At 41.4% G+C, this 112,826-nt stretch overlaps 2 protein-coding genes across 8 annotated transcripts; one reads left to right on the top strand and one right to left on the bottom strand.

Moving 5' to 3' along the window:
* Positions 1-2,553: 2,553 nt before the first annotated feature.
* LOC133387467 (serine/arginine repetitive matrix protein 5-like) lies at positions 2,554-73,770 on the top strand. Of its 6 annotated transcripts, XM_061632268.1 has the most exons (20): positions 2,555-3,296; positions 4,188-4,408; positions 13,312-13,384; positions 26,601-26,680; positions 31,328-31,461; positions 33,195-33,247; positions 33,652-33,765; positions 39,075-39,200; positions 44,648-44,788; positions 51,793-51,915; positions 54,219-54,257; positions 55,959-56,099; positions 60,803-60,937; positions 61,644-62,146; positions 62,648-62,793; positions 65,243-65,298; positions 65,806-65,886; positions 67,475-67,573; positions 68,349-68,489; positions 72,932-73,770. In XM_061632268.1, the coding sequence occupies exons 3-20, from the start codon at positions 13,322-13,324 to the stop codon at positions 73,109-73,111; spliced, it is 2,355 nt and encodes a 784-aa protein (XP_061488252.1). In that variant the 5' UTR covers positions 2,555-3,296; positions 4,188-4,408; positions 13,312-13,321; the 3' UTR covers positions 73,112-73,770. The 6 variants fall into 6 exon arrangements, with proteins under 6 accessions (XP_061488255.1, XP_061488254.1, XP_061488253.1 ...); XM_061632267.1 differs by lacking the exon at positions 4,188-4,408; XM_061632271.1 differs by lacking the exons at positions 4,188-4,408; positions 67,475-67,573 and having other exon boundaries at positions 2,554-3,296.
* PRICKLE4 (prickle planar cell polarity protein 4) lies at positions 68,897-106,466 on the bottom strand. Of its 2 annotated transcripts, none has more exons than XM_061632278.1 (8): positions 105,964-106,466; positions 84,180-84,351; positions 83,111-83,221; positions 81,852-81,989; positions 80,687-80,890; positions 79,436-79,622; positions 77,952-78,248; positions 68,897-77,408 (listed from the first exon to the last, which is right to left on the bottom strand). In XM_061632278.1, exons 2-8 carry the CDS (start codon positions 84,333-84,335, stop codon positions 76,843-76,845), a joined length of 1,659 nt encoding a protein of 552 aa, XP_061488262.1. In that variant the 5' UTR covers positions 84,336-84,351; positions 105,964-106,466; the 3' UTR covers positions 68,897-76,842. The 2 variants fall into 2 exon arrangements, with proteins under 2 accessions (XP_061488262.1, XP_061488261.1); XM_061632277.1 differs by having other exon boundaries at positions 84,180-84,366; positions 105,964-106,465.
* Positions 106,467-112,826: the final 6,360 nt, after the last annotated feature.

Below are 112,826 nucleotides of genomic sequence, written 5' to 3' on the forward strand. Positions count from 1 at the left end.
TCTGTCAATTTTGGTTCTTTCAGTTTCTCATTTTTCCAACCTTAACCTTTTTTGTAAACCACCCAGAGAGCTTTGGCTATGGGGTGGTATATAAAAGTAATAAATAAATAAATATTCCTATAGGGGCCTTTGGCCTGATACAGCAGAACTCTCTACACCCTAAAAAAACCCTAAAAGAGTAATGATAAGACATGTAGAACCCATGATTCTTCATTAATAAATTTTTATGCTTAAAGAAGTATACTTTATACTAGCCCTAATAGTTGTACTACCATACATTACGTTGTCAGGTCTGTAATTTCCTTTGTCCCCCATCGCTCTTTTTTAAAAAAAGTTATAACTGTAGATAGGAGGTTTGCTTTGTGAGCAGCAGATACCATAAAAACAATTGCGTTATTCAGAGGAAATAAACAAACGGACTGGCAAAATAATAAAACTACTCCAAGATTGGAAAGAAGAGTCTCATTGTTCTCCTGTTTGGCAAAATAATACAATCACTCCTGCATTAAGGAGATTGTTCACATTGTTGTTCTCCTATATGATTGGTTATGAACAGAGATAGTTTATTATTTATTTATTAGATTTATACCCTGCCCTTTCTCTTAGCAAGAGCCCAGGGTGGCAAACAAAAACAATAAAAATACTTGTTAAAAGAAGCTGGATTAAGTTTAGGTTTGGGCAATTCCATAGCTATAGGAGGGCAGCCACCCAGATTGTTAAACTAAAGTAAATAAATAATGCAAAATGAAGGAAGGCAAGATATCTTTGAATGTGTCCATTTTAAAATCTGGAAACAGAATGAGCTTCCTGTATGTTAAAGGAAAATTTTAGCTCTTGGTAGTCCAAAGTACCTGTTTGGGAATGCTATTTGCTAAAGTAAAGTCTAATGCCTTAAGATTGTGCAAAGTCCTAATGATCTGCTCAAGATGTCTGCTAACTATCTGTCTCCTGTTTGCATTGTAAAGCTGGTAATGTATAACCACAAGATTTGTGCAAGAAACAGCGTGATCAGCAAGGCAAGGGCCAAATATTGCTTGTGTTATGAAGTTTGAAAAATCTAAAATTGCCTATTTTCCTAAATACTGCTTGTATCTGTTTGTTTGCTTAAAAGCTTAAGCATGGTCAGCGGACTGTGACCCACTGTTTTACATGTGTTTGCAGAAGTATAAATGCTAACTGGGGAACTAACAACTCAGCAATGCACGAGGGGAGGGAGGCTCTAACATGATGATTAACTTGAGTAACTTGTTTTGCTGAGGGTATAAAATTCCCTGTTTTGGGGGGCTCAAGGCTCTCTCATGCTCTCACCCCTTGTGTGAAGTATGGTAAGCCTTTACTGCAGTAAATAAATAAGGAGCCTTGAACTCGATTTACCCGCGTATGTGTGTGTGTGTGTTATTATCCTCCACCTGGGAGAACCTGTAGCATTTTTGCTACAACACTGTATGTGTTCTTTTATATTATTGTTGGGAATGGGTTACCCTTCACTGTTAAATCCAGGGCAAAAAGGAATCGGAATCTCTTTGTTATGTTAAGTGACTGACACATTATGCAAGATTTCCTTTTTATTTTCTAAAGTTGACCTGAAGACTAGCCTCCTGTCTTGTAAATGTTTACACAAGCATGGAGTACTTATTTGTAAGAGAGTTCATTTTACTTCTGTGGAGCCATGATAAGAATGTACCTGTCTCCAAAATTTGAAGATTTAAAAAAATTTCTTAACACTTATATCCCGCCTTTCCTCCAAGGAATTCAAGATGGTGTACATGGTTCACCCCTTCCCCATTTTATCTTCACAACAACCCTGTGAGGTAGGGTAGGCTGAGAGACTGTGAGTGTCCCAAGGTCATCCAGTGAGTTTCATGTCTGAGTGGAGATTTGAACTCTGGTCTCCCAGCTCCTCCTCTTACATGCTAACTAGGGGTGGGAAAGAAATTTGATTCGGTTCACATTTAAAGCCAAAATTATCAAATGCACACTTTCTGAAACAACTGAGAACAGAAATACAGCTATCCTTTGAAATCCGTACTTATGTGAATTTTGTGATGCAGTTCAACTAATGTTTACAAAAATGCAAGTTAAGGGGAAGTATGCATAAAAATGAATACAAGAGTGAAAATAACATACAAAAAATGCATTATATGTTGTACGTTAGTCAAACCTGCTTTCAAAAAGGTGTTTATTAGGAGAAATTTGCACTACAGCGCTTCAGAATTTTCATGAGGATTTAGGAAAAAAACTCAAATTGCTGCAGAAATGTGGAGAACTGAATTTCAGATTGGAAAAATGAGAAAGGGAGAGAACCGAAATTGACAGATCTTTCCATCCCCAAATCGCTGTAACACCACACTATAAAGTACTTAGCTTACATTACAGGAAAATGTACGTCAACTAGTACTATGAATACATCCATATGCTAGGAATTATTATGCCAAACATCGTAATTAGCCCTCCTCCTCTCCCCCGCCCGCCTGTCTAGCACAGCAGTTAAGAAACTGAGCTAATTTTCTGTTCACAACTCACCTCAAGGCAGCGAACAGTCTTATTCAAGCCATTGTCTCTCACTTTGCCTTAGCCCCTTCCCTCCTGCTAAAATACGGAGATTACATTACTGGTATCTGTTTTTGAATCTTCCTCACAGAAGGCGCTATGTACTTCCTTCCCTTCACCGCCCCTCCCCCGCGCTTTTTGCAAGTGGTCTTGAGAGCTCGCTCTACAACTTTTCTTGAGGAAATCGCGCCAAAGATGTTTTACGCGTTCGGCAGCCACACGAAAACTTCGCCACTTCCCCATCAGCATCGCAGCCTGACCGTTGTTTCAGCGCATATGTTTTTGCCACTATTCCGACACCCAACCGCGTTCACTGGCTCGCTTTTTTCAGCTGCTCGGGTGTCGTGAACAGTAGAGCCTGCGCTAAACTTCCTTCACGCCCGAAAAGGCTGGGACTACTGTTGGTGACAGTAGAAGCAGCGCTCGTTTTGGTGTCTTTTGCCGCCTCTTCCTGTTTTTACTACAACAGCTGAAGAGTTGAAAGGAAGGGGGAAATAATAAAAAAATGGATCCAACAAGTTTCCTCCTCTCCAATAACTTTTATCTTAGCGGTTCTATCAGCTTCCTAGAATACTTTTTGTTCGGCTCCTGCTCACCCTGAATTTTTTCGCAGCGCCAAAACGCTTCAGTTCGGCTTGATTTAGTCCCTGCTCTCCCGAATCTCTCGCCCTATGCTTGCGGATGGGTCGTGACTCTGCTAGGTCCCATTTTAAAGCAAAGGAGGAACAGCGGCGATCGGATTCAAGGTAAGACTCCGTATGGTTGGCTCTTGCAAGATCCTGTAAAAGTTCACACTATAGTCCCAAATATCTGAAAGACCGCCTCCTTCCCTACAGACCCTCTTGGGTGTTGAGATCTACAGAGGGGGGCTCCTTCTGATAGTTCCACGGGCCTCGGAAGCCGTGGGTTGGGGAGAAAGTATACTCTGGCGGCCTCTAAATTGTGGAACTCCCCACCGAAGTGTGCCTGGCAAGTTCAGCATTAAGCCAATGCTGAAGATGAACCTCTTTACCCTGGCCTTTGACTCCTGAGATGTATATGTTTAGGACCCACCCTATTTTGCTATTTTAGGTTGTGTTTGGGTTATTTTTAATTGTTTTTCATGCTGTATTTTAAAATTGGGACTTTTGAATGAAGGGCAGCTAATAAACCTTAACAATAATAATATGCAGGGCCCATGAGCTTCTTGGAGGTAAAGGTGAGAGATTAAAACAAAACACCTAAAACTAAAGTAGGTACTATGGAATTGCAGTACCTGTTCTTTAAAATGATGAGATTATGAAGTGGGTGAGGAGGGCTATCAGCTGGGTTATGGTGCTTCAGAGAAGTGGCATCCCTTAGAAAGGATAGATGGCAATCTTGTTGGAAAGGAACAGGGGTAGAATCATAGAATAAAATCATAGAATTGCAGTGTTGGAAGAGGCCTATAAGGCCATCGAGCCCAATTCCCTGCTCAATGCAAGAATTCTAATTAAAGCATAACCAGCAGTAGTCACCTGGGGTCTCAGAGGTCTTAGACTACTTACTTTTTTGGTAGCACTTATGACTCCAGCATCCTACGAGCCATCAGCATGAAAGGGGAATGTGTTAGTCAATTAGTAGAGTTTTCTAACATGCTTCCTTGTCCTTTCGTTTAGAGCCAATCAAAGAGAAAGGAAGTGAGTCAGCCACTTGAGGGAGAAGCCATTAATAAGGATCTCATTCTGAACTCGGCAGCAAAAAAAAAAAAGAGGAGGGGTGTGATTGTAACTATCATGAAGGGACCCTGCACTTCTGAATTTACCAATACACCACTGGGAGGGAGATTCAGCTGGTATAACACAGTGGGGAGGAGAGTCTGGCTGGGAGTCCAGAGTCGGTGAGTCCAAATCCCTGCTCGTGTCTCCTGGGTGTAAAGGGCCAGCAAAAGATCACCCCCATAGCATGTGGCTTAGGGGTTACGTGCCCTGCCACCTGTGCAGCCGTGGGCAAGCTGCATAGTCCCAAGGGGCCCAGTTGCGCCCTAGCTGGCAGTTGCGGACAAGGAAGGGGCTGGCTTGTGCAGCTGTGTGGCAAGCTGAGCAGGCCCTAGCCAGCTGGGAGGACTAGCCTCAGAGGGAGGCAATGGTAAAGCCCCTCTGAATACCGCTTGCCATGAAAACCCTATTCATAGAGTAGCCATAAGTTGGGATCGACTTGAAGGCAGTCCATGTCCATTTTCAATGGGAGGGAAAACAGGGTTTTTCAAGCACAGGAGGTTTGTGCAACTGATCCAGTAATGTCGTGGTCACATTTTGCTTGTTTCACAAGTATTTTCCCCCTCTATCAGTTTTGGCCATTTAAGCTAAAGTTCTTAATGTTAGCTTTCATGGTTACAAAGAAGGAGTTGTAGCTGTGTCTGTGCAAAATACAAGAGAAGTCCCCAGACCCACATCAAAAGTGACTAATTTTGTACACTGATAGCATCTCTGTGGAAGAAACCTTATGCAAGCTATGAGTGAGTGTGTTGCCTGCATGTACATCTGTTTTGCACAAGGCCTGAGAAGTTGTTGCTAATCGTGTCTTTAGCATATGCACTAAACTGTTCCCAACTCAGTTGTCACTACTGTGATATCTACATGCAGTCTGCTAGTACTATTCACATAGGGCCTGTGAATACATGTGAATATATTCACATATATATTCAATATATGTGAATATATTCAAACTGCATACAGATATCACACCTGAATTGTGATATTGGGCACAATTTAATTCATATACTAAAGTCATGATTAGTCGCATCTTCTCTGGACTTGTTCAGAATAGATGCACATGCAAGCATAGCACGCTTGCACATAGTCATATGTCATAGGGAGTTCAATTGGGCCTCCAAGGGATTTCCTTCTTTAATATATTTTAAGCTGGCAACCTGAAAGATTGGAGGATTGAACAGGTTGGACTGGCAATCAGTTTGGGTAGCTCCTTTATTTTATTTATTGAGTTTTTATTCTACTCTTCTTCCAAGCAGCTCACTGTTCTCTCCCTCTCCTTTCAGTTGTTAAGCAAGGATGCATGACTTTTGCCTAGAGCAGGGGTGGGAAACCCTTTTCAGCCTAAGGGCCATCGTTCTCATTCTGGGAGCTGCCATGCCAGTGGTGGGTGAGGTCAGAGGCAAAAGGTAGGCAGGGCAATGAATGCAGGGCAATGAATGCAGTGCGTATCTTTGTATAGCAGACTACATTCCAACCACACAAAGAGGTTTCTGTATACACACACACACTTATCTAGGGAACATAGTTCAAGGACATATTCCAGCCAGGTTGAAGCACTCAAGGAGGATGCAGAGCAGGGCCAGTGAGGATTGTCACCTGGAGCTGGACATGGCTTGAGAAGAGTTCTGAGGGCTGGAGGGCCACATTTGACTCCTGGGCCTGAAGTTCCCCATTCCTGGCCTAGAGCTTTGAAGCTTGTGGTTCTATGGCATTGTTCTTTCTCTGTGCTGAAAGCTGTGGGGGCCCAAGTGGTGTGGGGAAAGGTACAATTGCAAGAGCACCCAAGATATGTAGGAGCTCTTGTTGTGCTAAAAGTTTCTAATGGTGGATATTTTCCCGTCCATCATTATACTAATGTGGGAACATTTTTGCTGTATGTTGCTTCTTCATCCCACCATATATTTATAGTACAAATTTGATAACATCATTCTCTTGACCCAGTGGCAAGATCTCAATACGATATTGCCATTAACAACCAGTTGTTGGTTCTGTCCTGTTTGACTAGGTTCTTCGCAAGACTGCCTCTATGCTACTCAGTTTCATAACAACATTCTTTGGTGTATTCAATACAACTAGTTCTCTAAAGGGGTATAGGATTTTCCCTCTTGCCTTCTGTTTCTTTAGTGTAATTTGTTTTGCTAGTTAATGCAACCATTGCATCTTCTAATATTTTGCTAACTCAGAGACCAAGGATTTTATAACCTTTGCAGACAATTTATTTCTGGAATATTTAGATGAAACATTTCCTCTAAAGCAGGGATGAGGGATCTGTGGCCCTCCAGAAGTTGCCGGACTATGCCTCCCATCACCCTTGACCACTGGCTGGGGGCCAACAGCATCTGGAGAGTCAGATTCCTCATCGCTTTTCTAATGTTTTTATTAATAATACAGAAAATCTGCTTTTTTCTTTTAAAAAAATCAATAGCATGTTAGTATTGTAGTACCAGAGTTATCTTAATAGTGTGAAGATAAACATTCTTTGGTATATTCAATACCAAAGTGTTAATTATGCAACAGAACTCACACCAGAGATAATAAAACCAATAAGATAGGCCATGAACTGATTAGGTAACTCACTTAGGGATACAGTAGGGCCCCACTCATATGGCGGGTTACGTTCCAGACCCCCTCCTAAAAGCGAAACCCACCAAAAAGTGGAACTCATTCAATAAAATGGCGCCTGACACCCGAAAAATGCTGTAAAAGTGGAACAAGCTCCGTAAGGGTGGGGCCTTACTCTAATTGAAAGCCGCCATATTAGCGGAACGCTGCAAAGCAGGCTGCTGAAAAGCAGGGGCCTACTGTATCTGTAGACTCCAGAGTATTGAGAATGTTTCAGAATTAACCCGTTGATTGCTTTGTTCTGTTCTGCTCCAGTGCTGGTGGGGAAACCAGCTATCTACTGTTTGCTTGCTATATAGTAGCCTGCCTTTTTGCCCTAGCTTAATGTTTTCCTCTGGACTGTCAGATTTACACATTGAACTTTTCAGATGTATATTCACTAATAGGCAAAAAACCTTGCGGTTTAAGAACGTACCTATAGCCAAAAGATATTTCATCAAACTTTAAAAAGCAGGGAAATTGGGCAGCTATAGTGAATGCACCAGGGGAGCAGGAGACCTGATCTCCTCTCTGAGATATTGTACTACAAATTTCTCAAAATGCAAACACAATTTGCGTTGGTCTTTCACAATCCAATCCACTTCCTGTGTAGCTTGGAAGAATTTGGTAACGTGCCTCTGAGCACTAGTATAGTTGAGGGCAACAGCACATCAGTATCTAGGGCCAGCCCACAATCAGAGTCCCAACAGAGTCTACAACAGCAAAGGGGTCATGCAAGGAACAAGGTCAGAGCAGTCCAAAGTCTAGAGCCAGGCAGTCTATGGACAACACAGGGAAAGGCAAGAGGCAGGTCCAGAGCAGTCCAAGGTCAGGTCTAGAGTCAACAAGCAATCAGCAGTCAGGTACAAACATTATTCCAGTAGCTCCTGAGTCTAGCACCGGGTTTTTTATGCTGAAGCTGCTGGAATCACACCCTAAACCTCAGCTGACTCACATTGATGACCTGCACCTGGGCCTTTACTCCCAAGGAGCTCAGGTCTGTAGTTGGGCAGTCTTCCAATTGGGCCTGGTCTCCAGCTACCATATGAGGTGATGCCTTTCCTTTGGGCTTGGAACCCGTTCAGCCACAATATCAGAGGCTGAACTTGCACCAGGTGCAGAGGGCCTGTCTGGGGCCTTGTTGTATGACCCTGACTCCTCAACCTCAGATGGAACTTGAGCCAGGACTGGGTCTAAGACTGGTGTCTCCTGGCCTTCCCATGATGAGGACTGCTCTGGCTGGGACCTGAAAGTCAGGCACTCCTACCATCAAAATTATATAGCCACAAAAGTGGCTGTATACTATAGTCAGCATAGATGTTTCGCATTCTGCAATGTTAAATTGAAAATATCCCCCATGCCATTCTGATCCTTCCCATAAGCTCATTTCAAAACAAAACCTTACCAAACCTATAGTCCTGAACTCAGAAACGCTTGCTTAACAACCCTCTAAATTTTCATGGCAATAGACAAAACAGTCAGAGAGAATCCAGAGTTCAGAGTTCTCATAATCTGTTGAAATTCATTAAAAATCAGCCATGTTCACAGAGTACCTCTAATCCTATTACTGACCTTGCCCCATACTCTGACCTTCACCTTCTGCAGTTTAAAAGTTTAAAAAATGCCTGGCTGATTTTTATTAATTTAAGAAATTTTGGCTTGAACTCAATGATAATGTCAGACATGCTCAGTAAGAACCAACTGTCAGTGTTCTAAAAGCCAGACTCACAGCTGCTTGGCTTGCCTAATCAGGAGGCCACACCCACACCAGACCTTTATTTCACTTGAGACAGTCATGGCTTCCCTCAGAGAATCCTGGGAAGTGTAGTTTGTGAAGGGTGCTGAGAGGAGACTCCTATTCCCCTGACAGAGATCCAGTGGCCAGACTGGTTTAACAGTCAGCCGCTCTAATTGAAGTTCTGTGAGGGGAACAGGGCATCTCCTAGCAATTCTCAGCACCCTTCACTAACTACACTTCCCAGGATTCTTTGGGAGAAGCCATGACTGCCTAAAGTGAAATAACAGTCTCGTGTGGATGTGGCCAGGGACAACTTTGGTTTAAATTTGGGTGAGAGGCTACATGTGCCTGCTGTAGAATAAAAAGGTGGGGGAAACGCTGAAAAAGAATGATACTGTTGACAATGTTTTCCTTTTGGAAAGGAAAGGGGCTTCCCCTCTGTCCATTGCCCACCCACTAAATCTCTCCTCCCCCTTCCCTTCCTGCCCTCTTCTTCCCCCCCTCCCCCAGACCAGTTTCACCTATCCTAAACAGGATTGCACAGGAGTAAATCCCAGGGAACTCAAAAAGCATGCATATGATCAAACCTGCCCTCCCCTCCTATCCCCTCCCTCTTGCCCTTTCCCTCTCCTTTCCTTCACCCTCCCTTCCTCTCCGCCCTCCCCATCCCCTGTGGTCAGTTTTACGTATCCTAGGACTATGACCTGGGAGACCAGGGTTCAAATCCCTACATGTTACCAATTCCTTCCAAGCTTCACAGGAAGTGGATTGGACTGTGAAAGACCAACGCAAATTGTATTTGCATTTTAACAAATTTGTAGGGCAGCACAATATCTCAGAGAGGAGGTCAGGTCTCCTGCCCCCCTGGTGCATTCACTGTAGCTGCCCAATTTCCCTGCTTTTTAAAAGTTTGATAGAAATATCTTTTGGCTATAGGTACGTTCTTAAACCGCAAGGTTTTTTGCCTATTAGTGAATAATAACCTGATTGGCAAAAAGGCAACAGTACAGGCCTCTATCATAATTTGGCATAAGTGTAGGGGTAGTCAGGAAAGTTACACAGGAGGAACTCAAGGGGGTACATGAAAACAAAAACTTGGGTGGGTTCAGCAATATGATATGGGCCAGAATTTATTTATTAAATTTATATCACTCCCTTCCTCCCAGAAGAAGCCCAGAGCAGCGAACAACAAGTGATAAAACAATAAAAACATGTTTAAAAACATAACATCTGCTATGTATTTTATAGGCAGATGCCTGTCCTTGGTGCGCCTGAAAGATGCTCTGGCACTTTAGCAAAAGTCCTCCCCTCTAGTTTGGAGCAAGGGGGAGGTGTCATCTGCAGCGGCAGTGGGAAGCAGATAGTGTCCAGGGAGTGTAGACTTTAAAAAAAAAAAAAATCTTTACTGTTCGCAGCCTCCTCTGGATTACTTTGTGGCTTCTCTGGGGCCTTCCTAATACATCCTGTTCTCACAGTGTCTAACTAGATGCCTATGTGAAGCCTAAAAGCAAGACCTGAGTGCAACAGTAGTCTCCCTAATTGTGATTGCCAGCAATTGGTATTCAGAGGCACATTGCCTCTGTAGTAGCCATTGATAACCTTATGCTCCATGATTTTTTCTAATCCTTTTTGAAATCAACCAAGAGGGTGGTGTGGAAGAAACAGAACTTTGTGTTGTGTTTGCATCCAGACCTTGCCAGAGGCACTTTATTAAAATAAAGCAAAATAAAACAAAGCAAGCAGCCGCTTCGAGAGAAATTCAGACAGGAATGAAAACACCATGAAAGACCAAAGTTCTCTGGCATACAGTTTTCTTACAGCACATATTTATGGTGATTCTCAAAAGGACATGTACTTCAAAGTTTCAGTATACCATCTTGACATATGTTTACTGTCCTTCACATCAAACAGAGGAAATTAAACATTAATTAGGGTAAGCGCTTATCAGCAGTTTTTTCTCTCAGAACGTCCTGTGGCATTGCCACCCTGGGCTACTGCTGGGAGGAAGGGCGGGATATAAATCAAATAATAAAAATAAACAAATAAATAAAATGTACTTGTAACATATACTGTCATCATATTTCAATGTCACTCTTTCCCATCAACCCCTTTAATTGCAAAGTCTTAACCAAAGTTTGAGACCTAGGAAATTTTATTCCACAGTGGCCATCACTACTTCTTGAGGGAGCAAATTCCATTATCTAGTTATGTACTGTGTGAAGTACTTCCTTTTTGTTTGGCCTGAATCTTCCAACATTCAGTTTCGTTGGATGGCCCAAGTTCTAGAATTATGAGCAAGGGAGAAAAACCTCTTTCTATCTACTTTTTCCACATCATGCATGATTTTATATACCTCTGTCTTGCCCCCCCCAATTAACTTTTTTTCTAGACTAAAAAGCACTTTTCTTCTAAAGGAGTTGCCCCAACCCTTGGATCATTTTGATTCGGAGTTGTCTAGATCAGGTGTGGGCAGAAGGTAGATCAGGATCTATTGGTAGATCTCTGGGTGCTTTTAACCAGTAAGGATTTCTGACTCCCACTTTTTTTCATGATGGCAACAATAGAATAACCCCACTCCAATTATACTGCTGAAATGAAGAAAGGGTGTTTGAGTACATCAGGACTGGATTGTTGTTCAGAGAGATTGTGAGCTCAGGTCGGTTCTGGTACTCAGAACAAAATCTTGACTTCAGAATTATTTAATTCTAAATTTATATCCAGTCCCAGTGCCAGCAGGCAACCAGATTGGGTACTGGCCAAGGTCTCCTGTAGCTGGGAAGATGGAGCTTCTGATCTGCACCAGCATCGGGCTGCCAGGTGAAAATTACAACCTGTGACATTACAGTGGCCCAGATTGCTTCATGGGAGCTCCACCCTCGCAGGCAACAGCTTCTCCATGCAGCTGGCATGGTCTTAAATAGGCCCAGCCATGCGAGCACCTGTGTCGCCATGCCCGCCATCAGCCAAGATGGCAGTAGGAGTGTCAACACACCCCTGCCGCCATCTTGGGTGATGGCAGGCGTGCATATACACTCAGTGTGGGAATGTGCCAATGCAGGAGGTAGCATGTGTCATGAAAACCTGAATCTAAAATGGCTTTCTGGCAAGGAATTGTGGGGTTTCATTTGATAGTGTGGGATCTCAGCTGGTTACCATTTGGCCTCTGCATTAGAGCTATGAGTTGGCAGATTTATTTCTCAGCTGCAGATAATCAGGGAGGCCCAACTTTACACCCTCTTATCAGTAGAGGCCTGGCTCCATCAAAGTCTGGGAAGCTTCAAGGAGGACGTGCCATTTGGCTGGTGATTGATGGGAGCTTACCTCATGAAGAAGCCCCTGACTGGATAATTGATTCTGACCTGTTGCTGGGGTTTTTGCCACAAGTATGGGCAGAAAATTTGAGTTTTTGTTTCTCTTACGGGTCCCATCATGCTTACTGATGTTGCTTGGTGAGGTTCCAAATTTGCCATCTACTATCCTGGCTGTTTTTCTTTCTGAGGAGAGGGGCTTATGCAACTGAATACCTCTGTGTAAGTATCAGAATAGGTTAGATAGCTTTCTTGTTTTTCTGTTGTAACTGAACTCTGTATTTTACCTTGCCCCTCTTGGGTGTGGATATTAAGGAACTATTTTGCTGCTGTTAACTGTACACCTATTCTTTCTTTAATAAAGTTATTTCTATTTATCAGTGTTGTGTTCATTCTGGGAGGGGGTTGGCTCTGGATCCAGTACCTTGGCCACGACCACAGACTACCATGTATTTTGAGGAATTTGCCTAAGGCTCCACAGCAAGGAGTGCCGGTTTGGCTCTTGTCTCTTGGAATCCATAGCAAAGTTATCCTGGGCTCTGGGTGTCCCCTGACTCAGAGTGGCTAACCAGTTAAGAGGTGGTGGCAGTCTACCTATCCTGCAGGGCGTTGTTGGATTACTGCGCCCTGTCAGGAGGAGACAGTTGCCAGGATCAGTTGCCCTGGGTGGGGAATTGGCTCCTGGGATGGTGCGGAGTGCCAAGGCATTGGCACTCGGGCATCACAGCGTGGGCTTAAATAGGCTCGGCTGCACAACCTCCCATGTTACTGCGTCAGCACACTAGCACGCTGCATACACATGCCTGCCATCTTGGGTGATGGTGCTATTACGCTGACACAGTGGTGCTTGAAGTTGCAGTGCTGGACCTATTTAAGCCTGCACCGGCTGCATGGGAAGGGGTGTGAGGGCCCACTGCAGTCTGGTGCTGGACCTGTTTGTATCTTTTACTCCTGGCTGCAGTTGGTAGAACTTGGGATTCTAGTAAAAAAAAAAAATCTCAAGCCTAAAGTCTACCTGCTCCTGATCTAGATAATAGTGTGAGAGACTATTGTCAGCTTTTGAGCTAAATTCTATACCAGAGATACAGTGCTTTGAAACATCTGTGCACATACAGAGTGATTTTCTATTATAAAGCAAATATTCCCTCCATTTTCTGGGCACGTCCTAGATTCTGAAATTTGTGTTTTTATCTTGGCCTGGTCGCCTAGGGCAAGACCTATGTGGGATGGGTGAATGTGGCCTAAAGTGACAGGTTTCTGCTCAATTGAGGAGTGAAGGGGCTTGCACTGTGCTCTGAATTGTCTGGTTAATGTGCACAGTCGTGGCTGAAAAGTTGAATGCATCCTAAAAAGATGACACAGGTTTTTTTTTTCTCCACAGGTCTTGAAATATGGAGAGGGGCTACTCCAATTACTGGGATTGGCATCAATGGGAACCTCGGTTTGATGTGCCTGTAAGTTGTTCTTGCTGTTGCTGCTTAAAATAAAATATCATACAGAACGAAAATAAAATATCATACAGAACGAAATTATAATGTACCATTTGTAATTCAGTAATATGAGAGAGCATTGGTCAGGGGTCTGATTTTTTTTTTGCAAGGCACTGTACTCATAATGTGACAGGAACAGAAGATAAATAATTGAAAGCTGCAGCAATTGAAAATGGTTTTCATCCTTGGAGAATCAAGATTATATGCAGTGATGTGGGTTGGATCATTTTTCACAGGGGAAAAAAATGGCAACAGAATTGTTTTCCACTGTGGTATTTTTCGTAAGAAAACGCTCCAATTCTAAAAATACATTGTTTCATAAAATTAATTAATAACATAGTCAAATTGGACAGTTCTAAATTATAGTTAATTTTTATTCAGATAACTATACATATGAAGTACCTATGTATTGTAACACACAGCCCTTTGGACTTAATTAGTATGTTCATAGTTTATTAGTAGTATTAGTATTATTTATTACATTTGTATACCGCCCCATAGCCAAAGCTCTCTGGGCGGTTTACAGCATAAAATATCAATATAAATTCTACATAATAAAAAAACAATAGTTCACATTTTAAGTAAACATAACTAAACAATAAATCTCTAAACAATATACATAACATGAGAACAAAATGAATCATACAAAACAAAAAGAAATAATATAACAATTATAAAAATATATCTAAAAATTTCTATGAATGTTACACTAAAAGCATATATGCAATATCTTATTCTTGGCATCACCTCTTTTGTCTTCATCATAAGGATGTCATGGAGGTCAAGTATTCTCTAATTTTCCATTGTGCTTCTCCCCACCTGATCATCATCTTCTGTGCACAGTATCATTATGAACATTTCTTCCGTTGACTTCTTTCTGCAAGACGACTCCAAGTGCGACGCTAAGTGCTCACTTAGCATTGCATATTGTGCGACGTCAAGGCGCTGCTTGAGGCAGCCCCTCCCCTTCATATACCTGGAGCAGAAGACAAAAAAGTATGGCAAAGTTGTGGGTAAATGGCAACAGCTGCAGCAGCATACAGAGTCCTTCCAAACACACATGTTTTACTGCCTTCATTATTTTCATTAGCATTTCAGCAATGTAAGGGAAGTGCATACTGCCTATTGTTGTATTTTAAAATGTTTATAAGAATTATAACAGTTTCCCTGTAAATCATCGGATTTGTTTGAATGTAACATTTAAACTACATTTCTAAGCACATTTACTTGTTTTGTCATTTACTATTACAATTTTTTCTATGAGTAAGTATTAAGTGAATAATTCTGTTTTTGTGGCTTCTTCTCTTTAACAGAAAACTTGTAGCCATAATACACTGATTTTTTTTTAAAAGGTACTTTTTTAAACATTTCACTGCCAACAAACCAGACAAGGGCTGCTTTCATACGTTTCTTTAGAATAGGTCTGTGGGAATTTTACTTTGGTTGAAAACGACATCCTGGTCAACTCTTTTTGACCCTATAATGGCAATTATGCTAAACCAGGTATGTGCACAGATGTGCACGCACACAGGTGAGATTAACTATTTCACACAACTTAAGTTAACTCAGAGGAAGGCAATGGTAAACCACCTCTGAATACCTCTTACCACGAAAACCCTATGAACAGAGTATCCAAAATGCAACACGAGATAGTGCTGGAAGATGAGACCCCCAGGTCAGAAGGCACCCACCGAGCTACTGGGGAAGAACAAAGGACAAGTACGAGTAATGCGGTGACTAATGATGCAGCTGGGTCAAAGCCGAATGGAAGCCCAGAGGCTTATGTGCACAGATGCGAAAGGAGAGTCCAGAGTTATATAACGCACATAGTAGGAACATCGAATGTGAGAAGCATGAACCAGGGAAAGTTAGAAATTGTCAAGCAAGGAATGGAATGTATCAACATTACAGTACTTGGTGTGAGTGAAAATGGACGGGAATGGGACATTTTCAATCAGGCAACTACAAAATATTTTATGCAGGAAATGAGAAATCAAGAAGAAACAGGGTTGCTTTAAGAGTGAGAAGTGATGTAGCAAAAACAATAAAGAGCTATAATGCAAGGTTTGAGTGAGTGATATCAGTGAGATTTAATGAGAAACCTATCAACATAACCATCATCCAAGTCTACACTCCAATGGCAAATGCAGAAGAAGAGGAATTGGAGAGATTTTACGCAGAAGTACAGGAAGAAATTGATCACACACCAAAACAAGATGTGCTGATAATTATGGGGGACTGGAATGCAAAAGTAGGGAACAGAGAAGAACTAGGAATTGTGGGGAAATGGGGCTTAGGAGACCAAAATGAAGCAGGAGAAAGACTTGTTGAATTCTGTGAAGCCAGTCATTTGTTTCTCGCAAACACATTTTTTGAACAATCGAAAAGATGACTACATGTGGACATCACCAAATGGTCAATATAGGAATCAAATTGATTATATAATTGGTAGCAAAAGATGGAGAAGTTCCATACTTCCTGTGAAAACAAGACCAGGAACAGACTGAGGTACAGATCATGAACTGGTGATATAAAATAATCAGAGTAAAGCTAAAGAAGAAGAACAAAACAATCATAATGCCAAAATACAATTTAAATAACATTCCACAAGAATATAAAGATCAAATAAGGAACAGATTTGAGGTTTTAAACTTAGTTGACAGAGAACCAGAAGAACTGTGGATTGAAGTCAGAGACATTATCAGGGGAAAATGCAAAAAGACAATACCTCTAGTTAAAAAGAGAGAAAGACAATGGATGACTGAAGGAATGGATGAGAGAAGGAAAGCAAAAGCAAGAGGAGATAGAAACACAGTTAGAACCCTAAATGCAACAATACAGTGACTAATACGTAGGGACAAAGCTTAGAGGAATTATAGGGAAATTTAAACCAAGGGTAGGGATGTTGAATAATCAACAGGGGGACACACTGACGGACCTAGATGAATTAAAAGGAAGATGGAAGCAATACACTGAATAACTCTATAAAAGAGATGCAAAGATGACATATTCATTCACGGCGGAACTGTATGATGAAGAACCAAACATTTTAGAATATGAGGTGAAAGCTGCTCTTAAAATACTTGGAAGAAACAAATCACCAGGAACAGATGGCATACCAACTAAGTTGCTGCAAGCTACTGAGACTGAATCTGTCCAAACCTTGACAAAAATCTGTCAAGAAATATGGAAAACTAAACAATGGCCCACAGACTGGAAGCGTTCCATATGCATCCCAATTCCAAAGAAAGGGGATCCCAAGGAATGCAGTAATTATCAAACTATTGCCTTAATATCCCATGCAAGTAAAGTAATGCTCAAGATTCTACAACAAAGGCTCTTACCATATATGGAGCGAGAAATACCAAATGTCCAAGTTGGATTTAGAAAGGGAAGAGGTACCACAGATCATATTGCCAACAAACATTGGATAATGGAATGAACCAAGAAATTTCAGAAGAAAATCACCCTGTGCTTTATAGATTACAGCAAAGCCTTTGATTGTGTAGATCATGAAAAACTATGGAATGCCTTAAAAGAAATGGGGGTGCCACAGCATCTGATTGTCTTGATGCACAACCTATACTCTGGACAAGAGGCTAGTGTTAGGACAGAATATGGAGAAACCAATTGGTTCCCCATTGGAAAGGGTGTGAGACAGGGGTGTATTTTACCACCCTACTTGTTTAATCTATATGCTGAACATATCATACGGAAAGCGGGATTGGACCAAGATGAAGGAGGTGTGAAAATCGGAGGGAGAAATATCAATAATGTAAGATATGCAGACGATACCATACTACTAGCAGAAACCAGTAAAAATTTGAAACTAATGCTGATGAAAGTTAAAGAGGAAAGTACAAAAGCAGGAGTACAGCTGAATGTCAAAAAGACTAAAGTAATGACAACAGAAGATTTCTGTAACTTTAAAGTTGACAATGAGGACATTGAACTTGTCAAGGATTATCAATACCTGGGCACAGTGATTAACCAAACTGGAGACCATAGTCAAGAAATCAGAAGAAGGCTAGGACTAGGGAGGGCAGCTGCGAGAGCACTAGAAAAGGGCCTCAAATGCAAAGATGTATCACTGAACACTAAAGTCAGGATCATTCAGACCATGGTATTCCTGATCTCTATGTATGGATGTGAAAGTTGGACAGTGAAAAAGCAGATAAAAGAAATATCAACTGATTTGAAATGTGGTGTTGGAGGAGAGCTTTGCGCATACCAAGGACTACGAAAAAGACAAATAATTGGGTGCTAGAACAAATTAAACCAGAACTATCACTAGAAGCTAAAATGATGAAACTGAGGTTATCATACTTTGGACACATCATGAGAAGACACGATTCACTAGAAAAAAAATAGCGCTGGGAAAAACAGAAGGGAGTAGAAAAAGAGGAAGGCCAAACAAGAGATGGATTGATTCCATAAAAGAACTCACAGACCTGAACTTACAAGATCTGAACAGGGTGATTCATGACAGATGCTATTGGGGGTCACTGATTCATAAGTCGTAATTGACTTGAAGGCACATAGCAACAAAGTTTTTCTTTCAAGGGGTCTCTGTCTAATTATCTTGCCACTTATACATTTTTCATTTATGCTTAATTTACTCATCTGAAATAGTATCTTTATTTTTAAAATTAGCAAACAACAAAAGCCATGGCAAGCAGAAATGTTTTCAACATGTGCTGAAATTGCACTGTTGTCAGTGCTTACAGACTTTTATGTTTAACATAGTTTAATGAACATACTAATTTCCTTACTTTACAATAAATTGATTGAATGATACTCAATGGTATTCTTTGACTCCATAAAGTGCTAGTTTCAGGACACCTTCAGAAGATCCCAGAAGGGTGTCAGATTTGCATATGAGAACTGCAGGCTTGCATGTATACTTCATAACAGCATGATGAGGGGCTTTTTACAACCTGGCCTTGAGGGATCTAGCAACATCCTTTCAGCTGTGACCAATTTTGCAAAAAAATTGCAGATAAAAATCACTTGTGTCCATGCTCACCTGGTTGCAACAGGTATAGCAGAATCAGTGGTGGATGTAGCTGTGCTTCCATCTGTTTAGATTATCACCATTTTTTTCAAGCTGAGGACATGGACGGGTTACTTGGAGTAATGAGACCTATCACTTGTCCTTCCTGGCTAATTAGAGCTGCTTAGACGTCTGTCTCTATAGACCTCCCTGAAAGAAGGCATGGTTCCTACTGCTGTGAAAGGCCATAGTGAGACCTTCCTGAACAAACCCATACTTGACCCTTTTTATTTAAATTCTGCCTCCTTGTATCAAATTCACAATTCTTGGGCAAGGTGTTGAACTTTGTACTTCAATCTTTCAACCCCCGATATTCATCGATGAAACTATTTTTATATATATCCATTCCAGTCTTGTTTCCAGGATTTTTATGGGCTTGAAATCAGAGCTTAGAAGATTTCCTTTAAAAAGTAATAAATTACAGTTACAATTACATGGCCCAAAAAGTAGTAACTACAGTTACAATTGCTCTGAAAGTAACTGATTACTTTATTTTTTCTCAGAAGTAATCATGACAATTACATTTCAGTTACTAAAAAAATGCCTACTGGCTGCTGCACATCTAAGTAGCCTAAAACAACATTAAAAATGAACACACACATACAGAGGTAGTAGAATAATTCTTTTTATCCATAAGATAGCAGTGGTGGTCTCTCCACTGGTAAGGGAGGTGGGGAGGCAGAGGCCACTACTCAGATCTTTGCACGTCAAACCAAGTGCAACCCCCCCCCCCCAGCCAGCATAATCTCTCTCACTTAACCACCTTCCGGACCCTGCCCTGCCACCAACTAAGGGACACTCACCCAAGCAAACATTTTCTCTTGAGATGCAAAAAGTTAAAATACTGCAAATGCAGCACAGTAGCCAGAGAGGGCGGTGGAGGCCACTTTGTGTGCCAAGTGCAAACAGCACGCACACGCGCGCACACACACACACTGTCATCTTTCACCTTCACAGTTCTTTATCTCCATTCTGCTGCTGCCTCCTTCTCTTTATCCATGTTCTTGCCCTCCAGCTCCTTTTTCCCTCCACTCCATTTTTCACCACCACCATCCATTTTTTAAAACAATTGTTTTCTCCACTCCGCCCCATCTCACTCTCCACCTCCCTCCTTGCCTCCTACCCACCCACAGAGCATGAAGGAAGATTAATGCTGCACAGAAGCCCAGTTTGAGGCATATGATTTTCATCTACAAATCAGAGGAGCAGAAGACTTCCCCTGCTTCCCCCCCCCAAATAACGCCCAAATGTAATGCTGGAAACATTACAATTACTCCACAAAAGTACTAAAATTAGTCTTAGTTCTATTACAATCAAAATGTAAAGGAATTACCCACTCAAAAAGTAATGAATTACAAGTTATTCATTACTTGTAACGAATTACTTCCAAGCTCTTTGAAACTCTCTAGGAGGACATCCTGGTAAGATGACTGGTTGATTCTCATGGATCTCTCAGTGACATTTGATACCACTGGCAAGGGTGACAAAATGGGATTAGAAGGTGCTAAAGTGGCTCCAGTGTTTTCTGGAGGGCCCATCCTAGAAGGTGGTGGTCTGTTCCACCCTATGACTTTTAGGTGTGCAGGATTCCACAGTGGTTCAAATTGTTGGGAGAGGTTATCTGGAGGTTTTAACTGAAGTGTTATTATGCTGGTGATAACAGTTCTATCTCGTTTCTACTTGATGATCCCAGGGAGGAGGAAGCTCTTTATCCTCCTTTGAAGCATCAAATCAATAATACAATAAACTTAAGCTTTGTTATGGGACCTGTATGGATGAAACTGCTGCTTAGCAGAGACTAAAGTCAATGAAGAGCTACTTTACTCCCATACTCCCATGCTACTATAATAACTATGTCAGTGCATAGCTGAGGTTTGTTGATCCTCTAAAGCCAAGATAGCATGTCAGCATGTATGGATTTCTGAACAAGGCTTGGTATCAGCCCTAGAGATGACTGGCATTTTCCCATCATGTATGAAGGTAACTGGTACAAGACCCAAAGCTGTGTTGGCTAAGGGATGAACTCACTCATTGTAGAGTCCCCTGGAAATGTTACTGAAATATATAGATTGTCATACTACTGATGTATGTATTGGGTTGGTACTCCAGTAGGAAACAGGAGATAAAATACCCACTATGCCAGGTCTGTGACTGGTATTTATTTATTTATTGCATATACTGCTTATCTGCAAAGGGGCTCAAGGTGCTTTGCCATTTTAAACTACTAAAACAAATATATGATATAAAATAAAAAGTTGATTCATGTAGGATGGGGGGACAGCCCAACTAGAGCAGGCCTTGATGTTGTCTTTACCTGCCTCCCTCTCTCACTTCTTACTTACCACAGGGTAGATGGTGTCTGTTGATATCTTAAGTTTTTGGGAGTAGGTTGCAGAGAGAACTTTTTTTTCAAACAATCTGCTTTCTGATGAATAAGCAAATTTTTTAAAACAGCATTTGGCAGCTTATTTGGCTGTCCTTCCTCAACTGACTTTTGTCTCAGTTCTGAACTGCAGTGACCATGAACTATATATATTGTTGGCCCTTTGTACATGAATGAATTTTTCAACAACCACGACACATTTGTTTCCCTTGTTTAGTAGCCAATTGTTTCTCTTTTGTTCCTTTGTTTTTCAGTGTAGCTGTTTTTAAGGCCAAGGCCTCAAAACAGTTGTATGTTAATGGAATCAAAGGGAAAAACATGTTCTTTGCACTACAGTTTCTCAATTTCTCAATATTTATTAATTAAAGTATTTGTATCCCCATGTGTTTTCAGTCCAGAACAGCAGGTTGGGGAAGCCTGGGCTAAGATACTCATTTCTTTGTAATGCTCCAATGCAGTTAGTATTAATTACTAGCAGAGGTGAGAATGCTACCATTGTAGGACTGCATTGGTGCTTTCCTGTGGCAACTCATAAATCTGTCTTTATGCATATCTTCTTGCACAGTTTTTGTCCAGTGTTGTCTTCTCATTTTTTTTTTTTCAATAATTTTTATTCAGATTTTCATAAAACATACAAGACGAAATCATAAAACATTCAAAGACAAAAAACAAAATCAAAAATAGTTAAACAAAAAAAAAAAAAGAAAAAGAAAAAACAAAAATAAAAAATAAAGAGTAAAATATTGACTTCCCATTTGTCAAAGATCAAATCAGTTATAAGTCTATAATATATAACAATCCTGTCTCTTAAGTCATATTATAAAATCACTTTCCTCCAGTAGTTATCTTACTTAATCATCAAATCTCATAAACATTACTTTATTCTTTCCACAAAAAGTCAAAGAGAGGTTTCAATTCTTTAAGAAATATATCTATCAAATTTTTTTTTTCCAGATAAGCATATCGATTAATCCATCTCATTACTAATTATGATAATCTTATTGTCATAACCATAGTCAAAATAAACATTTCAATTAATCCATCACATCAGAATCTGTTAGGTTCAGTAATTTCAGTAGCCATTGTTCTATTATCCCTATTAGTTCCATTTTCCATCTTCCATCTTCAGTAGTCTTGTTAAGTCCAGTAATTTCAGTATCCAATCTTCCATTATCAGTATTCCATAATAATCTTGCTGTCAAAGCCATAGTCATATAGTAAGAGTCTGATGGGAATTACCTCTATCCCAAATATTTTCTTGCCATCCATTCTGAATAGGTTGCTGAAATACTGCTGTAAAATCATATCTCTGTTCTTTTTTTCAAAATACACTGGGTCATCTCTTGAAAGTTTTTCCATTGTCACATGGCTGCAGTTAATTCCATAGATTTTCTCTATATTGGGCTCCATCACATCATTCCAGTCCAGAAGATTATCCATGCCATTGATAACTTTATCTCTAGAATCTTCATTAATTTCTTCAGAGATAACATTGAGTTCCAAACAATAGATTTTATTTCTAAAGTCCATAGACTCCAAATCTTGTTCCTGTTCCACGTTTGTTCCAATCTCCGGGATCTCCTCTCTCACAGGGACCCCTGTTCCAGTCTCCAGGGTCTCCTCTCTCACAGGGACCCCTGTTCCAGTCTCCAGGGTCTCCTCTCTCACAAGGACCCCTATGTCTTTAATCTCCTGTGTCTCCAAACAATAGATTTTGTTTCTAAAGTCCATAGACTCCAAATCTTTTTCCTGTTCCACGTTTGTTCCAATCTCCGGGGTCTCCTCTCTCACAGGGACCCCTTCCAGGGTCACCTCTCTCACAGGGACCCCTATATCTTTAATCTCCTGCTTCATTTTACTCAATTCAATTTTCAGCTCCTTACAACCCTGTCGCAGGTTTTGTTTCGTTATCTCAATCTCATCCATTATTTTCTGAAACATAGTTATTTCCAGATTCTCAGCCACTTTCTTAATTGCCATTTTAAAAGAAAAATATAGGAAAACCACTTCTTATTTCAGCAACAATTGGGTTAATACTCCAAACTTGGTGACATCACAGTATAAACAGAGCAGACAGCCTTATCTCTCCATGCTTAAGTAAACAAAATGCAGTTCCCAGGATCGAAACAATTAATGGCGGTCGTCAGGAAACAGATTCGTCAAAATAAAATAGACCAAAAAGAGAGTAGTCTCAGACAATATAATATTCTTCAAAATAAAAATCTGGAATAGAAATCCCTCTTCTGTGTATATCTTTAGAATGCAAATCCAGGACAGCTTTTTGCAACAAAAACAGAGATAAGCTATTAATTAGTGAGTAGCAGAGAGAAGTTATGGCTCCCCAGTGAGATGTCAAAAACCGATCAATCTGGCAAATCTCTTTTAAACAGCAACAATTTAAGTCAAGTAAAAGAAAAATATAGAAAGAAGGGTGCTTGCCTGTTAGTGCGTTCTCTCTTAGAAGATAAGATGAACGTTCGCTTTATCAGATAGAGCTTGTTGTTGAAAATCCGTCCCACCTTCGTCGGCTGGACCTCGTCCCATAAATTAATGAGATCTGGTCGTCCCAACAAAAATAGGCTTTGAGGTTAATCTCTTCGTTTCTCCCTACCCGGGAGAAGTTTAATCAGTCAAAAAAAAAAAAATCTGACTGATATATCTGAATAAGCTTCTTTTGAGGCAGGAGCCCGTCTCAAAAGCAGGCACAGGCTAAGTCACCCTTCCCGGAAGTCCAGTGTTGTCTTCTCATTTCATGTTTCTTCAATATGACTGCACCTTATGCAAGCCACTGCTTAATCAATCCTACAACATAATTTCAGAAAAAAATGTCCTAATCTTGTTTAATGACAGCATATTTAACAAAATATCCTAAATTCAGCCAAAGATCTTGTGTCTTCAGCACATCACACCCTAAGCAACATATATTTCTTGTCTTTGATGGCAAGAAATGTTCAACTTCCTCAGCTGTAGATGGCACTCTTTGACTTCCCTTTCCTGGCATGCCATTGTCTATTTGCCAGTGTTGAATGTTGTGGTCAGTCTTGACTAATTTTGTCAGCTCATGAGCTCCCCAAAGAGCCACAGCAATTAACTAATCTTGCCAGTTCTGGTAGGTTTATAATTATGGGAGTAATTTCCTTATGTTTTTGGAACAATCTTCTTTACCACACTGCCCAGACAGCTTAATCCTAGCACATTCCATCCTCCACTCATGTGCTACATGCTGTTCCATTTTCAAAGAAGTGGGATTGTTGTAGAGTTAGTTTCAGATGTCACGGTTATGGCTTCACACCTTGGAGACTATCGTTCAGTACATCAGAGTTACTACTGAATCACAAAATATTAATTTTAATCCATGACCTAATAAAAAACAAGGGACCCTGATGAAAGGGAATGAGTGAACTTTCCAGTTTTTCATAACTCTGGTTTTTTTAAAAAAACAAAGATTCCATTCTGTTACTAAAAGATAAAACACACATTCCTTTACCCCTTTTAGATTCACTGATACACATGGATGCAAGAATGTAAGAAAGATAGAATCTAAGTGAAGCTCCAATTCTTCCTTTCCAGCTGTTGTTTGAATGGCACTTTCTATCATGGTGACAGTAAAAGGTGCCAAATTCATAAAGCAATGAACGAAAGCTAGAAAGGAAGAACCGAAGCATACTTAGAGTGCACTCCCAATCACTGGTAGCTGCAGCTTGAATTCAAGCTAGGCTGCAAAGGCAGAATGGGAGAATCAGGAACACAAGAGTGCACTCCCAATTCTTCCTTTGCAGTCACAGCTTTGTTCATTTCACCTGGTGTCATATGATTGACAGGTGGCCCTGTGTCTTAAGGATCCACAGTTAGCCGCTACTTGCAGAATTGACTGTTCTTCTGTTGTACCTGCAACCCATTTACATTTTGTTTAGTGAGTAGCTTCCAGTAAAAACTAGGCTGGGGAACTTGTGATGTTGTTGGACTCCCAGCTCCTATCAGCCTTAGCCAGCAGAATCCCTAGAGTCAGTGCAATGTCCTTCTTTGAGCACCATTCGCTATGACAGAGATGGGAAGCCTGTGGTCCTCCAGACATTGCTGGACTACAGCTTCCAATATCCAGTGGGTAGAAATGGGACAGAAAAACATCTGAGATGGGAAGGGAGAATGTTTGGAGGGGAACAGAAAGAAGCAGAGTTGATACCATTGGCCAATTGGAATAAGAAACTTCTGCTAGTTTGGCACTGGAGTAAAGTATAAAAGGGCATGAAGGAGAACCCCTGGGATTGCTGGATTGTTCCTGATATCCAAGATTTGGAGGGGAGCCACCCACTGTTAGTAGTTGCGGTTCTTATGTCTGTAAGACTTCCCCCCCCTCTATTTCCCTGTTTCTGTCAAGTGTATTTTCTTAAACTCTCTATCGTTAAAGTGAGCTGTGCTATTCAAACGTAAAATGGCAGGCAGAACACTACAAGCCAAGTTTCCCTGTCAACAAGGTCATAGGACTTATCAATTACAGGGCCTGGGGAATTCACCAGTGCTCTTCAACATTTTTATTAATGACTTGGATGAGGAGGTGCAGGGAATATTTATCAAATTTGCAGATGATACAAAATTGGGAGGGATAGCTAATATCTTGCAAGACAGAAACAACATTCAAAGGGATCTGGATAGGCTGAAGCATTGGGCTGAAAACGATAGAATGAAATTCAACAGGGATAAGTGCAAAGGTCTGCACTTAGGAAAAAGAAACCAAGTGCACAGTCATAAGATGGGGGATACTTGGCTCAGCAATACTACATGTGAGAAGGATCTTGGAATTGTCGTTGATCACAAGCTGAATATGAGCCAACAGTGTGATGTGGCTGCAAAAAAAAAAGGCAAATGCTGTTTTAGGCTTCATTAGCTGACGTATAGTTTCCAAATTGCGTGAAGTATTGGTTCACCTGTGTTAGGCACTGGTTAGGCCTCATCTTGAGTACTGCATCCAGTTCTGGACACCGCACTTTAAGAAGGATGCAGACAAACTGGAACGAATTCAGAGGAAGGCAACGAGGATGATCAGGGGACTAGAAACAAAGCCTTATGAGGAGAGTCTAAAAGAACTGGGCGTGTTTAGCCTTGAGAAGAGAAGAATGAGGGGAGATATGATAGCACTTTTCAAGTACTTGAAAGGTTGTCACACAGAGGAGGGCCAGGATCTCTTCTCCATCATCCCAGAGTGCAGGACATGGAATATCGGCTCAAGTTACAGGAAGCCAGATTTTGACTGAACATCAGGAAAAACTTTCTAACTGTTAGAGCAGTACAACAATGGAACCAATTCCCTAGGGAGGTGGTGGGCTCTCCAACACTGGAGACATTCAAGGGGCAGCTAGACAGCCACCTGTTGGGTATGGTTTGATTTGGATTCCTGCATTGAGGAGGGGGTTGGACTCAATGGCCTTATAGGCCATCTATTATTGTCTCTGATTGTAATATATTGTTAGATCTAAAATAAAATTCCTACAGTTTAGCCTCTTGACAGCATATATAAAAGAGCACTTGAATAAAACACATTTCAAAATGACTAAGCAACTGAACTCGGCAAGAGAGATGAAATGATCACTTTGCTGGGTGGCCAGCAGTCCACATCTTGCAGTGTATAGGGCAGTCATCAGTACTAGTGCTTTCTGCAGCTGATTTGTATAAGATGTGTTGACCAGTCAGTCTAATTGTGGATTTTGCGGTAGTAACTCTTTATTAAATGTTTTTCCCTTGCCCAGAATATGCAAAATCAAAGCTTCTGGACAGACAGATGGGATCAGCCAGAGTGCAATAATTTTCCAGATAGGCCACCTCCATGGTAAGTGACTTCTCCATTTTATTTACATTTATTTATATATAATATGAATACACACACACATATTTGTATTTGCTCCCTCTTTTTCAAGGTATTTTATAAATTAAAAACAAAAATAAATTTAGGAAATAAAGTAAAAACTAATAAAAAGTCATTAAACATTAACTTTCTAAAAAGCAGCACAATGTGCAATAGGTGATTCTATCCAGCAAATAAATATATTCAAACACCCTGTTGTTAAACAGCCTAGTATCTAAAGCTTATAAGAGAAGACACCAAGTACACAGGCTTAGGGAGACTGTTCCAGAGCAGGCATGCCACTAGACCACCCACCTTACTTCAGAAGTGCCTCTCCAGATGGTCTTAATGAATGGGCTCATATGGGATCAGGTGACTCTTGAGATAACCTGGTCATAAGCCATATTGGGGCTGTATAGGTTAAAACCAGCACTTTGAACTGTGCCCAGAAATGCATGCAGAGGCAGGAATGTTGTGTTTGAATTAGTGAGATGTTCTGAATGACCTGTGCCACTCAGCTGTCTAATTGTATTGTGTACTAACTGAAGTTTCTGAGTTTTCTTCAAGGACAGCCCCAGTGCATTTCAATAGCCCAACCTGGATGTTATCAGAACATGGATGACTGGCTAATGTATTTCTGTCCATGAGGGGTCATGGTGCATCTAAGATAGGAAAGATTTTTTTGTGCACAGAGACCCTGTGGGCACAAAGGAAGGGCCAGAACTAATAGCATCCTAAACTATGAACCTGCATCTTAAGGGGGACTGTCCTGTTTTCCAGGACAGGTTGAATCCCACTTCATTAATCAGACAGACCACTGTCTTACAGCACCACTGCCTTGTTTGCATTGTCTTTTAGTCCCATCCAATCCACTTCCAGGCTAAACATTTTCACTGCCTTATCTGACTACAATGAAAATAGAGATGGTGTTACTAGCATACAGACTAAACCTAATTCCAAATCTCTGGATGACTTTATTCAGTGGTGTCTTGTATATGTGAAAGGGAACAAAATATGGGTTAAAACTCGATAGAATAAAGATGACGTGAGAGTAACAGCCCCCCAGCACTATTTTCTAGAACCAACCTGCAAATAAGAATGAAACCACCAGAGCATGGTAGCCTGACTTCCCACCCCAGTCTCATGGACAAGAAGAATACAATGGCTGATGGGATCATCTGTCAGAGAGAATATTGCAGTTTGTCCTGACTTGTCCAAAACTAGATTGAAATGGATCCAAAGAATGATGTTAATGAGGGTAAAGAACAGGAGTTGTATCTCACTCCTTTCTCAATAGGAAAATCTCCTTGCCTTTCAGCTAACTGACAGAGCTCCAGTGTCAGAGAGGGAGTTCTAATGTTGGATTCCTCCCTCCCTGCAGAAATCCCTGTTGGTAAAGGTTTAACTGTTTGGAGTCACAAATCCTTGCTGATCCCCCAGTAGACACTGATCTACCTTCTTGTTTTAAGTATTTTACTTTTCACATACGTTGATTATTACTTTTCCCCCCACTCCCCATCTAAGTGAAACATTTGCAAAACACAATACAAACCTTCATGTCTCTGGAACCTGAAGGTAGGGGCAAGGTGTTTGGGGGGGGGTTGTGATGATGATGATAATCATAATGATAATACAGATATCAAATGTGAAAATAAGCAACAAACTCCTTTGTGAAACATGTTGTTTCTTTTTTTTTTTCAATTAATTTTTATTCCAATTTTCAAAACCAAAACAATACAAAAAGAAAACAACACAAATCAATAACTAGTACAATACAAAAAGAAATATATATATATATATATATATAAAAGAATATTGACTTCCGATTTGTCATAGTTCAGCTATAAATCTATAATATATAACAAACCTATCTCTTAATAGATTATAAAATCACCTTCCTCCAACGGTTATCTTAATTGGTTTCAAATCTCATTAACATCATATCATTTTAATCTTCCACAAAAAGTCAAAGAGAAGTTTCCAATCCTTGAGATATATGTCAATCAATTTTTTTTTCTAAATAAACATGTCAATTAATCCAACTCATCAAATCTACTAAGTCCAGTAATTTTAAATCGCTCTTCTGTCATTATCCATATTGGGTCCATCTTCCATCTTTACGCACCCAAAAATCTTGCTGTCATAGTCATATAATAAAAGTCTGATAGGAATTTCCTCCATCACAGATATTTTCTTGCCATCAAATCCAAACGTATCACTGAAGTATTGTTGCAAAGCCGCATCTCTGTTCCTCTTTTCCACATGATACACTAGTACATCTCTTGAAGGTTTTTCCATTGACACAAAACAGGGATTAATTCTGTTAACTTTCTCCATTTCAAGTTCCATCAAATCCTTCCAGTCCAAGAATTTTTTTGAACCGATAATATCTTTATCTCCAATCTCTTCAATTCCTTCAGGGACAGCGCTGAATTCCAAACTGTAATATTTGTCTCCAGGATCCATCACAGCCAGGAAATCCAAATCTTTTTTCATGTCCATAATTAAGCCAATCTCCATAGTTTGAACCTTGCCTTTAATTTCTCTTTCATCCTTTTTTTGTTTTCCAGATCTATCTTTATTCTCCTTTCTCATAGAATCCTGAGTTTCTTTCAGCTCCTGTCTCATTTCGTGAAATTCAATTCTCCACGCTTGTCTATTATTTCTCAGTTCTTGTTTTATTGAGTTAATCCCATTCATTATTTTCTGAAACATGTCTAGAGATAAAGTCCCTTCTTGTACATCCATGATCTTCTTAATTGTCATTCTTAAAGCCAAAGGAACAAAACTCCTTCAATTTTCAATGTCCCAAACAAAGAGCAGCTTATTTCTTTAACCAGTTACAAAGGAGTTAATCTTTCCAACAAACTAACGTCACACGCTAGACAGCCCTTATCTCTTATCTGCCCGGAAGTGTAAGAACGGCTTTATTTCACAGCGTCGAAATAGCTAGTAGCAGACAGAATGAGCAGATTCGTCAAAAAAAAAGTAGATCAGAAAAAATAGTCCCAGCCATACATCAAAAAGATTTCTTATCTCTTCCAATCAGAAATCTCTCGTCCGTAGTAATCTTTAAAATGCTATTTTCCATGTCAGCTTTTTGCAATAAAAAAAAAAGATAAGCTATTTATATTTTCTTCCCCCTTAGTTCCATGAATAAAAAAAGGAAAGTCTTACCTCACCTAGGTTATCTCAATTGCTGTTACTTTGACAAATCTCTTTAGCTGTATAGATAAGAAAATGATGAATGTAGACAGGAGGATGTTTGCCTGTTAATCCGTATAAAAAAAAACGGGTCACTTATCCAGCTGAGCTAGCATAAAAATCCTCGCTCTGTCTGAGCTGCTGGAAGACAGACAATTCTGACGAATTCCAGACTCCAACAATCAAAACAAAGCTATGTGGGAAATCTCACGTTTCTTCTTTAACCGGAAGAAATTATTCCCAGTCAGAAAAGAGCCTTCTGACTGAATTTAAACTGGATAAGTTTCATCCAAGACGGAGCTCGTCTCAGAGGCTGCACAGGCGTAGGGATCCTCCTGGGAAGTCGTGAAACATGTTGTTTCTTACTACCACATGAGAATTGATCAGTAGAGTTCATTTCAAAGCAAGAATTCACTATATTAATACAAAAGATTCCTTCCAAGACAAGCACAATATATGCTAGAAACTGATAAATTTTAAAAGTTGAAAGTGATTGGGTATACGCACATTTCTTTTGTACTGTTGTTGTCTGGTCAAGCAGGACTTTGCAGAACAAAACATGACAAACCTTGTTTACTGGAAGCAAAAGTAAGATGCGGGTTGCAATTCATCTTTTAAAACACTTTCAGTTCTCTGAAAAAATGGTCTCCATCTAAGCTGACCCATGGATTCTTTGTTGTTTCTCTAAACGTGTACTGAGGAAAAAATGAGGTGGAACCTAAACATTGCATAGAATTACCTCTCTTTTGCCTTGCTGCTAGTGTCCAACACACAAGATCTCATATAGGGCTCAAGATGGTTGTTTTACCTTTTATTTTAGACTTGGAGTCATTTTCTTAATGATATGCTTTGAGTTTCTGGGTGCCATTATAGAGAAAGTAAGAAGAAATGCATAATCTTTCTTGGGCAGGCCTCTGAGAAGAGCAGAGTTCATTTAACTTTTAAGTTTCCTTGCTGAGAAATTCAGGCTTAAAATTAAGCATGGTTGTGGATGTAAGAGTGGGAGCCTGAAGTTTGAATATAGGGCATTTCTCTGTAGAAAGTTGGGGGCGACAGTGAGGGATTGGGCACAAACAATATGAAAAATGGGAGAGGGTAGTAATGGCTAGTGCCATATTGGGAAGGTTAGTTAATTTGTTGGAGAGGAGCTGTTGGACAGATGGGCTACATTAGGGATGGGGAACCTGTGCCCCTCCGGATGTTCTGAACTACCACTCCCATCATCCCTGATCATTGGTCATGCTGGCTAGGGCTGATGGGCGTTGGAGTTGAATATCTGGAGGGGCACAGATTCCTCATCCTTGAGCTATGCTGAGCTGAATCTACTATTAAGTTGGCATGATCATCTCTGGTTTGAGACCCATGTTTGACCTTTACTCATGAGAATGAAAGCAACTGATGCTGAATACCATGTTTGTGTTTCTTCAGGATACATGGCAACAACTTTAACAACTGCAACATTCCTGACCAAGGCCGTGGTTGGAAACGCTCCAGAGGATATTTCAATGGGACGCATCCCTACCGAGGCCATTATAGAAGATCTAAACGCAGCTTCCCAAAAGGTTGGGTTTGTGGGTAGGAGAATGGTATAAGAGGGAAAAGGGGCAGCACCAAATACAAGAGAACAAAAAAAAAGGCAAATCTCAAAATGGCTCTAAAAAAATAAATGTAGGATAGTAATACAGGCCATTTCATTCTCTAATCCCTTACCTATTCTACAGAAACCTGGTGAACTGGCTACAATACCCTCTGGCCTGATAGTGCTGTTGGTGAGTGCCAGGTTTATTCACCATAAAGTCCCACTCATCCACAATTTGTTTGTGGATGCTGGAGCTGACCTGGCATGCATTGCCAAGACCTGTGTGGGTATGCTGGGCAGAATCAATCTGTCTAGCTTTGCCCACTTGTGTACTCAGTGCAGCACCGAGCCAGACTAGACGGATGAGGGGAGTCACTGTGATCTATAAAAGAACAATTTCCCTCATTGCATGGTGGAGCTGTAATGTGCTGTATGTGGGGCTACCCTTGTGCCTGGTTCAGAAGCTGCAGCTAGTAGGAAATGCAGTCGCTAGGGTGCTTAGTGGGTCATCCAGCTTTACACATATTATACTAGCATTGAAAGATCTGCATTGGCTGCTTATTAGATACCAAGTTCGAGGTTGTGTTGTTGACATTTAAAGCCCTAAACAACTTGGGACCAGGATATCTAGTAAACCACCTCCCTGGTACAGACCAAGCTGATTTTTAAGAGCTTCTGAAGAAACCCTGCTGAATGTTCCCCAACCAGGGGATTGTGACTTGGTGACAATGCCTTCTCCATGAAAGCATCCACCCTCTGGAATGCCCTCATATTGGGTAATTTGTGAGGCAGAGACAAAAATGATTTTTATGTTTACTCAGGTTTTCCTGGACTCTGACTCAGCTTTTTAATTTAATGATGGTATAAACATTTTATAAATAAATAAATAAATGTGGTAAAATTCCCACAGCATCTGTCTTGGTTTCGGTTTCTGTGTTTTGGTAGTACCTCTTTATGGGAAATGTTCACCGTTCCCAAAGTAGAAAACATACTTTTTACAGGAACAAGATTTCCTAGCTATAGAATGACCCAGCTAGGCTGACTTGTTTGGCTCACTGAACTTCTGAGATCCAGGATCTGCAGTTGGAGCCAGTGGCAGCCAAATAAAAAATGAGAGATTCTGGGGCTCAAGCTTCCTAGGAGTCCCTCTTCATGAAGGAGATGTCTTTATCATTTTTTCAAATGTTTTAGAGCAGAGATCTAGTGTACAGTGGCTCAAATTAAAAGCTTGTTCAGTATACAAATACAATAAATAAATAAATACCTCAGGTTCCAGGCTTGTAGCCAAAACAAACAACAGGAGTTTAGAAGTTTCTAGGAATATAATTGTTAAGAGACGGTTTTGGATTTGGAGGAAGGAACGTAGAAAACTGCCTTATACCAAATCATACCATAGGTCCATTTAGCTCAGTATTGTGTACCCTGACTGTCAGCGGCTCTCCAAAGCTTCAGACAGAAGTCTTTTCCAGCCCTTCCTGGAGATGCTGGGGTTTGAAAGTGGGACCTTCTGAATGTAAAGCATGTGCCCTAGCAACTGAGAGAGAGTCTCTCCTCACCTCTACCTGGTCTTTGGAATAGCTGCTATCTGTCTGTAATCATTTGCCTTGAAATGAGTGGCAAAACAAAGTTGTCCCATACATCCAGACTCTCAGCTCATGGGATGCAGCAGAGGCGTCTTCATTTCATTTCATTCCAAATATGTTTCTCTATTTGCAGAAAGAGGTTGTTTCCAAAACTCATCACATTCCTCCTGCTTAATCGATACTATGGTAAGGGATAAACCTATGCTGGATAGTTCCTACAAGGAGGGTATCTCTTATACATGTGGCAGAGATTAAGGGATGGTGTAATGTTTGGGGAGAAGATTTCTTATGCATATGTGCTTGGTTTCTTTGGTTGAAGAAGTAGTAAATATGATAAGTCGCCTGTGAGATACACAAGTAAAATCTGTCTCTTTTTGATATCTCACTGCAAGGTCCACTTCAAGATTAGCTAACTTTATTTTTCAACAGGACTCTTGTACTTTGACAGCTGTCTAGCATGAAAAAAATTAGCAAGAGAAGAATTTCTCATCACTTCAGGACCTACTAGTTTTGTGTTATTAAACAGAAATCCTGTCAAAACAAACAAGAGCAGGCAACTCTATAATCATCTTTATATTCCTCTACTGCAGCCAAGTAAAAAGGAAAATGATTCCAAAAAGGTGGAAAAACCAACAGCAGCATCGGAGAGTAAAAAAAGCCAGGAGGATTCTACAAATTTGGTGAAGAAAACAGATACACCTGAGGTAATTATAGAAAAAGTGTAGGTCACCTTGCAACAGGTCAGGTGGCCCTCAAGTAAAGTAGTGAGTTCTCAGTCTATGAAGGGATGTACTAACTTCTATGGTTTCTCAAATCAATAAGAGCTTGAAACATTTAGAAGAGTAATATCGTGTTATCTAGTTGCTGTGAGAATAAAGTTTTGTGCATACAGTAAAACCTCATTATACCATGGGGTTGAGGGGGAAAGGATGCACATGTGTTATAGGGCTTCTGTGTTATAATCAAAACTGATCTGAAAGGCACTTAGAATGATTTTTTAAAATAAAATGGACAAGAGGATCAGGGCAGAAGTGGAAGATGGAACCAAAATGAATAAAAACAGTAACTGGGAGCTGAAAGAGGAAACCAGAAATAGATATAGGGCAGTGGAAGAAAAAAGAGAGAAAAAAAGCTTGAAAAAGGCAAACTGCTGCAGCTAAGGAACTGAACAGGAAGGGAAGAAGCAGGCACGGTAATGCTGAGGGAAGAAAAAGCTAACTCCACAGACAATAACAAAATGGCTTGAGAACTAACCAAAACTGAGAAGAGTTGAGTGATAGACCCCTAGAAAAAATCCTCCAGGAAGGAAAAAGGGCAGGAAACATGGGGTTGGGAGAGAATGTCAGAATAAAAAGTAAAAGAACACTGCCAGGAAATAATGGCCCAAAAATACCCAGGGATGGAAATGGAAGGAGTCACTAGGGAAAGGTGAGGATGAAGAACAAGGTGGAACAAACAGTAAAGATAAAGTAGAAAGTGAGGCTGATGTAAGAGTGAATGAGAAACCTTCCCTGGTTGCATTTCAGCTCAGGCTCACCTTTAAGGGTTAAAGCCAGCAAGTACAGTACTGATTCCTAAACAAGTGAGGAAAGTTGTTTTGAAGGACAGGAACCTCCATGTTTTTTGATCGTGTGAGTTAAAAGATGTGTGAGCTGCTGTACTGTATATTTTACTCAGGTGACATGGTCATAACTGTGATATATCAAATTCCACAGTACATTGAGACTTGTTATTTCGAGGTTTGCAGCACTGGATTTCTCACCCCTCCCAGTTCCTTCTTTCCCTCTTTCTTCCCCAACTCCATGGAGCACCTCCTCTTCCTCCTTCCATGGCAGTTCCTTCTCTCTCCCCCCACTCCCTCCCATAAGAGTTCCTTCTCTCTCCCCTCTTCCTCCCCCCCATAGGAGTTCATTCTTTCTCTATCTCCTTCCTCTCCCCAGTGGGTTCCTCTCCCCCCTCCTCTGTGGGAGTTCCTTCTGTCTCCCTCTCCCCCTCACCCCCATTGGGAGTTCTGTGGCATAGCTGACCCTTGCAGAAAGCAGCTGATTGGTTGTCACTTCAAGCCCTGCTTAGCTGGGCTTGAATTTTCCATGCACTACAAAGGAAAAATGTATCACCCGATGTAGTCCTGCCAAAATGGCCTGCCTAGGTGAACAGAGGATGTGGCCTGCTGGTTGGATCCGTTTCTCCCACCCCACGCACCCCACCCCACGATTTAGTCTAACATTATGTTGATTAGCAGGGGCTCTCCACAGTTTCAGGAAGGAGTCTTTTCCCAGCCGTACTTGAAGATGCTGGGGATTGAACCTGAGACCTTCTGTATGCAAAGGATTTGCTTTACTACCAAACTACAGCCCTGTCTCTTTTGACTTAGCTACGCAGGTGTAGGTATTTGGCAGAATACAACCGTTGATTGCTTTGCTTAACTGAGACTTGCCTGAGAACGCCTGCTCAATCTACTGGCATGAACTGAAAAATGGATAGTTCATGGAGAAGGGAGCAAGTGATCTTGGGCCAATCACTATCATTCAGCATAGTCATCTCACAGGACTGTTGTGAGAATTAAATGAGTGGAACAAACCATATAGGTGCCTTGGAGGATGGTGATACCGTATATAATTTTTTTTAAAAAACCTTTATTGAAAAGTTGTCTGTTTGCAATGCATTTGGACATCTCTTTCAATATTGTAACCAAATTTTGCATGAAGGAATGGGTTGATTGTGATTAGAGAAAGATAAAGGTTATGGGAAGGGGCGAGATGTAGGTTAGCATTTGTTTTCTTGGTCAAGGACAGTTCATTAGAGGAAGCCATGGTAGATAATAGAAATACTGTTGTGGCAACAAAGGAGAATTCAGGTCTGGGAACCTTTGATACCATGATAATTGCCTTGCCTCCATGCACTCTCCAAACCTGCAAGGCTGTAGAATAGATAAATAGCCCTAAATTGACTGGGCCTCAATAAGGAGATGTTCTTCACCTCCTTTAAAATGTGGCTATTGTTTCTTGGAGACCTTTTGCCTTCAAGAAATGTGTTTCACGCAGAAGGAAAAAATATCATGCTAAAATTGTTCTGATGTCTCAGGGTTCTAATTGTTCCTGCTGAAGGTAGCCCTGACTTGGCTCTTGAGCTTTCCGGCTCTGCTACAGTGAGAATGCTGGGGCATAGCCAGACTTTTTTCCAACAGATTATCCAGATTCAGATTCCCACAATCTCATTTCAAAGGACTTCTTGTTAAATTAGATAAAATTCAAGAAGAAAGCAATCCCTGGCAGGATTTTCATGGCGATACACAAAACAGTCAGAGAGAACTGAGAGTTCAAAGTGTAAAAAGAGAGAAAAAAGCCAGACTCCTTTTGGACTTTTTTCTGTCAGAGTTGTCATAATTTGTTGGAATTAATTAAAAATCAGTCATGTTCACAGAACACGTGTAATCCTATTACTGACCTTGCCCCATACTCTGACCTTCATCTTCTGCAGTTTAAAAGATTAAAAAATGCCTAGCTGATTTTTAATTAATTTAAGAAATTTAGCATTGAACTCAATGATAAGACCGGGCATGCTCAGTAAGAACCAACTGTCAGTGTTCTAAAAGCAGAGCTTGGAAGATTACTTTTAAAAAGTAATAAATTGCAATTACAATTACATGGCCCCCCAAAAAGTAGTAATTACCGTTACAATTTCAATTGCTCTGAAAGTAACTGATTACTTTGTTTCAAAAGTAATCACTACAATTACATTTCCGTTACTTTAAAAAATGCCTATAAGGTGCTGGACTTGGCTGCTGTACATCCCTTGAGATGCAAAAAAGTTAAAATACTGCAAATGCAGCATAGTAGCCAGAGAGGGTGGTGGAGGTCACTTTCTGTGCCAAATGCAAACACAGTAATCACATACACACACACATATCATCTTTCACCTCCACAGTTCTTTATCTCCATTCTGCTGCTGCCTCCTTCTCCTCCTTTATCCATGTTCTTTCCCTCCGGCTCCTTTTTCCCTCCACGCCATTCTTCACCACCACCATCCAATTTTTTAAACAATTGTTTTCTCCACTCCACCCTGTCTCACTCTCCACCTCCTCCCTCGTTGCCTCCTACCCACCCACAGAGCATGAGGGAACAGCGACGCTGCACAGAAACCCAGCTTGAGGCACATGATTTTCATCCACAAATGAGAGGAGCAGAAGACTTCCCCTGCTCCCCCCCAAGTAATGCCCAAAAGTAATGCTGGAAACATTACAATTACTCCACAAAAGTAATAAAATTACTCCTAGTTCTGTTACAATCAAAATATAAAGGAATTACCCACTCGTTCCTCAAAAAAGTAATGAATTACAAGTAATTTGTTACTTGTAACAAATTGTTTCCAAGCTCTGTTTAAAAGCTAGACTCACAGCTGCTTGGCTTGGCTAATCAGGGGGCCACACCCACACCAGAGCTTTATTTCATTTTAGACAGTCATGGCTTCCCCCAAAGAAACCTGGGAAGTGTAGTTTGTGAAGGGTGCTGAGAGGAGACTCCTATTCCCCTGACAGAGCTCCAGTGGCCAGACTGGTTTAACAGTCAGCTGCTCTGATTGAAGCTCTGTGAGGGGAAGGGGGTATCTCCTAGCAACTCTCAGCACCCTTCACTAACTACATTTCCCAGGATTCTTTGGGAAAAGCCATGACTGCCTAAAGTGGAATAACAGTCTCGTGTAGATGTGGGGGAAACCCTGAAAAGCAATGATACTGTTTACTTTTGGAAAGGAAAGGGGCTTCCCCTCTGTCCATTGCCCACCCACCCAATCTCCTCCCCTTCCCCACCCTGCCCCTTCCCCAGGTCAGTTTCACCTTTCCTAAGCATGATTGCACAAGAGCAAATCCCACTGAACTCAATAAGCATGCAAATGATCAAACCTGCCCTCCTCCCTCCCATCACCTCAGTTTTGCCCCGTTCCTTCCCCTTCCTTTGCCCCCTTCCCAATTCCTTACAATCCCCTCCTCTCCCCCTCTTCCTCCCCCTCCCCTCTCCCCCCCTCTTCCTCTCCCATGGTCAGTTTTACCTATCTTAAGCATGATTCCAAGGGAGTAAATCCCATTGAACTCAATAAGCATGCAAATGATCAGACCTGCATTTCCCTTCCTTCCTTTCCTCTTACCTTCTTCCTTCCCTTCCCTCTTCCTTCTTCCTCCCCTGCCCACTCCAGCCCTCCCCCCCCATGGTCAGTTCCACCTGTCCTAAGCATGATTGCAGGGGAGTAAATCCCACTGAACTCAGTAAGCATGCAAATGATCAATCCATTCTCAGCAAACTTGCACAGGATCCCATTTCTTACCTCCCGGATTAAAAAGCAGAGAAATTCACTAATAGGCAAAAAACCTTGCAGCTTAAGAACCTATAGCTATACCTATATCTGACAGATATTTCTATCAAACTTTTAAAAGCAGGGAAATTGGGCAGCTATAGTGAGTGCACCAGGGGAGCAGGAGAACTGACCTCCTCTCTGAGATATTGTACTGCCCTACAAACTTGTCAAAATGCAAACACAATTTGGGTTGGTCTTTCACAGTCCAATCCATTTCCTGTGTAGCTTGGAAGAATTTGGTAAGATGTGCCTCTGAGAATATGGTGAGTGTCCTTGTCTCAGAGAACTGTTGGCTAGTAGGCAGAGGCCAAATGGCAGAACCAGAGCAGACCAACGATGAGGGCAGGAAAGGCCACCTGAATAATTCTGGCACCATAGGGACATGTTGTTTCTGTTTCTGATGCCAGATCTAGTGGGATTTTTATTGTGAGAATCTTTTTGAAGTTGCCTTGACAGCCTTTCAGGGTTATAACAGTGGATCTAAGTCATGTAAATAAATGAGTATACCTTAGTAAAAGCAATAACAGCCACACAGTAACATTTTATTGGGATATAAGGAATTCTTCTTCAAGTCTTCTCTTTGAAGCTTGGTTGGGCTAAGTTTCACTCTCTACTGGGACAACAAAACGTCTCATAATACTCCTCCTCTAACAAATCTCTACAGGTCACATTGAAAGACAGCCAGGCCAGTGAAGACCCTCCCAGCCAGACTGTCCCTGTGTCATTTGAGCAGGCCCCATCTGAGACAGCAGAAGGCCTTCCCACCATTGAAAAGGAAGACCCTATACAGGTATGAACAACCTTCTCATCTTGTTTTTTTTCTTTCCCATGCAACCACGATGGTCAGTTAACCTAGGATGAAACTGGCATCTTGCCCATTTTTTTCTGAAACGGCAGCTTTATTCTCAAATGCTTAGCTTTGGCTATAGAATTATTTGCTAAAAATCTGCAGACAACCTTTTCCTGACAATTCTGTGATCATTTGCATAGGGGTGTGCATTCTTTCATTTTGATTTCACTGTGTTTCTGGTGCTGATATTAATGGGGAATTTTTATAAATCCATATAAAAATTAGGAAATATATTTAAAGAACTATAAGAAGTAGAAAAATTATAAACAGCAACAGGCCTGTTTATGGTTAACCTTTATATTGTTTAAGTGCTGTCTTCCATAGGTCCTATAGCAACAGGTGGGCCGGTATGCTTGGCATACCAGGAACAATGGTATAATGTTATGCTTGGTAGCAACTGGCCTCAAGAACATCAGTCAAGGGGACAGCAGAACAACGGTATAGGACTGTGCTTACATACAATTGAAGTCTACCTGCACATACACTCTTCTATCTAGGTATTAGAATTACCTAAAAATACCTGATTTGTTTAGTAATACTGCAGAAAGGCTTAACCATTATGCAATGCTTTAAGGTAGCTGTATGATTGGTGGAATAGTTTCATATGCTTTATTTTGAACTGTATAAAAGGCCCATGCAGACAGTGCCATGTTGCAGTTCTCACCAGTTACTTTAGGGAGGCTGTTTGTGCGTACGCTCATATAGAATAAAGACCTACTTTTGCCTGAAGCCTGTGTTCTCTAATTCCTTAAGGACCCCCAGTCCAAGAACCCAAAATTCCTCGTCAGTATTTTACTTGTGCTGCCTGCCAATGTGCAGGCCTAGCCATGCTTTGGAGAAGTCCTAAACAGGGATGAGTAGTTGGGTTTTCTTTTGCTGGGCTGGCAATCTTCCTGGTCTAACTGATTCTTCATCTGTAGTTGAACGATTTGCTCTCCCTTGCTTAGGAAGGATGGAAAGTGAACTGGTGTGGTTTGGTTAGTTACTTTCTTCATTCCATGTGTGTGTGTGCGTGCATGTGCACACACATACACACTCACAGCAGAAACTCTCCTACAAACAGTGTATTTATTAACTCTTGAGTTAGATCCAGACTAAGTTAAATTGAACTTAGGTCCCATTGAAATTAAACGGATACATTAATCATGATTTAACTCAATTCCCATTGAAATCAATGGGAACAAAGTTCAGCTTAGTCTGGATCCAACCCAGTTCTTATATGCCGCCCAAATTCTCTTGGATGATTTTAAACAACATTAAAATATTAAACTGCAGTTATAAACTGGCTGGAACAAATATGGTAAAATTCAATATGTTTGCAACTTAAAATGGTGTTGTACTTCTTCCTGGCCTTCCATGCCCCTTTCCTGTTTCCCCAGATGATTAGCCATAGGAATACCTGTGATGTGCTGCAATGGGAAAGTTCCTCAGCTGTTCCCAACACAAGTTGGGCAGCAAGGAGAGGATGAGGAGTACCATGGAATATCCCTATCCTTACACACTGAGATGGGGGGGGGATGTTGTGGGTATCTATGTTTCAGGGGGAAGGTGCTCTCTGTGTGTGGGTGTGGGTGTGTGTGGGAGAGAGAGAGGGGCGGAGGGAGGGAGGAGTGGGAGTCTAGTCCCTGCCCCACCAGCCACCATCTCATGAAGCCCTAGAGGACAAAAAGGTTGCCCACCTCTGTCTTATAATTACTTCTTTGCTCTCAAGCTTCTTCTGTGTTTTGAGTGGATACTTTGGGACTGTGATAGTTTTCCACTTTTTTGTGTTGAAAGGATTTAGCTAGTTCTTTTCCTAATGTGTTGTTGGTCAATAATAAGATTAATTGGATCAGTGTAGAAGTTAATAGCTTTAATTACAAAAAAAATTAAAATGTTAAGACATACCAAAATAAACATGCTCAGAGTAATCCCCCCCATCCCTGTTTGCCAGGTTGGGGCAGTGTTGTATTAGACAGAGATCTTTCTCTGCTCAGCTCTCCTGTCTAAGCTGGCCTCCTGCTCCCTAGCCACCAAAGGTGTGGGTGGGCAGAAGGCACGCTTGCAGGATCCACTAGTGGAAAGGGCCAAAATGGGATGAGGCTGAGCCAGCCCCCCCTCCAAACTATGCCTCTTGTATGCCTTTCTCCAATGTATTTTCTGATGCTGCCATTGTCAAGCAAGAAGTGCTGAAAAATGTAGACTCTTTCTGCCACTCCTTCCTTTGCTTGATGTTGTGTATAATCTTTAGTTGTTTTAAAGCTCATGGGCATTCCAATTAAACTGTTTCCTCCTATAGCCTTGTTGAAGCAATACACCTGAGTGTGTTGCTTTCCACAGCTTTCTCCTGTTTTTGTTTTTACATCTCTTCCTTAAGTCTCTACAGAATTTCTCCTCTCTTCATGCCTATTGCTGCTACATCTTTCTCTTCCCATACCCTTATGTCCAATAAAACTGTTCTGAAGGTTACATCTTCAGCCCAGATTTCTTTGAATTTGTAAACAAAGTGCAAAGTTTGCTTAGTGAAGGAGACGGGCAACTAGGATGAGAATGGTGAGATATGTGATTTGTTTTTCCATTCTTTATTCCTGCAGCATAATCCCTTACTAGTGATTTCTACAAGTGTATTGTATTAGATGTGCCTATTAATTGCCAGGGAGATTGAGGTGTGAGCGTTAATTTGAACCAGCAGATTTTTTGCTGTCTAGGGATCTTGGGGCACATACAGACATGACTTATTAAAAAGAGGACTTGAAGCATTTTCTTTGTCCTCCTGTAGAGTGTCTAACTTCCACCTCCCCGCCTCTACTCTTGCAGTGTTTATGCAGATGTAGTCATTAGTGAATAAAATGCTGACTGAGTTGTCTGTGATATATCTCCCTTTGTGTTTTCAGCTGTTTGCCTACCCTGTTTTTTACCACTGCTTGCAAATTTATCCCATTTAATATATGCTTGGCACCTTCATGGGGGGAGGGGGATGCATTCTATATTTAATATTGGAAAAGGTGCAATTGGGCTGGAGAGTTCATGACATCACAAGCCCCTAGTAGGAGCACTATGAAGATGTTTTAATTTCATGTTCCCCCTTTTTTATACTATATAGGCATAATGTTTAAGATTCAGTTGCATTTTTTCTCTACTATGTGGATTTTATTGTTCTCCTCCTTAGATTGTAGATCTTGAGACATACAGCAAAAGCTCCTTGTCTTATATTATGGGATCACATGCTTTTAAGCAAGGAGGGTGTGTAGTGAGGCTACCTTCTCTTTCAATTATGTCTCATCAATCTGTGTGGTCTTTCACCTGAATGTATATTTTAAAAACTATTTTTGGATGATTCATCTAAACGTTAGGGCTCCTGATTCAATCCTTCTTCAAGTCATGAACTGAACCAGTGTGGTGTAGTGGTTAGAATGCCAGACTAGGATCTGAGAGATCAGGGTCAAATTCTAACTCAGTCCTGAAGCTCATTAAGCAACCTTGGGCCAGTCACCACCTGTATTACCATGAGGCAATGGTTCTCTTAAAAGGATTTGGAGACAATGAACACACACTGATTGGGGGAAGGTTAAAGACATTTATTTTAGCTAGATACAAACAGAAAAAGCAATGCTTACAAAGCCTCTTCAGTCACTGGGAACTCCCTCGGTACAGCAAGAGACAGACTTCAACAGCCAATGCAGCCAGGGTCTTGGTCTGTATTGGAGTTCAGCCTCAGGAGCACTCCAGGGAGTTATAAATATTATTATCCTATCATCAATTACACCTCTTGTTTCGCTTATGCTCCTCTAGCCTTGACAATGTTTATACCTTCTTGCTAGTTCTTGGGATCAGCCGTGGCATTTGGCCAGCGGCCAGCATAAATAGTTCCATACCATCCTTGACTCCCTTAACAGGTGGCTAACCTTGAGACCCTGTCAAGGATAAATGATAGATTCCCCAAGCTGTACCGTCGTGCAGACATAGCATTCCTCAAATGAATAGCTGACCTAAAAAGCTAGCCTCAAAATATCAGGAGAAAAGAAACATAGGCTGAAACATGAAAAATTCAGGCCTAAAAGGAAACTTGGGCAGGAAAGGAGCAATTGCAGTACGCCAACTGAACACCTCAGTATTGTCTCCTATATATATTGCGTATATTTCACCTACACCATCTCCTAGCCTAACCTACATCACAGGATTGTTGTGAGGATAAAATGGGGAAGGGGAAAAATGTGTATGCCATCCTGGGCTCCTTGGAGGAAAAATGTGATATAAATGTAGATAATAAACTGCTTATCTCCCTGAGATTCTTCTGGATCTAGATAGATAGAACAGTGATGATAGGCTGAGTGAGAGTTTTAAGTGTACTTGCAGACTAGAGCTTCAACAATTGCATTGGAAGGTACCATGTGTTGGTCAGTGACTAGGAATGGGATCTGTTGGCCATTGCTGGTTTGAAAGAATTCTGTCAACCTCACAGGCTGCCATCAATTCAAATTCGTTCTGTCTCCACTAACTGCTGCTTTTGCCAATCCTTTTTTTTCCCAGCTTGGAAAAATATTGATATTAATTTTGATATTTTAAAGGAATATCTATAAATTATCATTCTTACAATCAGTGTTTTAGAGTCTTTTTTCTAGTCCATTTTCAAAAATATTCACGGGAATTTGTTATATTAAAACCTGATCCTCAGCGTTTGAGAATAAGCTAATTAATGGAACATTCTGTACCAAACACAAATTGGGCAGAATTCTAGCACATCCCTATTAGTGACCCATAGCTACATGTTCCCAAAGCCATGTTCGCCTTGCATTGCCAGTGGTCGCAGCTGGTGGTAGTGGGGAGAAGATGGGTTAACCCTTCCTCTGCATGCCAATTTATCCCTAGAAGTTTTTTAACTGTCCACATCCGCGTGCGTAATCTCTGACATCAGAAATAAGTGAATCTGAGGGGACAGTTTGCAGGGAAGAATCGGGGTGGGTGGGTGTGGGTATGGGGAGAGTTAAGAACTATTGATGAACAAACTGCTCAGATGGATTTGGAAATAAGTCACGAGTTGCAAGTATTTTTTAAAATAGTATTTATCCCCCCCACAAGAGTTTTAAACTGACTTGTAATGCTGGGTGTTAAATTGACTTCCAAGCAGATTTGTTTGTAATCCATGTTTTGCACTGATTACTTAGCATGAACACCTGATGCTATATCTATTTTTAGTTACACATCTCTGTTTACAGTGCCAGTGAGAAAGCAGCTGCGTATCTAGTTGTTTTAAAGAGAAGAGGGGACTCTCCTTAGTAATAAGATTGTAAAGATTTTGTGAGATATAAGGATACTCCTGTTAGAATCCTCTCCATGAAGTTTGATTGGGCTAAGTTCCACCCTCCACTGGAACAACAGAACTTCTCTCTCTATATACATCTCTGCAGGTGGAGCTGAAAGACAGTCAAGCAGCTGAAGACCCTCCCAGCCAGACCTTATCTGTTCTGTCTGCTGAAGCATCTACAGAAGAGCAAATACCACCCGAGACCACAGAAGGTGTTCATCCAACAGAAAAGGAACCTGTGTTGGTATGAACCACTTTCCTTTTTTGTTTGGTAAAAGAACCATTTGATGAAGTAGGCTAGAATGAAATGAGTATCTTGCAGATTCTTTATGAGATGCAGGTTTTATTCTCAGATACCTAGCTCTCACCACTGAGTTGGTGGCAAGAAGGCTGCAGTCAATCTTTTGCTGACAGCCCTGTGAGTATTTGCATAGGGGTGTGCATTCTTTGGCTTTGATAGTGTTTCTGGTGCTGGTATTTTACTTACCTGCAAATGAACAGGCCTTGCCATGTTTTGAAGTAGTTTTAAAACAGGGATGAGCAGTGAGGGTGTTTGAGCTCCACATGGTCTTGTTTAAATGTTGAAAAAGTGGCTTAAAATATAGATATTTCTAGCTCTTCAAAGTGTGAAGGCAAGCTTGAAAATAAGATGACAATTGTTGGGAAGTTATGCACAAACTTTGTTAGGGATTTGTGTATATGACTGGGTTCAGACATAACATGAAAACGTGACTTGTTTAAATTCTTACAATGACCCTGCAAAAACCATGGGTTGAAGCTGCTGAGTAACCTGCAGTTTGTGCTAACTATGGTTTGCTGTTATGTCTGCATTCGCAGACTATTGACAAACCACAGTTGCAGTCATTGCTCCTCTTCCAGAAGTTCCTCAACCATTGAAGTATAAATGAATTTATGAAGAAGATGGGCAGAGCAATCCAACTTGTTGGGGTCTGACAGCAGCGAAGCCAGTGGAGGCGGAGCTGGTGGAAGGGGGCCGCCTCACCCATCTGCTGCTCAGAGGCCTTTTATAGGAGAGGATGCTGGTTGTGCCAGCAAGGCCCAGTGGAAGGAAAGACCATGGAAAGAACACGGTGGAAGGAAAAGGTACCCCTTTTCCCAGCGTACCTGCTGCCACAATGGAGGGCTGTAGGAGGGAGCTGAACTGGACTTGGATATTGTGTAAGTCCTCCTCCTTGGCTCCTCCTCCAACATGCCCCTGGAACACTACTTTTTCAGGCCTTCCACTGGCTCCCCTTACACCAGGCTGCGCTTTTGCCAGCATAGCCTGGCTGAGCCAGGACCCAGCCAGTTCAGCTAGAGGTCCACCTTATCTAACTCACCTCAGCCTGGTGTAAATAGCAGTTGGATTGCACCTTGAACAGGTAATTTCCAGAGCCATAAATAAATCTATTGCAGCAAGAACAACAAAGAGTCTTGTGGCATCTAAAGATTAAGTTCTAAATCAGCATTTGTCTATCGAACATCTGGGAAGCTTAAATCATGTATAGGTTCTTAATTATGGTTAGTCTGGTCCTGATTGGACCCATTGGCAGAAGACAATCCAAATACAGTAGGGCCCCGCTTCCCGGCGCTCCGCTTCCTGGCGTTCCGCTAATGCGGCGGCTTTCATTTTCAATTTTAAAGCTGATTTTCACGCTTTTGTGGCATTTTCGCGGCATTTTCGTGTAACGTGCCCCATTAAAGTTATTGGGGTTCCGCTTTATGGCGTTTTCCGCTTTACGGCGGGGGTCCGAAACGGAACCCGCCGTATAAGCAGGGCCCTACTGTACATGAAATGTAAGCTGGGGGCACGAACCATCTTACTGATTGTTATAAGCCACTTTTTCAGTTGAAGAGCAGAGTAAAAATACTTTAAATTAATACCGTGGAAGACAGAAACAAAATTCAAAGGGACCTTGATAGGTCTGAAAACTGAAAACAACAGAATGAAATTCAACAGGGATAAATGCAAAGTTCTACACTTAGGAAAAAGAAACCAAGCGCACAGTCATAAGATGGGGGATACTTGGCTCAGCAATACGACATGTGAGAAGGATCTTGGAATTGTCGTTGATCACAAGCTGAATATGAGCCAACAGTGTGATGTGGCTGCAGAAAGGCAAATGCTATATTAGGCTGCATTAACAGACGTATAGTTTCCAAATCGTGTGAAGTACTAGCTCCCCTCTATTCAGCACTGGTTAGGCCTCATCTTGAGTACTGTGTCCAGTTCTGGACACTGCACTTCAAGAAGGATGCAGACAAACTGGAACAGGTTCAGAGGAGGGCAACAAGGATAATCAGGGGACTGGAAACAAAGCCCTATGAGGAGAGAGTGAAAGAACTGGGCATGTTTAGCCTTGAGAAGAGAAGACTGAGGGGAGATATGATAGCACTCTTCAAGTACATGAAAGGTTGTCACAAAGAGGAGGGCCAGGATCTCTTCTCGATCATCCCAAAGTGCAGCGCACGGAATAATGGACTCAAGTTGCAGGAAGCCAGATTTCAACTGAACATCAGAAAGAACTTCCTAACTGTTAGAGCCATACGACAATGGAACCAATTCCCTAGGGAGGTAGTGGGCTGTCTGACGCTGGAGGCATTCAAGAGGCAGCTGGACAGCCATCTGTCGGGAATGCTTTGATTTGGATTCCTGCATTGAGGAGGGGGTTGGACTTGATGGCCTTATAGGCCCCTTCCAATTCTACTCTTCTATGATTCTAATAAATAAAAGAAATAAGGATTATATGGAGAAAAAGAGACACCCCCCTGAAACATTCTCCATGATCCAGGCAAAGTGATGGGCCAGAACTAAAAAGAAAAAGACACCGGAAAATAAATGTATAAGCACTTATTTTCCTCCCTCACATATATAACTTTTCCCAAGACTGCAACTTTTTCTGCATTCCAATTGGTTTTTTCTCATCCATCTCCATCTCAATTAAAAAATACCTCTCTACTGATCAATGGCCAAGCTATTGTGTAACATCAATGCCTCACTGCCTAGAGATTACTTTTTTACTTTGTCTCATGTTCTTATCAGAGAACACTCTGGGCCCATGGCCATAAACATTACAGTGACACCATTTCCTGGGAGAAGGATTTGACCTGGTTTATTTTTCAGTGCTGCCAGATCTTTAAAACTGAGCATCACCTTAAATCTGTGTCCCTCAAATTCTGGCGCCAAGAATGAGAATCTTTACTCTTCTATCTAAGTTGAAAGAGAGTTATAGCTGCTTGTGAACCAAACTGTGGCTCAGAGTTTTATCCCATGGTTTCGTCAGGCCTTTTCCCAGATCACATAGGTCCAAATAGGACTGGACTAAGGGTGGAATTTAACGTAGCACTAAGGCAAATGTTCCATCCGTGCAAGGATTTCTCATCTTATAATGGATAGTTTTTCCCCCTCTTCTCCTGCCTGAGCACTCCCTGAGTCTGTTCTGCAGTTTACCCCAGCCCTACGAAGCAGATTTGGGGGTGGGGAAGAGAGGGGTAGAAAGTCCCATTGTGCAAGTGGAAGTCATTCCCCTTGCACAATTATTTAGTTGAATACTGCCCTAAGTGATTTTAGCTAATGCTGCATGTAATGCAAACCCTAAAGTGTTTTATTTTTATATATTTAACAACTTTTATATACTGCTAAATATAAAGACCTCTAAGCAGTTTACAGAAACATCAAAATTATCAATAAAACAGCTAAAAACAAGTAATTAAAATCCTATTTAAAACAATTAAAACAGCTACTAACTAAAAAAAATTAAAACAGATCAACATATATGTGTCTGGATTGCCCAAACAAAAAAGTTTTAAGCACATGCCAAAATTATGTGACAAGATTAGATAACTTGATATGATGGGCAGCCTGTCCATCTAAAATACATGGCACAGAAAGGGGAAGGGCCATAGCTCAATAGAAGAGCAACTGCTTTTCATGCACAAGGTCCCTGGTTCATTCTCCAGCATCTCCAGGTCTCCCTGCCTGAAATCCTGGAGTACCACTCCCAGTCAGCGTAGACCAGCCTTTCCCAACCAGTGTGCCTCCAGATGTTGTTGGACCACAACTCCCATCTTCCTGACCATTGGCAATGCTGGCTGAGGCTGATGGGAGTTGTGGTCCAACAACATCTGGAGGCACACTGGTTGGGAAAGGCTGGCGTAGACAATGCTAGATGGACTAATGGTCTGACTCTGTATAAGGCACCCTATAGAAGGAAAAGGACGGGAGCGAAGGGAAAAAAAGCATTACGTTTTAATTACAAAGTTTTTATGAGATCTTATTGGCAAGGAGGGATGAAGCAAGCTCCCTGCAGCTAATTCCTCTCTGGCCATTTGATGGAGCTAGTTTCATCTTTCCCTTGTCATGGGAGGCACGGGGAGCAGCCTCCCAGTGGCCCTTGGTCCCCTGGCAGAAGCCAGAGTGTGCTGCCCTTCAGTTACAGAGCAATTTTTTTTACACTGTGCTTTCTTCTGATCCAAGAATTGGTATCAGTGTTTTTATGGACTATTGTTAAAATTTCCCAGCTTTTGTAAGAGAACTACAAGATGATTTCCTCAACATGTCAGCCAGCTTGGTCTGTATGAATTAATTTGTGGGATGTTTTCCTCCCTCAATTCTTATTGAGTTAAATTTAATCAATACTATGGGAATATACTGGACTAGACTTCCGGGAAGGGTGACTTCGCTTGTGCCTGCTTTTGGGACGGGCTCCCGCCTCAAAAGAAGCTTATTCAGATATAAATCAGTCAGAACATTTTTTTTTTTGACTGATGAAATTTCTCCCGGGCAGGGAGAAACGTAGAGATCAACCTCAAAAGCCTGTTTTTTTTGGGAGGACTGGATTTCATTAATTTATGAGATAAGGTCCAGCCAACAATGCCGGACGGACTTCCGAACAAGCTCTATCTGTTTAATGCGATACGTTTATCTTTTCTTTAAAGAGAGAACGGACTAACAGGCAAGCACCCTTCTTTCTATTATTTTTTTTACTTGGCTTAAATTGTTGCAGCAAAAGGAGATTTGTCAGATTGATCGGCTTTGGACAACTTCTGGGTGAGCTATAACTCTTCTCTGTTATTCACGAAATTAACAGCTTATCTCTGTTTCTGTCGCAAAAAGCTGTCCTGGAAGTGCATTCTAAAGATATAAACAGAAGAGGGATTTCTATTCCTGATTTTTATTCCGAGGAACATTATATTGTCTGGGACTATTCTCTTTTTGGTCTATTTTATTTTGACGAATCTGCTTCTTCACGATGCCACTAACTATTTTGATGCTGGGAACTAAATTTGTTTTGCATTCTTGAACATAGAGAGATAAGCAGGCTGCTCTGTTTATACTGTGATGTCATCAAGCCTGGAATATTAACCCAATTGTTGCTGAAATAAGAAGTGGTTCTTCTTTATTTTTGTTTTGCTCTGTTTTCGTGGTTTAAAAAAAAATGGCAATCAAGAAAGTGGCTGAGAATCTGGAAGTAATTATGTTTCAGAAAATAATGGATGAGATTGAGATAACGAAACAAACCCTGCGACAGGGCAGTAAGGAGCTGAAAATGGAACTGAGCAAAATGACGCAGGAGCTTAAAGAAATAGGGGATCCTGTGAGAGAGGAGAATGAGATCAGAGATGAGAAAAGAAAAAATAAAGGGAAGATACAAGCCCTGGAGATTGGAACAAATGTGGAATTGGAAAAAGATCTGGAGTTTATGGATTTTAGAAATAAAATCTACTGTTTGGAATTTAACGTTATCTCTGAAGAAATTAATGAAGATATTAGAGATAAAGTTATCAATGGCTTGGATAATCTTCTGGACTGGAATGATGTGATGGAGCTTGATATAGAGAAAATCTATGGAATTAACTGCAGCCATGTGACAATGGAAAAACTCTCAAGAGATGAGCCAGTGCATTTTGTAAAAAAGAAGAACACAGATATGACTTTACAACAGTATTTCAGCAACTTATTCAGAATGGATGGCAAGAAAATATTTGGGATAGAGGAAATTCCCATCAGACTCTTATTATATGACTATGGCTACAACAGCAAGATTATTATGGAATACTGATAATGGAAGATTGGACACTGAAATTACTGGACTTAACAGGACTATTGAAGATGGAAGATGGAACTAATAGGGATAATGGAATAATGGCTATTGAAATTATTGGACCTAACAGATTCTGATGAGATGGATTAATCGAAATGTTTATTTGGACTATGGTTATGACAATAAGATTATTATAATTATTAACGAGATGGATTAATCGACATGTTTATTTGGAGAAAAATTGATAGATATATTTCTTAAAGAATTGAAACCTCTCTTTGACTTTTTGTGGAAAGAATAAAGTAATGTTTATGAGATTTGAATCATTTTTGTTTTGTTTTGTTTTTTGTCTTTGAATGTTTTATGATTTTGTTTTGTATGTTTTATGAAAATTTGAATAAAAATTATTGTAAAAAAAAAAGGAATATACTGGACTAATAGATAGGGGTTATTGTGTAGAAATTTTAACAGAAAATTGATATAACCTTATATTTAAACCATTTTGTGCATTAAGCATTTTATTACTTTTCATATTTATATATTATGTTTTCAGTATTCTTACACATTTTATTGCTGCACTTAAGCATATGTATGCTGAAGCTCTCTCCATAAATCTCTCAAATCCATTATATTTATAATCTCACATTTGAATCTTTTTCTGGGTGGACTATCAGCTCATTGGAAAAAAAATAGAACCTTATCTGTAAGCATGAACCATGATTTTACATTATATCTTAATCCAGCCTCTCTGTGTGTACTCCATTTCTGAATTTTCCTCTGGTGATAGCATACAAAAGGGCCAAGTATGAGGTCTTTATTATTCTTTAGCAGAGGATTAACTTTTATTGGATTTGTTCAAATGACAGAATTGCTCCAATCACATAGAAAAACAAATGGGGGAATCCAAATTTTAAAGCAAAAGGGACTTAAGTTTTGTTTAGCTTTGTTGTGGGTTTTGTGAACTAATTTTTTGTGAAGACTGGTAAAGGAATGTTTGCACTTTGCAAGGCCACTGCAATGGCTGTGATTGTTTTTCTTGCTTCTTACGCACTTTTCTGTCAATGGCAATGGGAGCGTGTTTACGAAGTAAGCAAACTGTTCTTGCATGAAATATTTAAGCATTATCTTTGGTCTTATGATTGATCACATTTAGTATCTGAACCCTGCAAACCTATTATCCCTCATCTTTCTATCTTTCCTGTAGCTGGAAGCCAGCCCTCCCAAGGACCATTTTAGCCATGCTAACGCACCTCTGGCTGCAGAAATACCATTCCTATCTGAGACCACAGATGATCATCATTCTGAGGGAAAGGAAAACATTGAACTGGTATTAAATGATTCTCCCCTTCTTGCCCTGGAGTAAACTGCTTATTTAAGGATTCTAAAGTGAGAGATGAAGTTAGCCTTTTCCCAAATATCCCTAGAATGACACCACCTAGCTAAATTTTGCTTTTATATTCTCTCTCCTCACATGTGCACACACAAACACACAAAATCTTTTATCTGCTGATGTAAAACATCTTTGTGGGTACCATTGTAGCCCATTTTTCTCTTTGTAGGTGTCAAAAAGAGCATTTCATGAAATACTGTGTATGTTGTCAATGCCTTACAGCAATAGTTACACATCAACACAGTTATGCTTGTTTACATTTTCATGTTGGTGCCTTTTCATTGTGGTTGATGTGGACATAACCAGACTTTTCAGTAAAAAGATACCCATGGTACCCAAAGTTGTCATAAATCTTTGTTTAAAAGCAAACCTGTAAATTCCTGTTGTCACTACGATCTTTGTTGTAATGAGCAATCACAGCAGTCTCGTTAGACATATAAATATCTCTGAAATAATGTTTTTACTTGATTTATTGGCTACCCAGTTCCTATTCATATAGATCTCTCTCACTATGAAGTCAGATTACATCTTTGAATATATGAGACATTTACCCAGGATGTTGGTCCTATAGAAACATCCAGCTCATGGCTGATCCCACTTTTGCTGGGGCAGTCATGTCTTCATCTGGAAGCAGGAGCACATGGGAGCTTATTAGTTGTCATGTTTCATGGTATCTGTCTAGCACTGCATACAGAGTTGGCTCCAATAGGATGCACAAAAACAAACCCTTTCTCTGGACCAGAAAAATGTCTAGGCTTCAGTTGAAGATGAGGGACAAAAGTATGCTTATGTGTGTCTCTTGGAACTCGTGCACATGTGTACTTCACACTTGACCCTTAAAACATGCTTTTGAGAAAGGTGAATCTTTATGTGGTTCAATTAGGTGTGTTGCCCTGAGAATGTACCTAAGAAATTTAAGACCCAGAAATTCCACACCATGAATTAAATGCCAGAAAAACAACAGATTTATTGATTAGAGCAAAAGGTGGAGAATGGGGAGTTCATTTACATTAATCAATTTGGGTGCAACATATATCATCAATTGTTGCAATATACAAACATACATTCCCTTGTGTTTCTAACTAATACCCGATTACATTCACCCTTTAAAATGAGAATAAAGAAAACATATACTAGAAATTGGAGGGAAAGGGGTGGAACATGATCATTTGCCATGAAAACTCCAGAAAATAAAGAGAGATTCAGTCACCTGCAGGTTCAGATGACCATTTTGCTGTTCCAGCAATGTTGTGTATGCATGTGTTAAAACTAGGGATGGGGTTTAGTAGCTGGTTCCTATCCATTTGAATTCCAACAGTCCAGCTTTTAGTACTGATCCTCCATTTTTTGTTCCCAGTTGTTTGCACAATTGTCAATTCATGGGTTTTTCCCAGCAAAAAAAAAAAAAATTGCTAATGAAAATGCTTATGCTGTAGGTACTTGTTCCACTTAGTTAAGATTGTATCAGCTTAGAGGAAAGCTGATTACGAAGACAATAACGTAACATTCGAAGCAGGTTTTTTTAAAAACAAAATGTGCTGATGATAGCCGCGACACGCCACAAGAAATCAACACCAGCCCGAAAACAATGCGGATTGTCGGATTATGTCAAAATCTGGTAATAAATCCGATTTAGTGAATATTCTTCCCCATCCCTAGTTAAACCCAAAACCTAGATGTTTTGGCGAGGAATTCAATGGATGAAGTCTAATCTATAATGGAGGTCCCTATGTAGTATATTTTCATATTTGTGGGTCTTTCTGTTTGTGTATTACTAGGAATTCTATGCCAGAGTTTCCAGTTTTAAGACTCACAAGCCCTATCCGCAGTTACTTTGAGTTAAGAGTGCAATAGCAGGTGGGGTGGGGGAACTAGGCAATAGGATTACTTGCCTCAGAACATCTCCGTTTTGGTGCACTGCTTAAAGATATTCCCTGTGTGTGATGTGGCATGATGTAGGTATGAAGGGAGGAAAATGCTGAAGGCTAAAATAGGCTAAAATCTATCCCTTTTGTATGATTTTGATCACATAGGTATGTCTAGATGAGAGGGGTCAGGTGAGGTAGCAGGAATAGGATGAGGTAAAGGGAAATCAGGAGGAGTCTTCTACAACATTCTAGAAGAGTTAAAATTTCATCTTAAAGTTTTGAGGTTATGTACTGGTTTATAGCTTACCAGGAAACATGGAGTAAACAAGTATTGTTCTGCTTACTTAGGTATGTCTTTAATTTCTATTATAGAGAATCCTGTATCTGGCAGGAGGAAACCCACTCCCTGAGGTGAGAGGATTACCTGGTATAAAATATTGACCAGGCTAATCCTTTTGTCATACTAATCCTTTTGTCATAAAACTCCTCTTTTATAGTCACACAGAGGCAAGCTATCTGGTTTCATAATCAAATCACATAGGAATCGGAGCGACAGTCAAGGAGGGGTGATTTCTAGGGATATAGTTGGCCATATATTTTTGTCCCACATGCTGTCTGATGGACCATTTATATTTTCCAGTCCATGGCTGTTTGTGATCCACAAAGCTACATCTTTACTGTCCCACCGAGTTATAGTGGCAGAACTTTATGTTACTGCTCATGTCTCATCTAACAATAGCTAATGGTCTCCTGCATAGGCAATGTCATAACTTCCAGTACTTCAGATGATCTCCATATGTTTGTTGATTATTTCTTTTCTCAAATTAATGAGCCAGCTAATTGCTCATCAAGTAGCCACCTTCCCACATGGTTGGGTCCTCTCCCCAAACACACTGACTAGTCCTCAAGCATCCAGCAGTCATCACACACAATCTTGCAAGGTAGCGAGACATGCTTCAATTTTTTAACCATCACAAGATCACACGTTGAGCTTCATGGTTGCATGTGCATTTATGCTGATGTATCAAATACTGGTTATGGTTCCAAAGCATACCTTGACTTGGTTTTTACTTGGGTTTTGTTAAATCATAGAATATACATCATCTAGAGGTATTTATCAAGTGATAAAAAGAGCTTAAAAAGATTTTTTTTTCTTGCGTTGTGAGTAGTTGTGTAGTGTGGTGAGGACCAGTAGAATAAAAATTCTATGTAGACTTAGAAGAAAGTCCAGCTGAACTCAGTGGAGATTACTTTTAAATATGTACAGGCACTGTTAAGTCATTCTGGAAGGATAGGCATGTCTATGACTACTAACCAGAGCATGCACTTGTCCTGTTTTATTGTGTATTTGAATTATGCATATTTATATAAGTAGTAGTAATAATTCTTAAAACATCAAGAAATCTATATGGCAGGTGGATGCAGTCCTCCAGCACAGATGAACATATTGGTAATTTTTAGGCTTCAGCTTCTCTCATTCCAGTTATATGATGTCCCAAATGCCGCCACCACCACCCCTGGCAATTCAGTGTGCTCAGACTCTGCTTTAGGCATCAGACTTCTAAACAACATCATTCTTTTGTTATTTCATTTGTCATTTCTATTTCTGCCCTAGCCTGTTCCTGCTGTGATTATGAAATGATTGAGCCAAATGACTGAATTTGCCAAAATGCTAGTGTGGCAGACATCCAGAGAAGTTGACATTAGTGGTATAAAACCAATGTTAAAATTGCCCTTGTTTGTCAATCTTTTTTTAAAATCAGTATTGGCGAAAGCTGCAGGCATTTGTGTGAAAGGTGTCTGGTCCTTGCACAAGTTGCCAGTTCTGTATTTTGAACCTAAAAATGATCTGCAGTGGGTTTCCATGTTACAAGTAATTGATATCATATGAGAGGAAAAACACTGAGAAGAGGGATGGGGGAAATTCCAGAAATGTGGAAATAGTGCTGATCAGGCATCCCATTTATTTTTATTTATTTATTTATTTATTATTTGATTTCTATCCCGCCTTTCTTCCCAGCAGGAGCCCAGGGTGGCAATTTGTGTGCCATTGACAGATCATTTGCTCTTCTCAGAATATTCTAACCCTGCTTTTGCTTGAAATTGATGCAGACCCAAATCGCAAGCAGTCATGAAGATGCAGACCATCAGAAGGCCACTGTTGTGCAAGCTAGTAGCTCCTCTAGCCTCCCAAGTACCCTCAGCGATGTTTGTGTTGTGCCTGTGCTGGTGAGAGAGGAAAAAAATGATCTGGTAAGACTGAGGGAGGTTTTTGTTCCTCTGATCCTTGAGAGCATCACTGGGCCTACTTTGTAAATTTTTGTCCAGTTCCAGTTGTGGCAGAAAATCCATGCAATTCAAAGGCGATTTTAATTTAGCCTCTACAAGGCCTGGCCTCCTAGTACCAGTACTTTGGTAGCTATGATCTCTTGTGACATTGTGCAACTCAAATGGATCTATGTCACTTTTATGTGTGGGTGAAGCTGCTTGTGAATCCAGAGCTTTGGCTTCTTTTCAATGCATACCTATTTTTTACCATTCAACTGCAGTGCGCTTACATTTGTCTGTTTTCATTTGATTGCTGTATTTTGATTTGCAGTCTAGTACATTGTCAACATAACAACATTGATACTTTGAGGAGGTAGGGAGAGAAACAGTACAGAAACTGTAGCGTTCTATCTGAGATTTCTCTTCCCTATTGACTGCATATGAGTGAGACTAGGTAATAGATGCAAACTGAAACCTGTAGCTTTCTAGAGTGTTTGAGGCAGCAAAGTTGTATGACTTTGACCATTCTTGGAGAGTCAGTTATGTAATTTTTAAATCAGAAGCTGCTAAAAGACAGGATAAAAAACTCGTTTTAAAAAAGAAGGGCTTATAGGACATATTTTTATTTTAAAATCTGTTTTATTGATAAGAGTCAGTTTTACAAATGGAGAACAAAGCAGTATTTAACTTGAGGAAGAGCTGTAGTTCTGTAACAGAGCATCAGCTCTGCACACAAAAGGTCCCAGGTTCAGTTCCCACATAGAGTTGGGAATGTCTCCAGCCTGAAATGCTGGAGAGCTGCCAGTCATGGTAGACAATACTAAGCTAGATAGACATGTAGCTCAGTGACAGAACATCTGCCTGCATGCAGAAGATCCCAGGTTCAATTTCTGGCATCTCCAGGTAGGGCTGAGAGAGACTTCTGCCTGAAAACCTGGAGAGCTGCTGCCAATTTGTGTAAACAGTACTGAATAGATGGATTGATAGACTGATTCAGAAGAAGGCAGCTTCCTTCCTAGATAACCCAGCGGTTTGACTTGGTACAAGGTAGCTTCCAATGTTCCTAATCTACAGCAGTCATGCAGAAAGGAGAAAGGTACTTATCTCAAGCATTTCACACACCCAATAATTCCTTCAAAGCCCTGTACTTCAGAAAGGAGAGTTGAGAAGGAAGGGTAAAGCTGGATACCCATTACCCACATTTTCATAGTGTGGAGTAGTCTGGAAACTGGATTATGGCATTTTGCAAAAAACAGTTTTAAACTTGATTTCACACATACCCCTCACTCGCCCCTCACTCACCCCCACACACCTACTGCCACCTTTTAAGCCCCTCACTGGGGATTAATGAATTTGTTGTCTTCACCTTCCAACAGTCTGCATTACAGCAGTTTTGAAAAATGCTGAAGTTGAGACTGTAATTTTTGTTTAGGTAGCAACTTATTTTTTCCGCATAGTTTCACTGCCTTTGTGATTTTGTTTAATGACCAAACCAAAGCAGCAGTTCCCCAGGCTCTATATCAGAGTACATCCATGGATAAAAGGAATACACATAGCATAACAAGCATGTATCTGTGTTTTGAATTGGGGGGTGAGGCATAAGTAGAAAACAGCCCGTTTCAACAGTTTGGTAGAAAATTGTTCATTATAGAATCGTTTCCCCTTTTAGTGAAAGTGGCTATTGTATATCATATGCCCTTCTTACAGAAATGAGCTGCAGGGCTTGTTGTAATGTTCAGCTGACCCAACACAGGCCTGTGCAGCGTGACACCTTATGCCCTTCAGACCAGAGTGGGAAGGATTTGCAAGTGTCCTATTCCTCCTCTTTTGCACAACAATCTTATTTGGGCTGCCAAGGTACGATTAGTAGGTCCTCTTGGGCCTGTTGCCATTTAAAAACCCTTCTCAGTCATTTCCTTCATATCTTCCCTGTGACCTTTTCCTCAACCACATCTGTAGTTCTTTTTATCCCCTCTGGGCATGGTGCAGATGTCTCTTGTTTCCCTAGACCATCCCTCCCTCAATCATGGCAGCAATTCAGAATCTCCTTGGTGTGGCCACAGAACACTGTAGGGTTGCCAGGTCAGAAGCATCCCAAACCCTGAGATTTCAGGGGTGGACCTGAGTGATGTCATTAAGCATCAACCACAGTTGCTTGGAGCATACCATTCAAACAAAAACATTTCTCTGATTGGAAATTAAGGTAGAAATCTTACCTAAAAGATGGTGTTCCCAGGTCCAGCTAAAGTGATGGAGTCATTCCTTCTCATCTGCTTAGGGAGCCTGGGTAGGGAACATTTAATCTAGCCTACTTGCTTCCGGCCCTCAAGTGCCCTCAGGCCAAGCCAGTCACTAGAAGACCATTGTAAGAAGAAGGGAGCCTAGTGCTATGGAGATGTTAGATGGGAGCATCAGGAGTAAAGATAGATCCCCCTGAAGGCTGCAATCCTAAACACACTAAGGGACTTAGTCCCATAGAACTCAATAGGACTTACTTCTGAGTAGATATGGTTAGGATTGTGCTGTTGATAAGCTTGACTAGGGATCCTCTGCAAAGATATTGATATCCAAGCAGGGTTGGCAACCCCCTGTCTGGAATGCCCTGCCCTGCCCTTTAACATGGCTGTTCCAAACTTCTTTACAGACTTGACCCTTCACTTCAGAAAGAGGTCTGAGAAATGAGTAAGAAGATTCTCTACCCTTTCCTGCTTACCCTGCGGGCTGCTATAAACTCACTTTGACAGCCAATCCAATTTCAGTGAGTAATAATTGACAGAGAGAAAACACGTGGCTTGGTTACCTTTGCAGGCAGTAGCTTGGGAATATTAGCAATTGCAGCCCCACTTCCCAGTATGTGACTTCTCTTTTACCACTGTTGGACAAGAAACAACCAGTCATGCAGCCAACAAGGTGCATCATCAGTGGGTTTAAGGGGGTTGAGCTGAGTGCATAGAACCACTGTTATTGCTTCTATAGATGTAAGGGAGTGAGGTCAGAGGTAAATGAAACACAAATAGAAAAAGAAAAAGACCGTGATTATTTCCTAAATGCAATATCATACCAATCGCAACAAGATTCCTATGAGAAAGGCAGAAAACTCAGCATCCCACAGCCAGTCAGGATTCCTAACCAAAAACTAAAACTGAAAAAATCTTGGCAGCCAGTCAGCCAAGGTCACAGAAATCCCCATGCAGCAGTCTGACCCGGAGGACTGCAGTTAGTGCAGAATGCTACAGCATGATTGCTGACTTGAGTGAGACCCTGTCAACACATAATACCTCTGCTCTGAAATCTACACTGGTTTCCGATTTGCTGCTAGGCCAAGTTCAAGGTGTGCTTTCCATGTTACAGGTACCACATAGTACTTGTTCTGCTGTTGTAAGAAATCAATTCTTTAGTGTGGGCAGCACCTACACTTTGGAACTCCCTGCCTATTTACATTATGCAGGTGCCTTCATTGTACTCTTTTTGGCACCTACTAAAAACATTTTTGCTTTGGCAAGCCTACCCAGGCATGTAGAAGCTATTATGTTTTTAATCTGTTTTTAACTGATTGTTTGTTTTATTATTTTGAATGTTTTAAACACCTGTCTTTAATTGTTTTTGCCAATAATTTTATCATTTTAATTCCTTCTATAAACCTCTTTGAGGTTTTTTACAATAAAGTGGTATATAAATGTTGTAAATAAAATACACTGCAGCGCTTGGGACTGTTTCCACTTTGGGAAACAAAGGAATCTGTCTTATACCGACTCAGGCCATTTGGTAACATCTAGCTCAGTACTGATGACATGGATTAGCATTGGCTCTGCAGGATTCCAGGCAATAGTCTTTTCCAGAAATTGAATTTTGGACCTTTGCATGCAAAGCATATGCCCTACTACTGAGATACAGCCCTTCCCTTTTAAAAAAAACTTTTAAAATTGTTCTTTTCAATTCACTAATGAATGCACAGCATACCTAGGGCAGATTCACACCATTCATTTAAAGCACATTCAACACACATTTGAAGCACATGAATCCCACCACAGAAACATGGGAACTGTAGTTTGTTAAGGGTAATGGGAACTATAACTGTGAGAGGGAAACTACACTTCCCAGGATTCTTTGGGGGAAGTCATGCACTTTAAATGATAGTTGGATGTGCTTTAAATGTATTGTGTGGATCTATTTCATAAACTTTGCCTTCATGTAAATCGTTTTAATTATTTTAAAAAAATTGGAAATCGGGTACAAAAATTACTGGGTGACCATGGGCTACCCACCATCTCAGCCTAATCTGCAGGGTTAGAGCAGCCAGCTATGAGCTCATATAACAGAAGCTGGGGGGTGGGGCAGCGGCTGACATTTTGGTGTATAACTCTTGGACCAGACCATCTAGGAACTTTAAATGAACTTTTTAAAAAAAATGAAATCTGAGAGTTCAGAGATTGGGATGACTTGCTCGGAGACCCAGAGAGGACCCCAAAAATCTGGAGTCTGCAGGTGAAAACCAGAGACCTGGCAACCCTAGACCACTGCTGTCTGTGAGATAGAAATGGTAGTAACAATAAGGGGCAGGGTCCTTTCCCATAGCTAGGACCTTACAAGTGGGATGTTGTTTATTTCAGAGGAAAATGTTGCTTGTCCTTATGTGTTTGTTTCATTGCTGCCCTCATTCCCTAATCTGGGACATTTCATCTCTCTAGCCTTATCCCTGGGAAAATGCTTCTTTTCAAGCTGGAAATTCATGGGGATGGGCACCCGAAGATTGTCAGGAGCCACCCTGCATTGTGAGTGAAGTTGGCAAGCGTGACAAAGTCTCCGAATATGACAGTAGCTTGGTAAGTTGAAAAAAACTGTGAAAATTACTTTTATTAGTGGAAGAAATTTGGTGAGTAAAGGAGGGAAAGGATAGTATGAAGAAGGCAGAAAAGGGGGAAGGAAAACAGCTACCAAGAGAGGAATAAGAAGGGGAAAAGCTGCTCTCTACAGGAAGTGAAGTGGAGTGTTATTATTAGAAGAAAGGGGCTCTTTCTCTAACCTTCCAGTAACAAATTCCAAATGGTTAAAAAAAAAAAAAGATGGCTTTCTTCTAGATATTCAGTTCATCTTAAGTGCATGACATAATGATTTTAATAAGTGCTTGTACAGATCCTGGGATAATCCTATTTATGATCCAAAATATGAACACTAATGATTAGATTCTGCAGGGAAAGTGTGGGAGACCGAAACCTGAGGCAAGGAAAAGTGTCATAGGAAGAGCGCTAGAGGGGAATAGAGAAAAAGGAGACTGTAACACAGGTGCAGTGATTCCATGAGTCAAAGTGCTAGCCTAGATCAGAAAAAGTTTAGCTGTGTCCTATTAGCTTTTGGGTTCTGACTGCATTTTCATTGAGACATCTAGAGATTAAGGAAAAGGGGAGGCTTCTTTTACATTATCTTATGTAGACTGCTTAGAGGGTTTTGAAGTATTAAATCTTGTCAAATAAATAAAATAAATTTTGTGGATTGCTTGTATCTTATTTGATCACCCAACTCTTTTGCCAGGTACAGTCCCAGTCCCCACTTCATTCTTTCATTTCTTGTCATCAAAAATGTGATACTGGAATACTGCTGGAATACCATTCTTGTTCACCGAAGAGCCAACGCAGCAGTGAGTCAAAACATTCTAACACAAAACGGACCTCAATGGAGTTGCATCCTCGAAGTTCAAGATCTCCTCACAGACCAGAATGGTCATCTTGGAGCAGAGACAGGTCCTCTCATTCTTGTTCACCAAAGAGCCGACACAGCAGTAATTCAAAGCATTCTAGCACAAATCGGACCTCAAGAGAGTTGTGTATTCAGAATTCAAGATCCCCTCATAAACGGAAGCAGCCCCATCACAGCAGAGACAAGTCCCCTCATTCTTATTCACTGAAGAGCCGACACAGCAGTAATTCAAAGCACTCTAGTACAAATCGGGCCTCAAAGGAGTTGCACATTCAGAGTTCAAGATTCCCTCACAGACAAAAGCAATCCCATTGGAGGCAAGACTGTTCCCCTCAGAGGCAAGATGACTACCATTTTGGGGACTCAAGGGGTTCACCTGGGTAGCTGACTGTTCTATTTTAGGAATTGGGTAGTTTTAAATCAGATCAGATATGCTATTGATGGCAGGCACGGAGAAGAAAGGAGTCTAAGATAACTAGGATAATTTGGAACCTTCTTGGTGGTGCTTGTAGGTAGGAAGAAATGGTGTGTGGAAAGTAGGGAGTTCTGGTGCAAAATGGGTAGATTGTAAGGATTCCAAGTTGAATAGACTTCAGGTTGGACCTATGACTACATTTGCACCACAAATCTCAACTGAAATTAAGTTGTTTTAGCTGTTTGACTTCCCTGATTGAGTAGTTTTGTGCAAATTAGCCTTAGACTAATTTACTAATTTACCAGTTGTAGAATTTGGGGATGCAGGGAAGCAACAACAATTTGGAACAGTCAGGCTTTTGATGTGGGATTCAAAATGCAGATGGACATAGCTTGTCAAGTGAGCCATGTGCTTCTTTCCACAGGAGGAGAGAGCTCAACATCCAGACAGCTGACTACAGTTACTGTCATTGTGAATATTGCAGCAATCCATACCAAAAGAATTTCTGTGAGAGAGATTCTCCTTCCTTTTATTTCGCTAGCAAAAGAAATTGCCACTGTTCCCTTGAAGGTTTGTTTTTCTTGGGCTTCAGCAGTTCATAATGGGAGCCTTTAAGTTCCAACTGAAGGGACTGGGATATTAGTGTCTACAGCAGTGGTTCTCAAACTTTTTTGGTTCGCTGCACACTGTAAAACATATAAAAATTTTCTGGCGCACTTCGTGTACAAAATTAAAAACATATTAATATATTTTAAACTATGAATAAATAACTTAAACTATAGAAAACTATTACTTACCCTATACAAATGGGTTTCTTCTCATTTTTAAAATATATTCATAATTGAGGCACACCTAGCCACCTCTTAGGGCACACCGTTTGAGAATCACTGGTCTACAGGATTCTCTGTCTGAGGTGCAAGGTTCCTTTCTAAGCTGCTTTGCCTCTTGGATGTCTCTCCAGACTCTGACCAGAGTGTATACACACAAGACTCTTTGCCTGACACACTGAACTCCACGAGAAGCAGATATGAAAAAAAGCAATATTTCAAGTGCAGATCCAGAATTGACTGGGTATTCTCTTGGGTGGAGACTTCAATAATGAGTAAAAAGCCATTAGTGGAAGACTGTCACAAAAAGAGAAGTTGCCCACCATATCAAGTTGATCTGACCTTGTCACATAATTTACTCTTTGCATTACCTGGAGAATTATGTAAAATAACTGTCTGGTTTGGACCCAAGCGTACTGTGGAAACAGATAGAATGAAGGAAATGCTGATCCACAGTTTGCTTCATAAGCAGTTATAATTCTCTTTCAGCTTAGACAGAAGAGCAGAGATTTCATTCTTGGTACTGGAATGTGTGAGAGACAAATTTATGGTGATGCTCATCTATAAACATCTGGCAATGTCAGAGAAGAAACTAGGTCAGATCTAGGACATCTCCCAGCGGTGCCAGTGTAATATTTATGGCCCTAGGCCCAGAGTGTTTTATGATAAGACACCTGAGACTAGTCAGTTTTCTCAATTAAGATGAAACAACAAAGTAAAAAATTGTCTCTGGGCAGTGAGGTTACACTGAAGTTACACTGCAGTTACACAGTAACAGTAACGGGGAGAGAGTGCTCTTACACTCAGGTCCTACTTGCAGGCTTCCCCTGGGCAACTGATTGGCCACTGTGAGAACAGGATACTGGGCTAGATGGGCCATTGGCCTGATCCAGCAGGCTCTTCTTATGTTCTTAGTATCCTGGCTTAGCCATTGATCAGTACAAAGGTGTTTTTTTTTAATTGAGATGGACAAGAAATGACCAACTGGAATACAGAAAAAGTTGCAGTGTTACTATATATGGGAGCCATGGGGGTTGCTTATAGATTTCTTTCCTGGTGCCCTCTTTGGTTTTTATGCTGTGGGCATCTGTTTTCCTGGATCATAGGGAGAAGAATTTCTTTCTTTCTTTCTTTCTTTCTTTCTTTCTTTCTTTCTTTCTTTCTTTCTTTCTTTCTTTCTTTCTTTCTTTCTTTCTTTCTTTCTTTCTTTCTTTCTTTCTTTCAGGTTTCTGTTTTCTCTCTAAAGTTTGCATACAGCTTCTAGGCTTGGTTAGGTTCATAGATGCTTTAACAAAATGTTTCTGTGCTGAATCTTTTATAGGTTTATCTTCACATGTTATTTTCACAGCTAAGATTAGATCCATTTCCTCTAGTTTTTCCTTATTGTACTTTTATTTCTATTAAGATGATTTCTTACTGTTCACTTCTTTTTATATTACATTTTACAATTGTTGTTTTTATCTGAATAATTGAGTTTATTCTTGTTACTTCCTTTTGGGATTATATTTTCTGTTGAACTTTTATCATTTTTATGGACTATTTTTTTAACAATTTCCCAATTTTTACAAGTTTCCTAACTTTTTCAGTGCAAACTTAATAGCTATAAATACATTTTTTTCATTCTTTAGCTTAATTATTTTTAGACATCAAGTTAAGTTTTATCAATAGTAGGGGGAATATAGCAGATTGATAAACAGAAGGTATTTTGAAGAAATTTTAATAGAACTTTATTCTCTAGCCATTTTATGCATTAGTCATTCTATGGGTTGTATTCAGCTAAATCCTACTCAGAGTAGCTTTATTGAAATTAGAGACCTACGTTCATCATGTCTATTAACTTCAATAGGTCTGCTCTGAGTAGGACTAGCATTGAATACCACCCCATATATTTTATTCTTTCACAGATACACTGTTCTTACATTACATACTCTTTTTTATATTTTGTTTTCAATATTCTTACACACTTTATTATTGATCTTATATTTTCACCATTTGTATGATGTAATACCCATAAACCTCTCAAATCCATTTTATGTATAATCTGACACTTGGATCCTCTTCCAGTTACACCTCTCAGCTCACTTGACCAAAAACAGAACTGAGTCTATAAATCACCATTTGCATTCCCAGAGAAGAAAGCTGTGTCTCCCCATCCACACAGCAAAAAGCTGTCTAACTTCTCTGTTTTGCAGAAAGAGGCAAATTGTGTAAAGCACCACATCCTTACTCTCCAGAGAGCCCTACAGAGGTAAGAGAAGATTACTGTATATCTTACCTGCTTAACTTGGCATAGGCTTAAGCTGTTAATGTATCCCCGTCAGTATCACTGGTTGTGTTTCAGAGAGGGGGAGATGAAATGGGATTCCTATTCTCCTTGCCTTTCTAAATGAAACAAGCTCCTGAACATGCACACTTCATGTGTCACCATAGCATTTCCCGATAAATGTTTTGTCACCACAAAATCACCAAGATAACTTTGGCCAGGGATAGGGATAATATGGCCATCCAGATGTTGTTTGAATCCAGCAACATGGGGAAGGCCACAGATTCCCCATTCCTAATCTAGGCAATAGCTGCTTTGGGGATGATATTGCCCCCACTCCCCATTTTCTAAAGGGCAGGCCACATCCTACAAATCTTTGGTGGTGGGTTGTTTCAGAACATCCTTTTGGACCCTGACACTGTTCCTCCCCTCTTTTTTTTTTCTTCCTTCCTCCCGGCCTATAAAATGAAAACCATTTCACAAATGATAAAGAAGAAAAAATTAAGACACCCTGAGAAAATGGAAAAGAAAAAGAAGACAGCAACTGCAGGGAAAGCAACAAAATCTACCAAGGTAGCTGAGGAAGTGTATGGATGTCTCAGTATGATGAGACTCCACTCAAGTGTAGTCTTATGTCCCATAGGCATCTGGTTGGCTGCTGCAGGAAACAGGATGCTGGATTTGATAGGTCTTTTGTCTGATGCAGCAGGATTCTTGGGTACATATCCAAAGTCAAGCCAGTGAGTTGGGTACAGGTGCTTAATAGAACGTAGATTCTGTGTACTGGGGCCAATGAATTAACTAGAGATGAATGAAGAGAATACCACTAGGGTTGCATATGTGGGCACTCATGCCAGCAAGCAGACCTCCATGGTCCTAATAACAGAGTTAATTCTCAGTAGCAGAGTTTTTCCAGTACAGAGTCGTTTTCTTGGTGGAAGTTTTTAACTTGGCATGTATCTTTTGAGCAGTCATTTTGTTTGCTTGAAGAAATGTGCATACATCACACCTTTGCTTGAACAAATGTGCATATGTCAACACCCACACCCTTGTGGGTATTATGCAAAAGTACCTGTGGGTATTTAGTTGGGTTTTTTTGCTTGAGATTCTAGAGTGGTGCTGATTGCCTTTTGATAAGTGGGGTTTTCTAATCAGCTAAGTGGGCCATATCTTTTCTAATATGATGCACTTTAGGATTCACCACACTGGTTCAGCAACAGGAAGAGAGATACACCTCTGTTTTGTCATTGAGTTTTGGAGCTAGTTATGAGGCTGGAAAGTTTCAGTGTGTGTGTACTCTACTGGCAAGATTTTTGCAGTTCACGGTGGGAGTTTTAGTCCACAAAGTAAACTGTAGGAATAAATACATTGGTGTAACTGTTAAAGTGGTACGACAATGGAACCAATTACCTAGAGAGGTGGTGGGCTCTCCAACACTGGAGGCATTCAAGAGGCAGCTGGACAGGCACCTGTTGGGTATGCTTTAATTTGGATTCCTGAATTGAGCAGGAGGTTAGACTCAATGGCCTTATAGGCCCCTTCCAACTCTGCAATTCTATGATTCTATGTGTCTCTGACTGATTTGGAGTTTTCTCACCTGATATTCACATCTGTATCCACTCTTTCTCTAGGGAGCTTAGGTTGGTGTACATGGATATGGATTATACCACTTTTACCTTGCAGCCTGTGATATAGGTTAGGAACCTGGAGAGTTACTGGCCCTAGTGAGTTTCACTGGTCAATTGGAGATTTTAACTTATCTCCCCAGCCAGAGTCTAGCACTCTAACCACTGCACCATGCTGATTTTCCATCAGAAACCATTTGCTTATCCCATTTTGTTTTTATTTGTACTAGCTGTGCTGAAAAGTTGGGTCTTCATAGTAGCCAAGTTTTGTTTTTTATATATTTTATTCCACACTTTCACCAAGAAGTTCAGGGTGGTGTATATAGCAGTGGTTTCTGATAGCCTGCCAAGGTTGATGCAGTCCTTTGCATATTGCTTGGGCTATTGGCAAAGAATCCAGTTGTGGCAACAGATATACACTATAGAGTTCCCTACTTAGGTAACAGTGTTCATGTTCTTGGCATACCTTAAACCTTGCTTTGATAGCGAGCAGATCAAATTAGGTCCTTTTCTTTTTGGCTTCTAAATATCTACAGACCAAGAAGAAAGCCAAAGGGGGCCAAGCTGATGGAGCACCAATCCTATCGGAGACTGCTCAAAAGTTACGACCTGTGAGAACAGCAAAGTCTGAGCTGGTAGGAAGAAGGGTTCAGTCATGCAGTTGGCTAGTCTGTAGTCTGGACTAGCAAAAGATTCTTTCCCTTACTCCTCTCTTAGCCTGTTTCAACCTGTTGGTGTTTGTAACAGATACAATTATTTCTGAGACCATTCTGCTGGCTATATAAATTGTTTACTGTAGAGCAGGGATGGGGAATCCTTTTCATTCCCTTCTGGATAACCTGAGGGTCACATGCTGCGGGTGGGCAGGGCCAGAGGTAAAAGTGGGCGGAACAACAAATGTACATTTTACCTTTCTAAAAGTTTCCACACACCCGTCTCTGTCCTCCATCCAGATAAGCAAGAGGAATTACCAGAGTTCATATTCCAAAATGAGTTGGAGGACAAATTCCACTGGCAAAAATACTTTGTGCAAAGCAAGACAATGAGGGACCATAGTCTGGGGAGAGTTCTGAGGGCCAGATAGACAGACCTATAGGGCTTCATTCAGCCCCCAGGCTTGAATTTCCCCACCCTTACTATAGAGGCTAAGAATGTATGCAAAATATTATGGAATCATTTCCATGGTCCATGGAAGTACCTGCCTTAATGACGCATCAATGTGTGACGCCCAGATCTTACTTGTGGCATCTGAAAACACACACCCCCAATTCCACTTTAGGAGTATCTAGGACCTCACCAGAAAGATACTTCATTTGATTCTTTCGTGAGACAATAATCTTGCTTGTGCACACCCCTAGTTTTGCTTTAGGCCATGTTAACACCTTATTCCCATTGGGAAAATCTCTGTAGACCGAGATGGCAGCCAGCAGTGAGAACACTGGGTCGCCTCCTCATCCTTATGCTGGAGAGAAAGATGGATCTTTATCCTCATCAAGGACTTCTGAGGACCGTTCTGCAGCCATACTAGCAAGAAAGGAAGAGATTGAAGAGGTAAGCATGAGCCTCTCCTACTGCATATCTGTATAGATCAGAGATCTCAAGCTCAATTATTGTGACGATGATACTGTTTTTGTTTTGTGTCTTACACAGAAGGCTTGTTGAAAGCCAAGAATAGGGGCACTTCTCTGCAGCCTTTACCAACCTGGTTTCCTCCAGATGCTTTGGACTACAATTTCCATCAGCATAGTCATGCTGCTTGGGGCTGATGGGAGTTGTAGTCCAAACCATCTGGAGAGAACGAGGTTGGCAAAAAGAGGCAGAGTAGTCGCATTTTGAAGGAAGTGGAGACCTTTGGGTCATGACCAATTTATTTTATGACCTTGCAAGTTGAATGTGTGGAAGCAGAATACTTATCCCTGACACCAAAAGTTGCCAAACCAACATTATTTTGTTGTTTGTTTTATTTATGAATCGCTTCCCATGAGGCATCCCGAAGTGATTTACAATATAACATATATAACAGAGTTACATATATAAAAACAATTGCATATATAAAAACATTTTTTAAATAATTATAAATATTAAAAGCATTTAAAATAATAGCACATACATAAAATCAATTCAAATCCAAGACAGATACCAACTGCAATAAAAGATTTTAGAAGGCTGATTGGAAAAAATGTTTTTGTTATCTAGATTTCTGTTATCTAATGAGCTGTTCTTCACTGAGCAAAAGTTTCTAGTTTAAACCACACCCTTTCCCCAAACATGATCATATCCCGTTTCCTTTGTCCTTTCCTTTTTTGTTCAGCCTGGAAACATCTCTTATTTCTTTCTCCCACTTTTACTCCATTTTCTGCTTTAAAAAGGGAATCTCAGGTCCATTGTGTTACTGTTCCCTGGACAATTCTTATGCCATTTGTCAGGAGGTAAATGGATAAAACAGGAATGAGGAACCTCAGGTGCAGGGGCCGAATGTGGCCCACTCAGGCCTCTCTGTCTGGCTTTCAGCAGGCCATACCCCTCACTGGTCCTGCTCCAGACAATCCTTGAGTGCTTTTGCCTGGTTGAAATGTGTCCTTAACTCTTGATGATGCCTTTTGCTTGCCTGGATGGAGGATGGAAAGTTTGTGTGTATGTAAGTGTGTAAACCTCTGAGTTTTGCATGGCTGCATTCCTCCAACCACTTTTGCCTATGGCCCCATCCTTTACAGACATGTGGCTCCCAGTAGATTGTCCATAAATGAACATGGCTCTCAGGCTGGAAAAAGGTTCCACAACCCTGAATATGTTTGCAAAGTGTGTATTTACTGCTTTAGTTCACCTCAGATAAATTATCTCGACTGACTTTTGTTTAAGGTGAAACAAAGCAGCCAATATTGTTGCTTTGACACGTTCTGAATTTCATGTCTTTTTTATTGAATGATACATTCAGAAAAAAAACAATAAAAATGTATTTGTTTTAACAAATAGCAAATGCACACTTTACAAACAATATTACTTGGTTGTCATACAAAGGGGAAGAATATAAGAAACTGATGGAGCCAGACCATTAGTCCATCTAGCTCAGTATATCTACACTGACTGGCAGCAGTTCTGCAAGGTTTCATGCAGGGGACATTCTCAGACTGACATGGAGATGCCAGGGATTGAACCCAGGACTTTCTGTATGCAAAGCAGATGCTCTGCCACTGAACTATGGCCCTTTCCCCAATGCAATTAAATAACTCCCCAGAAAAATTAGTGAACATTTGAAATTATTTTCTTATAATCTGAATTTAGCTATGCCATGACTCTGGGCTGAATTTGACCAGGGCTTAGCCCTTGAGTCTACCTGCCTATTCCAGGATTGGATCTGTCTGCATTCCTTTCATCCACCATCAAGTAATCATAGCCCAATTCCATACAGCTGAGACTAGAGGCAAAAACCTCCAGATCAGGGAGTTTAACTTGTATGCATACTTTGAATCCCAGATCTTTTCATTTCATAAATTAGCCACTGTGAGTTGTCGTCCTTTACAGCAGGAGTGGACAACCTGAGGGCCACATGTGGCCTTTGGCCTAATTTCAAAAGGGGAAGAGGCGTAGCTCAGTGGTAGAGCATCTGCTTTTCTTGCAGAAGGGCCCTGGTTAAATCCCCAGCATCTCTGGGTAGGGCTGGGAGAGATTCCTTACTAAAATCCGGCAGAGATATTGCCAGCCAGTATATACATTACTGAGCTGGATGGACCAATGGTCTGAAGCAGTTTCCTATGTTCCATTCATGTAGGGCGTGAGGGGGAAAGTAGGTGGCAGACAGGGAAGGCGACAAGAAGAACTGAGAGTCTGGACCCCTTCTGCACAATTGCAGTATCTTTTGAACTGTTACAAATAAGCAGAAAGGCCGGATGAAAGACATAGAGGCCAACAAGATAGAGACAGTGAGGCTACCCTTGAAAGATAAGAAGGGTAGCTGAGGAAGTAAGATTGTTTGTTGCTTTATGGCTGTTTGGGGAAAGCATAAGAGAACTGTTTGAACTTCATCTGTGTCATGAAACATTAGCCCAGTAAATTTAAATGGTGAAAAACTAAATATTTTGTGCTGGATTCAGTAAACCCACATTTTCCCCCATTAAAAACAAATTCTAAATTGAGACTATAGTCATTTGCTCCAGTGAGCATATGGATGATAATGAAAAAGCCAAAATCACACCAATAAGGGTGAGTCTGCTATTGCTAAGGATAGAGCATAAGTGGAGCCATTTTACATTGATGCAGCCCCTGCATAGCACAAGAATAATACTTCTCACATTTGGTTTGCAGGAATTATTAATGCTGTATATATTATTTGTACTTGCCTGTAGTGATACATGTAGTGCCATCCTATTGCTTTTTATTTTTTTAAAAGCAAGAATAGTGCAGAAATCGTACACAGTTACAATATGAACATGCCAGTAGGAACAAGAACTGGGGAACTCTGGAGGCATATTCTTAGCCCATTTGGGATCCTGAGACAGAATATTCCGCTGAGCTTTTCCTTTTCCCTTCAGCGTCACCGTCAGGCTTGGAAAAATGGTTTGTAGATGGTCAGGGAGACAGAACTAGAAAGAACATTTGGAATAGAAGAGTGCTTGGTAGCGATATTGGACCGATTTAGATACGGGATTTTGGAGAGGTCTCTGCTGTGTATGCTATTGATCTGAAATGACAAGCATTCTTATTTGCTTTTCACACTTGTTAGAACAGACTAGAATCCCCACTTCACCCATAACCATTTATTGAGGTGATGTAACAAATCCACCTTCACCATTGCCCTGATTGTGTGACTGGGTTATTGATGATCCTAAGTGTGTGCAGTGTGACTAACTTTGATAGCTATGGCAATGGGAAACTCTTTGCTACTTCAGCCTTAAAGCTGTTGCTGAAGTATGATGGCGTTATGTGCCACTTACCAGTTTTCTTTTATGTTTCACCTTCAAATTTATTTGTGCTTTTTGCATACTCTGACCATTACAATGGCCAGTGACTACAGCTATTTCGTAGGGTAGGGGTGGCTAATCTTTTTCAGATGGAGGGCCATGTTATCCAGGGCTTCATGTCAAAGTGGGTGTTACCAAAGTGTAAAAGGGGGCTTGAAAAAAAAACTAATGGGAGTGTTTGGAGGATTACAAAAAAACCTTTTGGCATCACATAAACTGTGTGTGTGTGTGCATGAGAGAGACTTGCTAGGGACTGCCACCCATGTGCTTCACACACCAACTGCACTACCTAATCCTAGGAACGGCAACCTCAGCTACCCCCCACTCCCTTGCCAAACCTCCCAGTGCCCCCAGGCATTGATGCATGGCCACCACCTCACTCACCACCAGCCCACCTTATGTGCGCTCATGCTCTGCAGTTGGTTGCTTTGGTGGCTGCCTGACTGCCTTGCCCCTGCTTGGATGGATAGGATAAGAGGAGAAGCATGGGAAAGAGGAAGGCAGCCAGAACCAGTGGGTAGCTGGCCTGATAATCTGCTGCTGTAGCTGACAACCCTGAGGCTGGCCACTTCCAGCCACCTTTCTCCTTCCTGTGCTGCTTCTCCTGCTGGACCATCACCTCAGTGTAATTGCCTGGGCTGCAGCAACCACACTGCAGTTTACAGCACCACCTGTTTGTGGCAAAGCAAACTGCAGCATGGTGGCTTTTATGTGTAGAGATACTGTATAATTAAAATTAATTTTTTAAAAGTTGCTAAATAGGGGAGCTTGGAGAACCACAAAATATAAAAATTTGGCATCATACTGTCACCATGGGGGACCTATGGGAGCGGTCAGCAAAAAAACACCAATTTTGGCAGCATGACATCACAGCAGGGGATCCATAGGATCAGCAATAATTTTTTGAAATAGCAATTTGGGAGGAGTCAGTTTCACCCTTCCTGATGTGGAGATGTGGTGTTCAGAATTGCATCCTCAGTGGTTGCTCACACAGTGGCTCTCTTGCCTGACAGACCCCTCTGTCCTTTCCTGCAGGCCTATCAGCGGGTACTCCTTAACTTTGCAGCAGTGGCCACAATGCTGTTGAAAACAAAGCCCTGCATGGAGGAGGCAATGGAAGCAGCACTGCGGACCAACTTGAGGCGAATTGGGAACTACTACGAATGCATGCTGAAGAACTTCATTGACAGTTATGACTTAGCGGATGCCAGCTGAGAAGGCAAATAGGGCGATCTGTCTGGTGTAACTATGGCCTGTTGCACAAGAGTCAGTGGGATATGAAGTGGCATACATTTTGGATTTGGTAGCAAAAGAGTAGCACTGGAGGAAGCTTCTTGGCAGCAGAGATGAGAAATATGAGTTTAGGCTGCAGCAGCAATAGGCTGCAGAGGCAAGGGTAGGCAGGCTTGCAAGTATTGTTGCTGTAGTACTGAATAAAAGGATAAGAAAGATGCTTGGGATGGGGGAGAATAAAGGTACATCCTTGTAAGGAAATTATTTTTCAGAAGTGTAGATTATTTTGAGAAGTGTTGATGCAGCCTATGGGCTTCTGAAGGGGTCAGAAACTCAGTGCAGGAGTAGGTAGGTTAGGGTAGGGGTGGTAAGCTAGTTTTGCCATACTATCCTGGTAGGATTACCTGTTAGAAATGTTTGTCCTTTCATCTTGCAACAAGCCTTCCAATGGTTAATTCTGCATTTTTTAGCATTCTTTTGAATTCTGGCTGTCCTGCAATTACAGGCAGAGAGAAAGTGGAGGATTCCTGTCTGATGCAGGTTCTGTAGCCCCCCTACCTAATAAGCCATCCTGAAACTCTTAACATTCATTTACTGAATTTTTAAAATTCTTTTGCAAATAATAAAATGGAGGCAACGAATCTCTTGGAGCTGCCTTTATTGATTAGTGTGCTTTCCCTGAACTATCATTGTTCAGTCAACTATAAAATTGTGTGACATTCTTTTAGCATTCTGCAGGTCCAGCACCAGCGGCCAGCCAGGTCGGGCACTGGCTAAGAGGTCCCTGCGATGCAGAAAGGCCCCTCCTTAAGCTAGGAGAAGGGAGCTTCTGCTCCGTGGTCTGCAGTGAATTGCACCCAGCAAGCTGATGCAGATCATGGAGTGGGAGCTCCACCCTCCCCAGCAACACCCCCTGATGCAGACAGCACAGGCTTAAATAGGCCCACACACTCCACCTACCTCCCGAGTTGGGCAACATGCCTGCCATCACCCAAGATGGCAGTGGGGGTGACCCTAAGGTGTTGACTCCTGTGCTGCTATCTTGGGTGATGACAGGCATATACAGGAACGCAGGAGTTTGGGTGGGCCCATTTAAGCCTGTGCCACCTGTGTCAAGAGGGGATGTCGGCGAGCATGACGACCAAGGGCTGAGGCAGTCTGGTGTCAAGGGCCCAGTCACGCCTGGTGCCAGTCCTGGCATTCTGCTTATGGTTGCCAAGTCAAGCATTCAAATGAGATTAAGGCAGGGTTAATCTATTTACTTTTACCTCTAACCTGTTGAATATGCAAACGTTGGGTGGGTGAGCTGGAAAGGAGCAACATGTATGCAGAACATGGATAAAGGGGTACAGCCTTGTTTCATAAATTCTGTGCTACAATGTGTGCTGTACAATGAACTTAAGCAGCCATGCTGTAGTCTAGTAACTGAAGTGTCCTGCCTGCAGGGCTCTGCTGAATTACACTATTTTGCATGTTTCTTCCATGTGTAACTAGGGATGAATGAAAGAGTCTTGATCCACTCTATGTCCCTTACACAAGAGTAGATTGGCAGGGCTGTCCTCTCCCAAATCCATGCAGATTTTTTTAAGGGAAAATCCTCAGAAATGCTTTCAAAGCATTTAAATTGCTTTAAAAGTACTGACAAGATGGTCTGTGAGGACTTCTCTGGTATGTTGCCCCCCAACCTTGCTTTTAGATGGTTTCTAGCTGCTTGGAGAAGCTAGGAAAGCATATGTTGAAAACCTTTGAATAAAACACCCCAGAAGTGGTGAAGATAGCCATCTTTTTCTCTGTACAATTATCTAGGAAAGGGAGGTACATCATAATGCAACTCTGCTTCCAGAGGCTTTTTACTTAAAAGTTTTGAACAAGGGCTGTAAGCACCATGCTTTCCTAGGTGCAGTAAACAGCTAGAAATGGACTACAACCAAGAAAAAAGAACCAGGGAAATATTTGCAGCACCTTGTTTAAAAAATAAGTTGGGAAAAACCCTGCTTGGAAAGGCTCGAGGCACGTAATCTCATCCTGATGTCTATCTTTCAATGCAGCATGGTCTGTTGTGTGTGTATCAGGGAGGTTTGCTCCAAATTGTGGAGTGAACTACAACTTTTCCCCAGCCCTATGCATAATGGTACGGTATGTCAGTGGCTGTTCATGTGTAGGCTTCACCTTGCAGGCATCCATTCTCACTGCACAGACATCTTGGGTGACAGGGCCAGGCCGTATGGTGCCACTACATTGTAAACATGTTCAGAAAACACAAAAAGGGCAACTTGCTCTAACTTAATAACTATGTTCCTTTAAGGTGGAATTGCAGATTACGCTAGCTCTATTCAGCTATTCTTAGTCACACATCAAAACAAAGTATCAGTGGAACTATATAAGTTACTCCCACCCCAACATTGCATACCATACTCCCCATCATGTTGATGCAGACATTTGCAAAGGGGGAGCTTTTAGAAATGTCCATGTTGGGAGGGATGGGGCAAGTTGGTACAAACCTTGCAGCCAAATCCTATGGCATTTCTACTCTGAACTGCTTTTGTCAGGATCTCAGTTTTGTTGTTAGACAGCAGTTAGTTGCTGTACAAATGCTGGAAGGGCCTTTGTGCTTGTCCTTTCGCACAAAATTGTTAGTATTTGTTGGGAAAAGGCTGTCTGATAACATTTTATCAAGAGGGGGACAGTGTTTGGAAACCAGACACAACTTTTAAGATCAGTCTAGTAATTAAAATCTATGTGCACAGAGTGATAGATACAATTCATCCAGATTTTAAGGATCATGAATCTGGAATTGTCAGGATTATAATGGTCTCCACTATCCATATGACAATGGAACCAATTACCTAGAGAGGTAGTGGGCTCTCTGACACTGGAGACATTCAAGAGACAGCTGGACAGCCATCTGTTGGGAATGCTTTGATTTGGATTCCTGCATTGAGCAGGGGGTTGGACTTGATGGCCTTATAGGCCCCTTCCAACTCTACTATTCTATGATTCTATGATCTCCCGATAGCCTTCAGTATCACTAGCCACCAAAATATTATCACAGCTGCCAGTAGGGAGCAGCAGAGAACATCCAGTCACACAAGCAAACTGTAGTACCTAAAAAACCAAACCACAGTATTCACAGTACCAGCCAAGGTGGATTCCAAAGCTACTTTAAAAAGCCTCTGTTTCATCTCTGCTTTCTGCACTTCATAGGAAAAATGTCTGCAGAGCATCAACAGAACCTTTGGCCTTTGGAAAAGAATGGGCATGTTCACATGCACCCCTCCTCGTTAGTGGGAGAAGCAAGTACACACACACCTAAAAGCCTTTCCCTCTCCAGCTTTTTCTACCTGTTTCTAAAAATCATTATGAAAAGGGGGCACTGGAGAATGTGAGTGTGGTAGAGTGGACAACAGCCAAGTCGAAAGGCTTAGTTACACATTCAAAAGAGAAAGGGGGGGGAGCTGCAGGCCACTGAGGAGAATGCCAGTTCCAAAGACTCTGAAAACACGTGACCAAACTCTATATCTATGAAAACCTTGTTTCTCACTCAACTCTGCTATACCAAATTCTTCCTGAGTTAACCAGCCTAGACTTGCTTAGCTTTCTGCTTTGCACGTGTAGGGAGAAGGTTTTTCATTCTTTTACTTACGCATGCGCGAGCACACACACACAGAGCTTGTGACACTACTCCCTCCTATTCTTTTCAGGATATGCTCTCTCTAGGATATACTGCAGTGTTTGCTGCTTGCCCGTGCTCTGGCTGCCCACCCTATTCCTTTGGCAAGTGTCTCCTGCTCCATATCAGGGAGAGCAATGTGTCTGACCCCAGGCTTTGGGATGGGCTTTCCAAAGAAGAAGCCTTCTGGCTCAGAGTCAGACTCTGAAGAAGATGAGCAAGTAGGGCACCAAGTGTCAGCTTGTTCCACCACAGCTTCCTGCTCACCCATGCTGTCTTTGTGCGGTCTCTGTGAGAAGTCCCTGATCAACACTGACACATGTGACGCTACAGAGATACTGCTTCTAAAGTGATCACCTCCAGCTTGTTGCTGAGGTGTTAGTGTGAGAGTGGACCCTAGGATTACGTTCTTAAAACTGACAGTACTCTGAGCTAATTCTAGCCTAGAGGGGCTTGAGTTTCCCCCCTCCACTTGAGGAGAATCAGCCAGTAGTTCAAGTTCATCAGGCTGTTGAGAGATTGTTCTGTTTCTGAGAATAGCGCCTGCTTCTTCCTGGCTCATGAACTCAGGACACAATGATGAACTGCCAGATGTCTGAAGCGTTTCCACTGCCAGAAAAATAAAAAAGCATACGTATAAGACAGTATAGTGATAACCCTGAACTCCCAAACCTGACTACTGAATGAAGTCTATAAGGGGAAGCTATGTGGCCCCTCCACCTGTTGTTAGGCTCCAGCCAGCACAACCAAATAGGGATGAAGGGAGTTGTAGCCTAGCAACACCTAGAGGGCCACAGGTTCCCCATATCTGTTGCAGACAATATTAACATCAGAACACACATGCAGAAGCCTGAACATCAGAATGGGGCACATGCTGAGCCCCCTGGCCTCCTTGCTGTTCCTACTTGTTCACTTATTCTTGTAATTATACAAGCAGTGACAAGAGCAGGGAGAAGGAGCAAACAGCCTGGTTTGCCTTGCCCTCTGCGTCTGTGCAATGGTGTGGCATTTGCCCAAGGGACCCCCAAAATCTGGAATCAACCCTGCATCAGGCATATGATAAGGTAGGACTGGGGAACCTTTGACTGGGTTTGGATGAAAGGTGCCTGTATCATCCCTGCTGCTGAAGGTTGATCACCAAAGACTTCTTACCATCTGCATCAGGTCTTGCAGCTGGAGAAAAATAGCCTGGGCTGCTGTTTCTAGTTCTGGAGATAGGTGTTGAGTTAGGGGATGGAACAGAGATGAAAGCAGAGTCTGAGGAATCTGAGCCAGTGGAAGACAAGACCGATTCCTTCTCCAAGCTGCAGGCCTCAGAGCAGAAGAGGAGCCCTTTGCAAGTGGTGACCAGCTGGCCTTGCAGTGCTTTTTGGCAAAGACTACAGCAGAAGCAGGTGCCTTTGGCATGCCAGTGTTGACCTTGGAGGGTGGTTTGCTCACTGTCAACACCTGTGAGAGCAGAACAAAGAACCCTAATTTCACACTAGACAATGTTAATGTAGAACTTTATTTGCACTTATTGCTGAAGGGTCCTGGCCCCCAGTTAAGAAGGGGATCTACTCAGGTATGTTTCACACCTCTAAGAAGAGGATGAAAGAAAAGGCTTTCAGACTGTCAGGACAGAAAGGTGATGGTGATTATGATGATAGAGGCTGAAGATTAATTTGGTAACTTCATCCAGTCACCTAATAATTTAATACACAGACACTCTCCCTACATCATACAAGCTAAGCTTATATGATCAATCTGCTCGATAAAGCCCCACAAAGTGAGCTAAGTTGCAATGCCAGTGGTGCTAAAACATCAAACTAATGTTTCTTCATCTTCTACCAGTTAGCCTCTTTAGTTTAGGGGAAAAATGTGAACTGGGTTTGCATGGGGAAAATGACAGACATTAATAGATATCTAGGTTACCACATGCTTGAGACAAACAAGAGATAGTTATTTCCACCATGCTCTGTTTGCAACCTTCCTAGCAGCATCTAGCCTGTATTAGAAACAAAGTACTGGCCTAGGAGGGTGTTTCATTTTACTCAGCAAGGCACTCACATTTTTATGTTGCAACTAGGCCATTAAGATGTCTGTTTGTTTGTGGGTTACAAAATACCATAATTAAAACAATTACAAATTACATTAAAACCAGAAAACAGCAATGCAGGAAGAGGGAAGACGATCACTCAGCCAAAGGCCTGGGTAAAAGAGATGCGTATTGACCAATCATTGAAAAGCATGCAATAGTGGTCCACTTCACTGCATTGTTGCTGATAGTTAAGGATGGGCAATTAAATTGCGTTGTTGTTGATGGTAGCGTTGATTATGATAAACTGCTCCCAAGTGAGACCAGAACAATGCTATGCTCCCTGCAGCTAAGTCACCTCTAGCCTCAAGTGCAGCAGCCTGTAGACACAGTGCTTTCAATACATTTTTACAAGTAAATAGGGCTCTAACTCAAATGATAGAGAATAAGCTTTACATGCAAAAGGTCCAAAGTTCAATATCAAGATAGGGCTGCAAAAGACCCTTGCCTGAAATCCTGGAGAACTGCTACAAGTTAGCAAAGACAGTGCTGAGCTAGATGGACAATGATCTAACTTGGTATAAAGAACGCTCCTATGTTGCTGTGTAAGACCACCTACCAATAATCTCTCCACAAGCTTGACAGACATCTGCATAAAGATTCTCAAAGCAGGCACAGCAGCATGGCTGGCCACCCTTCATGACATAGCGCTGTGCTCCCAAAGGCAAGTCACACTCAAGGCAGCAGAAGTGTTCTTGATGCCAGCACATGCCTTCTGCCTCCATACACTCTGGCGTGAAGATCAGCTGAAGAGACAGATGGAATGAAAGCCTATGTTGCCACATGCCAGATATCGAGCGTGCAGTGTTCTTTGAACTAAGAGATGCTTTCTGGCTCCTAATTTATGGTTACAAATTCACAGAATCCTTTGCTGCACTGGTGTAGTTCTAGGCATACAGCTTTCTGCTTCAAAGCATTAACATATTCAGCAAAATCAACAGCTTCCTCATTTTACCTAACGTCAGTCTGTACGTATTCTGTCCTAAAAGAAAAAGATATTTTTTCCAACCTGAACAAATTATGGAAACATTTTTAAAAAGTTTATAAATTGTTTTATTTTGCTTTTCTCATTTATGACAAGGGTCAAGGAAGTGTGCCATAATGTTTATTGTCTGGCTATTTGAAATCTTCTTGAGACCCTCCAAGGCTTTGAAGATTTCATCAACTCCAGCCTATACATTGTTAAACTTATCTATGCAGCTACAAACATTCAAAAACTGCCTTCATAAAAAATAGAACAGATTTTCAAACTTGGGTATTATTGTTGTGAAAATGCAGGATACATATCATTAATCTCAAGCCAGGTGTATACGAAGATACGCTTAGCTGCTGAAGGAGGCTTTTTCCTTTTAGCAAGTCAAGCCACAGTGAACTTGCTGTAACACACCACCATAGTGCTGTTTGTATTAAATTTGGGAGCGTTCCTCCTCACTATTTGGATTCCTCCATGGGACAGTAAAAGAGCATGCATGATGGGAGGATGAAATTTCCTTTCCCAATGGAGCTTCTGTCTTCCCACAAACTTCATTTCCTTACTTGCAATACAGTATCATTTGAATCGATCCTTCCCACTTTGGTCTTTTGGAGACAGCAAGTACCACCTCATTGTGGATCAGTGGATATTATAGATTACCTAGGAAGATTTCTATTTTTTATTGGGAGTCATCACCAGACTGAGGGTGGTAGATTAAGGCCATCAGTGGTTTGATGTAGCAATTTGGAGATAACTACTCAATTAGTGGCACACTCTATGTCATTACAAGAGCAAAAGTAACACTGTCACGTAAGTGGTTTTAAATGCTATACCTACTTGATCACATGAAGCACAGCGTGGGTGGAAGAATTCTGCATGGTGTCGACCACAATAGATCTTCCTATCCCGAATGAAGTAGATGAGATCTACGAGGGGATGGTGGCAGGTGTGACATACAAAACAGGCAGGATGCCAGTAACACTGATCTCCCAGCTTAGGTGCAAATACACTCTGTTCACCTCTTATCATCCTCTTATCACACTGTAAATCAAACAGACACAATCTCTTTATCTAAGGTGTATAGTAATTCTGTTCTTTGTACAGTACCAAATGAGATCATCTTGTGATCACGGCTGTGTGTACTAGATGTAAAAATGTATTGTGCCCAGGCAATCCAAATTCAGTATGAAAATATAAATTCTGCAACCTGAACAAATGATACAAACAACACAAGTTTACACAATTTTTCTTGTGCATAATTTTGCAATATTTGTTGTTTGGGAAAATTTATTCTGGCATGTTTAAAATGTTTTTATACTACTCTTCATACAAATCTCAAGGCAGTTAGAACAGTATGGTTTTTCTAGTCGTGGGAGGCCATGACATCAAAGCTTCCCCTCTTAACCTAACAGTCTTATTCAGTTACCTCTCTAGCTTCCGAGATTTCAGCAGGCATTGCCCACAGAGCTTCCCAGAAAAAAGAGTTAGACACTTTATTTGCTTTCCAAGTGAAAGCTAAGAATCTCATGAAACTGAATTATGTGCCCATTACCACTTTCTATTTCCTGCCTGGAACTTCGGCAGGCTTGTCAGGTTGTGATCTTCATAGACATTTGATGCACTCTTATTAGCCTTTCAAAGGAGAAAAATCAACTTTTTCATTTAAACTTTTATGGAAAAGTTGATTTAAAATATTTCTATCACCTATTTCTGTCTGACATTAAGCCTCCAAAATGGCTGGCATGAGTGAAAATTAATACATAATAAACGTAAAAATATTTTGAAAATATTTGGTGACTTATAAAGGCTTGGGGTGGTGGGACGAAAATATATTCACTCCTTGGGCCTTAGTTGTTGTTAATTTTATATCACAGTGTGTGCGTTTATTAATCTTGTCAAAAGTCAGTGTTCTCATGCTGAGCCAGGAAAAGTAAAGCTAGGTCTTAGACATCGCACAATCATGAGAACAGTAGTGCCCAGTTTTAAGATAAGGATGGCTCACCATTTTACAAAAGCACCCATGAGCTGTGGGAGGCACCAGGCAAGTGACTCCTTGTCCCAGTGATTCCTGCCGTCGCCATGTAGCAAACGTCCGTAGGTGCTCCCTCTCCTCTTCTCCAATGGATGGGCAATATCTCTCCTGGAATAAAATCAGAGCATTGTGTCAAGACCCAAAGGGGCATTCAGATAAATATATTCACTTCAGATACATGCAAGAGGCAGCAACAGTTACTGTCAAATAATTTGCAATTAATTTTAGAAGAGCTGGACAATGAACAGATACTACGTTATAAATACATTGTCCCTATAACATGTTAACTATCATAGTAAATCCTGAATTTACGTACAACAGAGAAGTCCTCTTTTTCTGTCACCCAATTCTAAACTCATGCCATTCTGTGCAAGCCCCACTGTGCTCAATGAGACTGACTCTCAAGTAAGTGTGTTGAATAGGACTGCAACCTAATTGTCTTTCTTTAATGGCTAAGAACATCCATCACATGCATCTCCACACAAAGAATGAGAGCATTACACCAGCACTAGGTGGCATCAGTCTCCCAGTCTCCTGTGGTGGTTTGTATTTTTTGGGAGAGACAACACTCCTGTCCAGTTTCCTCACTGCTGTGTCCTGTAAGCCTTCCATTACAGTAGCTATAGGAAGTTTGGTCTTAGTGGTCCTGGTTTAAGTCACCATAGCTACAAACCTACCGAGGCAACAGAGAATTTGTGATGGAAGAAAGTATATGTGTACTACCCACTGGAATCAGGAGGTGCAGACACAAGTACACCAAGTATCTACCTTTCTGAATGCTAAAACACTGCAAGCAAACAAGAGGGGCTAAATTATTTGCTCACTTTATTTCCTGTTCCTTCTTCCCTGTTGCATCCTCTAGCTACCGCTTTCCATTAGAGGCAGGATATGAAGGTAGAAGAACTGGGCCACACCAACTTTACACTCTTACCTTCACTTATAATAGCCATACAGCTGTATCATGTGAGCTTCTCTTGCAGTAGTTCTGTAGAATTACCATGGAGCTTTGTGGTTAGATTTTAAACAGAATTACAGGGTGGCTCAAAGAGTATAAATAATAGCACAAATCTGGCCCAGACCACTTGAGAGCCACTGGCCCTGTTAACATTTATTTGTGCATAAAAGGAGTACCAACTATATGCGGTCTGGAAAAGAGAGTTTTAGCAGACTTTTTCCAACCAAGGAAAGGCAGCCTAGTGAAGACTAGATGGGAAGTTCATGAATCTTACATCGCAGTCTTGTGGGGGCAGCTGTTGGAGTAGAGTTTTGATGCGGAGCTGGTTCTGAATGGCAGCAGGGACAGCATCAGATGATGAGTGGCAGCCAAAGTTTGGTGACACCTGCAAAAGCGAACAAGACTAACAAGCAGAGCTGGAGCTGTGTTTTCCCTAAGAGTTTGGGGAACAATGGCTGCCTGCACTGCGGTCTTTCCTCCCCCCCCCCCCGGCTAAGTTGGCTGAAGATCTGAGATGTTTCCCGTAGGAAAGGGTGAAGCCCAGCGGAACTGGGTCTCTTGCTGAAGGACTAATGAAATGGAACTGGCAGAACAAGGAGAGGAGAGATGGCTTAGTATTCATCTGGATTAGCATGCATTTATAGCACAGAAACCTAAAAAAGGGGGCTCCATTTCTCAAAAGCTAACCTTGCTCTGCTACATTTGTACTTGGGTAAACCATGATACATACAGCCAAATTTGCTCTGCCATTTCTGACTGCCTTAATTTCAACTCCTTCTCTGGAATCAGAACGTGGAAAAGGGTAGGAGCATGCCATAGCACTGTTTGCAGAGGCGCTGAAGGAACAGATCTGTGGGTTCCAGAATTACTATTTCTGGATGGGATTCAATTGCATACTAGCAAATTCAGATTGCGCAATTATAGTTGTTTGGGAGGTCTTGTGCACCAAACCCACTTCCCCCCAAAATTGGACTTTTTGCAAAAAGGAAAGTGACAGGAAAATGCTTTGGTGCAACATCATCTAACCTCCCCACAAACAGATGAGAACAAATACTCATTAAATAGCAGATGTTGTCCTACCTACCTGCAAATAAATCAAAATTAACGTTCAACAAACATTGTCTGGAAGCGTCCTGGGTGTTTTTGGTTTCTAGGCCCAGAGATCAGTAAAAGCACTAACAGTAGCCTTGCAGTTGTCAGCAGTTACAGGTGACAAAACGGGAAAAGGCAAACTTCCACAAAATAATGATGCCATGACATTTCCAGGAAAAGCTCTCACAACATTTTAGACAACATAAATAGAAAGAAACATAAAATGGAGAGGATGTGACTTGCTGCCTTACCTCTGCTGGGAGAATTTCTGTTATTGGTCCTCCAGAATAATCTTCCAGGGCGCAGCCAGAATCACTGTCTGAAAACGAAGCAGGTAGTAGGGTGGCTAATAGTCCACTGCATGGAGCCTTCTCTCTCTGGGACCAAGTTGGGCTTGGATGGGACATCCGCAGAAAGAAAGTGCTGGAAAAGAAGGGCCTGTATGAAGAAAATGATCCCCACTTGAATGGGACTTGTATAGAACAGTATTTATTTATTTGATTTACTGTATATCCCGCCCTTCCTCCCAGTAGGAGCCCGGGGTGGCATGCCTCCATCATTCATTTGTTCAATAGGAAACATCACTTATAATTGTTTGACCATTAAAACCATTGTAGGATCATTTGTTGTACAGTAAGAGGTAAATAGATATGGACTGCCTTCAAGTCGATCCCGACTTATGGCGACCCTATGAATAGGTTTTTCATGGTAAGCAGTATTCAGAGGAGGTTTACCATTGCCTTCCTTTAAGACTGAGAGGCAGTGACTGGCCCAAGGTCACCCAGTGTGCTTCATGGCTGTGTGGGGATTCGAACCCTGCTCTTCCAGGTTGTAGTCCAGCACTTTAACCACTATACCACACTGGCTCTCGACAGTAAGAGGTAGAGGAATAATAAAAGCCCAGACAAAATATTGTTATATCCAGAAGAATACTGTGCTGCAGCTTTTCAATGACATGGGCTTTTATTTACAAAACCAGGATCCTCCCAAATCAAATTTTAGAGATTTGCTTCCATAACTAGCAAGGGGTGGAGTCAGGGTAGGGGCTACTGTCATTCTTGTATTATCTGATGGGCATGGTTGTGCTTTATATACTGTATGTAATCATCTTTTGATATAATCTTCTTTCACTTGCTTTTGTTTATATATACAGTAATATATATACACACACACACACATATATATATATAAAAATACATATCAGGGGTCCTGGCCAGCTTACCTGATGGCAGCAGAGAACAACAGCAGCTCTCTAGCCAGCACTGGTTGGCTAGGTGAGAGCTGTCATTTGAATTTCCCATAATGCTCTGGGGACTTGGTGGAAAATTAAAATGGCAGCTTTCAGACTTACAGTGCAGTCATAACTAGGGATAGGCAAATCTATCAATTTTAGTTTCTCTGTTTCTTATTTTTCCAATCTTAAGTTCAGTTCTCCACATCAGGCTGAGATTTTTTTTTAAGTCCTCAAGAAAAGTCTTCCGCATTTTAGTGCATTTACCCCTAATATATACATTTTATACAATTTTGCCTAATAGACGGTTGTTTACAAAGCACTTTCCTCTAATATAATGCATTTATATTACAGTAGGGCCCCACTCATATGACAGGTTAGGTTCCAGACCCCTGCCGAAAAGCAGATCAGCTGTTGTCCTCTTCTATTTCTATACAATAACTATTGTAATAGTTCTTTGTCCCTGCGTACTAGTAGCTGTACAGTAGGGCCCCACTCACATGACGGGTTACGTTCCGGACCCCTGCTGAAAAGCGAAAACTGCTGAAAAGCAGAACTCATTGAATAGAATGGCGCACGATGCCCGAAAACAGCGGAACAAGCGCAGTATGAGTGGAGCTTTAGTCTAATTACATCTAATTGAGACAGTTGCATTAGCAAAGTGCCGTAAAGCAAAGCACCGTAAAGCGGGGGCCTACTGTATTGTTCATTTAGGGTTCTGAATGTGTTTCTATCTCCTCTTGCTTTTGCTTTCATTCCCTCTTGAACCATTTTAAGAGTTTCTTCAGACATCCATTGAGGTCTTTCTCTCTTTTTAACTACAGGTATTGTCTTTTTGCATTCTTCCCTGATAATGTCTCTGACTTCACTCCATATAGTTTAAAGCCTCGAATCTGTTCCTTATTTGATCTTTATATTCTTCTGGGATGTTATTTAAACTGTATTTTGGCATTATGATTGTTTTGTTTTTCTTCTTTAGCTTTACTCTGATTTTCGATACGACCAGTTCACAATCTGTACCGCAGTCTGCTCTTGGTCTTGTTTTCACATAAAGTATGGAACTTCTCCATCTTCTGCTACCAATTATATCATCAATTTGATTCCTATATTGACGATTTGGTGATGTCCACGTATACAGTCTTCTTTTCGGTTGCTCAAAAAATGTGTTCACAAGAAACAAATTATTGGCTTCACAGAATTCAATAAGTCTTTCTCTTGCTTCATTTTGGTCTCCTAAGCCCCATTTCCCCACAATTCCTAGTTCTTCTCTGTCCCCTACTTTTCCATTCCAGTCCCCCATGATTATCAGCACATCTTGTTTGGTGTGTGACCAATTTCCTCCTATACTTCTGCATAAAATCTCTCCAGTTCCTCTTTTTCTGCATTTGCAGTTGGAGCATAGACTTGGATGATGGTTATGTTAATAGGTTTCCCATTAAATCTCAGTGATATCACTTGCTCAGACCTTGCGTTGTAGCTCCTAATTGCTTTTGCAACATCTCACTATTAAAGCAACCCCATTTCTTCTTAATTTCTCATTTCCTGCATAATGTTGTAGTTGTCTGACTGAAAATGTCCCATGCCCATCCATTTGAATTCACTCACGCCAAGTATTGTAATGTTGATACATTCCATTTCCTGCTTGACAATTTCTAACTTTCTCTGCTTCATGCTTCTCACATTCCATGTTCCTATTGTGTAAGTCATACAACTCTGGACTCTCCTTTCTTATCTGTGCACATCAGCCTCTGGGCTTCCTTTCGGCTTTGACCCAGCTGCGTCATTAGTCACAGTGCTACTCGTACTTGTCCTTTGTTCTTCCCCAGTAGCTCGGTGAGTGCCTTCTGACCAGGGGGTCTCATCTTTCAGCACTACCTCATGTTGCATTTTGGATACTCTGTTCATAGGGTTTCCGTGGTAAGAGGTATTCAGAGGTGGTTTACCACTGCCTTCCTCTGAGTTTGGATGCATCTTAGTCTGGTGTCTCAGCTTTGACCATTCCGCCTTGGGTGCTGCTGCTAGGAGTTTAGCCTCTTGGTGTCTAGACTCCTGATGGCATTGCTCTTAGCTTCTCCAACACTCTCAAAGCCCCTCACCATATTAAGGTGTACATCCTAAAGGGGGGTCAAAGTGTATACAGAACGTTTATTTGGGAAAAATAAAGGCAACAAACCACACACATTTTCAATAAAAGCATTGATCTAACTTAAGTAGTTACTGTATATCTTATCTCCTTAAGCAGTATCTTGAGTTTTACCTACTTAGGACTCTAAGATGGATGCTAAATACTTCTGAGAGTTTTCCTGAAGAACACATATTCAGAGAGAATGTAAGTCCCTACAATCTCTCAAGTCCCTACAGAGCATCTTCAGTCTTCAGGTAGTTCCAAGGAGAAAAAGCTGCTGAGAAGATACCTCACATATTTAAGGGAAGCTGAGACCAGTTAAAGCTGGTTTTTCCTTAGATGGAATGTAGTATGAACCAGCAGTGGCTTGTGAGGAGAGGGAGCAGAGGCAGTAGCTTCTTGTTGACAGTAGTTCTACTGTGCTCATTGAGATGGGGATGGAGAATGAGGTGGCTGCAAGTCTGAGGGAGCTCTGGGGTGGCAGTAGCTACCAGGAGGACACCACTGCCTTTGTGCTCACTCACTCCCCCAGCCACCACTGACGTGAACCAAACAGTGAAAGAAGTCTGTCTCTGATGCAATAAGTCTAAGTAACTATTCAGAAATTTAGTGAGAAGTTGGTTCCAACTTCTTAACTGTTCTGAACTTCCATTATAAAAGAACTAGCCAGTGACTAGTTGAGCTATTCTATTAGAGGGATTCAACTGGGAACATGGACTGGAAATAAAACTCAGGATATTGGCCTATATAGTACTTTGCAGGGGTTCTAAGGCGGGTGGCCAGGTGAAAAAGAAGACAGGGATCCTGAACCTTTAATAGTTGTATAGAAAGCGAATTTCAGCAGGTGTAGCTTGTCAGTTTCTCTCAGCAATTAAAACAAGTGTGGGAAACCTTTGTCCCTCCAGATGTTGATGGACTCCAGTTTCCATTATCCCTGGCTATTGGCCATGCTTGCTAGGGTTGATGGGAGTTGGAGTTCAGCTTGCTAGGGTTGATGGGAGTTGGAGTTCAGCAAAAGTGGGAGGGCCAAAAGTTTCCCACCCCTGTATTAAAAGGTGCCACAGCCTCTTTTTCATCTGCCACCTTAGTTCTGAATCAGACACTCTAGATGGCGCCATTGGTCTATTTATATTTTTTAACCCTGAGAAAGTTTGGGTCAAACCTTGATAACCCTATCACTCATAAAAAGTTAAACCCCACTCTTTATTTGATTTATATTCTGCCCTCCCTCCCAGGGAGCCCAGGGTGGCAACAAGGCATCTTGCATTGTAAGGCCTGCTACTTTAGGCAAGCCTTTGGAAATCTAGCTGTGGTTTTATTTTTGCTGCTTTCTAAGTCTTTGGTTTCAGTGCTGCTGATTTGCTGCAAGACTCCTCAGCAATTTGAGGCACGGTAACAATTTCATTCAACACATTTTTAATGTTCATGTAGTGACTGGTTGTGTTAATAGGCTTGGCATATGCCCAGATCGCCAGCACAATCCATTACCATTGTGTGCAAAATGTTATACAGTTACCAATAAGTATGCTGACATCTGGGTGTGTAGCAAACCTATCAACACTGTCACTGTGCTAATTCAGACTAGGCTGCCATAGTCAATCTTATTTAAAACAAGCATACTTAAAAAGGTTGCGTGAGTCAGAGAACTAACTCTGTTTCCCAAAGCACAAATTTCCCCTAAGTATCTTGCAATTATGACTTTTATTTTCATGAGACCCTTTGGGTTCCTGCATTAGGATGGGTTTTAATCTATTCTTCTCTGACTCTGTGGTAAACAATATTTTTCCCTTCACACCCTCACAAACCTGCAGTGTTAATAATTCTCTGAGGCTTGGACACTGGGGGCTTACGCTGGGCAGTTTTCCTGGTTAATGGTTACACCATGGAAGGAAGTGGACTCATCTCCCAGTTCTTTTTTCCAGTACTTGCTTGCGCATTTCCTTCCTCCCTCATAACTGTTTCCAAAACAAAAGAGAGATTGTAATTTGATGGCTCAATTCAACTCCTGTGACTGCTTGGATGCCTTCCCAGAGACTGACACTCTCCAGCTAGATTTCCTCTCCCAGCTCCACATGGAGGAGAGAGGGAGCGAGGAAGAGGGAGGGAGAGAGAGAGGGAGAGAGGGGGGGACTCTGGATGGGGTTGGGGAAGGGTTAGATGCTACAGAGTAATGATGAATGATCAGCAGCTATGCCTTTAGAAAAAGTGGAAGCAGATGACAAGGTCATATGCAACAACAAGGACCCTGTTTCAGCATGCAGGGTTGTGAAAGTTTCTTCTGTCTAACTGGCACAAATTCCTTGTCCAGTCAGAGAGGCAGACACTGGAGTTCTGTCTGATATAAGGACAGCCTTCCCCAGCCTGGTGCCCTCCATATCATGTTAGACTGCAACTGGCATCAGCCCCAGCCAGCACAGTCAATGGTCTGAGAGGATGGGAGCTACAGTCCAATGACTTTTGAAGGGCTTGTTAGGGAAAGCTGTTTAAGGGAGGTATTATCTGAGACAGTTCACCAAACCACACTCAGAGGGTCCTAGGAGATCTACTTTGTGGCTGAACAGCAGAGAGAGAGAAGAATGGCTTTGTACAAATTCAATTTTACATTTGTGTCATGACTCTGGGATGCCATTACTCCTTTGCCCCAAAGCTCCATTCATGGAAGCACTCTCGGTAACTAAAATCCCCTGGCCTAATAAGCAGACAGTTCTTTTGCTGGGGTTCACACATGCCTGTGTCTAGCTCAGAGCTGCCTCTTCCAATATAATTAGTACAGAGAGCTCAGGTTATGCTGGTCTGCACCTGGGTCAATAATTAACTTAGCAAATTAACTAGCAAATGAGGAAAAACAAAAAGATCAGATTTTTCTGGTTCCCAGCACCTTACTTCCCAAAATGCTGTAATAGCACAGATAACTTAAGCTAAGGAGTTTCCAGAAAGGTAGCCATGTTAGTCTGTTGTAGCAAAAACTAAAAGAGTCTTGTGGCACCATAAATACTAACATATTTATTAGTATAAGCATTTGTGGACCATCATCTGCTTCATCAGATTACATGAAGCAGAATCCTAAACTGTAATACCACTAAGGCACTCTGCAAGGTGTCCATACTTGAAGAAAGAAACTTCAAAGGGAAACTCCAGCAGGAAACCACTGTAATACAATTTATTATGCAATTCAATTCCGTCAGTTATGGCTTAAATCATGACTGTGGTTTATCATCACACTGTTTGCGTTAACCAGTTTAACAATGCCAGGATGTTTGTGTTATCACCAATACTGTTTTGCTGACTGGTTGCTGTATCACCTTGCTAATTGGTCACTGTAAGTATTTTGATTTCAGGTAATTTCACTGTCTGTTCTTTTTGCATTTAATTTCCCTTTGAACTCACTCCTCTACATTCCCACCCCCTTCATACTTGCTAATTTAGGATTACACTTCATTCATCTGATAAATGAAACCCAAAAGCTTATGTCATAATATATTTGTTAGTCTTTTAAGTGCCACAAGACTATGTTCTTCCAGCTAAAGAGCAAAAGGTGTGGAAGGCTGCTGTTTCTCTGGATTTCAAGAAGAACCGGCCATATTAAGGAGTGTCTAGTTGCATATATGCAAAAGCGGAAAGTGTGTAGGAGGAATAACTTCTCTCCCAACATCCTGTGCATTTTAACATGCAAAATTAAGCCTGGCTTGATTGGCAATATTTCACCAGGTGGATATTATCATGTAAGGCGGATTGTGTAATAACGCAGGTGAGAGGAATCTTGCACCACAAAATTAATACTCAACAGGGATTTGGGAGATGAAATCTGGTTCATCAAATTGTTGTGAGATTAGAGAAGAATAAAAAAAACCTTGTGTATCTCCCTTCATCTGTTTTTCCTCAAAACCATTCCAATTACGAATTCAGCACACTACAGCACACATTGCCCTCAATCATTTCTCACTGAAATTAAATTTCTGCAGGAATGGGACCTAGATAAAAACTAAAAGCTGAAGACACTTAGACCACCAACAAAACATGAAGCCAACTGTTGACTTGGTACAACTGTCATAGGGAGGCCACTTGAGTCAGCCTTCAAATGGCAGCTTCTTCTTGTAGTATCTGTAATGTGTACATCACTGCCATTGTGGGAAGAGATTCCATGTGGTGTGGAGGGGTGATCCACACTTGAAACAGCTTGCATATGGTAACATATGACATATAGACCAGCCCTCCTATCCTGACTGTGGTTGTCACTTGTACCTTTAAGGGTCCAATTGTAAAATATAAATTAAAAGAATGATTTTACACACCACCTTAGTTTATAGTATTTAAATAGCTGAAACTAGAACACCACTCCTAGAACACTGTTACTATTCCTAGAACACTGTTACTGGACAATTCCTGGCCAGGAGGACCAACCCTATTAGAAATCCTCATGACAGCCATCTTTAGCACAGGATGCTCCATTGGCCTGCAATTCAGATAACACTAGACTGGGATTCAGAGGGCCATCAGTACGTCATAGATCTCCATTACTTAATTAAGAACTATGGAAAGACAGGCACAGCCAGCAGAGAAAACATTCCAGACAGAAGGACAAGAAAGCCCAATAGAAAAAACAAACACATGAACTCTAATGTGGCATATGTGAGGCGCTGGCAGAAGCCCTAGAATCCCATCCTATCGTCCAGAGGTCAACTGCAGAAGACGGAAGAGGGAGGCAGAATGTTATCCATCCCTACCTGCAAAGATAAATTGACTGTAAGTAAAATTTCCGTTTTTGTAGATAGGGTGGATGACATTCCTCGTTAGGGATTTAGCACAGCACTACCCAGACTTCCAGGGTGGGCTTCCTCTGCAGCCATCTAACAAAGCAGAACCCTCTGGAGTACCTTCCTACTGAAGATGGTTCCTGAAAATGAGAGTCAATTTTATAGTTCTTCACAAATGTGTGTGGTGAGTCCCAGGTATCAGCCCTGCGGATATCCAAAACATGGAATCCTGCACTACAGGCAACTTAGGTAGTCTCACCACACACGGAATGCACCATAAAGGGGTAGCTCTTTCCCCAGGGCCTATAGTCCTAGCTGTTTGCCTTCCTCAACCACCAAGCAATAGAAGATGAGGAAAACATCTTGTCTTTGGTTGGCCCAGAAAACACAAAAAGTGCCTCTGATTTCCAAAACTATAACATCTGAACCAGATCAAACCTCAGAGCCCTCCTGACATCCAATGAGTGCCACCTACGTCCTTGCAAACATGATGGATTAGGGCCGAATGAAGGCAGGACAGCCTCCTGCAACCTGTGGAAAAGTGAGTTGACTTTCAGAAGAAATTATGGGTCCATGAAGAACACCACCTTATCTTATCAGTGCAGATGAGCACATGAGCTCTCTCAATCGCTGAGGGAAACCACTCTCGGGCCAAAACTGGTCACCAGCAGCTCAAGGATGTTGATACTTATGTCCAATTCCTGGTCAGCCCATATCCCCTGCACCACTTGGTGACTGATGTGGACACCTCACCTGGAAAGACTTGCAATGGTCGTTAGAGCAAGCCTCTGAGGACTGTCCCCCCGTGGTGAGACAGTGAGGGGCCAATAATCAATTGAGCTCCACTCTCACCTGGAAAAAACTTCCACCGACAATTGTCATTTCTGAAGAATCTGGCTCTGATAAGCTAAGAGTAACTGTTGGAGTGACCTGGAATGGAACCGAGCCCACAACACCATATTGTAGGTGGACACCATCAAGTCTTGAAGTTGAGTCAGGACCATGAGATCCACAGAGTGCTGGGAGATAACACATTGAAGGAGACTGCGCAGTGTCTCAACCCTGTCCTGCATCAAACACATGCAGACCTGGAACATGTCCACATGAACTAACGAACTGGGCAGGACACACATGAACATGTCCATGTGACTAATGAACTGGGCAGGACACAGGATGCTCTTTTCTTCAAGGCCCATGCTCTTCAGCCAACTTAGGGTAAGTAACATGTCCTCTCGACACAGGGATTTTGAATGGGCCTTCACCAGGATATTATCCACATAAAGGTGGATGCAGACTCCCATAGTGTGAAGAAACACAGTAACCAACACCTTCATGAAAACCCACGGTGCCAATGAGAGGCCAAAGGGTAACGGCCAATATTAGTAGTGCCTGTTTCTGTATGAGAATTGAAGGAACTTCCTGTAAGAGGGCTGGTTGGAATGTGAAGATATGCCTTGTAGATGTCCACAGAGGCCATCCAATCTTGAGTACACCCATCTTGAAATGTTTCTTGGAGATCCACTTGAGGACCCATTTGAAGTCTAGGATGGCTTGTATGTTACTGTTCTTTTTTGGCATTAAGAAAAAAATTGAATACACCCCTGATTTCCTCTGCAAGGATACAACCAGCTTGATGGTACTGATCTACAACAGATGGCAGACTGCCAACAGATAAGTTGTAGTGCTTTTCCGGAATCTGAGACTTAGTGGTGGGAACAAACTGGTTATGGGGAATCCTTGTGAAATCCAGAGCACAGCCCTGTGACACAGTGTTCAACACTCCCCAGTCTTAAATTACCTCTTCCCACAGGTAAGCAAGCAATAACAGCCAGGCCCCCACTGGCAATTCCACCCTGCAATTCGTGCCATGCTGAGGAAACTTTTTAGCCCCCTTTTTGAATTTGCTGCAGGGGAAGGATTTACCCCCAGTTCTGGGATTTACCCCAGTACCCCTGTGTACCCCTATCTTGCTGTCCCATTTTGGTCTTGGAAAATTGTCAGGAGGGACAAATAAACTGACCAGGGCACCCTATGGTCCTCTCTATGACCTGATGGAAGGACTTTCTTTTTATCCATGGTCTCTACCAGATGGGGTTCCATAGGTTTCCCAAAAGGTTTCCTTCCTGAAAAAGGAAGAGCAGTAAGATGCACCTGAGATGTAGCATCCACTGCCCATTAGCATAGCCAGACATTCTGTCAAGCTACAGTGAAATGTGCCACAAACTGCAATACATCCATAGAGGCATCAGCAGAAAGAGAGGAAGCAAGGGCCATTTTCTTAAAACTGTCCTTAATAAACTTAGGCACATCAGCCCTAGTACCCATCTCCTCTGCCCTCATAAACACTACCCTCAAAAACACAGAGGAAGCAACTAAAGCCCTAAAGGCCCAGGCATTGGCCTCATAATTCTGCTTTAGTGCCATCTCAATGCACTTGCCACATGGATCCTTAGGACCCCCTTCCCCATCAGAAGGAATAATGGATGGAGAGGCTGAAGCAACCATCAGAAAACATGGGCAATCCAAAATCCAGTCAGCAACCACATACTGCTTGGTCAGCACCTTAGGTTTACTGGGTGCAGCCCACTCAGCATTCTAAACTGCATCAAAGGCCTGCAGGGGACTATGACAAACACTGTGTCAACTGAAGGAAAGCCCTTCTTAGCCCCACCTGTTCCTGAAATGGACGGTACTTTAGAACCCTCCTCTGCATCAGTTAACTGCACCACCCTATGAGCTTTCACCAAAAAGGGATGGAACACATCAAAGTTGAAAAGTTGGGGTTGTGGCTTCATCACTTCTCCTCCGACAGCTCTCCCTCATTCTTGTTAGGTTTATCGGGAGAGGCATCAGAGATAACCTCTTGAACCACCTTAAATGGCTGAGAATCCTCCTCCTCTACTGGGAGAGGAACCTGAGTCCGGAACATGTCAGGAGGTATCTGGGGTGCAAAAGACACTTGTTCAACAGTGGCCTCTACCCAGGGCCACTTAAAGAGAGGCAGCTGTCTATCTGTAAGGCCTCTCTTGAAGAACCCACAGAGCTGTGGGAGCTCCCCCTCCCATATCTTTTCAAACCAGATCTGTGCCTTTTTGTACATTTGTGTGCATATTTCCCCTTAGTCTTAGATGAAGAATGAATAGAATCCTTGATCTCAGAGGAAATAAACGTCTTAATCCATGACATAATTTTTGGAAATTCAGACTGTGAGGGAAAAGCCATATGGGCATCAGAGGAAAGAGGTGTACTCACCACCACTCCCCCACACTTGGAGCAGGTGAGGAAACTGTTGCAGACCTTCTAGAGCTGCCAGACACAGAACCATCGCCATTTGAAACAGAATCATGGTGGGAGATTACAGAAGCAGCAGGGGAAGCCATACTGCCCACCCCTGAACAATTCTTGTGCACTAGCAATAAGCGTGGGGAAAAAACAATATGCGGGTACTGCTGCCACTACTTGCCTGAAGAAAATCCCCAGCGCAATCAGCTCACCAGCAGAGAAAAAAGAGTGAGGTGGGGTGGGGAGGAATTGCCAGCCGCCACAATCTTCCCATGTACAGGCAGGGAGACAAGCCCACAACAGGACTAATAAAGAAAACTGGGAGGGGGTGTAGTGAAATATGTCTTTAGGTTAGATGCACAGCAAACAAAGAGTTAACTTTCTCTAGAGGGTATTGCACACCCTAGGGTGAGCTAGACTGATTTAGTTACTGGAGTTAGTGAGTCAGTGTTGTGTGTGCTGGGTGAGGCCTAGCACAGAACAAGCTCAGATGTTTTACTGTTTAAGAATTGTTAAATAAAGAAGCTCTTATTTTATCCTCGGTCTCATCCTGATCAATATAAGGGGTGAAACACAAAAACTCAATGGCCCCATTTCACGAGGAGAATAGAGGTGTGCTGGGCAGCTGCTGCAAGGCGAAGCCCAGAAGTGACAGGCTAAGATAGTAGCCCTGCTTCACCAGTGGAATTGGAACATGCCAGGCAGGCAAACAAAGACAACACAGCTTCAGCAAAGCAGCCAAAATGGCAGTCCTACTCACAAAAGCAATGGAGCAAACCAAGCTAGTCTCCGTTGTGCCACAGAGCAGCTGTTCCTGTGCTTTGAAAGCATCCCAGTAACACACTCTGTTCCCCAGTACAGGGTCACGAGAGGGAACCCAGAACAAAAGGACACGAGTAAGGCAAAGGAGAAAAAACGAAGTAGAGAAGGGGCCTCAGAGCAAGCAGGAAAGAAGGGGGGGGGGGAAGACAGCAAAGAAGGCCAAAAAAGGGAGGGCAAAACAGGCCCAAGGAGATGAGCGAGACTGAGAAGCACACTTTTATTTATTTAAAATATTTCTATCCCGACCTTCTATGCTACAGTAGGGCACTCAGGTGGCTCACAATAAAATCATATACAATAAAATCACAAAAACATTAAAACAGATAAAAATGCATAAAAAACAAGAAAAAGTCACTGAACCAAGGCAGAGGCAAAAAAAAAGTAGAGAAAAAATAATAGGGTGAGAGAAGACGACAAAACTAAGAGTTAGTGAAAAGGCAGAAAAGAAGCAGGTGTCTGAAACAGTTGAAAAGACCACATCATCACAGACAGCAGGCACAGCTGGTCTGGAGGGTGGGATGACTCCTACCCCCGGAGAGACAGCAAAAGGCCTTGAAGATCCTGCCTGTCAAGTCCAGTGGGAGGAGTCATCTCTAACAAGGAATGTCATCCATCCCTATTTGGTAAACCCAAGCTTTTCTGTCTTCTTCCACCACGTCAGAAGTGGTAATGACATCTGTATTACCTGAATTGCCTACAGTTCAGATGATTTCCAGCACTAATGCTAAACAGCTTTAGTAGTTCTCATTAAAAACTGGTATTCCAAAAACTTTGTGCTATGATGACGAGAGGCCTCCTGAGAGGCTTGAGTACCCACTCAAAAGGTTATCAGTTACCTCTGCATGATTTACCTCTCTAGCCTGGTCTTTTCCCAATTTGTTCTTGCTGGGACATGGCGATTTGGCTGTGCCTCTGAATCATTCGGTCACTCATTATGATGCAGAGACACAGCAGAACAATGTAGGCTTAGAAAATATTGTTCTTTCACTTGGAAGCCATGCTCAGAACAGGAACTCATACAGAAACCTTTGTTGGATGGATAATCTTTATTTTTACATAATCTAAAAGTAAATTATACAGCCACAAGAGTGGCTGTATACTATAGTCAGCATGGATTTTTCGCATTCCACAATGTTAAATTGAAAATACCCCCATGCCATTCTGATGCTTCCTATAAGCTCATTTCAAAACAAAACCTTACAAAACGTATGGTCCTGAACTCAGAAATGCTTGCTTAACAACCCTCTAAATTTTCATGGTGATATACAGAACAGTCAGAGAGAATTGAGAGTTCAAAAGGAGAGAGAGAGAAAACAGACCTCTTTTGGACTTTTTTCTGTCAGAGTTCTCATAATTTGTTGAAATTAATTAAAAATAAGCCATGTTCACAGAGTACCTGTAATCCTATTACTAACCTTGCCCCATACTCTTTCATCTTCTGCAGATTAATAGTTTAAAAAAATGTCTGGCTGATTTATAATTAATTTAAGAAATTTAGCATTGAATTCAATTATAAGGCCAGGCATGCTCAGTAAGAACCAACTGTCAGTGTTCTAAAAGCCAGATCCACAGCTGCTGGGCTTGCCTAATCAGGGCCCACCCACACCAGACCTTTATTTCACTTTAGACAGTCATGGCTTCCCCCAAAGAATTGTGGGAAGTGTAGGTGTGAAGTGTTCTGAGACTCTTATTCCCCTGACATGCTCCAGTGGCCAGAGTAGTTTAACAGTCAGCTGCTCTGACTGAAGCTCTGTGAGGTGAACAGGGCATCTCCTAGCAACTCTCAGCACCCTTCACTAACTACCAAATTCTTCCAAGCTACACAGGAAGTGGATTGGACTGTGAAAGACCAACCCAAATTGTGTTTGCATTTTTACAAATTTGTAGGGCAGTACAATATCTCAGAGAGGAAGTCATGTCTCCTGCATCCTTGGTGCATTGACTATAGCTGTCCAATTTCCCTGCTTTTTAAAGTTTGATAGAAATATCTGTGGGCTATAGTACATTCTTAAACCACAAGGGTTTTTTGCCTATTTAGTGAATCTTCTCCAGGCCACAGCATAAGAGTGAAGTGTGTCTTCAGTTTTAATTCAGGGGAGGCTGTAGAGAAAGTGTAACCCATCAGAAAACTGGTGAACACACAACACGAAGCTGGGGGTAAAAAATAAACAAAGCTGTTACCATCTGGCTTAACCTGGCCACTGACCTTCCGTGAGGATTAATCCTTTCATGTGGTCTAACTCAGTGGTTTTATGTGACTAATCAATCAGGCCAGCTCTTGCTCCAGACAATTCTTTGTAATCAATCCTGATAATCAGTAAATTCCATTCCAATCTAGGCTGCTTACCAGCTCAAAGGGAATGGCTTCCTTACACATTTATTTAAATCATTCATTTTCCCAATTTACACCCCATCTTTCTTTCCTAATGAAAACTCAAGACAGCAAACACCACCAAAAGTACAATTTTTAAAACCTCTTAAGAGCAGAAGAAAGAAAAGTAACTATTTTATTAGAACAATTTGAATCTGTTTTCCTTCACCGTGCCCTCCTACCCTCCCTCCAAACATCTTCTACCCCAACTATTGTTAATCCCCAATTCTGATATTCCTCTGCAGGATTTTCCATGATAGCCTTTACTCAGAGGCGACATGCTGAAAGACAATGAATTTACCAAAAATAAGTCTGATTAGGCCAAACACTGGAATAATAGGATTGCAGCAGCAAGCAGAGGCAATGCTACCCCAAGACACAATTAAGAACACAAAAAGATTTCTGCTGCGTCAGACCCTGGGTGCTTCCAAAAGATCTGTTTATTAAGTATTCATTCTCATTTGTTTGTCGGGAGGTTAGATGGCATTGCATCAAAGCAAGTGGTATCCCACACTTTCCAGTGCATTTCTTCATGTGGAAAAAGTCCAGTCTTTCAGGAAAGAAGGTTTGTTGCACAAGACCTGCCAACCAACTATAACTGTGCAACCCAAATTTTCTGTTATATGACTGAATCCCTCCTGACCATAGTGACTGTCTGGAAGCACCCAAAAGCCCAGCATCTTGTTTCTGTTTACAATAGTGGCAAGCCACATGTTTCTGTAAAGCCCACAGTGTTCCCAGGAACACTCTCTTCAAAAATAATGCAGGTCTGAATTCCTATATGTTCAAGCAAACGTACAATAATGTGAAAGATGTCAGCCAGTGATAATTTAAGAATGACCTATGTCTCATGCTGTCCTACCCTGCAAGAAAGATGGGAGTGTGTGACTTTGACCATAAGGTTCAATACAGCAGCCAATTCTACACCATCATGCAGCATGATGGAAGCACTCCATGGGGGTGGGAGGAGCTGTGGCAGGCATGAAGCAAGTGTGGCAAGGGTATTCAATGTGTATTTCTGACAAGGAACAATGCAAATCAGCACTGCTTGTCTTACAAACATGTTGCAGAACCACCAACCCACAGATCAGGTCCAACCCCAAAAGCCCTTCCAGCCAATGCAGCACTGGGTAATACTGCAGCTCACCATGGGCTTAGACGAAAGATTTAAACCTCTCTTGTCCAGTCCATTGCCATAATGGGGAAGGAAACTGTACCGTCTCCACTCTTCAAGAACTACCTGTACAGCAGAGGGCATGATTTTCTTCTCCCTTTAAGCTCTGGGCTGGGCAAGATTGGTTTAAATAACAGGGAGGAAAGTACTCCAGCAGCAGTAGCATCTGCTCCCCTCTGCTGATCCGCATGATTTAGTAGGGGAGCAGAGAGGAGGCTCTGTATCTGTGTCTACATGCATCTGTGAGAGTGCAGGTGGCCATGGCCACTTTTTGGCCAAGCCCACCACTGGCATGAAGCCCCCAGAAAAGTTGCAACGAGACGATGTGGCCCATATAGGAGTTTCATGTGAAAATCCACTCTATGGATTATCCATGTAATATAGTCAGGATAGACAGGATAGTTTTCTCTTTTGTGGCCTCCAATGAGAAAACCTAATTCTAAATCAGCCTCCTCTGCATGTACACCATACGACTCCTACCTATTAGAATACACAGGTATGCCTGCCTCCCAACCCATGAAAAAATGAAATGGACTGCCTTCAAGTCGATTCCGACTTATGGCAACCCTATAAATAGGGTTTTCATGGTAAGTGGTATTCAGAGGTGGTTTACCATTGCCATCCTCTGAGGCTGAGAGGCAGTGACTGGCCCAAGGTCACCCAGTGAGCTTCATGGCGATGTGGGGATTCAAATCCTAGTCTCCCAGGTTGTAGTCTAACACTCTAACCACTATGCCACACTGGCTATCAACCCATAATGCGATGAAAAACATTGGTCTTCTTTTGACAAGGCCATCATGATGCCATATGTAGCAAAAATGGCAGTTGTTGTCACATGAATCCGTGGTGATCCATATCTTATTTATTTATTTATTACATTTATATACCACCCCATAGCTGAAGCTCTCTGGGCAGTTTACAGCATTTAAAAACAAATATATAAATTTTAAAACACAAAAACAATTTAAAAACAATTTAAAAACAATTTAAAAACACATGCTAAAATCCCTGGGAGAAGAGGAAAGTCTTGACCTGGCGCCGAAAAAAGTAACAGTGTTGTTGGCAGGCACACCTCGTCAGAAAGATAATTCCATAATTTGGGGGGCACCACTGAGATCCAACTGATCCAATGAATACGGAATATCATATTCATTGGATCAAAAGGAAGGAAGGATGAAAAAGAAGAGGGAAAACTGAGAGAAGTGTCCATAGACAAAATGCATTGTGCCACATCCACAATTCCCTACCAGCATAAACATCCAGAATGCACCACACCACTGGAAGTAGTGCTCAGACCCACAGCTTGCTGTGCTTTTTCCATCACTCCCTCTAGGTGCCATGAATCCAAGGCTGTGTTTCTCACCCCAGCAAGTGGAAAGTGGAGGTGATTTTCCACTCTAACCTGCATTTGACTTTAGGAACTGCAATGTGGCATGCAACACCCACACCAAAACATCATCCTGAAAACAATATTGTTTTCAGTTACAGCTGTAATCAGCCTGGGTGTGGTATCAGCATGGTCTTATCTCATGCCAAACTATGTACCTCTTCAAAGAGGAACACATTTTTCCCAAGGCAAATGGAACAGATTTGTATAAATCAGAAACAATTATGTCTGCAATTAAAAATAAAAATAGAGAATCGTAGTGGGGGAGGGGAACAGGAGTGACTGCCAACTGCAGACCGCTGTAAATCTTTGCACGATGAACCACAACAACTGACATCGCACCTAGCAGGGGCAGGTTGAGACTGCAGGGTAGACAAACCTTAACATACTTCTACTTTGGGATGTTATGAATGAATGGGTAAGAAACAGCATAGGGGGAAGGAGGACACTCGGAATTACCATGAGACCTTGAAGTTGCAACCATGAGAACAGTAATGACCTCAAAAGCACTTTCTTATCTACATGACCAGTTATTCTTGGATAACAACCTCATACCTCACTCCAGCTACTGTTCTGGTTACATATTCAGGCAGTAAATCAAGATGAAACATTTTGATGACAAGAGAGCCACCAGTCCTGACAATATACAGGTCTTTTGACTCTCTTCTCCTTCATATTGTCTTTTTATCAAAACAACAAAAACAAAGTGGGCTTTCGTCCTTTTGGTGCCAGCAGTTTCACAGATAAACACTTATTACTCAGTGTTATTCAATTACTCAATGGACAGCAATGGGTATGGCTAGAACCAGTGCTTTCTTTGATAAAAAATGAGGTGCCAGTGCTCATGCCTTGATAAACGTGCTATGAATACCAGCACAAAATGTTTGCCATGGGGAGCCCCCCCCCACAAGGTGCCAGGGCTCTGTACTGGTGAGTTCCATCATACAAAAAATCCAGGCTAGAACAGCCTAGACTTCTTTGCTTGTGTAGATGGTACAGTAATTATTACTCAGGATACTACCCTCTGATAACAGCCTCTGAATCTTTATTTCGTGAACAATCATACCTGCTACTGGTTACTGCAGTGTCTGAAAGAATAATTAGAGTATAGTCCTAACCATGTCTACTCAGAAAAGAACTTCTGAGTAGACATGATTAGGATCGCGCAGTCAGTGGCTGATCTGTATGTTCACCAAAATCATGTGGTAGGATCCTCTTAGGGCTGTGCTACTTCAGACTAGCGGACGGTATTTTTGAATTTTCAGGAGTTAAAACGCAACCCAGTCTGCATCAGTGTTGGAATTGCTTTTTAATATGTTTTTAAACCTTTTTTTAAGATGTCTTCAAAGATTTTTTTAAAAAAGTTTTTAAAGATGTTTTGTTTTAATGTATTTTAAAGTCTGTTTTTATGATGTTTTAAAGTGTTTTTAGTGCTTTTGTTTGTCTCCCTGGGCTCCTGCTGGGAGGAAGGGCGGGATATAAATCAAATAATAAATAAATACATAAATAAATAAATGCACACATCCCATCTGAAATCTAATGATTGCCTTTAGCATTTAAAAGGGTCAGTGCAGACTGATCCTAAGCAAGTTTACTCAGAAATAAATTTCACTTAGTTAATTGGGACTGACTTGGAATTAAGTGTGTTTTGGATTGCAGCCTTCATCTTTCCATAAACATCCTGCACAGCATAAGGCCTCCAAAAGTGTGTCTTGCTCACATGTCCACTTTGGAGTTAGGATTGTTAAATTCTGGCTTGGACATTGGCCTTTTAATTCTAGGAAAAATAAGTTATTGGTTGCTCTCTCCACACTCGTGCAATAATAGCACTAATATCAGTTTAGGTACTATGTGGTTATGTACAGGAAGTATCACAGAATCCATTGAGGAGCCAGATGTTAGTCTTTTTTCTTAGTTCCACAATCCACTCCCCAATAGAAATCCTTCTAAAATATCACTCATGTAGGTAATATCTGCATTAGATGATCCACAGGCCCAAAGGAGCAAGACATATTATGCCCAGACTTATTCTAAGAAAGAGCCCAAATTAAACAAGGAGTAGAGAATCTTTTCTGGCCAACGGCCATGTTCCCTTCTGGGCAACCTTCCGGGGAGGGGCACATTCCAGTAGTGGGTGGTGTCAGAGGCAGAAGTAGGTTGAACTATGAATGCAAATTCTACCTTTGTATCATAACTTTGTTTAAACACATACCTCTCCATCCAGGCAACCAAGAAGCATTATCATGAACATATTCCAGCCAGGCAAAAGCACCCAAGAATGGGCAGCAGGGCCAGTACAGGGTGTGCTGGGGAGCATGTGTGGTCTAAGGAGAATCCCAAGGGCCAGATAGAGAGGCTTGCAGAGCCGCATTAGGCTCCCAGGCCTGAGGTTCCCCACCCTGGTTTAGACTCCAAAGTTTTTCATTGACAGTCTGGGAACATGCGACTAACCTGAGAAAGAACTCCCCTGAGCATGTGCAAAATGTAGAGCAAGGGGCGTCAGAGTAAGCAGAACTAGCCTTTCTTCCCACATCTGAATTGAAGGGGAAGATTTCCAGGTCATAAACTTCAGACAAACTTAAACTACAGCCCTGCCACCTGTCGTTGTTTCCTAAAGGAAGTGCTAACTGAAATTATCAAAAATTATTCTCTGCAATCCAGGAAAACCTGGCAGATACACCAATTGTGACATTATTTAGGATCCCCTGTCACTGTTGCACCAGAAAATGCACTTGTCAGTAATGTAAATTGCTCAGGTCAGTTGCAGGACAGATCACCATGCATCTAAATACGATCAGCCTGCAGACTGGACGTGGTACATAATATGTATAGCCAGAGTTGTGCCCATTATTTTCTCCATTCAACACTCAGCATACCTCATACACAAACAACAATATTTATATACCTTTATCAATCCATTCCTATTTTTTTCCAAATTTCATTTGAACTGTATAACAAAGATAGTCTCTAGGTCAGCTTTTGCCAACCTGGTGCCCTCCAGCTGTTTTGGACTGCAACTCCCATCACCCCAGCCTGGTTGGGACTGATGGGAGTCGTAGTCCCCTTATATACCCACTGTGCTCTGCAGGCAAGGGCCCCCTGCAGATACTAACTATGTCATCAGGAGGTCAGTTCACACAACATAGGAATCTGGCCTTTAGTGTTGTGGCACCTACCCTTTAGAATTCCCTCCCCTTCAATATTAAACAGGCACCATCTCTGTTGCCTTTTTGGCACCTGCCGAAGACCTTCCTCTTTCAACAAGCCTTTTAAGTACAGATCTTATTCCAGTCCTTATCTGTTATCCGCATCTATGCTGGTATTATTTTTTAAAATACATTTTAATTTTTTTTAAAAAAAGAGACACTTTGTTTTTAAGATTTTTTAAAGATTTTTTTGTTTTGTTTTAATATGTTTTATAGATTTTTTAGTGTTTTATCGTTTGTTTGCTTCCCTTTGGGTCCTTCTGGAAGGAAGGGTGGGATATAAACTTAAAAAAATTAATAAATCATCATCATCATCATAGTCCAAAACATCTGGAGAGCACAAGGTTGGCAAAGGCTGCTTTAGGAATAAAAGGCTCACTCTTTGAAAGGGGCCTTTGCTAAGAGCAATTTTCACAAAAGCAAAAATTTCTACATGTGCCATATGTGTGCTTGAAGACAGCCCAATTGTACAAACATCTTTGTCACTTCTAGGACAGCAATATTTTCAGGTCACCGATAAGACGGCCTGCAATTAAAAAAAATGTAGTCCAGCATGATTGATTTGATTGCGATGTATCCTGGATCATACCTGTTAGATTGTGTGCTGCTACCACAATGAGCAACAACATGTCTTCACTGGCCTTATGCATATGCAGTCATATGGGATGGATGCACATATTTTGCTGGCACTGTATGTACATGCCACAGGAAGTTCCAATTGGCAGCATGTTCCTGTACATGCAATGAAACAGACATGGATGCACCCACACATCGAGTGTAACTTACATGAAGCCACAAACGGGAAAGATTTTGCACGCACTTATTTCTATAAGGCGGGATAATTGAGACATATTTATTTCTCTTTCAAAATATTACTCCCTGGTTCCGTTTTCAGTAAGTATCAAGGCAGGAAACATTTCTAAACAGCTCCTCCAAGGTACTCACTCATTTGCAGTAAAAGATTTAAAAGAGGACTAAAGATGCAACATGTAATCCTCATTAATACGAAGTTTGTGACTGAATACACTTGCAGCCTTTTTCTTACTTACCAGATAGTAAGTTCTATTGAACTCAAAGGCTGTAAATGGCTTTAAATATATTGTGGGTTCTGGCTTTAAATATACTGTGGATTGCAAATTTAAGAAAAACTATACAAAATTGTTTCTTTTCCAACACAAGAGCTAGTGCAATCCACAGTCCATCCAAAGTCAACAACAAAATTCGTATGGATTTGAATAGAGCTGGATTACACCATGTTTCAGTACTTCTATTTTGATAAACCTGCACAGGAACATAGGTAACAGCCTTGTGCCAAATCAGACCATTAGTCCATCTAGCTCAGTATTGCCTACTCTGTCTGGCAGCGGTTCTCGAGGATATCAGACAGGGGTCTCTCCCCCAGGCCTACCTGGAGATGCCGGGGATTGAACAGGGAACTTTTTTTGCACGCAAAGCAAATGCTCAGCTACTGAGCTACAGCATATATACGGCATAAGGAAGATTTAAAGAGATTTCAGGTAACAGACGGCAAAGCCCGCCCCCCCCTTCTTTACAAGATACTTTGCTAAGGTAGCCAATCCATGCCCCGCTACTCCCCATAGCCCTCAAGGTTTGAGGTGTGAGGAGTCGCCCCTCAAGGAACAGCCTGCCTCTCTCAGCGAAAAGCTGCGACAGATCACTTACCTGCTGCTGCTGTTTTTTACCGGGGTCGGCTCTTTTCTGCGGGCGGAACGTTCAGGAACTTGAGCCCCTGCCTCGCTTCACTTGACAAGAGGCACCAGCCGCCGCGCCGCCGCCGCCAATTGTGCGGACGTCGCCCCCTCGCCGCTGCCGTTACTTTTCCCCGGGTTCTAGGCGAAGGCAGCCACCAGCTCTTTCCCCACCACGCTCCACCTGCCCTGACAACGAGAGCCTTTCTGGCTCAGCCCGCTATGGAAAGTTTGTGGTGGAAAGCGAAACAAAACCAGCTCCGTTGGGCTTGAGAACTGCTAGTAATGGGGCTAGATGCCGTCGTCGTTAGGACTTCCCCCCCTTCCTTCTTTTTCTTTCCTCTGTCTTTTTTTTTCTAAGCTGCTTGCCCTGGAAACGCGATCTGTGTCCGCCAGCGGGGTACTAATTAGAGACCTTTCTCTCTAGCATAAACCCACAGAGGCAGCCAATAACAGAGAACCATAACAGAAGGCAGGCGTCTGTCCCTCCCCCTCCTTTTTTCCCTTCCTGCTTTTCCTTTATTTATTTCCACTATTTCTAAGTCGCCTTTCAAGGTTTAATGCCTCCTCAATATGGCTTTCCTTTAATAGCAAATGCACAGTTTCATCAATGAATTAACATTAAACATACACAATTCACATTACAATAAAACAGTCAGTTTAAATAAGCCCTAAAATCTAATAAATGTAAACTAGAACCAACAAAAATTCTAGCAGCAGCATTTATGATAAAACCTTCAGTTAACAGCCAGGGGACACTGATGAGTTTTAAACTTTATCTAGAGCCTGAACTGCTCTAGCCAGCTGCATGTCCCTTTGAAGGGAATTCCATTGGATAAAAGCTACCCCTGACTCTAGGTTGTGGCGGTAGTTCTGATGTGACTATAATTTGGGGATTCATCGGTGGCTATGGAAAAAATAATCATACTGTTTCACAGTGGAGACAGGGTAAAATATAAGGTCAAGTTGTTGTTTTTTATAGATCAGGAGCAGCTAATCTTTTTTAACCCAAGGGCCACATTCAACCTCGGACAACCCACCAGGGGCCACGTGCCAGTGGGTGTGGATGCGAACACCCTCACTTGCACTCAGAACACACACAGGTACACACTAGGGTTGCCAGATTCTTGGCCTGAGACTGATCCTGTATCTTTAGGAGAAGAGAAAGTCAGCCAAGTGCAGGTGTTCTTGCAACTCTGTAATGGGAAAAACCACAAGGTGGAATTCTCCTTCCCCCTGCACAATTTTTAAAGACCCAGAAGACCTCTTGGTTGCCAGGCCCGGGCAACTGCTATTTGCCTACATGAGCTAGTTCCCAGAGTTTGGGATCTTGACACCATCTACTGGCACAATACCTGTGAACATAGGCAGCTGCCTTCTACTGAGTCAGACCCTTGGTCAGTATTGTCTACACTGACTGCCAGACGCTTTCCAGGATTTCAGGCAGGAGTCTTTCCCAGCCCTACCTGGGATGCTGGGGATTGAACTTGGAATCCTCTACATGCAAAGCAAATAATTTACCACTGAGCTGTACCCTTTCCCCAAATGTGGCACTCACATTTCTCTGCTAAAGTTGTGAACTTAATATTTTCCACATAGAGTCCATCTGCAGGCCTCATTGGCCAAAAAATAAATTGGGTTAAAAAAAATGCCTGTGAGTGAACATTTTAACATTCCTGGATGCTCCACCAGGGATCTCAAAATAGTCATTCTTGTGAAGATCAGTTTTGGTGGTTATATGAAGCAAGAGGTGGCAGAAGAAAAAATTATTCAAAATTCAGATGTTTCAATCAGGACCTGAACACTGTCACATTAAAATAGCTAAGAGGAGCACTTCTGCCTTTGAATGCATAATTCTGCAATGTATCCTTCACAGTGTAACTGTTCCCTTGAATAAGGCTGGAGCCACAGTAGTCTTCTATAATAAAGACATTGTTCCTTTAAAGACTGAGGAAGATGGGAGTGTAAACATTCCACTGAAACCAATGGATGATATTACTTAACTTTGGTTGGATCACATCCCATGTTTGGGGATGGAAAGGAATTTCCCTCAAAATTATTAAAGCCCATGGGCCAGGTCACATGATAGCCAAGTCAGTAATTTTTCTACACACATTTTCTTTGTGACTTTGTTTTGGTTTGTTTCTTGCCTTCCTCTCCATATCTACAAGTCATCCTACACAATTGTTTTGTGAATAAGCAAGAACCTCTCTGCAGTGCTCCTCCTGTTCTCTGCTAGTGGCAAACAGTAAATAGCTACATTGTGCAGGTTGATTTATGGAGAATCTGTCGGTGTATAGCCCTGCCTTGCAACAGGCGGATTAAGTCAGTGGTATTTGGGTCTCTTCCAGCTCTATTAATCTATGTAGGGGTCACCAAGGTGGTTCCTGTGGGTGCACCTGCCCCCACAGAGGCCTTCCCTGGCATCCACAGAGTCCCCCCTCCCCCTGCTGAAATTAGTATTGGAAGAAGCATTATATCTGTAGCCAATATAACACATTGCATTGTGTGCTTGGTTGCAGGGTGCTAGTGGTGCCTACAACAGCTTATCTGGTTTGCAAATGTGTCCACAGGCCCCAAAAGGTTGCCGACCCCTCTGTGGCAAAATCCACATTTTGAATCAACAGTGAGCAAATTAATGGATTATCTGCATCAATGCTTTCGTTCCAATTTTCAGCCCTACATTTTGAGCAACCTGGACCTCATCTTTCACAAATATGTTTAAATAATTCTAGAGGAGAAGCTGTGTCAAGCTCTTGTAGCAAAAACAATAGAGTCTTGTCATACCTTAAAAACTAACAACCTTTCATGACTAAAGTGGGCATGAGTCCATGAAAGCTTATGTCATAATAAATTTGTTAGTCTTTAAGATGCCACAAGGCTCTTTATTGTTTATGTTCAAATATGTAGGCTTGGCTCTGATCCACACAAACCTGCCTTCTGTTATTCCCTTTGTTGTGGAACCACATTTTGTATAAGTTCGTGAGCATTTGCTCTTGTCTAACTATTCAGATGTTTCTGCCAAATAAAGGCCAAGCCTGAATTTTTGTTTTAATTAAAAATTCCAAACCAGCTCTCACCGTGCATGTCTCAGAGGCCATGTATTCTCCCCAGCATTTTGGTATGTTCTCCTGTCCTTTTATGTAGTAGTGGGTAGAGTGTTATGACCTGGGAGACCGGGGTTCGAATCCCCACATAGCCATGAAGAGCACTGAGTGACCTTGGAACAGTCACTGCCTCTCAGCCTCAGAGGAAGGCAATGGTAAACCACCTCTGAATATCGCTTACCACAAAACCCCTATTCATAGGGTCGCCATAAGTCGTAATCGACTTGAAGGCAGTTCAATTTCATTTTGGATACTCCTGCATGTGTTTAATTATATTACCAAATAGATCTTCTATAAACAAATTCTGACAAATGTATATTTAGAAAACAGTGTTTTGTTTTAAAAAACAAAAGGTAATTGAAAATATAATTAAGAAATACCTATTTAAATTACAAGATAGGAAACATTAAACCAACATCATTATAAAATGCAAGAAATAATAAACACCTAAGTTGTGCAGAACCAAAATACTGGTCAACGAAAGCATATAACATTTCTCAGAGTTGTGACCATCCTTGTGTGTGGGATCATGGGCCTTTGCTCAAACATTAATCTCAGGTGAGAAAGGGATCCTAAGAGACTTTATCACAGTTTTGAATCCAGACACCCATTTCTTCTTCTGGCTGTAATAATTAACTGGGTCTCCTAGTTGTCCTCATAGCTTAGGAGGCATTGGTGAGATGTGGATTCTGCGCTTCTCTTCCATATATTTTCAGAGCTCCTCCTTCTCTTTCTTCAGTATCTCTTTCCATTTGCAAGTTCTTATGTTTGGCTCTCCAGCAAGCCATTTATGCATGGTAGTGTCACATCATGGCTTCAGACTGTATGGTCACTACTAGCACTGTCATGGGCTGTGTTACTAAGACCACACTATGAAGGTGGTCCTACTTGTTCAATACCAGTTGCTGATATGACTATCTGGTAACAAGCTTCTTCAGATATTTAGGGGTGTGTGATTTTTGTCTTCTACAATTTGGTGCTCTTCAAATGCTTTGGCCTACCTCCATCAGCCCCAGCCAACATGGCCAATGTCAGAAATGATGCCAGTTGCAGTGCAAAGCATTCTGGAGGGCATCAGGTTTGAGAAGGCTGCTCTAAAGTATAAACTTTTAAAGGCATACTTGTATGTCACTCTAACCCTGGAGTATAAGGCTGTCTCATAAGATGGTGGCTTTACAGTGGTTTATATTACACACTTCTTTGGGAAGCTGAAGAGGCCAGTCCTAGATTGGCAGGTCATAGTGGAAGTACAACAGCTGTAAACTTGAGTAAGTAAATAATGAATTGCCTTCTAATTATTTCCCTCTTCTTGAGCTATAGGAGCCATTTCATGTCACTATGCTGGGTACCAGCCCAGAGTCTGTGATGGGATACAAATGCCTGCTATGCCATGCAGGTGCTCCTGTTATTTGCAATAACTTTTTATTCTTAGACACTAGCCTTAACATCTCTTAGGTCCCATTTAATACCATCCAAACTGTGGGGCACTGAATCTCCTTGCATTGGATAGCTCACTATAGAAATAGAGTCCTGGTATGTGACCATCTTACATCCTATGCCTATATGCAAGCCAATGTAGTCATTTGTTTTTGAGAAGAGCAAGCATGTTTGGCAGATTATCTTGGCAAGGACATCTACTCTGGACCTGTTTCTTGAGCATTAACCCAATCTGTTTGCAGGAAGATTAGAAGATGTTGGCTATGTAATGAACATTCATTCTGATTTGTTTGCAGGGAGTTAGATTAAATTGCATCAAAGCAAGTGTTATCCCACACTTTCCAATATATTTTCCTATCACTTTCCTTATTGCAAAAAGTCCAGTTTTGGGGGGAAGAGGGCTTGTGGTATAAGACCACCCAACAGACTTTAACTGCACAACCTGAATTTGCCAGTATGTGATTGAATCTCACATGAAAATAGTGACAGTCTGAAAGTGCCTCTTGTCAGAAAATGCCACGGTGCAGGGCAGGAAACAACATTTTACAATAAAATAGTTTTAAATATATTTTTAAGATAAGATGATGATAATGTAAATTAGGAAGAAAAGCAAATTATATGGGTGGACTGGGAAAGGTTGGGTAGAACTTTCAGAGTCCCCAAAGTTACATGTTGCTGCAGTTTCTGAGATTATGACAGGGGCTGTTGTTAAACTATTATTAGCTGACTCGCTTAACATTTGAACAAGAACACAGATAGTAAGTCTAGCAGTGCTTTTCAGTGTCCAATATATCCTCTGTCTCTTGTTTTACAATCCTTCCGCCAGTAATTAAAAGAAGATATACTGAGATTCTAAAGAATCCAAAAGTTCTGCCCAAGGATGTTAAGCCAGGAATTTTAAAGATACGTTTCCCAATAAAGTCTAGTTCACCATTGACTAATCTGCTGTTTGGGTTCAGTGTGAGCTTGCAGACTCATTACGTTATCTCAGTTGTCCTCTGTTGTGGACTTTGTTCCATTTCACTGCTGGACCTCTTTTCCCTTTGTGTATTCTTGGTATGAATTTCATTATGTTTTCTCTTTTGTTCATACAAAAAGTAAAATGACATTGTGTATGTTACAAACTTGAGATAGTGTTACAAATGAGCATTGAACAGTGTGATCATATACGTATCCTCTCAGAAGAAAGTCCCATTGAATTCCATGCTGAGGCCCTACTATTAGTAAACAATAGTTAGATATATCTTACATCCACAAAATTAGGTGTGCTTAAACCCATTAAAATAAATGGCCCTAGGCACACATTAGCCATTGCATAGGATCAGGCTTTAATGTGTTTTTATTCATTCAGGCAATTTTGTAAAATCCTATTATGTATCAAAAATGTTTCTTTCTTTTCTTATGCTAAGCACTGTTCAAATGTGGAAATTTAAAATGGCTCACCCTTCACTATTTTATTTATATTACCATTTTTTCTTCCATTTCTCCATAAGCTCAAGATGGCTCAGCTGAAGAAAGAAAATAAAAAAACAGTAAATAAATTTATTTATTATTTCTTTATTATTTGATTTATATCCCGCCCTTCCTCCCAGCAGGAGCCCAGGGTGGCAAACAAAAGCCCTAAAAACACTTTAAAACATCATAAAAACAGACCTTAAAATACATTAAAACAAAACAACTTTTAAAACATTTTTTTTAAAAAGCTTTAAAAAGGGTTAATAAAAAACATATTGTTTCGGAAAAAAAGATTTTAAAAAAAATATTAAAAAGCAATTCCAGCACAGATGCAGACTGGGATAGGTCTCAACTTAAAAGGCTTGTTGAAAGAGGAAAGTCTTCAGTAGGCACTGAAAAGATAACAGAGATGGCGCCTGCCTAATATTTAAGGTGAGGGAATTCCACAGGGTAGGTGCTGCCACACTAAAGGTCTGTTTTCTTGATCAGATACAGCCTGTAACGTGGTGATATTGTCAAGTTCAACCTTATAAGGAATTTCTTGTACTCACAAAAGCTTTTTTCCTGGGGAGGATGGCCCCATACATGCTGAAACAATATGGTGGGTTGTGTAAAGAGTTGCTGGGACTTAATTTGCAGTTGACCTTTAGGCCGCAGCATCTTTCCTTGCAGTGAAATACCCTTAGGCCTTCGACTGATCCGCACACCCAGGCTAGCCGTTGGGTCTTTCAGGATGGAAAGAAGTATAGGAGGGCTTCCTGTTCAAGTTGAGCTTTGCAGTACAATCTTCCTGAGCCTAAGTGTGTCCCTGTATCCTTTGATTGTTCTCTGCTCCTGG

Source organism: Rhineura floridana, chromosome 6 (genome assembly GCF_030035675.1).
Source record: "Rhineura floridana isolate rRhiFlo1 chromosome 6, rRhiFlo1.hap2, whole genome shotgun sequence".
NCBI lineage: Eukaryota > Metazoa > Chordata > Lepidosauria > Squamata > Rhineuridae > Rhineura > Rhineura floridana.

What these genes read in the sequence shown, in the direction of transcription:
- LOC133387467 (XM_061632268.1), top strand. Translation starts at nt 13,322, where the DNA reads ATGGAGAGGGGCTACTCCAATTACTGGGATTGGCATCAATGGGAACCT. An exon ending in CTCCAGAGAGCCCTACAGAG is followed by an intron (nt 65,299 to 65,805) that starts GTAAGAGAAGAT and finishes CAAATGATAAAG; the next exon opens with AAGAAAAAATTAAGACACCC. An exon ending in GAAAGGAAGAGATTGAAGAG is followed by an intron (nt 68,490 to 72,931) that starts GTAAGCATGAGC and finishes CCTTTCCTGCAG; the next exon opens with GCCTATCAGCGGGTACTCCT.
- PRICKLE4 (XM_061632278.1), bottom strand. Translation starts at nt 84,335, where the DNA reads ATGTCCCATCCAAGCCCAACTTGGTCCCAGAGAGAGAAGGCTCCATGC. An exon ending in GCTGTGCTTCATGTGATCAA is followed by an intron (nt 79,623 to 80,686) that starts GTAGGTATAGCA and finishes CTGTCTCTTCAG; the next exon opens with CTGATCTTCACGCCAGAGTG. An exon ending in AGCTTGTGGAGAGATTATTG is followed by an intron (nt 78,249 to 79,435) that starts GTAGGTGGTCTT and finishes CTGCTCTCACAG; the next exon opens with GTGTTGACAGTGAGCAAACC.